General features: G+C 30.9%; 11 protein-coding genes, 1 long non-coding RNA gene and 1 pseudogene across 29 annotated transcripts; 4 read left to right on the top strand and 9 right to left on the bottom strand.

The window, feature by feature from the left end:
* Positions 1 to 9,915: 9,915 nt before the first annotated feature.
* On the bottom strand, positions 9,916 to 11,719 carry LOC114189969 (benzyl alcohol O-benzoyltransferase-like). The gene is made up of 2 exons (XM_028078700.1): positions 11,193 to 11,719; positions 9,916 to 10,982 (listed from the first exon to the last, which is right to left on the bottom strand). The coding sequence occupies exons 1-2, from the start codon at positions 11,661 to 11,663 to the stop codon at positions 10,086 to 10,088; spliced, it is 1,368 nt and encodes a 455-aa protein (XP_027934501.1). The 5' UTR covers positions 11,664 to 11,719; the 3' UTR covers positions 9,916 to 10,085.
* A 4,466-nt stretch (positions 11,720 to 16,185) lies between these two features.
* Positions 16,186 to 22,920, bottom strand: LOC114189768 (bifunctional L-3-cyanoalanine synthase/cysteine synthase D1-like). Of its 9 annotated transcripts, none has more exons than XR_003605731.1 (11): positions 22,551 to 22,908; positions 22,361 to 22,470; positions 22,218 to 22,275; positions 20,534 to 20,797; positions 20,285 to 20,422; positions 20,113 to 20,164; positions 18,790 to 18,869; positions 18,266 to 18,325; positions 18,038 to 18,118; positions 16,670 to 16,809; positions 16,186 to 16,415 (listed from the first exon to the last, which is right to left on the bottom strand). XR_003605731.1 is itself a non-coding variant. In XM_028078451.1 (11 exons), exons 2-11 carry the CDS (start codon positions 22,587 to 22,589, stop codon positions 16,326 to 16,328), a joined length of 864 nt encoding a protein of 287 aa, XP_027934252.1. In that variant the 5' UTR covers positions 22,590 to 22,609; positions 22,675 to 22,920; the 3' UTR covers positions 16,186 to 16,325. The 9 variants fall into 9 exon arrangements, 8 of the variants coding, with proteins under 8 accessions (XP_027934252.1, XP_027934250.1, XP_027934253.1 ...); XM_028078451.1 differs by lacking the exon at positions 16,670 to 16,809 and having other exon boundaries at positions 22,218 to 22,270; positions 22,464 to 22,470; positions 22,551 to 22,609; positions 22,675 to 22,920; XM_028078449.1 differs by lacking the exon at positions 16,670 to 16,809 and having other exon boundaries at positions 22,551 to 22,609; positions 22,675 to 22,920.
* Positions 22,921 to 26,213: 3,293 nt separating this feature from the next.
* LOC114192733 (cysteine synthase-like) lies at positions 26,214 to 30,439 on the bottom strand. Of its 2 annotated transcripts, none has more exons than XM_028082531.1 (11): positions 30,287 to 30,439; positions 29,985 to 30,042; positions 29,744 to 29,853; positions 29,586 to 29,643; positions 28,995 to 29,258; positions 28,774 to 28,911; positions 28,623 to 28,674; positions 27,660 to 27,739; positions 26,906 to 26,965; positions 26,669 to 26,749; positions 26,214 to 26,561 (listed from the first exon to the last, which is right to left on the bottom strand). In XM_028082531.1, exons 2-11 carry the CDS (start codon positions 30,021 to 30,023, stop codon positions 26,472 to 26,474), a joined length of 972 nt encoding a protein of 323 aa, XP_027938332.1. In that variant the 5' UTR covers positions 30,024 to 30,042; positions 30,287 to 30,439; the 3' UTR covers positions 26,214 to 26,471. The 2 variants fall into 2 exon arrangements, with proteins under 2 accessions (XP_027938332.1, XP_027938333.1); XM_028082532.1 differs by having other exon boundaries at positions 30,211 to 30,411.
* A 6,882-nt stretch (positions 30,440 to 37,321) lies between these two features.
* LOC114190881 (5'-3' exoribonuclease 4-like) lies at positions 37,322 to 57,584 on the top strand. 4 transcript variants are annotated; one of them, XM_028079949.1, is made up of 22 exons: positions 37,322 to 37,681; positions 37,898 to 38,000; positions 38,547 to 38,623; positions 38,713 to 38,904; positions 39,080 to 39,199; positions 39,293 to 39,355; positions 39,442 to 39,570; positions 39,662 to 39,826; positions 40,026 to 40,103; positions 47,744 to 47,830; positions 47,935 to 48,015; positions 48,263 to 48,358; positions 48,904 to 48,974; positions 53,645 to 53,773; positions 53,851 to 53,927; positions 54,017 to 54,057; positions 54,138 to 54,212; positions 54,500 to 54,651; positions 54,743 to 54,850; positions 54,934 to 55,009; positions 55,537 to 55,619; positions 56,627 to 57,584. In XM_028079949.1, exons 1-22 carry the CDS (start codon positions 37,475 to 37,477, stop codon positions 57,219 to 57,221), a joined length of 2,805 nt encoding a protein of 934 aa, XP_027935750.1. In that variant the 5' UTR covers positions 37,322 to 37,474; the 3' UTR covers positions 57,222 to 57,584. The 4 variants fall into 4 exon arrangements, with proteins under 4 accessions (XP_027935750.1, XP_027935751.1, XP_027935752.1 ...); XM_028079950.1 differs by having other exon boundaries at positions 54,746 to 54,850; XM_028079951.1 differs by lacking the exon at positions 54,743 to 54,850.
* Positions 44,879 to 46,949, bottom strand: LOC114190883. 2 transcript variants are annotated; one of them, XM_028079954.1, is made up of 2 exons: positions 45,786 to 46,949; positions 44,879 to 45,432 (listed from the first exon to the last, which is right to left on the bottom strand). In XM_028079954.1, exons 1-2 carry the CDS (start codon positions 46,786 to 46,788, stop codon positions 45,398 to 45,400), a joined length of 1,038 nt encoding a protein of 345 aa, XP_027935755.1. In that variant the 5' UTR covers positions 46,789 to 46,949; the 3' UTR covers positions 44,879 to 45,397. The 2 variants fall into 2 exon arrangements, with proteins under 2 accessions (XP_027935755.1, XP_027935754.1); XM_028079953.1 differs by having other exon boundaries at positions 45,762 to 46,949.
* Positions 57,585 to 59,454: 1,870 nt separating the features above from the next.
* LOC114192319 (probable transcription factor At3g04930) lies at positions 59,455 to 61,057 on the bottom strand. The gene has a single exon (XM_028082009.1). The coding sequence runs from the start codon at positions 60,885 to 60,887 to the stop codon at positions 59,742 to 59,744; it is 1,146 nt and encodes a 381-aa protein (XP_027937810.1). The 5' UTR covers positions 60,888 to 61,057; the 3' UTR covers positions 59,455 to 59,741.
* Positions 61,058 to 67,755: 6,698 nt separating this feature from the next.
* Positions 67,756 to 68,916, top strand: LOC114191345 (probable transcription factor At5g28040). Its single transcript, XM_028080515.1, has one exon. It carries the CDS (start codon positions 67,756 to 67,758, stop codon positions 68,914 to 68,916), a length of 1,161 nt encoding a protein of 386 aa, XP_027936316.1.
* Positions 68,917 to 69,238: 322 nt separating this feature from the next.
* LOC114192268 (guanosine deaminase-like) lies at positions 69,239 to 71,900 on the bottom strand. 2 transcript variants are annotated; one of them, XM_028081930.1, is made up of 5 exons: positions 71,683 to 71,900; positions 71,027 to 71,086; positions 70,753 to 70,943; positions 69,666 to 69,770; positions 69,239 to 69,568 (listed from the first exon to the last, which is right to left on the bottom strand). In XM_028081930.1, the coding sequence occupies exons 1-5, from the start codon at positions 71,720 to 71,722 to the stop codon at positions 69,380 to 69,382; spliced, it is 585 nt and encodes a 194-aa protein (XP_027937731.1). In that variant the 5' UTR covers positions 71,723 to 71,900; the 3' UTR covers positions 69,239 to 69,379. The 2 variants fall into 2 exon arrangements, with proteins under 2 accessions (XP_027937731.1, XP_027937730.1); XM_028081929.1 differs by having other exon boundaries at positions 71,027 to 71,129; positions 71,683 to 71,895.
* A 601-nt stretch (positions 71,901 to 72,501) lies between these two features.
* Positions 72,502 to 74,335, top strand: LOC114192623. The gene is made up of 2 exons (XR_003606123.1): positions 72,502 to 72,733; positions 74,067 to 74,335. It is a non-coding gene; the product is annotated as an uncharacterized LOC114192623 (long non-coding RNA).
* A 5,816-nt stretch (positions 74,336 to 80,151) lies between these two features.
* LOC114190614 (guanosine deaminase-like) lies at positions 80,152 to 82,025 on the bottom strand. 3 transcript variants are annotated; one of them, XM_028079568.1, is made up of 4 exons: positions 81,889 to 82,025; positions 80,940 to 81,124; positions 80,712 to 80,816; positions 80,152 to 80,632 (listed from the first exon to the last, which is right to left on the bottom strand). In XM_028079568.1, the coding sequence occupies exons 1-4, from the start codon at positions 81,917 to 81,919 to the stop codon at positions 80,444 to 80,446; spliced, it is 510 nt and encodes a 169-aa protein (XP_027935369.1). In that variant the 5' UTR covers positions 81,920 to 82,025; the 3' UTR covers positions 80,152 to 80,443. The 3 variants fall into 3 exon arrangements, with proteins under 3 accessions (XP_027935369.1, XP_027935370.1, XP_027935371.1); XM_028079569.1 differs by lacking the exon at positions 81,889 to 82,025 and adding an exon at positions 81,336 to 81,563; XM_028079570.1 differs by lacking the exon at positions 81,889 to 82,025 and adding an exon at positions 81,246 to 81,541.
* A 2,697-nt stretch (positions 82,026 to 84,722) lies between these two features.
* On the top strand, positions 84,723 to 85,820 carry LOC114191346 (annotated as a pseudogene).
* Positions 85,821 to 89,375: 3,555 nt separating this feature from the next.
* On the bottom strand, positions 89,376 to 91,266 carry LOC114190199 (40S ribosomal protein S24-1-like). Its single transcript, XM_028078994.1, has 5 exons — positions 91,056 to 91,266; positions 90,710 to 90,751; positions 90,418 to 90,588; positions 89,739 to 89,825; positions 89,376 to 89,653 (listed from the first exon to the last, which is right to left on the bottom strand). Exons 1-5 carry the CDS (start codon positions 91,125 to 91,127, stop codon positions 89,612 to 89,614), a joined length of 414 nt encoding a protein of 137 aa, XP_027934795.1. The 5' UTR covers positions 91,128 to 91,266; the 3' UTR covers positions 89,376 to 89,611.
* A 14,275-nt stretch (positions 91,267 to 105,541) lies between these two features.
* On the bottom strand, positions 105,542 to 109,292 carry LOC114192070 (serine/threonine-protein kinase WNK1-like). Of its 2 annotated transcripts, XM_028081642.1 has the most exons (8): positions 108,839 to 109,292; positions 108,724 to 108,761; positions 108,280 to 108,507; positions 107,921 to 108,141; positions 107,586 to 107,743; positions 107,073 to 107,502; positions 106,774 to 106,977; positions 106,079 to 106,670 (listed from the first exon to the last, which is right to left on the bottom strand). In XM_028081642.1, the coding sequence occupies exons 1-8, from the start codon at positions 108,911 to 108,913 to the stop codon at positions 106,585 to 106,587; spliced, it is 1,440 nt and encodes a 479-aa protein (XP_027937443.1). In that variant the 5' UTR covers positions 108,914 to 109,292; the 3' UTR covers positions 106,079 to 106,584. The 2 variants fall into 2 exon arrangements, with proteins under 2 accessions (XP_027937442.1, XP_027937443.1); XM_028081641.1 differs by having other exon boundaries at positions 105,542 to 106,977; positions 108,839 to 109,291.
* Positions 109,293 to 130,100: the final 20,808 nt, after the last annotated feature.

Below are 130,100 nucleotides of genomic sequence, written 5' to 3' on the forward strand. Positions count from 1 at the left end.
CTCAAAGTATCTTTTTCTATTTTAAACAATAATTTCATCTGTTAACTGTGAGGTGGTGATACATGGACACTGTTAACTTATATATAGCCTTGCAATGCTATATATACTCTTTTATTATATTTGTCATTGCCTATCGTTCTTTTTATTCTAGATGATAAATAATTTGAGGTGGTCCATGCATATTTTCTAAACGTGTTTTCTGTTGATAAAATGGCGCTAACCATGTTTTTTTCTTTTTAAAGAAAGTTTCAAATATGTCTTGAGCACTTCATTATTTGAGATCAACTTTGTTTTAGTTGTCACTATCGTTTTAGTTGAGCTAACCCTACTGTTTTTAGAATTCACTATCCTCCATAATCACACTCTTTTTGGCGTATAATTTTGACCTAGGTGTGCGTGGTGTAGAGTATATGGAAACAGAGGAACGAAACTATTTTCAAGAACAATAAATCTAATGTAAATAAGATTCGATGCTTATGTGATGGAGAGAACAAGGCTACATAGGAGTGTATGATTATAGGTGTAGCAAGGAGTATTCATAGTATGGGGGCAAGATGAACATGGTTAGAGGATAAAAGCAACCAAAGAGAGAAAATTCGCTATAGCAGGTTTTGATTCATTTGGAGTATAGATACTAATTAATAATGAGATTACAAAAATCAATTATTGATGCAGGACAACTAGGAATGCCTTTCTAGTTAACGATAAAAAACTATATATAGGGCATTTTTTGTGTTGTGGGGGTGTATTTTGTGTGCAGGTGTACAAAGTCACAGTCAACATTACTGGAAGGCTTGGGAAAAACCTATACAATATCAAAACTGCAAAAATGAAAGAAAGGAGGAAAGATGAGCGTTGAACAAAGCATCCCCTGGAAAGATGGATAAAAGAGACACAGTGATTTGCATCAGTGACACAATATTGCTAGTAATTTGAGCTAAAACAAGTAAATGTGTGTACAATCTTGTTCAAAGAGTGAAACTGAAAGAGAAAATTAAATGATATTCTGAATTGTTATTTTAGTTAAATTTGTGTTGGAGTAGGGACAATGATGTTGTAAATGACACTAGGAGGATATATGATCCTAACTGACTAACCCTATTATATATTTTATTAAAACATTTATTTTGATGATAAAAAAATATCTATTTCATATTCATTTTAAATACATCAATTTGATTTAATTTTCATATTCCAATTTAAATTTATATTATTTTCACATGGTTAATAAAATCATTTTTTTCTAAATTAAATTTATGTTTAGGTTTGAATTTTGTATAACATACGACCTGATCAAACTCAAAATAACATGAGCTTGAGCTTGATTCAATAAATCCAATCGAATATGTGCTATACTTGATTGAACTCATACTAATTTAAGTTTAGCTTAACCCAACTGACCAAAATTTGACTAGGTTCAATTATATCTAACATGAACTCAATTCGGCCTAATGTAAAATAATATAAACTCATTCAATCTCACATGGACTTGACTTAGTTCTAGGTTGGCTTGGGCTACACTCAATAAATTCAATCAAACTTGATCAAGAATCAACCTCTTTTGTCTTAAGTTTAACCTAACTCAATATATATAGACGCAACTCGATCTTGTACAAGCTAATCCTAGCCCGACCTAATTCTAACTTACTTGGACCCAACTTACATAATAACTTGAATGAATCCAACCTTACCTTTATTTTGAATTTTCAAAATATAAAAGATTATCCAATCCAAGTGTAATGAATTGGTTTATACTAAAACACCAAAGTATGGATTTATATCCGAGATAAATCTATTGAAATAGACTTAAACTAACTAATATAAATTTTAATTAAAATTCAAGTTTCTAATAAATTTGGTTGTTTTTAATTTATCTTTTGTTCTTTTTTTATGGAGTACTCAGTTTTTTATATTTGTCAATTGAATCATTGGGTTTAATTTTTCGTTAACCAATTGAAACAAATTTTATTTCACCTTATCATCAAGCTTAATTAATTCTCTCAATTTATTAACAAATGTGAGGTTTTAGATTAATATTAATATAAAACCACAAATGACTTTTTTTTGTTGAAAATATGTTAGATAATATGGAATGTTTGTCTTTACTTACGCTGATAATTAATGTAAAATGACAAATCTTTACTATCTAGCCTGTTTTTATAAAAGCAACAAAGTCAACTGTTATGTACTTGTCTTACACTAGCCACAAACACGGTAAAAAAACATTGTATAGCACAATATTATATATAGAGATGTCAAAATAGTTTGGAACTTGCCAGCTAATCCGGTCTATCACGGGTTTGGGTTGGATTGGGTTAAAATATTTTTACAAATTTCAATATGGGTTGATTTTTGACCTGATTGACCGGGTTGAACCCGTTGTGAGCTAGAGTGGCTTACCAACCCGCAAATAAAGGGTCACACAAATGTTTTTTTTTTTGTTAAGTTAAGTTTTGCGGTTGGGTAAAACTAGTTTTTTTAGCCAACACATAAATCATTTGTATTCTTGTGATTTTGGTTTGTATTTGAGTTGTATTAAAATTTATTTAGATTTTAGTTAGAATAATAATTTAGTTTTGACTTAAACAAAAATTGTATTTTTTTTTAATTAAGTGAGTCCGTGAACCAACATGTCTAACCCACCAATCCCTGGTGGACTAGATCAGATTCAAATTTTTTTGGTTCATTAATAAATGAGCTGGATTAAATTGGTTCACTAAATGATTAACTCTTAATAGATCCAATCGAATCATTCATTTTAACAGCTCTAATCATATATGCTTTAATTCATGTAAGTATAAAAAAAGAGACGATAACAATTTTGTAAATTAAGTATAAAAAAAAGAGATGATAACAATTTTGTAAACAAGACGATAACTTTCATAAGGGTTATATATAGAACTCTTAAAAGAAAAAATTTATTCTACGTCTATTATATTTTAAGCGGATATAAAAACATAAAGGGATGATAATTTTGTAATAATGGAGAAATTATTTTATCCCTAACAGATGTAGAAATGAATTGTTATCATTGAATCTTTTCCGCTTCTCACATTCTCAGAGCCATTTTCCCAGCACACAGGTCTTGTCCATGCTATCGTCGCTGTTGGTTCTCGTGACGGATTCCTTTCTTCTCTGGCGCTCTCGCACGCTGCTGTGGTGGTAGTCTTTTATTGCTAGCAAAAGTTTATCCCTCGCCTTCGATGACCAATGCTCGTCCCTCACCTTGAAACCTTCACTCTCTTAGTCTAGAAGAACACGTGCAGTCCGTGACTTATTATTAAATGTGTGTTGAATAGGGCTTGGGGTTTTATGGAGAAAAAAATTAGAAACTCTGTAAAAAGAGTAGCAGAAGAAAGACATGGTTCCAATGAAAGTTCAACCCATAGATTCCAAGAAGGTGAAGGACGCAGTGGTAGTTCGGAACAAGTCAGTGATGAAATCGTGGCTGAAATGGCTGTTCGTAGTTGATAGTTAGTTATCGAAGAACAACTCAGATGTAGCAACAGAATTTGAAACAACCTCGGTGTGCTGCTTGGCCAAAATGGTGCAGAATTTCATGGAGGAACAACCTCTGACACAGAGATGAGGTCCAACCTGCAACTACTTCAATGCAAATTGCTCACCGTCACTAGAACCATCCACCACTGACGCCGCTGAATCGCTCAAGGTGAATAATCAATTGTTTGCAGTTTGCTGTGACTTGTTCTTTGTTGTTTAATGGTTTTCAGATTATCTTTCTGTTTAATTTCCTTGTGTATAGGAGATTATAGATATTCTTTTCAAATGCGTGACAAAAAGATCTCGGGGGTTCTGTGAAGGAAAACCTGTTGTAGCATTTACCCTTTACAATTGTCTGCTACATTGGAAATCTTTTGAAGCAAAAAAAACAAGCATATTTGATCGTCTTATTCAGATTATTGGTTCTGAAATAGAGGTAACACCTACTCAAAGCGAATAATATTCAAAATACTCATATTGTGTAGTACTAAAAGTAATTTGATTCTTGTATCTCATTCCTAAAATCATCCAATTCTCATCATTTAAGGCTTCTTGTAATGGCATAGAGATTTTAAAATTGATTAGCACTAAGTGAAGTTGCTCAATAGTTATATAAGGCACATTATCCAAGAATTGAGCCAGAAAATGTGAAACTTCATACATTTAGCACATCAACTTTATTGAAAGAAGTCATGTGTAGTTTATTTCAATGTGGTCTCACATGATATTCAACTTAACAATTCTGCAGGATCCAGACAAAAAATGAAGAGAAATAAATAAAAAAATTATAAAAGGTTGTGAATAATGGGATTGATATAATAATTCAAAAAAATATTATAGATTAATTTAATTAAATAACAAATTATTATTTTATTATTGTTTAAAAATATAATTTATTTTTATTATTATTTTTTAATTGCATTATCATTACTATTTATTATTTATATTATTTTATTCTTAATGTTTAAAAGTATAAATAAATTATAACTTTTACGTATAACATATCACTTTATACGTTTCCTTGCAAGTCTCTTCATCTTTGAAGAAAAGTATGAGACAAAATATTTTTCGTTTTTCGTATTTAATTAATATTTTAATCATATTTTTTAAATTTTGCCTTCAAAGTTTTCGTCTTTGACAATTCGTGCTTGAATTCAAACACAACCTTGAAAAATAAATTTCTCTATTAATTTTAAATTTTAAAAATAATACTATAAGAATATGGATCAAATATATAAATAGTTTTCATTTATATAACACTAATTTTGATATATATATATATATATATATATATATATATATATATATATATATATATATATATTAATTAGTATAAACAAGAGTAATAGTTGTAACATCCCAATTTAATAAAATAATTTTAGTAAATAGAATGTTGCATGTTTATTGTATAAAAGAAAAGAGCACTAATAGAAAGTATATTAGAAAGAATATAAACACATATTAGATTAAACTAGAAATTTGCTCACAGGACAAGAAACTGATAAAATTAAGAAGAAAGGCTCAACAATGAACAATAAAGGATTCAAGAAGCCTAACTATGGAGCCGTCAAAATGGGTTATAACCCGCGAGCCAACCCGACTCATCACGGGTTCGGGTCGGGTTGGGTTGAAAAAAGTTACAAATTTCAGTACGGGTTAAAAATGAACCCAACCCATTAAGAACCCAATTCATTCGGGTTGAACCCGTGATGAGCCGGATTGGCTCACTAACCCGCCAATAAATTTTAAATATTTAATTAATTAATATATTATATACATATATATATATATATATGTATATATAATATACATATATATATATATATATATATATTGTAGATAGGGATAAAGAAGATGTTTCAAGAGATGAAAATGTTGTGGATTTATTCATTCAAGATTCTAATACTATAGTTTGATAAGTGACAATAATGATTTGATGTTAGATAGTAATTTATATTTTTGTGATTTTGGTTTGTATTTGGAGTTTAACATAATTTGGGATTTTATTTGGATTGTATTGAAGTTTATTTAGATTTTTAATCGGAATTATAATTTAGTTTTCTTGAGATTAAAGAAAAAAAATTGTGTGTTTTTTTTTAATTAAGTGAGCCAGTGAGCTAACCTGTTTAACCCACCAACCCGTGGTGGGTCAGGTCGGGTTCTAATTTTGTTGGCTCGCTAATAAGTGAGTCGGGTTGGGTTGACCCACTAAGTGGTCAACCCGTCGCGAGCCGAGCCGGGTTGGATCGGGTGACCCGTTTTGACAGCTCTACCTAACTACACCGCAACCTCCCCGCCAACATCATGACCAACAAGGGTCTCCACATCTGCTCACACAAAGGATTTGGTGATTATCGCAAAACGAAAACCAAACAGAAACACAGACACAAAGAGAAAGGGTAAGCTAATAAAAAAAAATTCACCATGTTATTAAGCAAGTAAATGTTAAATCAAGTCATAATCATATAAAGCACTAGGTACCCAATTCATGTGATAGCAAACAAATGCAAGACCTTCTGACTCAATTATCCAGATTATACTCTTGATATAAAATTCTAAAGGAAGTATACGCATGTGCTGGTTTCTAAACTCTACAGAGTCTACACACAAGGGTTTATCACCCAATCATACCCGAAGGTTAATTCCCTGATTGTCTAAGGCCATTATCCTGCCAAAGACTGGAACCTCCTGCCACTCTCACTACATAATCTCACTACATAAATCATTTTACTCTAAATGAGTGTGAACAATTATTAGAGTTCAGGATACCTTCCTTTATCTAGACATCTCCTATATCAAGGTATACACTAACAACACCATCACCAAGAATTTCCCATGAAACTCTTTGATGCACAACATTCCACATGCCATCTCAAGCATTATAATCTCATGTCAATGTCTAACCAACCCATTCGTATTTCATTTTATACCAAGCAAGTCAATATCACATGAAACATACACAATCACAATCACAGATTCATGCCTTTAAGAGTAATTGAATCAATCCACAAGTTAAAATAAGGAATTAAAATTTTGGAGTTGTTTTGGCTTAAGCTAGACTAATCTCACTTAAGCTAGAAATTCTCGCTTAAGCTAGACTGGTCTCGCTTAAGCTATAAATTCTCGCTTAAGCTAGACTGATCTCGCTTAAGCTAAATTGACAGATTTTCACTGATTTCAATATGCAAAAATCCAAAATCCCAAACAACAAAAACTAAATAAAACACAACCACATTGCATAGAACATTAACATCATACTTCATGCTTTAAAAAGGTAAACAAATCAATCATGGAAGCATACAAGCATTCAAACAACTATGTTGTCAATCTCGCTTAAGCTAAGGAGCTCTCGCTCAGGCGATAGGTGCCTCTCGCTCGAGCGAAAAGCTCACACTTAGGCGAGATTGAAATCAGAGGGCATTGTGAGGGTTCACGAGTTCTCGCTTAAGCGAGGCCTTCTCGCCTGAGCGAGATTACTCTCGCTCAAAACTGGAGTTCGTCGCTTGAGCGACAACTCGAGCAGAACCTAGGGTGAACTTCTTGCTAATTTCGCTTAGGCGAGGATTATTCACTTGGATGAAAACAACATAGCTCTTCACTGCTCACGCATGCAAATCAGAAGAATAGTATCAAACAACATTTCAACCATTTCTAACCACAACAACGAGCCCTCATAAACATTATTTAAAACTAGAAAAAGATGCAATAATCATAAAAAGCTTTAAACCCTAGCTTCTCTTATCTCGAAATTGAGAACTAACTCAAGAAACCCTACCTGGAGCAGATTTAAGAAGGTGGTGAAAGATGGTTTCTGCTAACTGGAAGGGGATTTTGCAACTGCCCTAACACAATTCCTACTTCAGCACTAAGAGGAAGAGTGAGAACTATTTTTAGTGAATGAGACAGAATGAGAAGCATGTGGGCAATTGAGGAATCCTGAAAAAACAAGATGGGTTGTCCTTGGACCTTTTATCAAAGTTGGTCCAACACTTTAACACAAAAAATGGGGTCTTACAATAGTTTGCTTTGATTAATTTTTCAACGTAATTATTTAAGTAAATTATTTTATACTTAAGCGTTTATACAATTCTATCATAGATAAACTATCCTGAACATTTCTAATAGAAAACATTGTCACCTAGAACATCGAAAATAGAATTTTAGTAATTTTAGTAAAAATATTGTTAGTAAAATTTAGTCAAATAAAGTGTTTTCGTAGTGTTCCGCTCAAGATTGGGGAAGTCTGTATTATTATCATCTAAATGAACATTCAAAGTCTGAAAGTTGTGAGAACTGTTGGAAAAATGTTAAACTAATTAGATAAAAAAAGGTTGTTAACAACTGAGAAAACTCAATCTTAACGGCTACTCGCCTATGGGTCAACCAGAGAATCCAAGGCTAATACTATAAAAACATTCACTTAAGGACAAATCAGCTTCTAGGGTTATTTTGTGAGAGTGATGGGATTAATTTGGTTGCTTTGAACGTAAAAGTTGTATTGTTTTTTTTAGAGATTTGAAAGTAAAAATGAATGGATTTAAGAATGAAATTTGTGAGTAAATTGATTGATATGATAGATAAAAAAAAATAAGTCTTAATAGATAATAATTAAAATTACTAAGTTGCTCTGATAAAAGTATTATGAAATTACTTTTGTGTGAGTGAATTATTATTTTTTACTTTTATTCAATAAAGTGAGAGGGAGATAATAATAATATCATGTGTGATCATCAAATTAAAATCTACCTCACTTTTTTCCATTTACCTATGCAGATTTGAGACACAATAGAAATAGCATGGACAAAAGATTTTCTAACAACCTGTTTTCATTCAAAGTAAGTCAAAGTTGAATTTCACAAGTACAAGTACAAACATAAGTAGTCTCTTCCCACGTGCACAGGATGTGTCGAGAATAATTACAACTAAATTTAAAAAAATAAAATACAATTGTAATTGATGAACATATTTATGTAGTCGATTATATTATCCAGAAATACTGAAACTCATTCTATAATCGATTACAATATTTCTGGACTAATCTTATAATTCATTTAGTAATCAATTACAATATACAAAATGTATCTCTCCTAAATAATTTTATCTGAAAACTTCTTTATGAGAAAACATCTCTCCCCAATACATTTTGTCTAAATTCGTAATTTTTAAAAGATTTGTCTAATCTCGTAATTATGAGAAGTGATTTGTCTATTACAGACAAAAAATCCTGCATGCACTACTATTCTTAAACAAACCATTTTTAGAAATTGGAATCGGTTCGGATCTCCAAGAGAACCGATTCTCATGGCCGATATTTTGGAATTGGTTCCAACAAATCTAGATTCGATTCTTTGTATCTCAAGAACTTATTGAATAGTTTTCAAACCAGAATCGATTCCCTAGTTGTTCAACGTGCGTTCTAATTCACCGTTCTCACAATTCTCAACCTCTATTCTCGCCATGATTATTGCAAAACTCAGTCCACATGATGTTTTTGCGATATTCCTTTTATAAAATAACATTATTCACCCCAAATATCATCACATGGAGCGGAATTAAATAAGTAACTTATCCCGCTAATATGCATTTTCCCTTCTGTCCAAATCCATTCAAACAAATCCCGCACTCGTTATTTTAAATTTTAAATTTTAAATGCACGTAACTGAAATCTCGAGTAAATATCTAATTATATCATTACAAATAAATGAATCTAAATAAATTAAGGTTAATCGGTCTCTTGACTCCAATATTTTTATAGTATTTTTGTATAGGATTTCTTACTGAAAATCTGAAAGATAAAATGAATAAAGACATGCATACACCAAAATACTACATTTCTAAAATTGGTTCTTGGTTAATTAATCTATATCCTAAAGCAGAAGAGATACAGATATTTAGATATTGATAGATATCAAAATTGATTTTGTTTTCAAACTTCGGTTTGACTACACGATGAAAAAGAATCCTGAAAGCAAATTTTATGACAGGTTGAAAATTTTACACTAAATAATTTTTCAACAAAATTGCTTTAAGAAAATGTTATAAATATAAATTATTTTATTTAAATTCGATCTCCTGAACATTTATCCCAGAGAATTTTCACCTGTCTATTTATACATAGATCAGATAAACGGGAAATAGTACTGTTTAGAATGAAAAAGAAAAAGAAAAAGGAAGCCAATTGAAATTGAAATATTTGGCTAAATATTTTGTTGTCATATATTAGAGACATTAAATAGTTACTGAGAAATTTACTAACTGTCTTTAATGAAATTTCTGGAACTATTAAACATGTTTCTTCATAAGTTTTAAATCAAAATAGCTAGAGATTAGGAAAATCAATGGCTAATAATAAAAAACAAAACAAAACAAAACACACATATTTAATAGAATTTAAAATTAATTACAACTTAAATGTAGATTTTTAATTAAAAGGTATTATTATATTTTAAAACACACACACAAATTTATTTCTTACAGTGATGACAACCCAAGCTTTTAAGTCCACAATTAACCTCTCACTTCTAATGACTTCATCTTAGGTAGATCATAAAACAATGAACAGTGACACCAAACCAAATGATCAACTAAATTGTTGTGTTGTTCTGAACCAAATTGTCATCCAACTCATTGGCAAAGATTTTCATAACTTGTGAAGGCAAGGAAACCAAAACCAGAATCCCTTCCTCTCCCTTCGCGTTCTGACTCGGAACATGAAAGTTCACTGCAGGAAACATCCCTGCACCAGCAACAGCCATTCCTCCATACAGCGCCTTCCCCCACCCAAAATCCAAATCTCTAAATCCAGCCTCCGTCGTATCCAAAACCAGACACGACCTCACGACAGTAAACAAAGGTCTTCCCGAACTCACCATCAGATCCGCCACAGAGTGAACATACTCCTCGCTCACCTCGCCCCTCGCCTTCTGTATCAGCCTCACCGCATACTCCAACGGCTCCGAGCAAAGCTCTCCGGCAGCGGCCACAGCTGCCGGAAACGCAAAGCAGCTACCGTAATAACCCGTCAGTAAGGACGACTTGAACTTGTCGCGCGCATCCACGATGCACATCATCCGAACGTCCTCATCAGGATTGATCTGAAGCGCTCTTGTACGGCAGCGCCAGACGTAAGACGTCAGCACCTCGAAGGTGGTGGTGTGCTGGTCGAGGTCATGGGGGAGGAGGGCGCGGATGGCGGCAGTTTCGGCCGGGCCGAAGAAGAATGACCGTTGCTCGAAGCTCTCTAGAACGGCGTCGTTGGAGTCTGTGAGTTGCTCGTACTCGCGATGGTTGAATGTGACACGTGGCGGATCCCTGGCACTGAGAAGGTCCCTGCGCCACACAGGTTTGAATGGAGGTTCTTGAAAGACTCCTCGAGCTATCCCTGCCATGGTAATTGTGAACTGAATCAGGCCAACTCCGTCGACTATGGCGTGGTTGAAACGGAGCGCCAAGATGAAACCACCGCACTTCAAACGCGTCACCTGTGTATCATTAAAAAAAAAAAAAAGAGACTGCTTTAAAAACATGCATGCAGTCATTTGTAATTAACTAAGCATGTCACGTTAAACTCTCTTTATATAATCCAACTTGTGATTTTGATCAATCATGCATATGATTAAGTTTGTTTACTAAACCCTGATAATGTTCTGTATAAAATTGAAAGCTTGGGTGAAGAATATGGTAGGTTGGACCTGTATAATAAAAAGGGGTGTATGAGTTACAGCTTCCGAACCGGGAGGTTGGTAAAGGAGTTGTTGGAAGCACGGGAAAGGGGGTTTAAGAGTGTGACCGAATTGGTGGAGTGTGACATCAGCGTCGGCCTCGATGAACATCACACCCTCCTCGTTGCAATCCACCACCAGGCTTCCGTCAGGACCGTCCTTAATCCTTCCAGCCAACGGGTAGTAGAAAACTAGGGTTTCGGCGAGAGCGTGTCTAATGGCTTCAACCGGATCCTTCCCTGCCATTGATGGGTCGTTTCTGTAGAACTGTATGATTGGAATTTGGGTTCGGAGGCCCGCTTGGGTGTCTATGTCTGATAGCAGTTTGGTTTCGCGGGGAGTGGGCTTGGCCGGAGCCACCAGCTCCGGTTCGCTCCTCCGCACGTGAAACACGAGAGGGGGCGAAGAGGATTCCTCCTCCAAGTCGTGAGAAAAAGCCATGGGTGGAGGAAGAGTGAGGTGTGAAGATTAAGGTGGAGACTAGACTAGAAAAAGTTGAGTATACTAAAGGAAAAGTTTGCATGGACCTGACAGGTTTATATAATGGAAAATGAATTTTGGAAAATTAAATTTTCACAATTTGTTTTTATAATTTTGGTAATATTTTTTATTTTAAACATTTAAAATTATTTAAACAATTTTATTTTAAATTATAAGAGAAAATTGTCGTTATTTAATTTTCAAATATATTTTTCTTGTATAATATTTCATTTAAGCTAAACAATAAGATTGTGTTTTTATGGATAGATGAATTTGGAGGAGAATGTGAAAGTAAATTTATGTGAATTTATGTTGATGGATATGTGTGTTTCTTTGTGTGGATTTAAAAGATAAATTGAGTAAATTTAAAAATAAATTTAATGAAACTGACTCAATAATTTGACTGATGTGATAAATAAAATAAAGAGTTATAATAGATAAAATTAAAAAATTATTAAAGCACCCTCAATATAAAAATATATTAAATAATTTTTAGATTATTTAAAAATATTACATTTTAAAAGTATTATTTAATAAACTTTAACAAAAAATACAAAAATAAATTATATTATATTATTATAATTAACTTTATAAAAATTATTACTATTTAAAATTATTAGTTAATAACTAATATTATTATTATATTTAGTTATTATATATTATTGTTAATTACTATATATTCTTTATTATTATTATATATATTATTATTTTTAATAATATTATACATATAAATATATTATTTCTTATTATTATTATTTTATTTATATATATAATAATAATAATAGTATATAATTATTAATAATATATATGTTAATTATAATTTGAGAAATAATATATTTTGTTATTATAAATATTTAAAATATTATGAAAAAAAAGTATTAGAGATGGCTAAAATTGTAAAATCATATGAAGAAAAAACGTTTTGATACTCTGTACAATCCTCTATTGATTATCAACTGGTACACAGTTGTCAACAGGTCATGTAGGTAGGGTTGCGAACAATAAATTCTTGACTGGAAAGAGATAAAGAAATGAACAGTAAAATAAAATAAAATAATTTGTTTAATTAAGATAAAAATTGAAGAGATTTTTTATTTAGTATTGTTTGCTTTGATTTTTTTTATTGATTATATATTTTATATTTATTATAAAAAATACAATAAATACATTAAGTGAAGAATGAGAGTTTAAATAAAAAATCAAAGCACACAATACTAATAAAAAATCAAAGCAAACAATACTAAATAATTTTATCTACTTTTTATTGGTTTCATGTCTAACTCAATAATTATTAATACTTACTATTTCTGGTTTTTCCCCTCTCCCATGTCATAGACATGAAAAACAAACAAAACAAAAATTAGGTTTTATCTATTCTTGAGTCAACTTTCTTCTCTCTCCAACGATTTGTTTTTAATGTTAACTGTTTGATAAAGTATATAGATAAAAATATATATTTGAAAATTATAAAAATATGATATGATAACTAAATAAAAGGACAAGCCAGGTTTTAAATTAATTTTCTCTCTTTTGTTGTGTTTGACTAAACTATAACAAATTCCTGTCCTTTTCTTTCCCTCTTTTTCTTTTTCTGTAAAATAAATATCAAATCTTTCTCTCTAGATATAGATGAGAAACTAATTTGATTTTATATAATTAAATCCTTTTCTCCCACCCCACGCGTGACACGTTTTCGATGAATAATAAATGTATACGTCATTCCTTACATAGTTGGTACAGACGTAATGGAAAATAATCGCTTATGGTTTGTCGGTAGAAAATTTTCCTTGTTCGTATGCCGCAAGTGAAATTTTCCTGCAAAAGTGAAAATATAAAATAAAAGAATATTGTTTTAATTTGGTCATTTCTGTTAATTTAAGGTTTAATTACGTCTATTTTCGTTATAAAATTTTAATTGGGTTGTCAACTTCAAAGTTATTTTAATTGGATCATATCTTTTAAAAATTTGTTTTAATTTGATCATTTCTGTTAAGGCATTTATTGACAGTGTTAAGTGTGTGTCACGTATCAGCTCGTGTTTTTTTTTTTTCTTTTAATTTCTTTTACTTTTTTTTTTTCTTGAAAAACAGTTGACACGTGTCAAATTAGGGTTTTGCCACGTGTCAGCTTATGATTCTTTAAATTTTTAGCTTTTAAAAAAAAATTACCACGTGTCAAAATATGATTCTGCTACGTGTCAATTATTTATGTGAGAAATCTCGATTTGGTCCCTGTATTTGTTTTCTTGTCTCAATCTAGTCATAATCTCTTTTTAAACTAAAGTAATTTCATTTCTTTCCAATTGAGACAACATTTAAATTTTATATCAATATTATAATGATACTTTTATTATAATAGATATTTTAAACCAAATTAATTGTATTTAAATTTAAATTTTGCATTAAACTTTATTTAAAAAAATTGTTTTAATAATTTCTAAACAACTTACAATTGAATTTAAAAAATATCTATTATAATAAAAATATCATCATAATATTGATATAAAAGTTAAATTTGGTCTCAATTTGAAAGGGATGAAATTACTTCAGTTTAAAAAGAGATTAGGACTAAATTGAGACAAAATATCAAATACAATAACCAAATCGAGATTTTTCACATAAATAATTGACACGTGACAAAATCATATTTTGACACGTGGCAGTTTTTTTTTTCTTTTAAATTTAAAAATTAAAAAAATTAAAAAAAAAATTAAGAAAATCACAAGCTGACATGTGGCAAAACCCTAATTTGACACATGTCAGATTTTTTTAAGAAAAAAGGTAAAAAAAAAATTTAAAAATTTAAAAAAATTTAAAAAATTTTTAAAAAAACTACGAGTTGACACGTGGCATAGAGTTAACGCCGTCAATGATGCCCTAACGGAAATGACCAAATTGGAACAAATTTTCAAAAAATATGACCCAATTGAGATAACTTTGAAGTTGAGGACCTAATTGAGATTTTGTAACGAAAACGGGAACCTTCCGTGTGATTAAACCTTAATTTAATATAATAAATTACGTTGTATTTTTTTATAGTTGATTTTTTCTTGTAAATGTTAGGTCTATGAAGAGGATTTTATGGGAAGAATAAATACCAACGAGACCTGAGTCCAACCACACAAGACATTGACATTATTTTCAAAATTTTAAGACAATACGTTTATGAGTTTTTATCCTTATATAATGTTCTACTTTTTCAATTTTAGTTAACGTGAGACTTTTTCATTTAAATTCCTAATGATAAAAGTTATCCACAATCAATAATTGGGGTTGATATAATTTTTTGTTTAAATGTTATTTTTTAATAAAAAAATGTAAATAATAATAATATTTAAATATTAAAAAATAAGATAAAACAATATTATTGTTTAGTTAAATTTTTTAAAATGGAGAGTTTAAATAAATCAATTAGTAAGAATAATTAATAAATTATAAATATGTGTGTTGATGATGACACACATTGCCAAAATTTAAGCGATGACCTAGTTTTTACAAAGGAGATAAATAATTGCCAAAATTGAATATTATAAAAATAATGTAAAGATAACTTATAATATTATTCAAACACATTGCAAAAAGATGGTTAGAAATGAATTTTAATTTGACTAAATCTTATAAAAATCAATTTGTAATATATATATATATATAAAGGTTAATTTTATTTTTAATTGATGATTACATCATATTTTCAAAAGTAAGAATATGATTAAGACAAAAATACTGAGAAACTAACTTGAGATTTTAACCTTAGTATTTCAAATAGTAATCTTGAATTAATTGTATTATATTTTTTTTCTTAAAAAATAGTTATTTACATTGGGTTAGAGGTAAGTTTTTGCTTTTAATATCAATAACAAACTAATCTTTTACAATTTTCTTGTTACAAGTATATATTTTTTTAATTTATTAAGATACGATAAAAATATAAATTTAGGAAAAAAATACTAACAAAATAAAGGGGGGAAATAAAACTAATAAATTTTGCAAAAGGTGATTTAGTTATAATTTTTATGATGTTTCAATGCATAGAAAGTGATTTATAAAAACAAAATTTATATAACAACGATGGTTTAAAAGGCTACTTTTAAATTGTTTAAATTTGAAGGATTAGTTAAGATAAAAATGAATTAAAGATTTTAATTGTAAAATAAGTGAAATTTTAAAGTCAACTAGAATAAGTTTATGGTGTTTCCTGGTAAACAAGTTAAAGCATATAAATCACCCACGAAAATAATCTATATCATTGGGACAACATTAAAAATTAATGTGTCCATTTAAATTTTAAAAGATTAGGTGCTCTTTACCCTTTCTATCATAAATATTTTCTTTTATACTATAAATATGATACTTCATTTTTTCAGAAAGAGCGTTTTTTATAAGATATCCCAACGCGTTCAACATTTGTTAATTTTCTATTCCTTTTAGATGGTTTGAAGTTAAACACATGGAGATTTCTAATCCTTCTGAATAAGGGATCATGGTTGGCTTCTCTTAAAAAATTCTTTTGCATTATTGAAGTCAAACAAGTGGTGGATCCTCATGAACAGAGGATCATTAGACAAAAAACAAAAATACTCTGATACCATAAAATTCAGAGAGCAGAATTACTTAGGAGATTATCTTAATGAAATGTCATTTGTTCAGCTTCATGCCTAATGGATTCGAACAATGGCGATGACAAATAACGCTCTCCATAACTGGGAAATACCACCTGCACAGCATCGCAGCAAATGTCAAATGACATGATTTATATAAAGTAAAAATCTCTTGTACCTCAAGGAAGAATAATCACAAATTCACACAATACCAAACATCCTTAGATTCTAGAAAAGTTGAATCAGCAAATAGAGGAAAAACCTAATAAGAGGGTCCTAAGTTTACCACGTGGGACGAGGAAGAATCAATGATCATGACACTTCCATTTGAAGAAAAAGTAAAGACTTTGGCAGCAAAGCAGGGGATTACCTTAATACACTAACCAGCTCAAGTCCTTACGGATGGAATTGGACCAATAAAGACCAATCGTTCTAAAGATGCAGCGGTTATCAAGAAGTTTTTTGGGCTACTCAGAGTCCATGAACACGGTTTCCTCGTTGGCTTGAATTCTGAATTTGATCAAGTTAGAATCCAAATCTTACAGAAACAAGAGCGAAAAAACTCCAACGAAGCAGTGGCTGTTGTACTAAGTGAAGAAAGTAGGAGTAAAATGTTAGATTTTCCAACACTCAAAAAACCTTAAAAATGGTCTTTGAACATAAGAAACTTGACTTTGGCCATAGTCATGAGATAGAAGACAAGAAGATTGACAAATGTGGACGAGAAGGATGATGGTCGATGTTGTACTTTTACCTACCACAATAACCCTTGCTATATTTGGAAGAAGTGGTACAGACTTTATCCAAAGCCTCCATGTTGAGATCAATAATGGGAACACAAAAGTGACCTATTTTTCAAAAACAGGTGAAGAAAACAAATCTGTCCTTCTCAACTAAGGAAGTAGATCAGTAGAAAAAAGATTCGAGTTTTCCTAAGTAAACTAGAGAAATCTACGGCATACTCAACTATGCTTTCATTTTCTTTTGGAATAAATGTATAACATGATTGGATATAGACTTTAGAGTTGCTGACAATATTATGACAACCTTAACTAAAGACTTCTCCGCCTATATCAATAAGAAAATTGACATTGCAGATGGAACTTTTATAACTGCAGCAGGTCAAAAAAGGATTCAGTTAATCCCATCAATAATCTTGAAAAAACATGTTTCGTGTTCCAAAATCATCCTCTAAAATCTTCATACAGAAACTTACTTAAGATTTGACATGTAATCTCGATTTTAACAACAATTGTTGTGTTTCCAGAGAGGGATTCGAGGAGGGCAATTGGACATGCTGGAAAATGCAACGACTTCCTTGCCTAGAAGATCTAAATCTGCCCAACGGGAGGAATCTTCCTCTAATGGCCAACACTACCCTAATTTATCATTATCGATTAGGACATTCTTTCTTCCGAGTTATAAAAAATATGCTTCTTATATATATCTCGTAAAAGTTTTCAATGTTAATGCAATGAATTATTCATGATTCATCCCTAATTATCAGAAGTGCAAATGTTCTTCAGAGTTGGTACATTCCCAATACCCTAAAAACCAAATTCTTTTACATACTTTTTTCTCAGGGTCAAGTGCCCTCTAACTCCGGTCACCTCTTTTCTATTCTGTTTCTTCACAGACATCTTTCATTACCGGTCTTTTTTTTGGGTAAAGTTTTAGAATATAATAATCTCATAATTCCTGTTAAATAAATCAAACTTGTCAAAGATAAGAAACTCACAACGATGAGTTTTCCGGCATTTTCAGGTCTCTTCCCCAATTTTATGGCAGCGGCTGCTGCGGCACCCGATGAAATTCCCATCTGCAAAAGAAGTAATAATATAATCAGCATGAGAACTAATAATTTGAATAATTGGAATTAGAGAAGTATAGAGTTCGCATTTTACACGAATATCCATATAGAAACTACTGTGAAATCAATAAGAGCCACAATTTATCATTGTCATACCAACAAACCTTCTTTTAAAGCAAGCAGCTTAGCAGTTTCTATTGCTTCTACACTTGATATCTGCAGTTTACAGACCTTGTTAGTCTTGACATAATGCGCTGTAATAGCAGCTAGCTAAGCAAAGATAATGGAACTTGCTTATACTATTGTATAACTGACACACATATATACTTGACACATAATGTAACTTGCTTATACTTGACACACATATATATATATACACTATTTTTTTTCTTCGCATGCATGATTATATATTCCCAGACACAAGAAACTATACTCTAAAAATAATACCAGCCATTTTATTACTGGAAATTTAAGTCAATTTAAAACCTAAAACAACAAAGTTTGAAATAGTTGAAAAAGGTATCCACACACCTACTTGGTAACTGAGATATACTTGAATAAAATCTAGATATTAAGATTACTTGAGAACATTTCTACAAAACAGAAAAACAAATAGAGGCTATACTTAGGCTAAGAGATAGACAGAGAGACTCAGGAAAATGAAGGGAGTTGTGATCTACCTGGATGACTTCATCTAGGAGATTAACATCCAGTACATTCGGAATGATACCATTACCAATCCCTTGGATTAGGTGATCACCTGAATGTGTACAAATTTATAGAAAAGTCAGTAAACGGTCTCATTGTATGATGTATGCATTCATCCGTTTATATAAATTCACCCGTTTGAGGTCTTGATAAAGCTTAAAGAACAAATTTTCAGAGTAGATGTATGCATCTGAATGAAAATGTTCACAATTCAACTAACAACAAACATTTAGCGTCTAATTTCTAATCCAATTACCTTAAGCTAAATATGGGTTCAACTCCTTCAGTGCACAAATACGGTGTGTTACGGTCCGTAAATTACCATACTACTTAAATATTTATGTATATAGTACAATAACACTGTTCGGAGCACATACAGAAAATTTTCTTCCTCCAGAATACCGAGTATCTGGCATAACAGAGAGAAGAGGAGTGGAGAGGATGTGTTTAAAATAAGATAAATTTTTGAGAATATAATTTAAACATTTTATAAGGATAAAAAATATTAAATATTCTTAAATTTTTGGGTGAATTGAATTTTTTAATTCACTTTAAGTCCAACATGCCTTTTGAGCTAGATGAAGTCAATCCAGTGAATTGACTTTCTTTTCTTTAAATAAATATAAATCTTATATTTATTATACCCCACAAAGACTTATAATGCTAGATTTATTGATGTTAGGAGACTAGCTTTTAGTTTTAATATTTTAGGAATGAATGTTATAATACAGGTTGAATTCGATGTGTTGTTAAACAAGTTGATTCATCTAAATGTGTAGATTGAGCGGTAAGACAAAATCTTTCAAATTGTAGTTGACTCATTAGATTGAAATTTTATTTTTCTATTTTTTAGTTCTAAAATAGAGGTATTGCAAAATTTATCATAAATATAGCCTTTAATTTTTTATATTTTTATTTATTTAGTGGGTTAACCCAATTCGTTTTCTTAACTTTTTTTTTATCAAATTTTGATGATTCAGCCTAATAAAGCCTAATTTCTAACTGGGTAGATTGCCAATTTATTCAACCCTATACAAACTTGCGTAAACTGGATGGAGTTGAATCAAATTTATCTTTTGCAACATAAATGTGTTTGATAGTACACATTGCTCTGATAGATTATTATAATTATATTTGAATGATCTACGTTGTTTTATAACCATCACTGAAAACAATGACTAAAACTATAACAAAATCCACATGTCTTTTAATTAAATGTCATACCTAGCTTTGTCTGTAGAATAAACACCCACTGAATGAAAAGGATGAGGGTATACGTATACTGGTAAAATTACCTGGCGATCCTCCACTAAGAACTGGACTTTCAAATGGTTCTACGCCGTACAACTGAGAGCAAAACCAAAACAGCAATGCAAACGTGAAGTTAGCACAGAAGCAAGATTTGATTCCTTAATACCTATTTTACTGAAATCATGGAGGGTAAGGTAAAATGGTAAGGAAATCCACCTTGACATTGGGGTTTCTCTCCTTGAGAAATCTGCCAGCGCCCGTTATTGTGCCCCCTGTTCCTACCCCTGCAACCAAAGCATCAACTTTCCCTCCGGAGTCTCTCCATATCTCAGGCCCAGTACTCTCATAATGAACCTATAATTCAGAAAATCACCTTGAATACACAAATCAAATAATAATAACAGCAGCAATACTAATAATAGGCTCAAATCAAATATGTGGATATGAATATGGAATAGATTGTACTTTTGGATTGGCAGGATTATCAATCTGGCGGAGCATGTAACTGCCGGGGGTGTTATTCACTATCTCCTCTGCCTTCCTAAGAACTTCATCGGTTCCTTTGGCAGGGTCTGTGAGATGCACCTCAGCTCCGAAGGCTAGAAGCACAATTTTTCTCTCCAGACTCACCGAAGCTGGCATTGCCACTATTACCTTGTAGCCCTTCAAAGTTGCTATGAATGCCATTCCAATGCCAGTGTTCCCACTCGTAGCCTCCACAAGAACACTCTTCATTTTCAACCATTGTAATATACAAAACAAAAAACAAAATCTCAGCAATAAAACATCAAAATAAGCACTTGTACAGCGTGTGATGGCATGGAATTTGAATTAGATTATTGCCCAAGTAAAGGCCATATCTAACCCTAGACCAGGCTCTCGCATCGCACCTCTCATTTTCTCTCCTTCACTGACTTTATATAGCACCTTATATCTATGGTTTTCAATTAATGATTAAATAATATAAAATTAATTTTTTATTCACAAAAATAAATTTATCTGTAATACAAAGATTGACGGCATTATAATAATATAGGACCATTTCGCTTTTTTGGATTCGTTTTTATTTTAGTTACAGTTAGTTCTAGTATCTTCTTAAAATATTTGTAATTTTTTGTTCTTAAAATTATTTTTTACTTCACAACTAATAAAAAATATTTTAACATTATGTTCTGAGTTTGAATCAGTCCAGAAAAAATAACTCTTATTTAACCATAAGTAATAAAACAACTGTAAATTATTCATATTGAAGAATTTAGAGTGTCATGCAAAACCAAAATCATATAAATGGTCATTTCTCTCTCTCTATATTGTATAACCAATTGTTTGAAGTAGTAAATGTGTTACAAACTTCTTATAAAAATAGTAAAATAAGAACATTTGTATTTAATTATTTACACATTGTTAAATATCATAATTTTATAATTTAACATAACTAAACATCTATAGCTTGATGCTACATTTTATCATTATAAACGCTAAAATATACCACTTCGTTAGAGTTTGGTAGGGTCAAGAATGCTATTAGATTTTATTGTGTCTCGACTTGATTCAGTTAAACTTTAGCACTACGAACAGAAAATTTAATTTGAAAAAAAGTTCATCAATTTGATATTGTTTCTTTTATCAATTTAACAAACATATAAAATAAAAAATAAATACTATTATACTTTGAATACTTATAATTGACTAAGTTGGTTTATTAGTTAACTCATAGTTTTGTAATTTTTAATATATTTTTACCTAAAGACAAAAAATGTTTCATGGAATATCCTGTCAAAACCACTTTGATTGGTTCTAAAAACTTCGTCTACGAAAGTTTCTTTTTATATTACAATAATATTTTTCTTAAACTAAATTTTAATATTTCTTTATCATTTGAGATGACATATTATAAATAATTTTAAAATATAGAAAAATAAAAAAATAGAAAAATGAAAAATTATTTAAAAGATAACATCAAATTATAAGAAAAAGTTAAAATTTAGATAATAAAAAATCATTTTCCAATTTTAAACGCCCACCACCAAGGAAAAAAAAATCTAGATAGGTTTGAAATGGAACCTCCCTGACAAGAATCAAAAGCATACTACTTGATTACTGCGAGATGAATTAAGAGTTGGTGTTGCAGTTTGTTTGATTCACTCACCTTTCCCGGGGTAATGAGACCTTTTTCCTCAGCATCTTTGATCATGCTAAATGCTGTCCTGAGTGCAATAAAAGAACATCATAATTAAAATTTCCGAAACTGAAGTTGCAACTGTAGTTTGTAGAACAGTGTCATGTTCATGCCTATCTTTGATACTGAAGCAGGGTTGCATGGATTCTAACTTAGCAGCAATGCGGGCCACACACCCCTCCACTATGTTATTCAGATAAACCATTGGGGTATTACCTATTAGCTGCACAACAAACATCGTAAATGTTAATTTTTTGATGATAATAAAAAAATCATACAAATCAAAGCGTGACAGTACAGTACTTCAGTAGCATCTTTCTTGATTGCGCACTGTGACTCCATGTTTGAAGGTCTGCTGCAAGCTGAAGCAGTCAAAGAGTTTAGTTAAGAGAAAAGATGAAAAGGCAAAGAGATATTTAAGTAGGACCTTATGATTGTTCACCAAAGGGGTATTGGAATATTGAATGAGAATGATTATAAAGAACCCTGTGAAAGCCTCTTCTCAGAGAACATTGCTTTGGTTTGGTATAATATAATGAGCCAATCATTGTCAAGAAAACAATAAAGAATTCATTGTTTGTGTACGTACAAAGCAACTACACAATGCAAGAAAATACAAAACCAATGATCCCTTTGGGGTTTGGGCAGAGTGGGACAAATTGTTCATCAATTATCTTGGTTTTATTGGACACTGGTTCTCATGGACATGGGTACATACGATTGTTGTTTCAGATAAGGATTATTTAAGTGGCTACAAAAAGTCCTCGAAAGAGTGGCATAGGACGTGCTTTGTAAAATGAGTTAAGTATGTTTTTAGTTCCTGAACTTTGATCCAAAATTGGAATTTGTTCTTGGTCGAAACTTTGATAAATTTTGATCCCTAAACTTAAAAAATGAATGAATATAGTCCTTTTAACCAATTTTGTTAATTTTTTTTAGGTTTCGAACGAATTTTCTCAGTAAATATTAAGGCGAGAATGTGTCAAACGGCGTAAACAACTTCAATATTAACATGAAACACATTCTACATGTCGACAAAAGTCAATGTAATTGGGTTAAAAGACCTATATTTATTCATTTTCAAAGTTTAGGAACCAAAATTTATTAAAAATTTCGACCAAGACGAATTCTAATTTTTGACTAAAGTTCAGAGACTAAAAACATATTATTGTAAAATTAATTTAGCATTCTTTGCTTTGGCCCCATACGGAATAATTCAATCTTGCGTCCTTAATCTGAACCTATTTAAAAGCGTCGTTGGCATAGACAACCCAATCAGAAATTCTGAAAACCAAGAAGTCCTGTTATTGAAGAAAAAGTTTTCTATTTAGCTGTTGCAGCAACAATTGAACAAGTTGGAGGAGATGACATCATAATGAATGAGGTGCATTTTATGTAACAAATATAGTGATACACATTAGTTGCTTTGCATCCAGCACTGTGATACCAAAAAGTAGTTTTTGTATTGTTCTTTGGGGTTTGGTAAAACAAATTTCATTGGCACAAGAAGAATCCAAAATTGCAAGCACAGGAGGAGCTGCTATGTAAAAGCCAAAATCACAACCACGTCAAAACAACGGTTCTTTGGGGAAACCAACACGACAACCACATCAAAACAACGGTTTTAATAAAGTATTTTTGTTGATATTTTTTTTTTCTGTGAAATTAATTAATTTATATAATTTTTAAACTATTTTTCTCCATCTTTCATATATTTTTTTATGTCATTAAGAAGCTATATATTTAGTTTTATTTATACATTTTTAATTTATATTTTCTGTATTTTTATCCCCTCTTTCTCTCATTCCTAGAAATACATCGATCATATTGTTATTTTTAAGTGTTCACATGCATCTTGGCTTTTGGATACCAAACAAATTATATAAGTGTAGGGTAGAACATTCATTTAAATAATTTTTAAGTCAGTGTAGGATCGATCCGTCAAAGAGATAAATGTTGTAATTAATGTGAGATAAAAGTTTCAATAACCATACTTTTAACTTTTATATATAATTTTTTTATGAACCTGTAATTAGAGTCGACCTAATCATGCTCCAACCACTCTTAATCCTGATTACGAACCTATTTATGTTAATGAGATGATTAACTAATTTATACAGAAATCGTTCGATTTATGATAACCAACCAACTCGATCACATAATTTATATAAAGGATATTGATGAATCCTTTGGATGATCCTTTTTTTTTAACGTAGTCTCAATGTATAACTGGTGAATCATTAGTGAATTGATTAGCCCATACACTAAATGTGTTTATTCTGTTATCAACTTGGTTATGCACCTAGAGGTAAATTTCACGTTTTTTGGACCTAAAATCATTGGTAATATACTCTCTCACACACACACTTATATAAAACTTTCTGTCAAAAGAAGTCATTAAAATACTCAAATCTATCTAAAATCACACTTAATTACCATTAACATTGAGTGATGCATATCCCAATAACGTCAAGGAAAAACAAGTGGACGAAAATAGTATTTGCATAATTCTTAAAAATATTAAAAGAAATATTATATTCATATATATATATATATATATATATATATATATATATATATGAATATATGAGAGTGAGTTTTTGACAAAAAAATAGTTAGCCAAAACTTCTTGTTTGAATTAGCCGACCAAAAGAGGCAGATTCTTTTAATAAATAAATTTGGGGACTCTCGGATGACATGTCCAATTCTGAATGGACACAGAAAAATTTAAAAACTGAAAGGGTCTTTTCTGTTTCCATTTAAATGTCTTTTTCTTTAACAAAAAAAGTAGAGGTCTATTTTTTAACAAGGTTTTTTTTTGGATATGAGAAAAAATATGGACACACGATTTTCTTTTTTAGTTTTTATTTTTTTAGAAAAATCATTTATGAAAAAAGAAAGCGTCTTTGCAAAAATTATATTTTTTATAAAAAATCATTGAAATTATATAAAATTGTTAAACAGGAGCTTTATCATAAAAGAACATGAGTAAAGCTATAAAACAAATTTAACTTTATAGTTTGTACACTTTACGTTGAGTAATTTTAATGGTGGTCCATTTGTTTAAAGTTTTTGAAGTATATTCAATAGTTTTTAAGCAAAATTCATTTTGCTCTATTTTATCATTTCATTTGTTTGATCGAACATGACTTGGGAAGGTATTAGTTTATAAGAGAAGTAAGGATATGAGTAACACCGATCTTTTTCTTCTAATGGATGAAAAAGAAGTTAGTTTGTGCAAAATATCCTGCAGCTTGATGTAACCTTTCTATGATCATATTCATAGGACATAAAATCAAGCTCAACTTGCATGTTGTGTGGTCAGCCATATGAAGAGCCAAGACTTTGTTTTGACTTTGACACAGATTGATGAACAAGGACAGTGTGCACTACAACCACTACTCTAACTTCCGTGTAATCAACTACTAACTATGACAGAATGAAAAGCAAGCACACTCTAGGTCTCCTTCTTGAGTCTTTAATTCCATCTTAATGATAATTACAACAACTTTCCTAGCTAAATATATAGATTCGGCTTTTCCTCATCAATTTTGTATTTGTGAGGGTTGGTTTGAAAACCGCATTTAGAGAGAAACACAGCTCCAACCATATAGCTTTTGCATTAACATGGAATGCTGACAGTTACAAACAAGCTTATGGTTTTTGTTACGGTACACACAACAATTTCACATTGTTAAGAGTTAACGTCAATATCAGTTTAAATACACTTTCTCCCAACTCTTAAAAATGTATTTTAAAGACAAAACCGTAATAAAACTCCCTATTTCAAATTAAACAATACCTCGTAATATTGTTAGACAATACCTCATAATATTGCTATTGTTTATGGTTTTCTACCTAAAGATCCAATTCAAAGAATTTGATTTTTGGTTTTAACTTACTTGGTCTTGCCTTTTAAAAGCATTTTGATTTGAGTAAATACCGATAGTATAATAGATTTTTACATTGTTAAACTTACTTTGATGTCTGATTGGTAGAGAGAACATAATTTTTTAAAACTGATGCATAAAAGCTAAACAGTGACTGTTTAATCGTAGATGGATGATCTCAAAACAACTTTTGAAACCTCATATAGTGTTGTTGGGTTTATTTTGATTCTGTTCTCAATCCCGGTGTTTATTCAACTTATTTTAGACCAACAACTGATAGTAGTCCTTGATAAACAAGTACTGGATGAGTACTAACTTCAGGTATTTATGCATCTTAGTCGTGTGTCATTTGTTCAGCTTCTTTCCTAATGGATTCAAACAGTGGTGAAGATAAGTAGCGTTCTCCAAAACTGGGGAAAATCACCTGCACAACAAAGATTCAGCATTGACATTAGCTAATAATCTGCCATTCAATGCATACATTACGCAATTTTTTGAAATTTATAAACTTATCAAAGATTACAAACTCACAACAATGAGCTTTCCTGCATTCTCTGGTCTCTTCCCCACCTTTATTGCAGCAGCTGCTGCAGCTCCAGATGAAATTCCCATCTGCAAAAGATTTGTTCATATAATCAACATGAAAAATAACAGTTTGCATATTTAGAATTACAAATGTACAAATGCACAGGTTCATATGTATCACGAAGAACCGTATGAATATTATAGTAAAGGCAATAGCTGAATCACAAATTATCGTTACCATACCAGCAAACCTTCTTTCACAGCAAGCAACTTGGCAGTTTCTATAGCTTCTTCACTCGAAATCTGCAGTTCATAAAACCTTGTTTAGAATCCGTTATAATATATATATATATATATATATATATATATATATATATATATATATATATATATATATATATATATATATATATATATATAATTTGCTCAAAATATTAGCATATTTCAAGAATAGGAAACCTAGCATTAATACGGCTCACTGTCATTGAAGATTGGTAGATCACAGATAATAGATAATGAATGTCAAGATGTGTTGCTTTATTAATTTATATGTCAGAAAAATGTTAAAAACACTATCTATAACAATTAAGAGCTGAATTTAGGCTGAGTAGGCTTGGAGAATTCATGACTCAATGTTAATTCGACAAGACACTATGTCTATTTTCTCGACTTAGGATGGTTCGTTGCTACTTTGGCTCAACGACTTTGTCCTGTTCAGTTATCATACAGAGAAACAAAATGATAAATTAAGATCTCCTATTTTTTTCCTTGTATATGTTTGCTTACTGTGTTTAATTAATTGATCTGAAAAATTGTAAGAATCTCCTTCAAACACGGATCAGAAATATATTTCTTAAGGAGACAACAACCTGCGTATTACTAAAAAGTTACAAGTCCTCCAAAAATTATTTGGGATATAACAACTGAACGATACATTATGAAATATTTGAAAAATACAACACTCACTACTAAACAATGTATTAGTGTTAAGAGCTACCTCAATAACTTCATCTAGGATATTAACGTCCAGAATGTTGGGAATGATGCCAGCACCAAGTCCTTGGATCAGGTGCTTACCTTTTACATGTGTGCAAATGATGATAAAAAAAAAAGGTCAGTAACCAGCAGCCTCTAGTAGTTTACCACAGGATTGCTCAAGATTAGAGAATAATTTTGTAAGAATTTATGCATGACATCTGAAGGAAAGAGACATTTGAACAAATAAAATAATTAGTACCTTGATTACAATTAAAGTTAAATGATGAATAGCAAAACTGAGTCCAGTTGACAGGTTAAAATATTCAATACCTCTTCTACTTGTCCTTCTTTAAAATGTCAGTGTCGTATGTAATAAAGATTACAAGTATCCAGAGAGAGTTTATGTGGGGTTGGAGGAATGAAAGAAGGAGAATAACCTGGGTCAATTGGGATAAAATATGTAAACCGAAGACCTCAGAGTCAAGGATATCAAATTGTTTAATGAAGCTCTGTTAACAAAGTGGAAATGGAGGATGGCAAGAGAGCAATGGATTTTGGAAGCAAGTATTGGAATCTAAATACAAGAACTGGAGAAGTCTTAAAAAGGAATGCAAAATGAGACACAAATCTAGGTGGTAGAGGAATTTAAAACAGATGTGTGGATCTACAAATCAGATGAGTTGGTTGATAAATACATGACATGGAAGATAGGATGTGGCCAGAATATGCAATTCTAAGCTAATAGGTGGAATGTGGAGGATGTAGAAAACAAAGAAATATATGGAAAAGGAGATCGTATATTATTGAGTGTGTATAAAATGTTACAAGAAATGTGGTATATATACATGGTCTATGCTAACAGAGGAGACATATGACGAAAAGTAGTACGGTTTGTCATTGGTTTATTCTTCAGTATAGCAGACTCACCAATGCTGTTTGGAATAGACAAATCAAATAAAGTGGTGAAAGGTGCTAAAATAACCTGGCTTTCCTCCATTCAAAACTGCACTCTCAGCTGGTTCCACACCATACAGCTGGGGGAAACGAAGAAGAAATTATGAAGTTAGCATAAGAAAACTTGTCTCATGATCACTGCCAGCATAGTATGCACGATAAAAAAATTATATATATACCTTGATGTCTGGGTTTTTCTCCTTGAGGAATTTTCCAGCACCTGTTATTGATCCTCCGGTTCCTATCCCTGCAACCAAAGCATCAATTTTCTCTCCTGAGTCTCTCCAGATCTCAGGGCCCGTTGTCTCATAATGAATCTACAATGATGGAAAATTAATCAGCTGCAGTTTTTCTTCATACAAGCACCAAACTAGAAATGTTCTGTGAATAATGAGAATACATTTGGGTTGGCAGGATTATCAAATTGGTTGAGAATATAACCATCAGCTGACTTGGCTAGTAGTTCTTCTCCTTTCTCAATAACCCCAGCAATTCCTTTGGCTGGGTCTGTAAGATATACCTCAGCTCCAAAGGCTCGCAGTATAATTCTTCTCTCAAGACTCACATAAGATGGCATAGCAACCTGAAGTTTATAGCCCCTCAATGCTGATATGAATGCCAATCCTATGCCAGTGTTACCACTTGTGTACTCTATCAGGACAGTCTTTTCAACCCCAAGTAAAAAATACTAAATTTAGTTAGTATTTTGAACAATACAGACAATATAACAAGTGTCTGATGTGTGGAAAGGGCCAATCTTGAGCATTATAAGCAATAATATTAGACAATCTCAATAAACCATGTTTTCTTATTATGATCTGGAAAACATTGCTGTCCAAAACTCAAAAAATATCATTACAGGCCAAAGTTGAAGGACATTTAGAACTTGTTTGATTCCCTTCTCATTCTTTTGGTTTTAAAAACTGTTTTCTAAAACATTTGCACACAACTCAGTAATCAATTATTTAAATGTAACTTTCACACAGCTAACCTTTCCAGGTGTGATAAGGCCCTTTTTCTCAGCATCCTCAATCATGCTCAATGCAATCCTGAGAGAGAGAAAAAGAAGATTATCATGAAAAACCTCATAAATCTTAAAACCTTACAGATCCAAATAGCTCTAGTTTGAGAAATCAAGGCATTGCATGCCTATCTTTGACACTACAACAGGCTTGCATGTACTCCAATTTAGCAGCAATGCGGGCTACACATCCTTCCACAATGTTGTTCAGATACACCATTGGGGTATTCCCTATCAACTGCACGGTAAAGAGAAAAACATTTCTTAATTTTTCAACAAAACGTAAAGGGAAAAGAAAATACCACAAACATGGTGGAACAGAATAAATAAGCTTTTTAAGGTAAAAGGAGAAAAGAGAAAGAGCTCTACTTCAGTGACATCCTTCTTAATCGCACACTTTGGCTCCATGCTATCAACTCAAGAACACCTGCAAGCAAAGGGTAAATAAATTACATACAGCAAATGAAAATATTTTAGCATATCTTATAATTAGTCTCCAACAACGACAAGCTCTGCCTAATGATTCCTTCAACAATGTATGAATACCCAATCAAAAATCTTTCATTTACAAAAACCACCAACTAAAGAAAAACACCTTAACAGTTGACCAATCCTTAGCACAAAATCAGAGCCAAAAACTCGCAGCACGAAAATATGGAGATTGAAATTACCAAGTAGGACTTCACTTTTATGCCTTCAGTGACAGCAAGCAAAAGCTTTGAATACAAAGGATGGCTCACTGTTTTTGCCTCAAAAAACGCAGAACTGAAATATCTTTGATTGGTGTAAACGTTGTTAAACAATTCATTATATTTTATTTTATTATATTAAGGGAATGTGATAATTTAAGTCTTTGGCGTCTTCTCGCTAACATCCAAAAGTTGCATCTTTATGCAGAAAAATAGACATTAGACATTACACATGGAGTTTCTTCCATGGATAGTTTTTACCTTGGACCAGCAAAGCTCATCGTACAATTTTTTTTGAATAATTTCAAAATTATCTGACGCATACATAGAATTTTTTTGTCTGTTTTTCTTTCCAGTTATCAAACCGGTTATAGTAATGAAACAAAAATGAATTTTAACTCTTTACTAAGAAGAATATTGATTGTTCCGAACACGTATCCATAATCTAAATACCATATATATATATATATATATATATATATATATATATATATATATATATATATATATATATATATATATATATATATAGTAAAATATTCAAAATAGTAATGAGCATCTTCGGAGCACCTATTCTACTCTAAATGTTATATTTTTGAAATATCTATTTCATGACGAAAATACTGTTTTTTTTAAAACGTCTCTTTCGTATTATATTTAAAATAAGTGTTAAATATTTTTTCCCTATAAAATAAAAATTTCTCTCTATCTCGATTTTTAATATATTTTAATTCTTAAACTAAAAATAATTGGTATAATCCATTAAATCTAAACACATTAAATTTTTTTACTTGTTAAATGATATTTTAGTTTAGCGTCTTAATAAAAAAAATATAATAATATATAAAACAAAATTATAAATAGGTACATAATAGTAATTACTTAAACATTTAGTATATGATTATTCTAAGCTCAAATAAAAAAAAGTTAATACTTATAAGAAAATTTAAACAATCTTAGTTTTATTTAATTTTATTATTTAAAAAAAATTTGAAAATCATTTATATATTGAATTTTATTATTCTACAAAATTAAGAACGTGAATTAAATTAACGAATACTAGCATTCTTAAACTTTATAAAATTGATATAAAATAAAAAATGAAAACTATTTTCTTGAAAAATATTTTTGTGCATAAATAACAATAATGTTCAAAATCATCATAAATTAAATGTTTAATTAATATAGTTAGGTGGTTGATTGTTAAATAGTGTTAATGGAAGGTGATCATATGTCACTCCAATAGAAAAGTTTAAGGTTTAATTATGGTCCCACTTTCAACTCACTTTCAACTCACTTTCAATGGGGTGTGTCAAATTGGTGTCCAAACTTTTGTAAAAAAATTTGCTGCCACATGTCAAGTCCTTAACGTGACATGTGGGACTGTCAATGCCACAAGACAATGGCCTTTGTCAATGTTACTGTCTCATTGTCTTAATTTCAATTTAGTCCTTATATATGTCTCTTTAATTCAATTTGGTCCATATTTATGTCTCTTTGATTCAATTTAATCCCTACTTATGTTCAAGATAGAACACTATTGTATCTCTCCAATTTTTGAGACCAAATTTATTATTTATAACTATATAAGAGGATTCTATCTTTTTGTGTCTACATTTTATAATTTCAATTTTACTATTTACAATATAACTATTTTTAAAATATTTATAAATTAACAGTTACTTTTACATATTTTCTATAAAATTGTCTATATTTTTTCTTCCTATTCATCAAGAGTTATTTTCTCATCTTTTCTCCATTCATTTCACTTTATTTTTAATAATTATAAATTTATTTTGTATATTAACTTAATAACATTACAAAATCATTACCTACTAATATAATATCATGCATATTTTAAAAACGCGTACACACATCATGCACGATAACATTTGTGTTTATGCTAATTTTTATAAATGTTATACTAATATTTTTTTATTAAAAATGATTTCTTAACATATTACATTATTGTATATTATTAACTCATTTTTACTAGTCATTGTTATTTTTTCAAAATAGAACAATATTGTCTCTCTCGAAATTGAGACCATAATTATTATTTATATAAATGTTATAGTGATATTCTTTATTAAAAGTGACTTTTTAATATCTTACATTATTGTATATTATTAACCTTATTTTGTTGATCATTTCTTATGGTATTGAATTTTAATATAAATATTAATACTTAATTTTGTAAAAATATTTATACTTAATTAGTTTTAATTTGATAAAAAAACATAGATTAAAAAAACATATTTCAATTATTAAAAAAAATGGAACAAAATTGAATCAGAGACATAAGTATGGACTAAATTGAATCAAAGAGACATAAGTATGGACTGAACATGTTTAGGTTAACAAATTTGAGTCTCTTTTTGTAGGATGACGTGTTACAATTGTACTTTAGTTATAATATTGGTTAAATTATTCTTGTAGTCCATGTATTTGTCAAGTAATGTGAGATTGGTCCTCTAAATTTTAGTTGTCTCAATTTGGTCCTTATTTTTGTAAAAATGATTCAATTTAGTCATTGCCGTTGATTTTAACATCGATGTTAAAATCAACGCCACATGTTAATTTTTGTTTTTTTTTGAATATTTTTAATTTTGTACACGTGTCACTTCACAGTTGTGTCACGTGTCAAAATGATTCAATTTGATTCTTATATTTGCTTTTAGTTTCAATTTAGTCCCATTTTTTGTAAAAATGAAGCAATATTTTCCCTCCTTATATTGACACTTAATTTATGATGATATTCTTACTAAAATAGACATTTTTATTAAATATTTGTAGAAATATTTTTAAATAAGTTTTTTTAGTTTTATTATTAAACAAAGTTAAACCCCAAACTTAATTTCAACAATTAACAATTTTGTCATCATATATAAAGGCATCAAGTGTATCATATTATACAAACTTAGTGAAGATTAAAAATCAAATAATTTGTCACACATAAGTTTAAGAACTATATTTCAAGTTCAAAACAAAACCAAAGTTTAATGTTTTGTATAAAATTTAAATTTAATTTAAAATATTTCTAGAAATATTTAATAAGCATGTTAATGTTAGTAAGAATATCAACATAAGATTTATAAGAAGGTAAATTGAGTGTCAATTCAAGGAGGGACAATATTGTTTCATTTTTACAAAAATTAGGACAAAATTGAAACTAAAACTAAATATAGGAACCAAATTAAATAATTTTGACACGTGGCACAACCGTAAAGTGACACGTGTAAAAAAAAAAATTCAAAAAAACAAAAAATTGACACGTGACATTGACTTTAATATCATCTGGTCAAACTAACAGTAAGGACTAAATTGAATCATTTTTAAGAAAATGAAGACCAAATTGAGACAGAAAAAAAAATTGAGAACCAAATTGACATTACTTGACAAATAGAAGGACCCAAAGAGTAATTTAACCTATAATCTTCTATTGTTTCTTGGCTTTGGTTAGTTAGACTAATTGAAATTATTTCGATAGAAAATTAATATCAATTAAAAAAAAATATTTTGCTCATTACAAATGCGAGCCAACCGCAGAGTGGTGGAAGATAAGTGTGACAAGGGGAGCCCCAACGATTTTTTTTGTATTTTATTTTTTATATATTTAAAAGAAATATTTATATATTATTACTTTATTTATATTAATTTAGTTTGAAAAAAAAAATTAAAATTTAAAAATCATGTTTTTCCCTCTCTATTATAATTTCTTATACTTCTTTATTTGGTTTCTCTCTTTCGTGCCTCCATCTCTTTTCTCTCATCTTATTTCCATCTTAATTTTCACCATCAATTCCTTATTATTTTAAAAATCAAATTGCACTACGGCAAAATTGAGGAGTTAAGGAACATTTTGGACCGAACAATTTATTCTTTTGAGTAAGTTCATTTTTTTACCTTTTTTTTCAAAGCAATATATTTTCCTCTTGTATGCAGCTTTTCACGCTTTAGTCATATCTATATATGTCAGAGATAATAAAATCATGCTCTAATTGTTGATCAAACTCTTCTTTGTGTAGATAGAGCTATTTTAGGCTTTGAAGTTGTGTAAGAGAAAAGCAAAATTAGGAATATACTCTAAGGTAAAAGAAGCTAATCATTTAGAAGTTATTAGTTTTCTTAAAATATTGAGTCTTGTTTTTAAGATTTAATTTGGAGTATTCATAATTTTATGTTTTTGTAAATAGGTGAGATGTGACAAATTTATATTAGAAAAAATATGGTAAAGAGTAAAAGAATTGATACTTTTTTCAAGAGGAAGGCTTGTGATCAGATGAAAAAGATGCATCTACGTCATCTAAAATTGTGAAACTTTATGAGAATCCAAAAATTGAAGAAAATTTAAAACAACTCTCTAAGGTTCTAAATTACATATAATGAATTTGAAAATATTTTAGAACGTGATTCGGGGAAGCGTATTCAAATTTGGAAATACCCCAAATCAAATTGATGAGGTACGAAGAACTTATCTAAAATGGGGTCTATATCAAATGCATTTAGAAAATTATTCGTTGTCTGGTAAAGATGATCATCCAAGAAGATTGCAGTATACATGGTTTAGTTTATTTCATTTCCCACGGAAACAATAACAAAATGTCAGGGAACACAAATCACATCTTACCCCAATCATTGACTTCTTGGACTGGTTTCTCCTTGGCTTGGATGTGTCTTCTCCTAATGTTGGCGGCCTTGACCCTTAAAGGGTTACCTACGGAAATGACTCCGACGATCAAGTCAACGAGGGCTCTCAAAAGTCAAATATCATATTAGTGAATTAATGAAAGCGTACCTCTTAATTGTTGAGGTCCACATGTATTTATAGAATCATTAATTATGTATGTCCTTTCTTATGGGTTGGGCCCCCCTTAGCTACGTTAGGCCAATATTCAGATTCTGGATGTGCTTGGGCCAAGCCCAAATCTCGTGCCTTTGTGGGAAGATATTAGGGGCCTCCTTGCAATTTCCTAAGTTTGGAGTTAGCGCCTCTTCGTTATGCATTATCCTTCATAGTATGTGACTTGAGCTAAGCCGTCATGTGTGTTATGTTGTTCGGTTAACTATCCGTCTATTGTTTTTATAATAGGACTATACGTAGGCAGTTTAGACTGGGTAGTTGTTTGGGTTTGTCTAGGTATAGTACAATTTCTTTCATGGCTAGAGTATTCACCATTAAAAGATGTTGCATATTGCTTACCGTGTTATCTTTTTAGTAAAAAACCAAGCGGACGATCTGGCTTAGATGTTTTCATTGTTACAGGTAATTGAGTTGGTTTTAATGGAAAGGGATATTGCAACTACCTTTAGTTTTGATTTAATTATTGAAGATTTTAAGTCATTGAAAGAACTACCTTCAAAGTTCTGATTTAATTATTGAAGATTTGAAGTCATTGAAAGAACGTAGAGGAACACTTTGACTAAAGGTAATTTTTTTTAATATATTATTGTTTATAATAAACTTTATGTTACTCTTTCATGTATATTATTGTCATATTATTTAGATTCTATTGTCATAAGTGCTTATTTTGAATAGAGAAAATGATGTAAAGAAATGATTTTTTTAATTAAAAATAATAATTTATATATAACAAATATAATTTGCCTCCCTAAAATTTTTGTTCAAGTTTCGCTACTACGTATACCTATTTTTGAACTGTGAGGCGTGCCAGCTCGATCCGCACTTTGCGGGCCAAAACGCGGGATGTGCCAAAGCGGGTCGGGTTGACTTGCTTTGCCATCTCTATTAGTGGTGAAGGGTCATGAAATGGAGGGTGTGACTAAATTGAATAAATTTAATTAAAATAGGGACTTATTTGAACAAAACACAACCAATCATGATGTGAATAATGCCACGTTATGTGAACGATGTCACTCTGTACACCCTGACATTATCAATTTTAGTGGTGTTAACAAAAAGGATGAGATTGAACATAATTTAGCAAATTAAAGACCAAATTAAATGAGCAAATCAAAGACCAAATTGAACGAGCATAAAAAGGGACCAAATTAAACAAATTAGACAAAAACAATGACCAAAATAATATTTGAACTTTTTTTTTTCTTTCGGATTTTGGTTTTCTGCACAAAAATCTTGGTAAAGAAATTAAAATGAGTCATTGGCATTGAAATAAGAAGCACGAGCAACTTTCGCATTAGAGTTCTTCACAACCCACTCAATTCCTCGATTTCATCTATCAAGAAGGTCCCCCAATACCAAAACACTCTAATCTGGCTGCACATAAAAATGATTAACTATGTTTTTTGTCCTCAATTTTAATTAAAATTTAGAATTAGTCCATCTTCAAAATTTTGGTCCAATTTAATCCTCCAACTTTATAAATATGTGAATTTAGCTCATTTAACCAAATTTTATTAAGTTTAATCTACGTTTCAAATGCGATTCATGATAACATTTGAGTTATTTATACCATTTGACATATTATTCGCTTCAATATTAACTAAGAAACATGTTTGAAACGTCAAATAAATTTAACAAATCTTAGTTAAAAGGATTAAAAATTCATACAATTTCTAAATATAAGAGAATAAATTGATCCAAAATTTCAAAAAGAGTCTAATTCTAATCTTCATTAAAAATGAAAAAGACAAAAAATATATTTAATTCACTCATGCTTAAACCATTTTTCTATATAAATTTACCTTCTTTTTGTTTCTCTAATTCTCCATCCGAACTTTTGAAGGATTTACTTTGATTTGATTGAATATACCATAAGCAATGGCTGAAATTTAAAAAAAAAAAATGTGATGTAAATGATACTATTTTTCTTTTACTTCGCATGTATATGTATTTTTGTCTGACAAATTTGTACGACCATGCTAACTATTTTGTTTTATGTGAATAGTCTAATAAGAAATTTAGTAAGAACTTAGTAGGAATTAAATTGAAATTAAAGAGCGGTGTAGGAGAGAATTAGATGAAAGATAATAATTGACTGCAATTTAAAAAACAAATAAAAATAAACTTCAATAATAAAGAGAATAGATTAAGAATAAAACATTTGAGCTCAGGTGGTTTGACTAACGAATCTTGATGTCTCTGATCGGATGAACAGTACAGCAGTGTGAACGACACAGATCCAAAATTTTCTTCTCTCTTTCCGTCGTTTGCGAACGAACCAACCCTCCTCAGCTGTTACTGTAACTATGGGAGTGCCAGCGTTTTACCGGTGGCTCGCCGACCGTTACCCGCTTTCCATCGCCGACGTAGTTGAGGATGAACCCGCCGTCGGCGACGATGGCGTTCCGTTGCCTATCGACGCGTCAAAACCAAACCCCAACGGAATAGAATTCGACAACTTGTACTTGGACATGAACGGCATTATCCACCCTTGTTTTCACCCCGATGGCAAGGTTAGTTCATAGAGTTTGTTATTTCCTCTTCCTTGCTCTGAGCCTGAGTGGAATATGAAGTTCCGAATTTCGGCTTAAACTTCACGTTTCAAGTTCTGGTGCTGATTTTCTGAATTCAATTCAATTAGCTGTTATATAGTGAAATAATGCCATGTTATGTTTCTGTTTGAGTTACTGAGTGGTTTTGCTGAACTTACATTAAATCTTGGAATGCAGCCGGCACCTGCTACCTATGATGATGTTTTTAAATCAGTATTTGAATACATTGACCATCTCTATTCGTTGGTTCGTCCAAGGAAGCTTCTCTACCTTGCAATTGGTATAAATATAATACACTTACGATGTTTTTTCTCATTTTCGTTGGTTGCCAATACCTTTGTTTTTCTGCAAGGATGTCTTATCCCTTCTGACTCACATAGTATTGCTCTGAGATGTGGTGCTCCTTTGACTTATTTTCACATTTTATCAATAAAGAAAACTAAATGTGATGTAATAATAGAAAGATTATCTATATCTATAGAACCAACAAAATTGAACGTCCTAATAAGCTATTCCCATTCTATGCTAGAATAGGATAATTTAACATAGGAAAAGGCTCCAGAGTTCGAGAATGTAACTAAGTGTGCAAGACGAAGGTCAAGACCTTTATTTACCTTAATGTAACCTACCTTAAAACTGACACTGGCAAATCAAAAGCTTACATTGGTGTATTCAATTTTCCTAAAGCTACAATCTTTCTGTGTGTCTGTAATTTTCAAACTGATAGTTCCTAGCTTCTGTTTTTTCTTTGATCCCACTTTCTCATTTCATTTGTTTCTTACCACTACAGCTTTTCCCTCTTCTTTCCTTACTTTGTAATTTGCAGATGGTGTTGCACCACGAGCCAAAATGAATCAGCAACGTTCTCGGCGTTTCCGAGCTGCTAAAGATGCAGCTGAGGCTGTAAGAATGTTAATATTGATCTTGAATGCAAGGGACTCCTACGCTTTTTGTGATGAAGTTTGAGTTATTGTGCTTATGTGACCTTATAGGAAGCTGAAGAGGAAAGGCTGAGGAAAGAATTTGAGGGTGAGGCAAACATTTTGTCTTCTAAAGACAAGCGTGAGACTTCAGACTCTAATGTCATTACCCCTGGAACTCAATTTATGGCAGCCTTGTCAGTGGCTCTCCAGTATTATATACAGACTAGGTTGAACCACAATCCTAGCTGGAGGAATACAAAGGTGCAATTGACGCCTTATCCAATTAATTCTTTATATCTCTTGATACCTTCAAGATGGATCATTCCTATCTGTGGAGTAATCCCGTATATTTTTTTCTTTACACATCTGGTTTTCAGGATACTTTGTCTCTATATATTTATTTATGGGGCTGCATTGGGTGATTAATTATTTGAAGGTTATATTGTCTGATTCAAACTCGCCTGGTGAAGGAGAACATAAAATAATGGAATACATCCGGTTACAACGCAACCTTCCTGGTTTCAATCCAGATACTCGACATTGTTTGTATGGATTGGTGAGTTTTTGTTCTGTTTCAAATTTTCATTTTATCTTCATTTGGTGTCTTTATCCTTTCCCTGATATTTGCATGATACAATCCTTAAACCAGGATGCTGATTTGATTATGCTCTCCTTAGCTACACACGAGGTTCACTTCTCAATATTGAGGGAGGTTAGTTTCTAATGTAACTTTTTATGATATTGTTAGCTCATTGATCTCTATGGATTGTCTCAAATGATTCCTTAATGCATGAACAGGTAGTTACTTTACCTGGTCAACAGGATAAGTGTTTTTTGTGTGGCCAAGTTGGCCATTTTGCAGCTGATTGTCAAGTTGAGGACTTTGATACTCCTGATGATAGCCCAATTCACAGGAAGAAATATCAGGTTTGAGAATTAAAGTCCAGCATATTGATCTGAATCTTTATATTTCTATGCTTTATGTTTTCAATTTTAAGTTAATTCGTATTATTTACAGTTTCTTAACATCTGGGTGCTTCGTGAATATTTGCAATTTGAATTGGAGATACCCAACCCTCCATTTGAGATTGACTTTGAACGAGTTGTGGACGATTTTGTATTTCTATGCTTCTTTGTTGGCAATGATTTCCTCCCACATATGCCAACATTAGAGATCAGGGAGGTAAGCATCCAAAATGTACCATGTTACACTGAGCTGTAGCTGGAAACGAAAAATATGGCATTGCCATCTACATCTTCTTACAACTATATTTGGGATACGTGGGTTCTAAACATGATTTGGTTATGACTTATGTTACTCTGAACACGTCTCTTTCTATTTATGAATGCTATTATCTTTGATAAACTTTCTCCTATTTCAGGGGGCTATAAATTTGTTGATGCATATATACAGAAAGGATTTTTCTGTCATAGGTGGTTATCTTACTGATGCAGGCGAGGTAAATTTATTTTCTCTATATTTGTAGTATGATACTCGGTTATAATTTATTCTTCAGTATGATATAGTCTTATCCAGCAATGTCTCTTCACTTCTGTTGCTTGTTTTGTGCTTTGGATATGTTAGAATTGTTTAACATGTTTGAATCGGTTGACTTGTTAGGATAGTTTAACTTATTTATGTAATACCTATCTCTCACCTAGGTGTAGTCTTTTCAGATCTTTTTTTTGTATCTCTAATGTAAGGACTCTTGTAAATACATGAATAAGCTAAGAGATGCATGAATCTCTTGAGCATTCTTTCTCATATTTTTCTTCTCAAGTTGGTATTAGAGCAGGTAAATTTTGCTCTATCTGTCATTGTCCAATGAGAATATTGCCACTTGCTGTTGTCAGCCGCTGATTGCTGTCTTTTTTTCTCTATCAAACACCTGGTCATGTTCGTGATAAAAAATCCACTGTTCACTGTCTTCTACTGTCCACCACTGTCTTCCCCTGTATGCCACCATTGACCATTTCCATTTTCTCTGGTGAGTATCAGATCTGGTTCCTTTCGTCTAGCGACATATAACCCAACCAGTAACCCGTAACAAAGGCTGGATTGTCTCCATGCGCCCCCACATACACCATCTTTGTGCACCCCATTATGCACGTGGAAGCCAAATGCTGCATGGCCTCCATAGGGTTTGTCGGCCTCCCTTGTCCATTTTTCAACCCTTGGTTCTTGCTTTCCATCACTGATTGTTTCAACCCATAGGTTGGAGCCTCTTGTCCCTCTTGAATTTCATTTTTTTACCTTCTTCAAAATTTCTTCAAGACCTTCCACCTCTTTTTCTGGGACTCTCACAATTTCTTTAGAGAAGCTTAATGGAGAAAATGATCTCTGTTATCAGAAATACCCAAAACTAAAATGTAGCAGCCAAGCACAAAATCCCACACAGTCTTGTTTGTCAACAACTTACATTTCTCAAACTGTGGAAAGTCAAAGTTCATGGAAACTTGATTCAAGAATGTCCACCTTCAGGGTGATCAAGAATGTCTTCTTTCATGGTAATCTGGAAGAGGAAAGCAACATGGAGCAACCTTCTAGCTTTGTTGCTCAGGAGGAGTGTGTGTTACATCATGAATACACCAACATCTCTATGATTTTAAACTATCTCTGTATGCTTGGTTTGACAGATCTCTTAGTCTTTTATTTTCATGTATCTCCGAAGATATGCATGTACTCATTTGTGTATTTTGATGACATAGTCATTAAACATAATGATGGCACTAAAATTTCTTAGCTAAAGAATCATTTATGCAATCACTTTCAGACAAAAGATATTGGACTTTTTAAATATTTTATGGGTATCGAAGTAGTTCAAGCAAAGGAAGTTATTGTCATTTCTCAAAGAAAATTTGCCTTAGATATCTAAAGGAAATAAGTGTGATTGATTTTAGAGCAGTGAACAGTTAGTTTTAGGGTTTACGGTTAAATAAAACATTGATGGCAGAACAAAGTGAGCCTTTTTAAAACTTAGAAAGATATGGAAGATTTTTTGGAAAACTTATTTATCTCACTAATGCTGGACCTAACTTGTTCTTTGCATTGGAGTGGTTAGTTAGTTTATGCGAGTTCTTTGTCTTAATCACTAAAATGTTATCATTCACATCCTTAGATGCTTCAAAAGGGATTTATCACATGTAACAGTGTATGAAGATAAGAAAATACTTAGATGTATTGGTATTGTGATGTTGTTTGGACATGATCTTTCTATAAACACATGTTTCATAATTGGATATTGTGTTTTCATTGGAGACAATATTATTTCTTGGAAAAGCAAGAAATAGAATGTGGTTATTCAACCTAGTGCCAAAATATAATCACTTATGAAATTGTGTGGATAAAATAATTCAAAGAGATTGAAATTTTTGTGAAATTCAAAAGATGAAAATGTATAGTGATAACTCTTGTAAACAGAAGGGAATAATTGTTTTATTCCTTATTGATGATTATTAGGTCAATTGACCTATTTAAACATATACATATGTAACAGACCATATACTTAGAAAGAATAAATCCCTATAACTACGGGATTTTATTCTTATTACAATCTTCCTAATATTAAAACAAAATCTCAACTAATTAAAACGCAATAAATAAAAAATTTACAATTAATGTAGGCTATCGTAACAGCTTGCTCTTGACACTCCCCCTCAAGCTGGTGAATAAATATTTTCCATTCCCAACTTGGATACAATATCTTCAAACGTAATATTGTGTAGACCTTTAGTAAGGATATCTGCAAGTTGATCTTGTGTAGATACAAAAGGAGTACAAATCAACCCACTTTCCAATTTTTCCTTAATAAAGTGCCTATCCACTTCAACATGTTTAGTCCTATCATGTTGTACTGGATTATGAGCTATACTAATCGCAGATTTATTGTCACAGTATAATTTCATAGGTTTCTCCCATCTTATCTTCAGATCATCTAGGATGATCTTTAGCCATAGAAGTTCACATATTCCTTGAGCCATGGCTCTAAATTCTGCTTCGGCACTTGATCTTGTCACGACATTTTGCTTCTTACTTCTCCAAGTCACCAAATTTCCACCAAGAAATGTGCAATATCCAGTGGTTGATCTCCGGTCCACAATTGACCCAGCATAGTCTGCATCAGTGTATGATTCAATACTTAGGCTTTGGTTTTTTCTGAACAAAATCCCTCTGCCTGGAGTGCCTTTTAGATACTGAATAATTCTGAATACAGCATGCAAATGTGCCTCTTTTGGTTGGTGCATAAATTGACTTACTAGGCTGACAGTAAAAGCAATGTCTGGCCTGGTATGGGATAAGTAGATGAGCCTACCTACAAGTCTTTGATACATTCCTTTATCCACAACCACATCCTCTTCCATACTTCCTAATTTCATATTCGGATCGATCGGAGTGTTTGCTGGTTTACACGCTGTTCTGCCGGTTTCCTTAAGCAAATCCGTAACATATTTTTGTTGAGAAATGAAGATTCCTTTCTTAGAGTAGGCTACTTCAATTCCCAAAAAATACTTGAGTTTTCCTAGTATCTTTATTTCAAATTCTGTTGCAAGACATTCACTCAACTTCTGCTGCTCTCTCTTGTCATCTCCGGTTACAATAATATCATCTACATAAACCAGCAAGATAGTTACTTCCCCTGAAACTGAGTGTTTGAAAAAAAGAGTATGGTCTCCCTGACTCTGTTTATAACCCAAACTTGTCATCACATTAGAAAATCTACCGAACCATGCTCTAGGAGATTGCTTTAATCCATATAAGGCCTTTTCTAGCTTGCATACAGTTCCTGAGACTGCCATTTCATCATAACCTGGGGGTAACTCCATATAAATTTCCTCTTCAAGATCTCCGTGTAGGAATGCATTCTTTACATCAAATTGTTGTAAGTCCCAACCATTATTCACTGCTAATGATAATATGACTCTGACCGTATTCATTTTTGCAACCGGAGCAAAAGTTTCCAAGTAATCCACTCCATACGTCTGTGTGAATCCTTTAGCCACTAACCTCGCCTTGTATCGTTCAACTGTTCCATCTGCTTTATACTTCACAGTAAATACCCATTTGCACCCTATTGCCTTTTTCCCTCTAGGTAAGATAACAAGCTTCCAGGTCTTATTTTTGTTCAGCGCTTCCATTTCAACATCCATGGCTTGTTTCCATTTTCTATTAGATAATGCTTCAGATACAAAAGATGGTGTGGATATGTTATTCAGATTTGTAAGGAAAGTTTTATGGGTAGGAGAGAACTGTGTGAAGGATAGAAAATTTGATAAAGGATAAACAGGTTTTTTAGTGCATGTTCTGGTTTCCTTTCTAAGAGCAATAGGTAGGTCAAGCTCATTGGGTAGGCTAAGGTTTTCTTGCTGTACTTTTGAGGTTTCCAAAATTCCAGCATCACATTCATTAAACAAATTTACAGGACTAGTAGATGTTACCTCATATAGTGGTACCGGATTGGATTCTTGAACATGACTAGAAGCTGGAATGGACCTCGTTTTTCTCCTTGAATACACCAAATTTTTCCCAATTTTTCTACCATTAGTAATCTCAGTTTCAGATTGGCTTTCAATTTGTTGAGGTTCAATCTCAGGTTGAGTTTTGGTGATAGTAGTTTCGGTCTCTGGTTGTATTTCAATTTCAGGTTGAGTTGGACTATTTTCAGGTCTGTCCATGTTCACCACACCAGGATTAATTTCAGGTCTTGAGAATATTAGAAGCTCATCTTCCCTTAATGGTTCATCTTCCTTTGTTATACTCTCCCCCTGAAGATGAGATTCCTTAAAATAACTTTTATGTTCATGAAAGGTAACATCTCTAGACACATAAAATTTTCTAGATATAGGGTGGTAACATCTATAACCCTTTTGTGTGTTTGAGTAACCTACAAAAACACACTTGACAGCTCTAGGATCAAGTTTTCCCCTTTCATTATTGTGAACATGGACAAAAGCTATACACCCAAATATTCTAGGTTGAAGTTTGTTTGAGGACTCTATGTGGGGATAGAATGAGGACAGGACCTGCATAGGACTTTGTAAATTTAGAAGTTTTGAGGGTAAATGATTGATTAGGTATGTGGCAGTGAGAATAGCTTCCCCCCAAAAATTTTTGGGGACATGATTTTGAAAAAGAAGGGCTCTGGTATGATTTAGAAGATGCCCATTTTTCCTCTCAGTCACCCCATTTTGTTGAGGTGTGTGAACGCACAAAGACTCATGAATAATACCTTCTTTTTGACAAAAAGAATTTAAAGTTATGTTAAAATAGTCCTTGGCGTTATCAGATCTGATTTTCTTAATGGTGACACCAAATTGAGTTTTGATCATTGAGACAAAATTTATACACATGGAACTGACTTCAGATTTGTGTTTTAATAAAAAAATCCAAGTAACTCTAGTACAATCATCAATAAAAGTTAAAAACCATTTAGCACCTGAAAAAGTTGGAATATTCGCAGGACCCCAGACATCAGTATGAACAAGAGAAAAAGGTTGATCACTCAATTTATTATTAATAGGAAAAGGGAGACGTCTATGTTTGGCTAACTCGCAAACTTCACAACACATACTCCCTATATCTATGTTTTTAAATAAAGAGGGAAAGATAGTTTTTACAATTTGAAATGAAGGATGCCCCATCCGACAATGGTGAAGATGAATTTTTTCTTTATCGGTCATGGCAGATTCTGTAACAAGAGAGTGACTTTTGGTAGACAAATTGGGATTTTCTATGTAATAGAGACCATTCCATTTTTTAGCACGTCCAATCGTCCTCCCCGAGTTCCTGTCCTGTAAAATACACATATTGCTGTCAAATATAGCAGTACAACAGAGATCCTTTGTAAGTTTTTGAATAGAAATGAGGTTAGTGGATAATTTAGGAACATGAAGGACATTTTTTAACATGAGGGATGGGTTTATGTGGATCTCTCCCTGTCCAGCTGCAGTTATAAGCGTTCCATCAGCTGTAGAAATTTTTTTATTGCTAGAACAAGGTGAGTAGGAGGAAAAATATATAGGTAGAGGTGTCATATGGTCTGTGGCTCCTGAATCTAATATCCACGAGTGTGAAAAGTTTGTATCTGAAACATTAAAGCCAAGAGAATATGGAATCTTACCAGAATGTATCAAGGTACACATACCTGTAGACTTGTCCATCTTACTTAGAAAGGATCTTACTCTTTCTATTTCTTCGTGATTCAGTTGCCCCATCTCTTCATTCTGTCCGATTACAGAATTTACTTGTCCTTGGCCTCCCCTCTTTTGGGTATGAAATCTTTGGCTGCCCCATTCTCGGTTTGGTGGTTTCCCATGTAGTTTCCAACACTTCTCCTTTGTGTGACGTGGTTTCTTGCAATAAGAACACCACACTTCTTCTTGTTTCTTTTCCCCTGCTGGAAAAATATTCTTCTTTTGGTTAACCACCATTGCCGCTCCATCTTCTACCTTCATTGCGGTACTCTCAGTAGTAGGAATTTCCAACATCAGATTTCTTCTACTTTCCTCACTTCGGATAATGGCTATGACTTCATTCAGACTTGGAACTCTTTCTTTGCCTAGAATTTGAATCCGAACCTGATCATATTCAGGATTTAGGCCCACCAGGAAATCATATACACGGTCTTGCTCAATATACTCATTGAGTAGAACTGAATCCTCTGAACACTTTGCTTTTATCACACGATAATGATCCAATTCCATCCACAAGGACTTGAGCTGATTAGCATATTCTGTGACAGATTTATTGCCTTGTTTAGCTCCCACAGTTTTTACCTTCACTTCATATATTTGGGCAGCATCCTTAGCCTTTGAGTAGGTTTGTTCGACTGCCTCCCAAATCTCTTTGGCTGAGTTTAGAAACATACACGTGTCACTAATCTCAGGTATCATAGAATTCCAAAGCCACGCCATAATCATTGAATCTTCTTCTTCCCATGATCTGAATCTGGTTTCTGTTTCACTAGGAGGATTTTCTGTAAGATGACTGCCCTTGCCTTTGCCTTTTAATATGGTTCGTGTAAGTTGGGACCACTTAAGATAGTTCTTTCCGTTGAATCTGTATGCAGAGTGAATATTCTGCAATTCTCCATTATTAGGGACGAATTTGTCACCTGAATCAGGGATAGAATTCACTGCCTCAGCCATAGCAGCAAGAATAAAGGAATGGGAAAAATAAAGTGCAGCAATGAAGGCTGCAGGAAGACAATCGCAGAGTGATGAAGACTGCTTGAAGATGCAGCAATGGGCTGCAGTAATAAATAAAAACAGCGTTGAAGGCTGCAGTGGGAAAAAAAAAGAAAAAACAGAGGCAGCGGTGAAACAGAATGGGTAAAGACTGCGCAGCAGTGACAACTGCGATTCACTGTTTTGGGATACGGTCAGAGACTCCTAGGATCAGGAGCTCTGATACCATCTTGTAAACAGAAGGGAATAATTGTTTTATTCCTTATTGATGATTATTAGGTCAATTGACCTATTTAAACATATACATATGTAACAGACCATATACTTAGAAAGAATAAATCCCTATAACTACGGGATTTTATTCTTATTACAATCTTCCTAATATTAAAACAAAATCTCAACTAATTAAAACGCAATAAATAAAAAATTTACAATTAATGTAGGCTATCGTAACAGCTTGCTCTTGACAATAACCAACAACTATCCACAGTGCTTCCAATCCTGAATTTCTTGAAGGAATCAAACACAAAAATTGATTGTTATTTCGTTTGAGAGAAGTTGTTGCTAAGGAAATTTGCACGGAATTTGTCAACTCTTGGGATCAACTCATGGATATTTTGACGAGTCCTTTAGAAGATCTTGTATGCTTAAAACTTAAGGTGATGTGTTAGAATAGTTTAACTTGTTTCAATAGGTTAACTTGCTACGATAGTTTAACATAATTTTTGTAATACCTTTCTGTCACCTTGGTGTAGTAGTCTTTTTAGTGTATCTCTTATATAAGTACTCTTAGCAATACATGAATGAACTAGTAGATGCATTAATCTCTTAAGCATTCTTTCTTATATTTTCATTTTCAGTTGGACATAACTCTTGAATTCTCAATCTACAATGTCAAATTTTTTATACCTCACAGGTTTTCTTAGATAGAGTGGAACGATTTATCCAGTTTATTGCTATTCATGAAGATCAAATCTTTCAGAAACGAGTTTACATTCAGCTGGTATTCTGCTTTTGAACGCATTTCATGAACTGATATTCCTCAGCTATATGTTCTTTTAATATGCTTTTATATCACTGCTTCCTGGCATGTGAATGTATTTACAGGCTGCAGAAAATAATGAAGAGATTAGAGCTAGGGCAAGAGGAGAAATGCCTCGAGAACCCCGAGCCTCGCTTGTGGATAAGGTTAAATATAAGGATATATCGCCAGATTATTTTCTTTATTTATGTTTTTATTTTGTACAGCATGTTTTGGAACACCACCGAAATTGCTTTTCAGGACTGCAAAAGTAATTCTACATGTGTTTCCAAACAAACACTAAGGGTAGCATGTCTGTGACAGGGAGGCTAGGCCAATGTTTGACCCATCAAATGCAATGAAAAATTTAAAAATGCTTATCAATTTCAAATTAAATGATTCTTATTTTTTCAGGTTAAATTAGGAGATCCTGGATACAAGGAAAGATATTATGCTGAAAAGTTTGGTGTATCAAATCTTGAGGAGATTGAGAAAATTAGGAAAGATACTGTAAGTTCTATGTCTGACAAAAGTCTAATCATGCAACATTTTTTGCAGTTCTTGGATATGCTTTTATATTCAAATCTAATGTCCACACACGTGATTTAATCTTTTAAATGCTGACAGTGCCATTTAAATGCATTCTGACTTAGAAAGGAAAACATACAAAGATATTTCTACCTTTTCTTTTTAATGATGTGGCTATACTTAGGGTCTTGATTCTTGAACTTTGTGGTAGTGTTCCCTTTACCTGTGTTCCAAAGGAGGAAAGGGAATCTGCTTATGCCCTCCAACTGCATGTTGTCTTCAAATGGGTTTAGATCTCTTGATACTGGCATAAATAAAACTCAATTTTGCATTGAAGAATAACTTCTTTGATAAATATTTTGGAAAATAGTGTTGGACTAGAAGTGGACACCATGTGCATTCTTAACAGGGATAGGTGATTTGTTGATTCTGAATATTTTGCTTTCTTGTCAATATTATACTTCTCATCCTCATTAATTTCTTATATTAGAACTGGAATTCAGCTCATTGTTTTATTTGTCTTTTAGGTCTTGAAATATGTGGAAGGCCTTTGTTGGATTTGTCAGTATTATTATCAGGGTGTCAGCTCATGGAAGTGGTTAGTGATTTTCTTTCTTTTTTATTGATTTATTAGGTTTTAAGTTATTTTTGTTTATCATTTTTGTCTGTGATTCACTCGACAAGTTGGTGTGTTTACATGCATGAAAGAGAGAAAAAAAAAATAGATGGAAGAGTTGTTAAAAACTGTGTGCATGGACTAAATAAGAGTATATTTTAGACAAATTGAGGACATGACAATAAATATATAAAATGATATTCCTATAAATCGCATTTTAATAAATGTAGTTCCAATTAGATGTTCCTGGAAAGATCCTGATTAAATAAGGAAACAAATTGAAATATAAAAACATTCGAAAGGACATCTTTAGATATTTGGGGAACTCATTAGAGGAATAGATGCAAAAATGTCATGGAGGATGGTACCGCTCTAATATTGCTTTCAATTAGTTTTGCCAAACATAGGCCATGTTGAAAGGGAAAAAACAGGTGAAAGGGATGTGATGAAAACTGTGTATGGACTACACAACAAAGTCATTTTATATAAACTGATGACAAAAATACATGAAGTGGTCTACAAATCATATAATAATAGATCTGATCCTAATATGGTATTCCTATAAGTGTAAAGATCTTAATTAAATAAAGGGTTAAATATGTTTTTATCCCTCAAGTTTAAGTGAATTTTGGAATTAGTCCCTCTTCGAAACTATATACCAATTTAGTCCTTCATCTTTAGAAATGCATGGATTTAGTCCTTCTTACCAAATTTTGTTAAGTTTATTTGACATTTTAAACGCATTTTATGATAAAATTTGAGTTAACATTGAAGCGAAAATGTGTCAAACAATATAAATAATTCAAATACTATCATGAAATGCGCTTGAAACGTCAGATAAACTCAACAAAATTTGGTTAAAAGGACTAAATTCATGCATTTTTAGAGATGAAGGACTAAATTGGTCGAAAGTTTTGAAGATGGACTAATTCCAAATTTTACTTAAACTTGAGGACCAACAACATATTTAACCCTTAAATAAATAATGAAATTTGGACACGGTGGAAAAGTGACATTTGTGTTAAAAATAGTTACAACGAAAGAAGTGACTAATTAGAGTTTCCTGTTTTTTTTTTTTTTTTTTTTGTTTTGGGGAACTCAGTAGCATAATAGTCGCAAAGCCAGTCATGGAGAATGGTACCACATGATATGGTTTTCAGTTGGTTTTTCCAGACACAGGCCATGTTGGAAGAGAGAAAACAGATGAAAGAGATGATGAAAACCGTATGTATGGACTACGCAACAAAGTCTTTTTATATAAACTGATGGCAATAAATACATGATATGATGTGTCTATAAATCATATTCCAATAGATCTGATACTAAGAAGTTATTCCTATAATTCTTAATATCGTAATTAAATAAGGAAACAAATAAAAATATAAAAGAATAAATCCTAAAGAGAGTATCAAAGATACTTTAAAATATTCCAAGATTATAATTTTAGATATTTCTTATATTTTTAACTAGGGATGACATGGGGCAGGATTCACTATTCCATCTCATCTCCAAAGGAAAAGTTAGTCCCCATCTTCGTACCCAATCCAAACAGGTATGAGACTTTTGTTTCATCTCTATCCCACCCGGGTAAAAGGTGTACACTCGTACCTGTAGTACATAACTATTTTCGTACTATTTAAATATCAATTAACTATTTTTTATAAAATTATAAAAAAGTTATTTAAATAAAATATAATATTATCAAATACTCAATATCAAAATGAGTATTTTCTTTCTTAAAATCAAACATTTAGAAAGAAATTATAATTTTACATATTTCAAATTATAATACCAAATATAATTTCATGAGACCAAAACATTTATTAACTTTACAAATTAATGAAACAAAATTGATAAAATTTAAAAATATTTTTAAAAGTTTACAAAAAGAAAAGAGATAATGAAATTTAAAATATTTTAAAATGTCTCTTTACTCTCATTCTTTAGATTCTAATGAAATCACTTTTTTTTATAATAATTAAAATAATAATAATTGAAATTTAGCATAGATCTTTCATCTTTTGAACTATGATATATTTTGAATGATGATAAATAATATCATATATATGTTATATTATATTATAGTAAATGAATTTTTTTACACAATTGTACTAATAGAATTACATTTATAATAGAAAAAAAAATAATTATATAAAAAACATCAAAATAGTATTTTATATGATAAAAATAAACAACAAATAAAAATACTAAAAAAAGTCAAATGTGTGTCTTAGACACAATTTGATAATTGAATGAAATCGTTCAAAGGAAAACAAATGTATAATTAAGGGTATGATAGGATGAAAGATATCTTAAAGATCTAAGAAAACTTTTCAAATATTAAACTAGTCAAATTGTTGAGAGATAATAAAAATTGTTTTAGCAAAACAGAAAGGATTCTTCAAATGAAACAAAAATTAAAAATAAGAGAATAAAAAAGATAAATATTTTATATTATCTAGTAAATGAAAGGTTTATGCTATTGAACACTTAAAATGAGAGTTAAACATTCTCATGTGCAAAAAATAAACAATAAAGAAAAATACTTAATTTGCATACATTGTTTGAACATAACTATACAAGGTTATGATAAGAGAGAAAGTATCTTGAAGATGTGAATTGATTTCATGGTAAGCCAAACAATTAAAAAAGTGAAAAAAAATGTAACTAAAAGAAAAAGAAAGGTTATAAAACTAAAGAATGAGAATAATATTATAATATATATATATATATATATATATTAAATTACCTAACAAACTATGAGTATTTTAGTAATTTAAACGGGATGAGTGCGGGTATGAATATTATGAAGGGTATGGGGACGAGACAAATATCTACATACTTATTCCCATTCTCATACCCAATTAAAAAATTGGATATTATCCATACCTAGTCAATGTTGGGATTTCGTTAAAGTGGGGACGAATTTACTTGTCATCCCTATTTCTAACAAATTAGTCACAACTAATAAGTTTTTTGGTGCAAAACGCCACTGTTGGTTTCTCAGAAAATCAAATGCGACTACTTGAACCTGTTGTAAAGCTAGAAAGCTTTTGTGCTAGAGGTTTTTTCATTATTGCTATTATTATTTTCTTAAAGAAATCCTAGGGTAATAAATGGGCTTCATGCAAGGGATCAATAGAAGGTGGACATGGACGAGTGTTGATAACAAAACAGTCATTGTTTTTGGTTTCCAACGAAACGAGCATATCATGTCGCCATTGCAGATAGTTGTTATCGGAAAGAAGAGGAGACACTAAGACAAACAGGATTTTCACCAGGATGAAGAAATAGGAGACGTGCGGGGTTTGTGAGATGATTAGAACATGGGTTAGGGTTCACAGGATTTGTGGGAGGACCAGATGATAATGTAGGATTTGTCATGGCAGGAAATCAACAAGAAAAGAGAAAATGCGGAAGACGATTTAAATCTAATACCATGTTAGTATGTATAAACCATGAGAGAAGGAAGCATGCATACAGAAACACATACTAATACGCATAAGAAGTGTTTGGTGAAAAACAACTTAAAGAGAGTTTGCCTCTTGATTTAGAAACTTATTTAATATATAGAGTACAATGTTCCATACAAGGAGAGCAGTAAAATATAATAAAACAGAATATTTGATAATAATAATAATAAGAAGAAAATCAAATATATGATATCTCTATCCATATAATTAAAAGCAGAAGATATATAATATCTTTATCAAAATATTATAAAAGAATGCTAAATAACGTATATTTACCTTTTTTCTTGATTGTATTGAATTAGTTGAGTGTAACTTGATGAAATGTAACCGTTCACACTCCTCATCTGTTCTTCTTTGAGCAAAATTCCTGGCTGCACATCTTTCCTTTTCCTTTTTGTGTTAACTTCGATGCTACAGTTCTCGAATTATGTTACATTTTTTATGTTGTTTGCTAGCAGGAACGTATCATTGTGATTTGAGGAACAACTTAGCACAATATAGATTGGATGACTTGATGAGGCTGGGTTAATAGATTGTCTTGAATTTCTAGAAGTTGATTAGATTTAAATATAATCGACAAAGTTTGAGAACTTAGGGGTTAGGGATTGGGAATCAATTTAAAAGTTAGGAACTGAAAACAAAACAAAGAAATCTAGATAAATGAAGGTGCCACTGAAAAGGTTTTATACGCCTAAGGATGAGCGTCACAAGAATTGGTAAATTGTTGATAAGATTGCAAGATGCAGGGAAGAACCCTAGCAGAGTATATACTAATTGGTTTGTTCAAATCATCCGCATCCATTTTCTGAATTGCAAAATGTTTTATTACAAATTTAGTATTAGAGTCTTGCCTCATTTTGTAAGTGAATAAAAGAAAAATAAAATCCCTATATCTCAAGTAAAGCTGATTTGGCTCCATGGTTAAGTGAGCACATTCTAAACTTGTGATTCTGGGTTCAAATCCAAAATGCAAGCAATATATTAATTTTATTTTAGCTCTCCAAGAATGGTATGCTTATAATCAACTTTGTCTCCTCAAAATGTTGGGCCTTGGTCTTGATCCTTCACATCATGGCCTTGGCTTTGATGTTAACACCAGAAGTCTTCCTTCATTTTGGTTGAATTATATCTTCATGACTATGTTCAATCTTCACACTGTTACTTTTATTATTTCTTCAGGTACTACCCATATCATTATGCACCCTTTGCTTCTGATTTTAAAGATCTAGCTGATCAGGAAATAACTTTCTTACCGGGAGAACCATTTAAACCATTTGATCAGCTCATGGGCACCCTACCTGCTTCAAGGTTTCTGCGTTCTCTCATGGTTAAACTAAATCCTTTCTATCATTCTTTTTGTCTCACCTATTTATTTTTTGTTGCAGTTCAAGTGCACTGCCTGAGAAATATAGAGATTTGATGACTGATCCTTCATCTCCTATTTTTCACTTTTACCCTGCTGGTGAGATAATCCTCTATTAATTGTTTATTTTTAAGTCTGTTAAATTTGACATTTCTTTTTCTGATATGACATGGATACCTATTTGGCAGATTTTGAGATTGATATGAATGGAAAACGATTTGCATGGCAGGTATTATAGCATGTTTCCAAATTAGGAATGCTTTAGAATGAAGTGGGAGTTTTTTAACTACTGCTGTGGGTGCTTTTCAGGGTGTTGCCAAGCTGCCATTTATTGATGAGAAGAAATTGCTTGCTGCCACAAGAAAGATTGAAGACACATTAACGGTTTGGAATTTTTAAGTGAATGTGTGTGGGGAAGGGGAGGAGATTGTTTGTATATTTATGATTATTGACTAAGAATACTTGTTTCATGAAAATTGTTGGTCGTTGAATTGCATGAAAGAGTGAACTGTAAAATTAAACCTTGATGTTCTTCTTCAATCCACTAGGAAATTTTATGTTTAAAATAAAATTAGAGTTGCATAAAATGCTTGTTCAGCATTCTCAACAGTAGAAAATGAAGCTTCTAATTATTGTGTCTTCAGTACTAATTTCAGTTTTCTTATATGCAGGAGGAAGAACAGTTTCGGAACAGTGTGATGCTTGATTTGCTATATGTCAATCGTGCACATGATTTGGCTTCACATATCTTATCTTATTACCATGTTTCTAGTCAATTAGCTCCGCACAAAAGATGTGTTAGGCCAATTGACACAAATGCTAGGTTAGTGAATCGGCTAGTGGTCATCACTCATCATTTTGAATTCTAATAGCTATTTAATTAGCTCATATATCTGTTTTGCTATCCTTGTTAGTAGTGGTGGGATGAATGGATATTTTTGGTTATGTGAAAGAAATGTTTTCAGCTCTGTTGTATCTTCTCCCATCAGAGGATTGCAAGATGTTGAATTTAACCAAGTCTTGTAAGTTTTGTCCTCTGTGACTACACCTATGGAGTAATTTAATCTTCTGTCGAGAACTCATGTTTAGTGTTTTTGTATTTCAGAAATATTACATTTCTTAACCCTCGTAAACACAATCATATCCCGAAACTTCCAGATGGTGTAGTAATACCCAACAAGGTTAGTGTTCTGACTGACTACTCTTAGCATCTGTCTTGAAAAGTTAATCAATTCGTCTGATGGATGGATGGAGCTACACAACTGTTGCTTATTTATATACTCATAGAACCACTTCTTATGTCAATACTATTAACTAGGTTTGGGGAGTTAGGTCAGACAGACTTGTCTATCTTTTGATCTTTATTATGTTTTTGTTCTTTTCAATTGATGGTGATGAATCTTTGAAGTAATAGTTGTAAATGTACTTGGGAAATATCGTCTTCATTTATCGTTTGCTTAAATTCATTTGGTGTGGTATCTAGGAATTTCCCTCAAGATTATCCAAGCGAATAGTCTCCACAATAGGGCTGTATACATATCTTACATAACGTGTTTACTGCATTTGATTAAGTAATAAAGCATTTTCATTCTCTAAATTCTGTCTACAAATTTTGTTCTATCTCTTCCGTTCTAAGTTCAATAATACCTGCTGTTTCCTTCTCGGTTCAATTATATAGATCTCACTTTCACGTTGTTTTTGTTTGCAGGTATTAAAAGCCACTGATATTAAACCTTTTCCTGTGCTGTGGCATGAGGACAATATTGGTCAGCGACTGCAAGCAAGAGAAAGGTGAGAATATGTTTCCATGAGGATGTCAGGTTTGGGCAATATATTTCATGTTCTCGCTGGCTGGGTAAACATACAATATTGCACCGTTGCCCAAACTAATGGTTGAGCTTAATATTCCAAAAGGTTATCAAATCTTGAATTCCAAACTAATTTTTGAATCATAAACTGAAGATCATATTGAACTGTAATTCAGAGATGATTAAAAATAGCTTGAAATGTTGATATTCAATAAAGGATGCAATAGTGCTGAATGTAATACTTTTAACCAAATAATTTACAAAACAAGTCAACCACAAGTCTAACAAAACAATTGAGTCTCACCATCAACCTGTGTAGAGGCCAATACATACAAACCAGTAATACATAATTCTTTGCATGTTTCTTCTAAATGATATTTCGTCCTAAGAGCAGCATCCCATAATGTGGTGCTGACATAGGATAAGAATTACATTTTATTTCTAATCTTTTGTTGCGAACAATAGATTGTGCTAAGACCTAAAGAAATACTCTTTTCTATGAAAAGCTACACATACTGATTGCATGAAGCTTATGCTTTAGCATAGTTACAACTGAGCCCTTATATAGCAAAATGGCGTTCGTGTAGAGTGAGTGAATACTCTATTTCTGAAAAATGTCACTGATAACCGAGCCCGCCAATAGAATAGCTATCAAATTGGGTGAATGTGTGATTGTGAAGTCTATATTTCATAAGGATGAAAACACAGCAATGGATAAATAGTGTGCATTCAATTGTGTTCCTCCATGTCTTTTTCATTTAACATTTAAGCTTACCCAAATTCTCAACTTTTACGAGAATCAATGAAAGATAAAGGAACAGAAGTTAACAAATCATTGAATCATAATGGTGATGTATAGAATTGCAACTCATTTTTTATATAGTTATATTTACAAAATTATTAGTATTTTCTTGATGCATGGAACCTGTCGTTTATTCTATTGGAGATACTTGATTTGCCTGACCATTCTGTATATGATGCATCCCACAGGCCACGAGTACCTGGAGCCATCGTTGGATATCAACTGGGAGAAGCAGCTCATCGACTTGTTAAGAACACCCTCAACATTAAATCAAATAACACCTCCCATGGATTGCTGGAGCAACCTCCACACCATCATAAAACGAACAGGCTTCGATCAGCTGGATATGGAAAATATCATGGTGAGAACGCAAATGGTTATAATGGACAATATAATCACCATGGCATGATGACTACACCAAAATATGGTGGACATAATAATGACAGACAGAATTTTAAGATACGCGATAGGTTACAGCGTGAAGAACAGTTCCACAATGTGAAAACTGAGTTTTCTGCTCTATCAATGGAGGAAAGAGAGAGACCTAGGTCATTAAGGTTTCCAAGCTCCAGACCAATAGCCAATTTACAACCCCGGTTTGTGCAGAACACGGATCCTTCAATACCACCTACAAAATGGATGACTAAACCACAACCTACGAATAGCATGCCTACTAGGAATCAAGAAGCTGCGTTGGGGCCAACAACTTATGATAAGCAGACCAAGAAGGTTTACCAAGTTAGAATACGTCAGCTAGATACACCAGAATCTGCGAAGCAATAGTGGTTGTTGTGGAACTGATTGTTAAACACAATTTGCGCCTAGGAATCAGCACTGAGTGTTGCTTTGTTCCATAGTGTGGAACAATGTTATTGTTCTGTATGTATAATCATGTATCATGTAGAGCTTACTAGCTTTACATAATTAGCCTGTATGTACATACATACCTGATGTGAATAGAATTTGATTTGTTTAATAGGAAATTCAGGATATTTATCTGGGATTGTCATGCCCAGCAGCATCTGTATGTTGTATGAGATATAGAAACTGTTACATGTACCAAACAGTAGTGACCTTCTGTCAATTCTGGTCGGCTTTATTTGATAAATGTCCCAGAGACTCAAAGAAGGGTGCTCTTATCTCTTACTCATATTTTTCACTGACCTAAAAGAGTATGCTAACAGCTAACATGTTCTGTATGTAACCATTTACTCTTCTTTTACTTTTGGTGCATAATAAATACAATCATTTAAATTCTAATATTCAGCAACGGTGATGTTCCTGGTTTGGTGACTATGTTTTATTATGTCAATGTGTCGGGGGTTCACCATTATAGTCACTCTTCATTTATATTTTGGGCCACATTATGATCTTAGCTTTTTAATTTCTATTAATTCGATATTGTTTATGATTAACAAAAGTTGTAAAGATGATATCACATGATTAAGTCTATATTTTAATTCCTAAAACAATAATTATTTATTTAATAATATATATCACAAAAGTTAACTTAGAAGTAAAAAGTAAATAGATCCTTGAATTCGAGTCTTAAGTGTATAATTGTGTTAGGTATATGTAGTCTCTAAAAGGCATATTTTACCAAAAGCATCTAGTATAAAAAATGAATTAATGAAGTTTTAGTTAACAATGAGATTAAGGTGAATAGATCCATAAGTTGGAGTCGTGGTATATAATTGTGTTAAATATTTGTAGCTTCTAAGATGTGTATTTTCTTATAAAAAAATCCAGTTTAAAAACCAAACTACGGTTTAGTTAAAGATTATATTTGGCTGATTTCAAGTTTCAAGCAACTCTAGTAGTTATGTAAACATCTGATCAGTCCGAGTGCATTCCACCACAATCTTCAAAATGAGTACATGTTACAAAAATGTAAATTATAATAGTTAATTGAATGTGAATAACACATATATAATAAACCACAATATGGTCTTCCAAAATTCTCATTTTCCAAGTAGTCTTTAAATGAAACTATACAACTAATCTTTCAAATATTGAATGTCTGTCAAGGTTCATATATTTTACTTAATGTTTAAGGAGAAATTTAAAAAGATATTCAATTTTTTAAGGATTATTTAACAAGTTTTTTAATACTTAAGGGATTATTCCTAAATAAGATAACAACACTTCAAGAACTAAATTAATGGTTCTCATTCTCTCTCTCTCTCACACAGACGCACAGGACACAGTTCACACTAGTCACTAAATTGGGTGATAGATGGATAATGTAATTTATTCCGAAATTGTCCTGAACTTTCTGAAAGTATGAAGTTCATTGTTCAAGCTCATCATTTCAAGATTCTTTTTTATGAACAGCAGTTTCTTACTGTCTCTTTTTTTCAACACTTCAAGTGTATTGAATCTGCATTATATTTTATATTTTTATATATTGTTTGTTTCCCTGACATTCTTTTTGCCATGTGGTCGTCAATTTGGTACTGAAATTATTATATTTAGGAAATTCGAATTTGAAAGTTGAACTATTAAGAAGGCACGGGCTCAGAAATGAAGAGAGATATCCGATAATTGAATTAATCTCACTATATAATGTCTTTCGACCCACAAGCCTCTTTCCTTGAACCAGAGAATCCAAATAACGGAAAGGAAGAAATGTAGAGCACACACTTCAACAGTTCACCTTTCCCAGAATCAAATAGTAATTAACTAACTAGGAACTGACAACAGAAATTGCTCTTCGTTGCAATCTCAAATTTTCGACTTTCAGTACTTCCAGTATGTAGAGCAAAATACACAAATGATCACTCTGATATGATACCAAGAGAAAGATAAGGTTCTCGAATAAGATGATCACGTGGAAATTGATCCTTTCTAACTTTTTTAAACTGGCCCTTCTATTGTTTGTATATTTAATAATTTGAACATATTAAAAATATAAAATCAATGCAATTGGACCCTCAGTTTTTATACCTGAAAAGGATATGTGCCCAAATATGCCAGAGCTCAGAAATCACAAAACCTCACGAGACACTTCATGCAATTAACAGAAATAGTGAATCTTTTGCATATACTTCACAGCACATCAAAGTACAAGGAAGCTAGTGTTGCGCCAATTCCCTTACTCTATCTGTACATGTAAATTATTAATAAGCGTAGAAGAAGATTTTACAGAAGACAAGAAAAACAAGAACACTTTATTAAACAACTGGTGCCTGCAATAACAAAAATCTAAACTACTAAAAAAGAAAAAAAATAAATTACTAGGTGTGTAAACTACCCTAAAAAGGATTGGTGGATAAACACGTAAAAGCTTTGATTTATTTTGAGTCATCCTCCACCGGCTGATCGTAACTCCTCGAGAGCAACCTTGATCTCATTCTGCACCAATTCCAAACGCTTAGAATACACTTCCAGCTCCAAAATCTGTTGCCTCCTCCACTTCTCATCCGTCACCATTTCCCCAATGCCCAAATTCAATGAACTCAACGCCATTGGCATTTGCAAGGGATTCAAAGGAAACCCTCCTCCAACTCCAAAACCTCTTCCCCCAAAACCAAAACCACTTCCCAATCCCATGCCACCATTCACCAACTCCTTCAACACCGGCGACACGCAACTCCTCACCGTCTCTTCAATCAAGCCCTGTAAGCTATGCTTGTGGTTATAATTTTCATTATCTTTGTTGCTATTATTGTTACTATTGCCAATACCATTAGTATCCTTGTTCAACGCTGAACCGTCGTGGAACTCACGCTTCTCCGATCGAGGCCGCGACCGCTTCCGCGAGAGCGACGTCTTCGCCGAATGGCCGAAATTAGGGTTGGGATTGGGATTAGGGTTAGGGTTGATTTCGTCGTCGTCTTCGACGGGACCGGTGATTGGAGCGGCGTTGCTCCAGATCCTCCGCGAGATTTCGAAGGTGGCCCTGTCGTGAGGGCTCTTGAAGGAGAATTCCTTGCCATCGTTGATTTTGGTGATGACGTTGCGGTACTTCTTCTTCAGCCTTCGGAGCTTCTCGACGAGCTGGTTCTTGTTGAAACCGAGTTGAAGCTTCGACTTGATCTGGTCGTAGAACAAGGCGGTGTCGTTGTGGTGAGAGGATCCTCGCTGCGCCGTGTAGTCAAGAAACCCCTGCAAGAGCCCAATTTCGTCCTCGTCCGTCCACAGACGCTGGAACAATCGCCGCGAATCGTCCAGCGCCTTTTTCTCCTCGACTTGCTCCGTGCGCGGCCTCTTCGGCGAGGAATCGGCGACAACGATAGCAGTTGACGCGGTGCCGAGTGTTTGGGAGACGGCGGAACCGGGGGCAGCCAGGGTTATGGCTGCGAGGACGGAGTGAGAGGGTTCGGTTTCTTCATCGTCTAAAACGTCGTCGTCTTCGTCCTCCTCCTCTTCGTCCTCTTGTGTTTCGTCGTCGTCATCGAGATCTTCTTCAGGGAAAACGGCGTCGTTTAGATCGGATGCCATGGGCATTGGAGTTGAATTGGTTAGGCGAAGGGCGTAGTGGGTGCTTTCTTTCTTGCTTGTTTTCACGGGATTTGGTTGTTTTGTTTCGAAGGTGTCACTGTTTTTTCACTCACTCCTTGCCAATAAGAATTAGAATGAGAATCTGGGAGCTGGTTTATTAGGTACTGGACCAACCAACTTGCCCCACTTCATTTTCTTTATTGCTTAATTTAATACTATTTTTTTCTCAACTTTCTTTTTATCCCATTCCTCACTCAAATTTTCATTTCATATTTAACATACATGCATATGAATTTTACAAGCTTAAATATATTTTTACTTCTTATATTTATATATTTTAATTCACTTCTAAATTTAAAATATTTTAATTCTTAAATTTAAAAAATAAATAAATATTTTCATTTTAATTCATTTAATTGTGTTGAATGATTTTGATGTATCAAACATATTTTAGCATGATTTCGAATTATTTAGAACGTTTTGATATTTAGGTTCAATTATCAGTAAAATATTTGTTTAACAAATTTATAAAAGTTATTAGATTAAAAAAATATATTCATATACCACATGCATCACATCTTGGACAAAATCTAATTTCATTTTTACTTGAGGACTAACACTAACAGAATTGGACCAAAATTTTAGAGGATCAAGTTATATTTTTTTATATATAAATTATTCTTTTTACATAAAAAGAAATATTTTCTAAAATTATTTTCTCTATTCAAAATAATCTTATATGATAAAAAAAATATAATAATATATATGAAGTGTAACATAAAGTTTATTAAGCAGAAGTTAAATTTAGTCATATTGTTTCTCAATCTTCTTTCAATGACTTAAAATCTTGAATAATTCAATAAGAACATTATAACTAAAGTTTGTTGCAATATAGATTATCATAATGCTTGTTATAAAAACTTTTAAAACCTATAAAGAAACACTCAAAAAAGTTAAAATATGTTGATGACAATCAACTCAATTACATGTAACAATGAAAATATTTGAGCCAGGTCATCTACCCATATTTACTAGACAACAGATAATATTCTAGATACATTTTATATGGACCCCATTTTATATAAGTCATTCGTATCTCATCAATTTGATTTGGTGGGTATTACAAAATTTGAAGACGTTTCTCCGGATCACGTTCTAAAGCATTTTCAAATTCATTATATATAACCTTAGGAATTTTAGAGAGTTGTTTTTCATTTTCTTCAACTTCTGGATTATCGTGAAGTTTCTCCAGTTTAGATAATATAGATGCATTTATTTCATCTTCATGACAAGCATTCCTCTTGAAAAAAGAATCAATTCTTCTATTCTTTATCATAATTTTTTGAATATAAATTTGTCATCTCTCACCTATTTAGGGAAATATAAAATTATGAATACCGCAAATTAAATATCAAAACCAAAAGTCAATATTTTAAGAAAAATGATTAGTTTCCCTTATCTTAAAGTATATTCCTAATATTGTTCTTCCCTTATACAACTTCAAAAGCTAAAATAGCTCTATCTACACAAAGAGAGTTTGATTAACAATTAGAGCATGATCATAAAGATATGTCCAGAGCGTACATACAAGAAGAAAATATATTGTTTCAAAATAAAAAAGGTAAAAAATGAATTTACTCAAAAAAAAGACTTGTTCGGTCCAAAATTCCTTAACTCTTCAATTTTGCTGTGATGCCGTTTGATTTTGGAAATGATAAGAGATTGATGGTAAAAATTGGAATGAAAAGAAAAATAGAGAAAAAAGAAGTAGATAGAGATACCAAAAAGAAAGAAATCAAATAAAAAAGCAAAATAAATGACTAACATAAAGAAAAAACGTGATTTTTAAATTTAAATAAAACTTTTTAAAACTAAATTATATAAATAATATAATAATATATAAATATTATATATATATATATATATATATATATATATAATATCGGAGAATTGCATCTTTCCGTTACACTTAAATTCCCGCCTAGAACTAAAAATATATTTAACTCAACCAAACAATTCAAATAATTTTTATATTGTTATGATATTTTTGAGATAGCAAGTATTAACATTTCATCATTAATGCGATATGTATGTTATGAAATTATTGTTCATTATATAAGTTAGTATCTTTTTATATTTGTTATTTTAATGATTAAATGGTGATTTTTTTACGATAAAAAACATTTATTATTTGATTTTAATCTTCTAAATATTTCTATTATGGTTATTCTTGTAAATTTTCCTTGAAGTTTTGTTCTCTCGCTGCTTAAAAATAAAGTTTCGTGTTTCTAACTTACTATATTGCATATCTCAATACTTGTTAGAGGTAATATTATATATATATATATATATATATATATATATATATATATATATATATATATATATATATATATATATATATATATATATATATATATATATATATATGGGATGCATTATTTTTATAATATAAATCTTTTTTAAAATAATTTGATTGAATGATGGCCAATAAAATATAGAATAAAATTTTTAAAGGAACATAGATATAATAGTTTATGATTGATAGTGGGAATAAAGGAATTTGTAGTTTATTAAAATGGTGTACTTTTATTGCAAATTAAAATAATCAATTTATAGGGTGAGATTTCAGTCCTCTTGATTCTCATAATTAGATATTCTCAAGGTTAATGTTCTTCTCAGTTTTGCATTTCGTGTGCTATCATCATAGTTAGCAAAGAAATTTACCTTTTGAATATTTTGAACTTAAAATATCCTTTTTATTTTATTTTCTCTTTGTATTATTTAATTTCTTTTCCTTACTATATACTTCTTTTATTTTAGAATATTTCATCCATATATGGAACTTTAATTTATTATAAAAAAGTATTTAATTATTATAGAAAAATAAGTATCCTAAAATTTTAAAATAGTAGTTTAGTTGTGAATTTGGGTTATAGAATAAATGGTTCCTTGGAGTTTGATGGGTATTTATTCCACAGAAGCTATAGAAGATAAAAGGTAGGAATTCCATGATTTTGAAATGGTTGAGTGTGTATCTCTATCTAAATCCAGCTGGCGTGGGGATGAACGTTGAAACTTCAAACTCCTGCTTTTAGATTTGTTCCCTTCCCAAGCCATTCACATGTTCCGTTCACGTAATCAACTACCAAATACCCCCTACCTCTCTTTCTTGGCAAAATCACAAAAATGGTACCATTATTTTTTTAAATTATCAAAATGATGTAAGTTTTAAAAAAATTATAAAAATGGCAAGTCTTTCTAGTTTACTATGATTTTAATGTGAAAGAAATCGTACTTTGATATGGTTTTTGACAAATTCAAGTGAAGTCGTATCAGTTTAATACGACCTAAGTACAATATAAATTTTATTTTTAATTTTAATTGAAAATGTGTTATTTTGATACCACTAATTTAGTAAATCAAAATTATATCGAGCTAGAATGATTTTCTCATAATAAAATTGTACCAAATTGATATGACATGGTTATTTTTGTAGTTTCTTTAAACTTGCATTATTTTCTTTTAATTAAAATCATATTCTTAAATGTGGTACGTGGGATCAAAGGAAAATAATCCAAACTTTGTCAAATACATAAAAATGTATCTAATTTAATATATAAATATGGTACTTATATTTATCAAAATTTATTACCTTCTTAAAATTATTTATTTTGTATAAAATTATATATAAAATCAAGCATGATAATAAATAAATAATATATATATATATATATATATATATATATATATATATATATATATATATATATATAACGTAATGTTTATTTTATCCGTAACACATATTGAGATTATAAATTGAATTAATATAAAAAAAATGGCTAAATATCAGATGTTTCTCAAGGTTGACTATGATTGTTCTTGTCAAGAGAGAAAAATCCCGATAAGCTAAAACAGAAAAAAGTGTATATCACTTGTGTTACTGTTCAAAGCTTTCTTTATGTTCATTGTCTTCCAACTCCTTCAATTTCTTGCCATTTGAAACCTCTCTTTAACTTGACACCTTGTCTTCAATGTACTCATTCATTTCATCATTCTTCACGTGTCCTGAAAGGTTACTCAATTATTAACATTAAAAATCTATGCTCTACTAAGTCGGAATATTAAACTTAACAATCCAAACAGCATTATACAAATCCAATCGATATTAGACCTAATACCATAATAATTGAATAATAAAAGTGTAAATGAATATTAAGTTTACATATTTTACATAATAATCGAAAAATATTAAGTTTACTAACATAATGTAAATGAATCTGCGTCAATTAGATTTGATTGATTGAATGACACTGACGGTGTACAAGCATCAAATTCTAATCCTAATAGTAAAAGCTATTTTATTATTCGAAAATTTCTATTGTTGCTTATCAGAGTCATATTCGAAAAATTGAAGCAAAATTAAAATTCATTCTTCTCTCAAACTTTTAATATATTTTGATTTTCTTACTTTAATATGAAAAAATATAATCTTTACGATTCAACTAATTTATATTTTTATTAATGTGTCAATTCAAATGTCAATGTATAACGTTCTCTAATACAGTCACAAAAATTAACGTCATTGATCATGATCCATGAATCAATCCTAGCTCATCCCTCAATAAACTCTTTTAAGGGGCCTCAATTGAAGGGTCATAAAAAAGTTTAAGTCTTCAAAGTCCATTCTTAAGTGGGTTAGAGTTAGAGCTAAGATGAGTTTAGTTTCTTTATAAGACTTTAACTAGCTCTTAAAGACAATACTTTTAACTTGAGTCATATATCGAGTCGGGTCATCTTGGGTCGGCCTAGGCCAAATGTTGAGACAAATTGTTTTAGACAGAAATTTGAGAAAGGCTAACTCAGACCAAAGGTTGAGATGGGCTAACTCGGGTCAAAGGTTAAGATGGGCCCAAAACTAGATAGACCAGACCTAGCCAAAGGTCGAGAAAGGTCGACTTGGGCCGAAGAACAGGACAGGCTGGCCAAGCCTAAAGGTTGAGAGTGGACGACCTAGGTAGATGGTTGAGACAGGCTAGCCCGGGCCGAATATCAAAACGAATCGAAGGATGAGACCAGGTCAAAGATCAAGATGTGTCAGCTTAGGCCAAAGGTCGAGATAAGCAGTCTTGGGCTGAAGGTCAAGATAACCTCAGTCGAATTTCGTTTGAGTTGATCCTGGCTAAAATTTAGGCAACTCTGCTCTGACCGAAATCCAGGTGACTCCGTCCCGACATAATTTCGGTTGATTTCGCCTCGACTGAAATTTTAACTCAATCAAATCCAACCAAATTTCGGTCGAGTCAGTCTCGATCAAATTTTGGCCAAGTTAAACCCAACTGAATTTCGGTCGAGTCAGTCCTGGTTGAAAATTTACCCAATCAGTCGAGTCGTCCGCAATCGAAATTTGGCCAAATTTTGCTCAGTGGGTCTCAGCCAAAATTTGACCAAATTCAGATGAGTCGGCCTCGATCGAAATTCAATCTAGTTGACCCCAACCCGAATTCGATGCCATAATTAGCTAAAGGTCGGAATAGGTGGGTCTAGATCGAAGGTCGAGATGGTTGGCCAGGTCGAATGTCAAGACTAGATGGCTTGACTTAGGTCGAAGGTCGACTCAGACCAACCCAAGCTGAAGTTCGAAATGGGACTGCCTATACTAAAGGTCAAGATGGGCTGACCGGGTTGTAGATTGACCCTAATCGGTTCAGTTGAAGGTCAAAACAAGTCTATTGAGACCAAAGCTTGAGACTAACTAGTTTAAAGAGAAGGTGTAATAAAATATATTAAAAAGATTAATATTTTTTTCATGTTTAAAAAGAAATTCAATGTGTTTGCCTTGACTTACAAGACTTTTGTGAATATTTTGGTCTTATAAGCTTTTTTAATGGAAAACATTTTGACTCTATGAATTTTTTTTACTCCAACCCATGTTAATCAAGACCACGAGACCAAATTTTATGAATGAGCCAAGACAACTCTAAAAGCATGTCTCTTCATAGTTAATCTCCCATGTTAAATATGTGCCAAACCTTTTTCATTTCTCACCATATATTACAGGAAATGTGGGAAAACATAATCATAACTTGTCCTAAAAGTAGTTTCCTTCGCTACTGGTCATTGTCTTTGGAAAAAGCTCTAACGGATTTTCATTTTTGTAGTATCTTTATATTTGTTCTTTAACCACTTGGACGTTAAAATCACTCGGTGGTCACCACCACCACCATTACACGCATATTTTATAACATATAACAAATTTGTAAACTACATTTTACAATTCTATTTGTTTCCGGTATTTCTTCCATTAATCAACTATATATATTATTAATCACGTGATTTTTCAACAGTATTCTTATCACGCATTTTATTGGGCAAGGATAAGCATGCATCCCATTTTAGGGTTATGTAGGTAGAAAAACAGAAGATCAGTGGTGTAATTCAAAAAGACATCAAATATGATAATTGACGTAACCGAAAAGGAAAAGAAAAATGAGGAGAATGAAAGAGCAAGTCGATGCATATTTACAGTTATCCCTGTTTATTATATGTTTTTGTAAAAATATGCAGAAATTCTAAAAGAAAGTAATTCAAGTAATTCAAGTAAGTTTATAGAAATAACATAAGTTTTATTTTAGGTAAATTGATTGGTTCAGTTAACAACCTTTAAAAAGGAAGCGTGGCAAACTCATAATGTGTTTTTTCAGCTGAATTCGGATTATGCGTATGAGAATATACAGGAAGATATTTCTCCTCTTATTAGAGTGGATGTTATAGGCATTCATTCTATTGATAGTAAATCCACATATGCCATGAACGAACCAACGGCTACATTGATACTCTAATATGCGGAAAAAGGAAGTGTGGTGTCTCAAAAATGCTTTCCCCGTTGGTTTCTTGGTTCTTGTCTCCTTCTTCCTCCTCGTCCGAAGAAGAAGAAGAAAACCTTGACATTAACACTCATAATAATCACACTAAGAATCAAAACCAACAAAACTTCAATACACAAGATGATGATAATGACCAATATCTTAGCTCATGCGATGTGGATGACACCATTCCCGTTGCTCTCGCCGTTCCCAGTGCCAGCCCTGCCGTGACGGTGGCCTTTCCGGCCGACGATGAAAGAAGCACGGTTCCCGGCACCACCGCCACTGCCACCACATTTGTAACACGCTCAAAAGGGCAGTGCTCCAACAAGTATTCGGGCATGGTGAGACAGTATCAGAGGCTGTGGACGAAACAGGACGAGAAGGAACTGCTAAAGGGATACCTTGATTACATTAAGCAGCATGGGAGGACAACCACCACCCTCCAAAACGACGTAGCCTCGTTGTATGATCACGTGAGGCCAAAACTGAACGTCGATTTCAACAGGAATCAGCTTGTTGAGAAGCTGCGTAGACTAAAGAGGAAGCACAAATTGGCTTTGAACAAGGAGGTTCCCTTTAGGAACCTCCAGGAACAGGCCATTTTCGAAATTTCAAACAAGATTTGGGGCAATGACACTGATATCCTATTAGACCAAGAGTCTTTGGATGGTGATGCGTCAGGACGCACTCCTGAAAGTCGTTACCTTGGTGGCAACGTTAAGGTGAAGATTGATCAACTTGACAACTTTGATGAAATAGACGAGAGAGTGCCAAAGCGGTTAAGGCTAGATGATGCAGAAGATGTGAACAGAACAAATGAACATAACAATGGTGGTAGCAGCCTACAGGGCTTCATTGAGGAGACCATGAGGTCCTGTTTCTCTCCATTGCTGAAGGAAATGTTGGAGGAAGTAAACCAAGAGCCACCTCCTGGGTCGGTGCCAATTCCATTGCCGCTATATCCTGAGGAAGTGGATCATGAGCAATGGAGAAAACGAGGGATTTTGGAGCTGGAGGTGTATTCGAAGAGGTTGGAGTTGTTGCAGGATCAGATCAAGGCTAGATTGGAGGAAATGCGATCTAGACAGGAGGTGTATGATAAAACTTCTCCAGAATGTGCAGAAACAGCTTGTGCTTTATCCAACACCAACAACTTCAACGAATAGTAATATCTCTATCAATTCTGTAATGTCTGTGGTAAACAAGAAATTTAATTATATGTATCTGTGGAATATATAGATGACAAGCTTAGATTCTTGTGCATGATAGGTTGTCATCATTTGTATATTCAGTACATTAATTTATAAGCCCAATCGCCTCGTCATCTGTTTTGAACAACCTTTACCTCCTCCTACGCAAGTCTCCAATAATTAAACATGTCATTCATGAAGTTAACATATCTATAATCATTTGCAGCGCCTTAAGAAAACAGATCATTCATAAATTTAACATATAAATGGCCATCTGCAATGCCTTAAGCAAACAGAATGAATGAACTAATGAATGCCTTCATAAAGTTACGTAAACTTTGTATTTCTTGAATTTATGAATGTAGTTATAGTAAGAAATTGAATTTTTTCCTGAACAATTGTATCTTGTGTTCACTTTTAATTAGAAAACTAAACCAAATCAGTACAGAGTAAACTTCTCTTTTGTCTTCTCAAATACTTGTTCTGCAATAACAGCACCGCTACCATCTGCTTTTTTTATCTCTAACTGGGCCTTCTGATAAAAACCCGTGCCCCTCAGTGCATCGGCAATGAAATCATCAAATCCAATTGCTATTGCAGCTTCTGCTTTAGCTCCGTAAACCAATCTCTGTTCGATGCCAACAGAATGAACAATTGCATCATTTTAATAAAAAACTACTGAAACATGTGGTGAGAGGAAAATATGAATGATGTAGTTGGCTCACCTTTATTCTTGAAAGATGAATAGCACCAAAGCACATTGGACAGGGCTCACAAGAAGCATAGATTTCACAGTCAGCAAGTTCAATTTGATTCAGCTTTTGACAAGCCTACAGATGATAGCCAGTTATACAACACGAGGTCCTAAATGATGTATATTAAGAAAATAAGTAGACAAGTGATATGGAGTTTGTTTGGAAGAAACTGCTTCATGAACACTTTGGGGAGAGAAAAATAAGACGAAAAAAATGGAATTAATTGACCACAAGCTAAAATTAACTTAAGTATAAGTTAAAAAACAGATTTTGGAGAAGCTAACAGAAAATAACTTAAAAATTAGTTCATGCATAAACTATTTTTCACTAAGGGAGAAGTTGATATCATTTTCTTTCACATTTTTCTCTCTCCTAAGTGTTCACAAAAAATATGTTTCCATAAAGACCCTTGTTCAAGAAGTTAAAAGTGGTACGGGATATAAAATAATCAAATCCCTTACATACATAATAGACTACTATATATATATAGATATATACACACACACATACACACACTGTGATGAAGGGAGTCAAGTGACCTGCTTTTAAAGTTACAGCAAACAATGTAAACTCTCAGCAACTTCAACTCACAACTTCAAGGTATCAAAAGGTGTTTTCAAAACGTTTGAGATCCAAGTATGTCAGAGACAGCTAGAGCAAATAATAGATTATTGCAATATAACATTAAAGAATGCTCAAACTACAAGTTATTTGTTTTGATACTTCAATTGGGAAAGAAAAGAAAAACACTTATAACTTTATCTTGTTTAATACGCCAGGTTATACACATCCAGTAACATGATGCCTGTTTAAACAATTTTTTGCCACACTTCATGAACGTAGGAATGGACAAGGAAAGAACTCAATCTGACTAATAACTTCAGGAATAGTACAATCAACTCCTCACTTAATCAAGTCCCATATTGGAAGCCAAATGGTAGAATATAATATCAAGGTTGCAATTCCCTGATGTTTGTTTCATCCACCACTCTTGATTCATGCTATAAACCTCAGATTTCAAAAATGAAGAAAATTCTAAATGAAAAGAATAAGAAACCTCTCTTATAGCAGTAACCTCAGCATGGGCAGTTGGATCAGTGTTTCTTAAAACCATGTTATGACAGCTTACAACTATTTCATCATTCCGAACAACAACAGCACCAAAAGGGCCTCCATCGCCACATTCAACTCCCTTATATGCTTCTTCAACTGCCTTTGTTAGGAATTTGTGGTCTCTATCCTGTACAGCTGGTATACCAAGAGAATATAATGTTCGGAAAAAAAAAAGAGCAGAAAGGAGCTAGGGAGTAGCAACAGAAATAGTTTCATACCTTCTTGATGACCAGGAAATGCAGAAGCAACAGAAATAGTTTCATCTTTGACTTCCAACACTATATATAAAAAAGCCAGTATCAAACAGTCAGATCCTTCCATCTATAGAAGCAAAACCAACAAAGAGCGTTATTATACTAAAATCTCTAATGTTCAATAAGAAAAATGGACTTTAGAACGGACAGGTACTGAAGAAAAAGGCGAGTAAGAAAACTGATTTGGAAAACAAAATACTCATTTGTTTATATATTATTAAAGCACACATACAAGTGAGAAGCCCGTGACTCCTCCTGAGTAGCTAAATCTAAGTATACTTCAAAAATCACAACTTAACAAGACTTGGGGTCAATTTTCTTAAGAATATTTCAGCTTATGCATACACCCCACCTCTTGTATTAACTGAATTGAACACGTTTGAAATTTGGATTAGAAAAATTGGATTGTGTTTTGCCTTTGAAATTGGTTAAGTCCTGTTCCTGGCTCTTAGATTACAGAAAGCAGCTTCCTTGACTAATGTTTTGACTAATGTAAACACTTAATCTGGTTTTATGTTATCCCCAATGAAAGGAGGATCTGTTGGGTCTATCTTTAATTACTAAGCATGATAAGGGAAACAGTGGAAGAAGCAAAAGGCTATAATCATGAAGAATCTTACCATTGGCAGTGGCATTAGCAGCAGAAGTAGTGTCGTCCATGATGGTAAAGGGATCTGAGGAAGAGAAGAAGAAAAGGAGGGAATATAGAAATAGGAAGAGAAGGGAAGACACGGAGAAAGGAAAGGACTAAAATGTTAGTTTTATCATCCCATCTAGTTTTGGAGTCACCCACCAAAAGCCTTACACGCAATCTAAATTTGCTTCACTGGATGGATCCATTGCTTAACTCCAACACCGTTTTTCACCTCTTTCCTACTTTTTTTTTTTTTTTCATTTGCTTTCATAGAAATTTAGTTTTTCTTACTATTTTCCATTTTTTGTTTTTATTTTCTTACAATTATTTTCTTTATATTACAAAACGATCAATTTGTTTTCTATTTATTACGGTTTTACATAATTATGCAGGAAACCGACAAAATAAATGAAAGAAGTTAGTTTTAGATGTTATAATACAAATATTTAGAAATAGGAAAGAAATTAAAAAAAATGATATATTTGTAATTAAAATTTAAAATAAAAAATGACACTGGAAATGAAAAACATAATGAATATACTGGCTGATAATATATATATATATATATATATATATATATATATATATATATATATATATATATATATATATATATAACAATGGTAATAAAATTTTATATTATTGGTAAACCAGCAAAGCGGGAGAAAAAGCTAATTTGTTGGATGAGCTCAATCTCGTTGATGGGAAGAGATTTGGTGGAAAGAAAGAACTTTTTACAATATTATCTCTCCATTGAACCTGTTCTGTTTTTGTGGATAATGAGTAAAAGCAAGAGATAAAATGGAATCGATCCATACATTTCAGAAAATAATGAATTGGTTTCATGCTAAAATGTAAAGTAAAACGTTTGGATCTACCTTTACTAGAGGACCCATAGTCGGTGCCTTTGTCCTCAGAAACTTCCGGTTGCCCATTCATATTTTATTCCACCCCACTCCAAAGGCAGTTCACTTACCCTCTCTTTTTTCTCCAAAAGAGAGTTTCTCCTCCGAACCTACTAGGCACTCTTCGTCCAAGTAAGTTTAGCTCAAGCTTTCATATTATTCTCCTTTTCCAGTTCAGATGCTTTAGGTTATGTCATGAGGGCTCATTGGGATCTCACTTTCTGTCTGTGTTTACATTTCAGCTCCTTAAGTTGTTATAGGTCCTGGTCAGGTTCTTTAAGTCAGATTTCAATTTAAAGATAAGGGAAGCTAGGGTTTAAAGATTCTTATAAATATTGCATGTTTTAAGTTCTGTTTCATGGTTGAGATGCATGTTTGATGTTTGTGTGGGTATGAAAATAAACTGAATGTTGCTTGGTATTGTTTGAATCTGGCTTGCATGCGTGAACAGTGGTGAAACTTGATATTCTCGCCCAAGCAAGCAAGTCTCGCCTAAGCGAGAGTGACAGAAACTCACTTCTTGTTTCTGCTCGAGTTGTCGCTTAGGCGGTGAGCTTCCGTTGAGTGACAAGTAATCTCGCTCAGGCGAGAAGGTCTCGCTTAAGCGAGAATTCGTAAAAACCTGTCGTGCTCACTATTCGAGCTCTCGCTCAAGCTAGCATGCCTAGCTTAAGCGAGATCACTCTGTCGCTTGAGCGAGGACTCCTAGCTTGAGCGAAATTGGTGCATGGACGTGCTTTAATGTTGTTTTTTTCTCTGAATTGGGTGATGTCTCCATGATTAATTCGTTTATTTTTTCTATAGTATGAAGTATGTATGTTTTATGCAATGTGATAATACTGTTATATGTTGTGTTTGGCATGAAATGAAACATGAATTGGCTGGTTGGTTGTTCATTGGCATGAGAATATAATGCTTGAGATAACATGTGGTTGTGGTATGAACTAGACGTAATTCCATGAGTTTCTCGACGAGACTTCATGCTGGTTTTGTAGTGTATATATAATTAGATAAGGATTCAAGCAAGGTTGCATCCTGAAACTCTAAAGAATCAGTCAGTCTCACATAGAGCAAACTGATTCAAGTAGCAAGAGTAGTAGGAGGTCCTAGTCTTTAGCAGGATAATGGCTCTAGATGATCATGGGCTAACCTTGCGCGTGGTAGGGTGAAACTCATTGGCAATGACTCTGCAGAGCAGTAGAGGTCATCACAAATGCCAACATTTAGTGAATCTGATCTTTTTATATTTATGCAGATAATTGAGTCAGAGGTCTTGCATGGTTGCCATTACATGCACCGTATGTATGCTTACTAAATGATTTGTTTATAATCTGCTTAAGAAATGACCTACTCAATTGTATGATAAAAATATCTTTTTATTTCTAACTTACCCTTTCTCTCTGTGTTATGTTTTTCATATAACTTTTCCTTTTTGCAATGATCACCAATTTTTTAGTGTGAGCAGATGTGGAAACTCCTAGGGGTCACCATGCAGATGAGGATGTTGCTGTGTAGTCTAGCCCTTGTGTTGGATTTTGGCTCACTATTGAGCCCCTTTTGAAGAACAATGTTATCTTGTAATTTCTTACTATGTGAGCAAACTCCTAGATTTAAATTATTCTGTTTAAATTATGTTCATGGCATCGTGTTGTGTCTTTGAAATTTTTTTCCCCTTTCCGTATATTTGGGATAACTATCATAACTGTAATGACCAACCATTTATACTTTATGTCTCGTGCTTTGTAGTATTATAATTATGCGATGCTTTATTTATTATAAATTTATCTATAAAATGAGATGTCACAATAATAATAATAATAATAATTAAAATATATTAATTTTAACTATAAGGGCAAAATTATGATCTTACATTTTAATTTATTAAAACTTTATTTTCTATCTATCCCATCATTCAGATCACTCATAAATTTTTACAAACTTTATCTCTAAATTTACTCAATTTCCCTCTCAAATCTCTAAAAAAAATAACACACACCTCACCCTGTGATTCACTTAAATTTATGATTTCATTCTCCCTCATATTAATCTCCGCATAGTGTTGCAAATGTAGTGAATTTGCTTTTTGTATTCACTTACAATTATTTGAGCAGATCGAGGAAAAAAGATCCGCAGGATGATATGAATTTGCAACTCACACCGAAGAGGAGATTTGAAGGTGAAAGTTGTATATTTATTATATTGTCCCTGCTGCAACATTATTTTCATGTGCAGATGGTTGAGGTTCTATGTGAAGACAAAATAATAATAATTATAATAAAAATAATATTAATAATTAATAACAATAATTAATAATAATAATAGATAATATTAATAATAATAATTAATAATAATAATAATTAACATTACTATTATTGTTAATAAAAATAATATTTAATATTCTTTTTTACACCAAATACATTGTATTATTTTTTTACTTTAACTATATTCTTTTTTTCAAAACTATTATGAACATGTTTAAAAATTAATTTTAACAAATCCAAAAATTATTATATATTAGTTTTAAAATAAAAAATTAATTTTAACCATTGTAATATAGTTATATTTTTTCCAACATAAAAAAAAATATTAGTAGCTAATGAAAGAAGTGCTAACTAATTAATTACATTAATGAGAATGTTAAATGAAAATTACATACTAGAAAATAACTCTGAAATAATTAAAGGATTTTCATTTGATGATAAATATATGATTCTCCGATCTTTAAAAATTACTATTATTAATTTTTTTACAAACTAATAAATAACAATTATTATTAATTTTTATAAAATTATTGGATAACAACTTTTTTTAAAAGAATAATTTTAACTCAATAAATTATTTTATATTATTTTTAACAAGAGAAATTTGATAATTTTTATTTATTATCTATTATTTATTTATTTATTTATCACATCGGTTCAATCATTGTAAGCTTTTCTTTCAAATTCATTTAATTTTATCTTTAAACCTCTTTAAAAAAATATAAAAATTTTACTTTTAAATCTACTTAAATTCATCTGCTAATTATTTTTCTCAACTTCATTCTCACAAAAGACCACACCATTTAACATTGATTAAATATCCTTCTTTACTTTATGGATGCATGTCAGGATTAAAAAAATTTGAACTTCCAAATATTTGTAAATAAAATTTGTCATGAATACTAAATAAATATTCTAGTAATGATGCACTAATATTAAATTACTTGCATATTGATGGTACGAATGTCAAAGTATCTCAGGAGCATATATTCATTACTCACTAACAATTCTTAGGGACTTTTAGTTGGGTATTTATTAATTTAAATAATCAAAATAAAATTATTATTGAAAGAGATATTAAGAATCGCTTAAAATTTGACTTTGATATTTATATTTTTTTTTATCTAAATCTACAAAATTGAAGTTATTTTATAACAGATTGATTTTTAAAATTTATATTTCAACATAAATCATTTAAATTTATCTTTTAAAAAGACCAAATTTATTTATATTGATACTTTATTGAGTTATTTATTTTGAATTATACTTCAAAATTATTTTTTATTTAAATTTATATTTTTAAAATTTCTATTTAAATATATTTGTTTAAAACATTAAGAAATAAAATATAAATATATGTGGATAGTATTTTTTGACATATACACAACAAGTAACATGACAAGTAATGGAACAACGTTTTTTTAATAGAATGGATAACGAATCAACAATATACATACTTGACTTCGTTATCATCCTTAGATCCACACTCATTATAATCCTTATATTCACACCCATTATCATTGATTTCTTTTTTTTTTTATGAAAACCGGTGTAATTTTATATGAAAAATTACGTAAATGGGTAGGTTTGAAAAAAATTACAAACTTTTAGTAACTCGTGTTCAAAGAGGACGACTAACACAAAGAAGTCGTGCTCCATGATAACAGTTTCACTGATTGAACTAAAGTCATCAAAAGAGAAGAGGACTTCTTACTTTTTTAAAACAAAAATTGGAAGTTGTGTTGAATGATTACGACTTTAATTTTTTTTTTTCCAAAAGTAGTAAATTTTGGGTTTATATAATTTAAACTGAATGTATAGATTATTAACATATTTTTTAAATGAAGGATAAAATAATTGAGTATATGTACGAATTCTTATGACACTTTCTGCGATGAAGGAAATGTAAAAACGTAACAAGGTGTATGCTCCACAACACAAGATAAATATATGTGCACTCCTACCTATCTTTAAATAACTTCTTAGATACGATTTGGCATTATTGAAGGATGAATAGTATAAGCAATAGTTAGTGGAAGAGGAAGAATCAAATCATTTAATATCAACATTGTCAATGCTGTCCTCTTCAACATCTGTGCGGAAGAAACAAATGCATTCACATAATGTATTGTGATCTCACAAAAGAAAAATTATTTGAATGTTTTCTTTTTATCTATAGAAGATAAATATATATATATATATATATATATATATATATATATAAGTAACAATATAATCTAAATAAAGGTATGTAATTAATTATGCACACTATAATTACAGAATATTTAATAACTTAATTATATACATTTGATTAATTTAATTACAGGATATTAATTACTAATTAATTTAATTTTAAAAGAATAATTTTGATTATATCACACCCTGCATTTTAAGTGGTTTACAGGTACGTAGACTGGTCCGAAACATGAGGTAAGCCTTTAATGAAGATGTCAACGGCCTGATTGTGGAAGGGACATAAAAAACTCGGTCTTATTATCTTTTCTCGACCAAAGTGAATATACATCTTATCATATTTTGCACGCCAGTGCTGCATAGGATTAATGGAGTGTTTCTTTGAGACGATGATATTGTTTATGTGTATCGGTGAAGACAGATTCTTGACATTTTGTTCTTTTCAGAGTATATGTATTGATTTGCGGGTATGGATTTGTAAGAAAAAGCGTTTATTCCATCCATTTAAAAGGAAGCTGATTTAAGTGTATTATGGATAACATTACGAGATTAACTCTTGGTGGTCTTATTTTATCGTAAGAACATAAGTGGTGTGTGTGTCTTGAAGCACCGTGTGGTGGTGTTCTGTAATTGCATTTTGCACGAGTGAATGCACTGGTGTTGGTGTGTGGTGTGGGTTTGTGAGTGCAGGAAGACACAGGGATGTGGTGGGGAAGGAAGATGGTATATGTGTTGGAGGAAGATGGTGGTGGAGGAAGACTGATTGAAGGGGGTGTGCACCGGTTATATAACTGATGCGGTGCAGTGTGTGTGGCACCGGTTACGTAATTACCGGTTATGTAACCGGTGCCTGTGCAAAATGAAGAGTGACACCTGTGTGTTTTGATTTTTTTTTTAACTGTGTTTGTGTTTTTAATTCGTATTAATTATTTTTGTAACATAAAATTACAAAATCATTCTCTTGTCCATCAAGAGTATTTTGGTAACTTTCTAATTCTATTTATTTTTACAATTTATTTTATTTATTACATCAATCAAATCTCTCACTCACTCTTATAAAACTTATCTCCAAATCCACTCATTTTACCCTCTAAATCCACTAAAAATCACACACAAATTCATTCACTTAAATCCACACAAATACATTTTGACATTCTTCCCAAAATCTATACCTCCAAAGGATGTGTTCGTTGGGGTATAGATTTGGGGGAGAATGTTAAAATAGATAGGGTTAGAAAGTTATCAAAATATTCTTGATGAAAAAAAGAGAATGATTTTGTAATTTAATGTTACAAAAATAAGTACAAATAATTAATATGAATTAAAAAAATATTAAAATTATATGAAATTTTAAAATAAAAAAATTTAAATTTTTATGAATGTAAAAAATTTATACAATTAAATCAAAAAAAAAGTTATACAATTAAATTTTAAACAAAGTTATACAAAAAAAGTTAAGAAAAAAAAAACAACACACGTAACCAGTGTCATTTTCTTATTTGTACAAGTAACTACTATCACACATACACAATGCACCGCACTGATTATGTAACCGGTGCGCATCCTTCCATGAGCCCACCTCCACCACCATGTTCCTCCACCACACCCCACCACGACCACCTTCCTCCCCCACCACCCACCACAACATCATTTCTCTACACTACTCATAAGCCCACACTACACATTGGTGCATTCATTTCACACACACCCCACATTTGTTTCTTTTATTACAGTGAAGTAACACCACCACTCATCTTTGAACAAATTAAACAACACGATAAGTAAAACAACTCACATAATTTCGTAATGTTATACAAAATATATCCAAATCACCTTAATTTTAGGCGGATGAACTAAACTCTCCATCCCACAAATTCGCGTTCATATTTCATACTATATCGCTGTAAAAGAACACGGTCAAAGCATGAATTTCGTGCTCACAAATGGACTTAAAGAGAGCAATCGCATACATTGCGTAAGGGACATAAACAGTTATTGTTTTCTTACAACTACCGCTCATTTTAATGCATGGAGCTATTGTCCAAAGGATGTAACCTTCAACATGCATCTGGGGTGGTGTTGAACAGCGCTGTGGGGAATAGCGTGTGTGCAGCGTCCTAAGCCCGTGACTTGATCCAGAGCACCATGCACACTCTGTTAAAAGGTACACAAGTGCAACCCTCACATTTCGTTTTCTACATACACATATTAATATTAATTACTTATCTTAACTATTGTTATTATGTTTATAAATAGTTATATTAATTGTTGTTATTAATTTTATAAATATTTATATGGCATATTGTTATTATTTTTATGAATAGTTTATATTAATTATTGTTATTATATTTTAAATAGTTATATTAACTATTGTTATTATGTTTATAAATATTTATACCAATTATTGTTATTAATTTTATAAATAGTTATATTTATTATTGTTACTAATTTCATAAATAGTTATATTAATTATTGTTAATATTTTTTAAATAGTTATTATATTAATTATTGTTATTACTTTTAGAAATTATTATATTACCTGATATAATTACTGATTGCATTTATTATTACGCCACTTGCATATACTGTTGGGTTGATTAAAGAAGATCATAGATATCTTATTCAATTTTGATTAAGATGATAAATAAATTTACTCATGCGTATATTGTCTGAACTCATTCATGTTCTGACAAAAAAGTCTTGTATTAATTAAATATGAGTATGAGAAATATTCGACTTCTTAAATTGATTATGGATATGTGAATGAGATGAGAATATACATATTTGAAATGTAACTTATTATCATTTGTGTAATTTTATCACTATAATTTTATAAATAAATTTTATTTATTATAATATAATAATTTAATGTAATTGGCATGATTTTTTTATCATCATCTAATATATATTAAAGTTTAAAGGATGAAAGATGTATATTAAAATTTTATTATTATTAGATTAAGTTTTTCTCTTTCTTACACTTGTTTGAATGCTTTTCTTTGTGGACTATTGGCATGACTTGTAGAAACCAAATGACTATTACAAGTTTTCTTGAACTTTAGCTCACCCTTGTAATTTTAACATGAAAATATTTTATTACAGGAAAATGTACTTCATTGATAATAAGGGAGAATACAAAAGTCTTACGAGCAAGTCCAAATAAAGGGGCAACAAATAGAAAAGTGGGAGCAACAATCAACAAATAGAGCGGTCCATCATTGGACCCACATACAAACTATAATATATTTAAGAAAATGTTTTTTTAACAATTTGACAATTTTTTTTTATGATCAGTGATTTTCTATTTTTTTATTTTTTTATTTTTTTATATTTTAAAATCACTTAAAATATATTGAACAACCGTAACATGATGAGATGAATAAGCAAGTCAAGGCAGAACAAACTTGTCTTTGGTATTCTCAAATACTTGTTCTGCAATTACAGCAATACTACCTTGAGCCTTTTTGATCTCCAAGTTGACCTTCTCATAAAAGTTATCGTCCATCAGTGCATCAGCAATGTTACTTTCAAGTCCAACAGCCACAGCAGCTTCTGCACTTGCTCCATAAACCACTTTCTGTACCACAGCAGAATGAGTATTATCACCAATTTCATATACAAACAATTGGAGAGGGGAAAATATGAGTAGTGTGCACCTTGATTTTGGAAAAAAGAATTGCACCAAAGCACATTGGACAAGGCTCACAAGAAGCATAGATTTCACACTCAGAAAGTTCAACTTGATTCAGCTTTCGACAAGCCTACACATCATGATATCATAATATCCAAAATGGGTTAATTGATTATACATATTCAAGATGCATAATGATGCCCTTTTAGCAATGAAATTCAAGACAGAAAAGAAAACAAATTGTTAACTAAACCTGTCTTATAGCAGTAATCTCAGCATGGGCACTGGGATCAGTGTTTCTCACAACCATGTTATGACAGCTCGCAACTATTTCATCATTTCGAACAATAACTGCGCCGTATGGGTAACCGTCGCCACTTTCAACCCCTTTGTATGCTTCTTCAACTGCTAATGTGAGGAACATGTTTTCTCTATCCTCTGCAGCAACATATGTTACAAGAGAATACAAATTCCAATTTCATAATCAAGTGTTATAAAAACACATCATGGGACAAATTTAATGCATAACATAATCAGAGCAAGATATGTTTAACATTACCTTATTGAACACACTAGCATTAACTGAAGAGGGACAAAATTGCAGAAGGAAAACAGAAGTACAAGAATTTATAATTATGAATGATTTTACCATTAGAAGCAGTAGCAACATCCTCCATCTTGGTATTAGGGTTAGATGAAAAAGATGACAAGGGAAATTCAGAGCGATCGTGAAAAGCACATAGAAGAAGAGAAGCGCAGTGAAACTAGACCAAGATTTTCCCTTGGAAATGCAGGTTATCAATGACTTGTTTCTGTTATTCTTATGTATCTATGGTCTACTTACCTGACAACTTAAAATATTTAGAATTGGTGCATTTTAATATTTGAAGCGTGTAAAACTTATTTAGTTGTTATTTAAATATTTATTCTGAGTTTTTTATTCCTAAAACAACGTATGTTTGTTTTTAAGGACAACACGAGTATTCTATTTATATTCTTTGTTAATCTTTATTGTACAAATCATATCTACAAAAGTATAAGTTTAAAAGTAACTTTTATTTTAGATAAATATTTTGTAGTGTTTGACACGCTATAATTTATGTTAAATTATATAACTTAATATTAATTACATAATTGAACACACTTAACATTAACGGAAGAGAGACAAAAGTACAAGAAGTTATGATTATGAATGATTTTACCATTAGAAGCTGTAGCAACATCCTTCCTCATGGTATTAGGATCCGATGAAAAAGATGTCAAGAATAATTGAGAGTGATCGTAAAAAGCACTTAAAAAAAGAGAAGCGCAGAGAAACTAGACCTAGATTTTCTCTTGGAAATGTAGAGCTTGTGTTCACAGTTCTTATATATATATATATATATATATATATATATATATATATATATATATATATATATATATATATATATACTACTTCAGTAAATTGCTTTCTTAAAAAATATAACTCTTTTAATTTTAAATAATCATTATTATCTTAATTTTTCTGGTCTTAAGCATACTACAGAGTGTGATAAAAGAAAAGTAGCAGAGTAAAGTTAAAAGTGTGATAAATTCTGAAAATAATAAAAAGGTTTTTGTAACAAATGGTGCATTTAAATATTTGAAGCGTGTAAAGCAAATATAATATTTTAATCGCGTGTGTGCAAATAAGGGAGTGTATGTGACCTCGCTTGACATAAATAAGCAGGAAGGAATAGGAGGGAATAGTGTTCTTTCTTTGTCCCTCCATTTAAATTAAATGAAACGTATGTTAATTTAACAAAAAGAATTAATTTCTTTATAATATTATTGATCTGGGTCCATTTTTTTAAATTACGGATGTGAGTTCAGTAGTTAATATTATCGGAGACTTAACAAAATTCGTATATTTCGAGAGATAAAAAATTAAATTAATTTAAAATTTTGAAATAAACTAATTTTAGAATTTATCGAAAAATAAAGAACAAAAATATATTTAATTTTGTATTAAATTACCAAAATATATTGATGGTACGGACATGAAGTATGTGACGAGCATATATTCATTATTACTCACTACTTTTTGTTGGATATTTATTAATTCACTCAATCAAAATAAAACTATTATTTAAAGAGATATTAAAAATTTCTTAAAATTTGACTTTGATATTTATAATTTTTTATCATGAAATTAAAGTTATTTTATAAAAGTAATTTTTTAAAATTTTATATTTTAACATAACTCATTTAAATGTTTCTTTTGTAAAAAACAACTTTATTTAAATTAATATTTTATTGATTAATTTAATTTGAGTTATATTTCATTTTTTTATTTAAATTTATATTTTAAAAATTTGTATTTAAATTTTTTATTTAAAATATTAAGAAATTAAATATAAATATACATGAATAGTACTTTTTGACAAATAAGTAAGTAAGAGAACAACTTTTGTTTGAATAGAACAAATAACTAATCATCCTCAGATTCACATTCAGTATAATCTCAATATTCACACCCATCAACATAGCGTTTTTATTTTTTTATTTATGAAAATGGTGTAGTCTCAAATGAAAATTAAGTAGATGGACAGATTTGGGTTTTTATTTTTTTCATTTATGAAAATAGTGTAGTTTCAAATGAAAATTAAGTAAATGGCCAGATTTGAAAAAAAAAATACACGCTTGAATTCGTGTTCTGAGATGACGACTTTACATAGGAGAAATTGTGTCCTGTGATAAGGGTTTCACTGAACTAAAGTCGTAAAAAGAGAAGACGACTTCCTATATTTAAAAAATTGGAATAAGTTTTTCACGACTTTATATCGTGCTGTAATGACTTCTGTTAATGTCTTTCAAAGAAGTTGTTAGCATGGAAGACGAATTCTAACACTTTTATGATGAAGAAAATATGCAAAACTTAACAAGATGCATGTTCCACAAAACAAGACAAATATATTGATGTGCATTCCTACCTAGCTATGAATAGCTTGTTCTTAGAGACGATTTCACATTATTGAAGGATGAATAGTATATGCAATAGTAAGTGGAAAAGGAAGGATCAAATCATATAATATCAACATTAATTGTCCTCTTCTCACAGTTGTGCGGAAGAAGCAAATGCATTCACCTAATGTATGGAGCCACTGTCCAAAGGAATCTGGCAAAGTGTGAATATAAAGGACAAAACCTTCAACATGCATCTGGCGTGGTGGTGAACAGCGTGGTGGGGAATAGCGTGTGTGCAGCGTCCGAAGCCCGTGACTTCTTGATTCCCAGCACCATGCACACTCTCTTAAAGGTACACAACTGCAACCCTCATTTGGAGGCTTCTTTGTATTTTGGGTCCCTTTTCATTCGAAGTTGTAAAAAAGGTTCCTGAATTTTTTTTTTACGAAACTGGGTTAAGTCGTTAGGACGGAGGACGACATTGAAGGTGAGGTCGTCCTCCATCATGCCAGTTTCATTTTTTTTTTAAAAAAAACAAAGTCGTCAGGCAAGAGGTTGGTTTCTTGGTTATGCGTGATGAAGTCGTCTTTGCAAATGACGACTTCATTTTAAGTTTCTTTTTTTTGAACAATAAATGATAATAAATTGAAATAAAAAAAATAAACATTAATATATTTTAAAATTTATTAAAAAATAAAATACAATAATTTAGTTACTAGAAAATAATAACAGTTATCTATGTCCTCTAATTCCACATGTTGGTCTTCTTCTGGGTCTGTTGGGTTGTCTTGCTGGTTTGTTGTTGTTGTGGTTTGTCGTCATCATCATCATCTTCATCTTGATGACTTTGGACATTTTGCGGATGGTGAATCGTTATTTGCGGTGATTGGGAAGACATTCGTTATCAAGAGTCCACAGTGTCATATATCAAGCAATACCATATCGACAATGGTTATAGATTTGTGGTTGTAGAGAGCAAATCTGGAAAATTTATATGTTGATGTGTCGACTACATTAAAGGCTACCCGTGGCGTTTACAGGTTGCTTATAGCAGAGTTTGAATTGGGAAATTAGAAAGATTGATAGATCACACACGTGTTTGTCAACCATGCAACCTGCAGATCATGTCAATCTTGATTCCAACCAAATTGGTTCTATTGTGATAAACTCTGTAAAGGAAAATCCTTCCATACCTATCAAAAGTTTGGTAGCTGAAATTAAAAATCGTTTCGTATATTCAGTTTCATATGAAAAAGCTTGGAATGGTAAGCAAAAAGCGCTTGCTAAGGAGTTTGGAGATTGGGAAGAGTCTTACAATGAACTTCCCAGGTGGTATCAATTTGTACAAGAAAGCAATCATGGCATAATAATTCAATGCACTGGACCTCCTGTACTTGTAAGTGGCTAACCTGACCCTTCTTGCTATATTATGGAACGCGTATTTTGGTCTTTTGGACCATGCATCCAAGGTTTTAATTATTGCAAGCCAATTGTCCAAGTAGATGGCACATTTCTCACAGGAAGATATCAAGGGGCATTGCTAACAACACTAGCTCAAGATGGGTCGCGTAATATATTTCCTTTGACTTTCGCAATAGTGGAAGGAGAAACAAAGGAGGCCTTAATATGGTTTTTTCAACTCTTAAGGGAGCACGTTACACCACAATCAAACATCTGCTTGATAACAAACAGAGGGAAAGGCATATTGGCAGCCCTACAATCTGAAGAAGTACAATGGGAAGCAGATGGATTGCAATCAGTATACTGCATATGTCATATTGCTTCAAATTTCAACAAAAAATTCAAAAATCATGAATTGAAAAATCGGTTAAAGAATATGGGTAATAAAATTTTTCTTTCATTCACCATATTAAATAATTAAACTAACTAATATAATTGTATTTTTACAGCTTACGAGGTGAAACAACCCATATTGGATGCTAAATTGACGACTTTGAGATCACATTCACCAGAAGTGGCATCTTGGATCGATAGGATACCACTACAAAAATGGACTCAGGCCTACTATGGGGGTAGTAGATTTGGACACATGACAACAAACCTGGCAAAATGTATGAATTCTGTTTTAAAAAGAGCTCGTTCATTACCAATTTGTGCTCTAATTAAGGCAACATTTGAAAGGATCGCTACATGGTTTGTTGAGAGAGGGGTTAAGGCAGACTCCATGTTACGAGCAGGTCACTAATATCCCGAGGAAATTAATGCTATTATTAGAAAAAATCAACAACAGGCGGGAATGTGTCAAGTGCGTCGATACTCAAGAGAAAATAATGAATTTCAAGTTCAAGAGATGTTTTCTCCACATGATCACAGCCTACCAATGTCTTTTACAGTTAAATTAAATGATTGGTGATGTAATTGTGGTCATTTTTAAGCTCTTCAACTGTCTTGTCATCATGTAATAGATGTTTGCTCTTTCTCGCATATAGATTTAACCTCATACATCCATCCAGTTTATAGTCTCTATAATATCAACAAAGCATATGAAATACAGTTTCATCCGGTTAGGAATAAAGAATATTGGTCCATATACACTGGACCAAATTTCATTCTAGACCCAAACATGTAGGGTAAGGGGAAGACCACCAACTAATAGAATCCATAATGAGATGGATGAACTAAATCCAAACAGACGAAGCAAATGTTCATATTGTAGAAATGAAGGACATCATAGGGACAACTGTCCCTATCCTCAGTCATTTATTGCTTTATCTAATTTTCTAGTTCATTTTTATTATGTCATTTTTATTATGTTATTTTTATTATGTCATTTTTATTATGTATTTTTAGGCTGCGAATTTTATTATGTTATTTCTATTATGTAATGTATTTTTTAAAATTAATTTATTGTACCAATAAAAAAATTAATTCCCAACAAATTAAATAAAATAACTACTCTTAACAACATTCTGTAAAAAAAAAATCAAATCTAAAAGGTTAAAAAAAATTGAAAACTGAAAATTTTTAAAAGATAAAATAAAACTGCAATGATAAAAAAAACAAAAATCGGCCTCCTGCCTGACGATTTCAGGACCATATTTGCAGAAATCGGTCTCCTACCTTAAAAAAAAAAAAAGGAAACCGGCTTTTGGGAGGACAACTTCATCTTTAATGTCGTCCTCCCCCTAACAACATGACCCAGCTTTACAAAAAAATAAAATTCAACCGATCCATATTTACAAATTGTTGGTCAAAATACCCAGAAATACAAAATAGCCTCATTTGGATCTCTACATACACATATTAATATTAATTACTTATTGTTCTTATGTTAATAAATACTTATATTAATTGTTGTTATTAATTTTCAGAAATAGTTATATGACACATTGTTATTATTTTTATAAATAGTTATATTGTTCTTATGTTTATAAAAAGTTATATTAACTATTGTTATTGGGTATAATTATTCGCAACGTACACAGTTTCGTTCCAATGTGTCTAAATGGTATCCGCTTTTAACTTTGCATCTATTGAGTACCCAAATTAGTTAATTTGCATCAATGTGGTCCATCCCGTTAAATTTTCAGAAACGCCGTTAACAGAACAGTGATTTGGCATTGTTGAACGGATACGTGTCAATGAGAATAATTGTACAGTGGCAATGGATGGGTAATGTGTCATGCCCTATTTCAATTGATTTTCCCCACTGAAAAAACCCTAATGTCCCATTCCCATGTTCATCTTCTTCTTAATTGTTCGATTGGTGCAGTGACCGTGAAGGTTATTTGCTGCAGTGGTCAAACCCTAAACCCCATCATTCCAAAAACAATTAATTCAATGAAAGACAAATTAAAATGGTTTGTGCACCTAGAATCCGAAATAGTTGCCACTTTGATGTCAATTACAACTTCAATTTCCTCCACAACGCTCGAAATCGCCAATTTGAATTGAACCCTAACTTCGCGACAACGCTTCTCACTCGAACACCAACTTCTAATTCGTTCCCAAATCCTCTCCTTTTAATTTTCAATTTCATTTTTTGAAACATTGTTCCACATCACACACCACTCTCGTGCCACTTAATTTTTTTTTTCCCACTTAAGTAGTCAACATGGTCAGACGTAAGTCATTTAGCGGAGTTAACTAAAAGGGATCAAATTGATGCAAATTAACTAATTTTAGTACTAAATAGATGTAAAGTTAAAAGCGAGTACCATTTAGACACATTGGAACGAAACTGGGTACCAACTAATTATACCTTGTTATTATGTTTATAAACAGTTATATTAATTATTGTTATTTATTTTATAAATAGTTATATTAATTATAGTTGATATTTTTTTAAATAGTTGTATTAATTATTGTTATTATTTTTTGAAATTATCATATTACCTATTGTTGTAATTATTGATTGTATTACTATTACGCCACTTACTATTGCATATATGATATTTTCTTGATTAAAGAAGAAGATGAGCATCTTAAAAACTGTTAAATACTTAATAAAGAATGTTTAGATTCAAGAGTTGAATTAAAAACTTAAAAAAAATTAGTTGTTGAATTAAAAACTTAAAAAAATTAGTTGTTGAAACTATGTAATTTGCATGTTGAAATTAACATGATTATCGGTAATTGCAGAGAAAATTTTCAAGAACGTTGTCGGAAATAATCGATTATTGTTTACAATAATCTATTATTAACTTCGTAATTATAGAAGTTAACTTCTACGTAATGTGTTAATTTTAAAAAGAGAAATCCACATTATATTAAGATAAATATCTATGATCAAGATACAAAGTTAGAACATTAATGCTAAAATTTCTTGATCCAATTTTCAACTCTAGCATGGAAAAAAATGACAAAGAAAGTGTACTTTTTAATAACTTTTATAATAACTTACACTTAAAAATAATAATTTTATACTAATTTAATCATTTTACAATTTCAATTATTAAAACATTTTTTATCAACCACATCAATTTAAATTAAATTATTTACAAATTTTCTTCTCATTTTCTCTTCATCTTTTCCTTAACGAAAAAAAACCTCACTTTCACCTAATTTTTTCACTCCTTTCCACTCCCAAATTCATCCCCTAATCCAAAGACAACAAATGCTCTAATCCAAAGACAACCTAAATTCTCGTTATAACAAGGATTGTAAGTACAAGAACATGCATCGTAGTATTAACGTGTTTTAAAGTATCATATCCATCGCTTTATCAAGACATATTTGGAGATCAAGCAAAATATATATTAAGTTCATAATATACATTTACCTCAATAACAATGAACAAACTAAATTCTTCATTTTCTATTACAATTCACCAAGCCAGATCACTTATTCAAGCTACATAAACCAAAATTCGAGAAAGAAATAGCTCAAATGATTTGGATTATCCGCTTTCACTCATTTATTGTAGTGGGTTTTATTAAATGGCCTAAGATTAACTTGGTACATAACGCTGAATCAAAAACTTAATTTGTTTAGGGTTTGGTAGAAAGGCTGAAACCAAAAAAAATTATCACAATCACAGCACGAGAATTGTTACAAAATGAATCCGTAGTCATATTTAAGCCAGACGTCGACCATACTAATAACCAGAACATCTCACCAAATATATAATATCTAAAGAACATGTTGATATTGCGAATGCATAAAAGATCTTCAATAGTACAACATAGTTACTCTCCAGAACCAGTTCAATTTCAAATATTTATGTACGTTGACAACTATCAGTCATACTAAGTATTGATTTCATTGAGGCATTTAAAATCCTTTTGTAACAATTCCCAAATCAACCAACATGGAATTCATAATCACAAAACTAAATATTTGATAATAATGTGTTCCACTGAATTCTCAAAATTGATCATGCAAGTACTTGATCTCAAGTTGTAACTGAACATCAATTAATGTAGGATCAACAATTACAGAAAAATATCTCATTCTAGGAAACTACTAGAAAATAAAATAAGCAGTAGAAAATATCAAAAGCAATGAAACCTTAAAATCACAAGAGTGTTTGAAAACTCATTTCTTTTTTCCAGCCTTGGCAGCATCGGAGGCCTTCGTCTGCAGAAAAGACATAAGTTATTGTTTTGTAAAGCAAAAATGATAAAACAGATAAACAGTAGTCAACAACACACAATTGTATTACCTTCTTTACACCACGAATCTTCTTAGCTCTATTCTTTCTCTCCTTCATCTGCTTCCTTGATTTCTCCACCTTGGTATCAAGTCCATTCTGCAAAAGAGGAGATTTTAGATTTTGATCAAACAAAAAGAACCCGACATAAAATACAGAACAAAAGCAAAATAAAGAACAAGAGCATTAGTCAAAAAATACAAACCACGACGATAAAAGTATACGAGCAGTACATTTTGCAAATTCAGAACAGAAAAAACGCCCGCAGTTTGAACTATATATATATATATATATATATATATATATATATATACACATATATATAAAAAAAAAAAAAAACTATTAACACCCATAATAAAATCTGACCAAACCACAAAATCATATCAGTTTACATCCGTCTCACCCAACTAAAGAGTATTTTGTTATTTCTTCAGGACTAACCTTTTTTTCAAATCATATTCCCTAAAATCCTTCAACAATACATTTGGTCACCAGCTATTACAAGTTTAAACTGACTCTCAGTCCCACCGTCCCCCAAACAAAAAATGAAACCACTCATAAGGAAAGATAAAACAGAAGCAGTGATAATGGAAATGGGTAGATACATAATTTATAAAAAGATGAACTAACAAAATAACATTTTCCCAAAGCAAAAAATTACAACAAAGGCAGAATGGTCCAGTTAACTGACCCTGATAAGCCTGTACTTAGGCTCATACTTCTTCGCATTATCAACTGAATCATAGATCAAACCAAATCCAGTGGACTTGCCACCACCAAAATTAGTTCGGAACTTGAAGACAAATACAGTGTTGGGGTCCTTCACATCATACATTCTTGCCAATTTCTCCTTCAACTCAGCCTTTACGCCAAACACAACACATTAAACAAAGTAAAACGCAAGTCAGCACAAATTTAAACAAAAAGTTAAAAAATGCAAAATCTATCTACTTATGGATAAAGAAGCATGTTAAAAGCAATACCTTGGAAACATTGGCCCTCCCTGGGTGAAGGACATCAACAACCTGAATCACATAACAAAAAGCATCACCTTTTTAAAACCGTAGGATTCTAAGCCTGCTATTAGGGATCACGATGTTCAACGTATCATAGAAGATTTCACATTGGCACAACTCATCTACCTATTTGATTAAATTCAATTTATATTATTCTGATGAAATTCTACTGAAAATTCTACCTATTTCAAATATTCTATTTCAAATATTCTGATGCAACCTAATGGGGTCATCACTGAAAACATTGTTTTCAGAATGTATATTGGTTAGAGAAAAATGTAAAATTGAACTGAAAAAAAATTAAAAAACTTACGAATTGCTTTCTGGAGAGAAGCCTGTTTGTCATGAATTTTCTGGTTCGGATGGTCACTGCCTTGTCCGCCATTTTTGTTTAGCGCCGGCTATATTGGAGCAAGGAGCAAGTGATATTGTCAGCTCGACGACACCGCTATGGAGGGGAAGGAGCTTACAATTTAACCCTACCCTCTTTAAAAACCCTAGTTCAGTTATCCTTTTCCTTTGGGCTGGCCCAATTTGAACCCTTCTTTTCACACCTTTAATTTTGGGTCCACGAAGTTTGTGCAAAATTCTGAATATCTTCTCGGGCCCATAAATATAAAATATTTAGCCCCTGAACTTCATTTTTTTTTTCCTGCAAATAAAGATGGTAAATTTTAGTTTTATCTCTACAGAATCAAATTTCAAAAAATACTATTGATTTTTAATTTTAATGTAATTGATAATTAAAGCTTACTGTTTCTATAAATGAATACTTATAATATTGTACTATGTTGAACTTCTCAATTTTTTATAAATAGTATTTTCTAAGAGATTCGAATTAGATTATTTTTACATTAAATTTTAATAATTTATGCATTTTAATTATTTTTATTAAAAATATATTTCATAAAAAATAATAGGTTTTAATGATTAATTAGAATAAAATTTAGGTTTCTTTTCGAAAACATAACATTTTAGGATCAGTTAGAAAATAAAATTCAACGTATTGAGCTAACATAATAACTAAGATAAAAAAAAAATGGGATGTTTATTTTAAAAATATAAAGTTTAGGAGGTTTTTATTTATTTATTTTTTCTCAGAAAGCTATAACAAATATTTTTAGTACAAAATGAAAATGAGTGATATACTATTTTATTTATTCAAAATTATAGTAATAGTAGTAGAATTTTGAGGAAAATAGATGTAGAGATGTTGAGAACAAAATACTCATTTTTCTGTTAAAAACGAGTCCGCCAAAGTCCGTTAGAAAGAAAGAAACAAATATAAATTATTTATAAAATTAATTTAAATCCAAAAAACAACATGAATTTGTTATACATATGACATCAATTTGCCTATTAAAAAAAAACATTACCCAACCTCTTCTAAAGTGTTTATGCAGGTCACATAAACTTAAATAGCTAACTTAGGAAATACAACAGTTTTTTTGCCTTCTCTAAAAAGGAAAGAAAAGGAACATTTTATACTATAACTTAAATAATAAACTAAACACTTCTAAAAACATAATAAAATTTAAACAATGCTAAAAGGAAAATATAATTACCGATGAGTCTCCAAACAATGATATTAAGTTTTTTCTTGGTCCCAACTATTTTCCAACTTTCTTTGAGATGCAACTCCGGTAACATTTCTCATAATTCGCGTTCAAAGAGTAAGAAAACATGCAGGGCAATAAAAAAAATAGAAAAATATGGTTTAACAAAGATTTTTTTTGTAAATTTTGACAAACTATTTATTTAAATAAAAAAATAGTACTTTATTATTTCATTTTAATTTTATTTATAGAAAGTTTGTCAATTTTATTTTATTTTTTAAATTGTCAAAAAAAAATTCCAAAAAAGGATTGCAGCTAACAAAAAAAATTGCAGCTTGCACTTTGTTTATTTGTCAGAAGTATCTCATGCATCTTTCATAATATTATGTATATGTAATATGTAACCACAACACAAGTTCAAGATACTAAATAAAGGAAACACTAACAATTCAAATTTTAAATGTGTACGCAAAAAGTCAAACATGGTTTACTATGTTAAAAGCAACTTATAGATGAAGTAAAAATCATACCTTTTGACCACTATCAAAAAATCAATAACTTATCTAGCCCTAATTTTTTAATTCCTGAAACCCTATCTTGATTTTGCATGTAGATCCATGTTTTCACAACCATTTCTCAATGGTTCTTTTTAGTATGAAATCCCATAAGACACGACAGATGGAACTTTGGTTTGTGAAAGAAGAAAAATGACTTTGTTGCTTGGGTTTGGAAGACATTCATTGATATAAGAGAAATTAATTAGGGTTTAGGTTTGACACATTAAAATGGGAAGATGCATGAAGTTTGGACACTGTTTTTGTATCTTTATTAGTTACCTTATTATTATCTTATTTTCTATCCCTTTACTTTGTCTATCACAGTAGAATTAATATATTTATTATCTTATTTTCTATCCCTTTACTTTGTCTATCACAGTAGAATTAAATATATTTTTGGTACCTCAATTTCAATAAAAATTTGAATTAGTGTTTTTTTGAAATTTTGATCTAATTTAATCTTCAAACTTTAAATTGTATGAATTTAGTTTTTTAACCAAATTTAAATTCTGTTAAGTTTATTTAATGTTTCAAGTGCGTTTCATGATAATTTATTACCTAACATTGAAACAAAAATGTGTCAAATAGTGTAAACAATTCAAATCCTATCATACAATATATTTAAAACATTAAATAAATCTAACAAAATTTGGTTGAAATGACTAAATTTACGCAGTTCTAAATTTGGAAAACTAAATTAGGCCAAAATTTTAAAAAGGGACTAATTTCAATTTTCGCTAAAAATTAAGGGACAAAAACATATTTAACGCATCTTATTATTACCTTATAACTTAGCATTTCTTATTTCAATTGGTGCTTTTATTCATCACCCAAAGTTTTATTAGGTCACTTTTAATGCTTCTAAAGTGTGGTCCCTAATCTTAATATGACAAAAATATTGTTAACTGCTTGCAATTACTCTATGATTTTGAATCACATGTTTTCTCGCAATGAAGTTATAATGGATTTGTGGTGAAATCTCAACACTATTCTATTTCCTTTTTACCAACAAAGGAAAAAACTTAAATTTTACTCTATTTCCTTTGTTGTGTAAGAGACGCTATGAGACTATGAGTTGCATGTTCTTGTTTATTTTATAATTGTCTCACGTTGTTTAAGAGTCAAAATTGATGAGAGTTTAGATATTTCTTCTTACTTTTATCTTGTGAATGTTTTTTAAGAACAAAATTGTGATGCAACGAATGTGATTGACTTTATAATGATATTACTTGACAGACTTAACATCTAAATAATGCATAATTCTAAAAGATACATGAATAATTAAAATAGTTGTAAAATTACTATATTTAACTTAAAATACACCTTAAATGATGCGAGTCTTCTTACCATAACTTGTTTATCTTACCATAACTTGTATATGAAACTTGAATATTTGTGTTAAATGAGAAATTTTGCAAACTTTATTTTTGTAAAAGTTATAAAAGAGAATTTATATTATTGTTGTAAAAGTTACTTGAGAACTGTATTTTGTAAAAGTTATGCCAGAGAATTTTGAAAATAATTTTATCCTTATAAAATCGTATAAGAGAGTTTGTAAATGTATATTTGTAAAAATTGAATGAATTATTGTGCAATTTATCTTTATAAAAAATTGTACAATTTTATTTTGACAAAAATACATAATATATGCTTAACGGTTTTCTCCTAGTAAAAATTACATAATAAAATATATTTTATTGAGTGATTATTTATATAGATATATTATCGAATGATACTATACTAAACTCAATTATTTTTTATCGACAATAAAAAAATCAATAAAATATAAGATATATATATATATATATATATATATATATATATATATATATATATATATATATATATATATATATACTTGCACCTTATATTTACAAAAAACATGAGTGTAAATTTAATCGTATTTTCTTAATTTAATTAGAAGATGTTATTTTGTATGGCGTGACTTCCAGATCGTGCTATCACATCATGGCTATCTTCATCCATTCAAATGTTATTGAAAATTTTGTACAATATTGTTTTATGAATTAAAAAGAGCTATCAACTACGCATGCGTTAAATAATTTCTTTGATTTTCATCTTTGGAGTTTTGAAAATGTAAAAGGTATAATTGCTGTATAACTAACACATATTAATGGTTTTCCCCACCCAAATGTTAGGTTTAACTTTAATGTCAAGTTAATAGCATTTGAAAATCAGCATGCGAATAAAATATAGTTTTGTTATTTTTTACAAACGTATAAGAAATAGAAGAATCAATTCTCGTAAAGCTAACTAAGTTGATTAACCAAGATATAGCCTTGTACATGTAGTTTTTTTATAAAATTGTTCTAACACATGTTCATCTTTTAAAATTTGAACTCATTATTTTTAGTTTTATTCTAAAATGAAAAAAAAAATCTAAATATATTAGTTTTGTCTTGTTATCATTCTAAATTATGAAATCATTAATCTTAGTAAATGACATCTATACTTCTATGTTATTAATAAAGGGAATTATACTTTTTAATAACATTTTAAAAAAATCATATAAAAAACGATTTTCCAATTTTATCTTTTGAATAATTATTTTTTTAATTCAAATAATTATTCATAATAAGAAAAGCATTTACACAATAAAAATTTATGAAAATTATTTATAAGCTATAAAGTAATTTTTATAAATTAAAAATTACACAATATTTTTCATTTCAATAATTAAAATATTTATAACTTAATAAATTTTTTACTGCATAAAAAAGAAAAAAAGTAGACATACATGCTTCCAGTAGTCCATTTTAAAATAATTAAGATAAAGATTAAAAATTTGTTTTAGAAACATATAAACAATATACTACAACACTACTAGATACGATGAAAACAATTATTTAACTTTTATTCATCACATCACATCAATTAACAACTTCCTTGTAACAAAAATAAAAACATTTTCATTTTGTAAAGATTAAAAAATATTTAAATCTTAAAATATAAGTATTAATTTCTGATAATCATAAACATGATTATTGAGTTGACTTATTATATTTTTTAATAAGAAAATCATAAATATAAACAAAAGTAGGAGTAAGAGAGATTAGATGAATGAATCTCAACACTAAATTCATATACAACTAAAACTAATTATATATATATATATATATATATATTTGAATATTTGTCTGATATTATCTCTTTTACATTAATGGTGACTATACCATATTATTTTGACAAGGACATTCCAATTAAGGTTGTAAAAATCAAATATAATTAATATAGACTAAGACATAAAACAAATAGATTAGTTGAATCCTAAACAAATTAAATAAAGTAATCATCTACTTGATTCATACTCAACAAGATAAAAACACATAAACCTAATATAAATGATATTGTTGGGGATATAATTAAGTTACTTATTACAATATTTATTATCATTTCATGCACATTTAAAATGTCTTTTGGGGCACACTCCTTAATTTGAACCATATTTGAATCTCAACACATCTTAAATTATAGGCCAAAGAGTGAAGAGAAGAATTTCTTGTAGAGTTTTTACAATGTGATTTTTGTTTTACAAAAACAATATAAAATATATAGATTGTTGCTTTTCCTCTGGTAAAAACGTACATCAGAGATTATTGCGAAGTTTAGTGATACAGCAATGTTATTAAAGAATAGTAAAGAATGTGTTTGAAAATTGTAGTCTAAAATTGATAATAAAAATGAAAATGGATCCGTTCTTGAACGTTCTTGTTGGGTGAATGTTAGGTGTCCAAACCAAGAGATGGTGAAAACCTAAATTTTACGTGGAAGAGATTTGTTGGACTGTCGTTTTGGGTAATTAATGAAAGGAAAAAGAAGGTGCAGTGAAAGAAAAGATGGAAGAGAAGTAGCAGAGGGGGTTCCACCAAATTATAGGTTTTGAAACATGAAATCTTTTATCATATCGAAGGCTTTGTCCAGTGCAGCTTCCACATTATTATTATTATTATTTGAGTAATTGAGTGGCATATGAACAAACACGATATGCAGATTCTTCTTGTGTAAAAGATGAGACAGTGTGACACCGATAGCAACCGATTGAAATTAAGTTTGTTGGATGTATCTTTTTCCTTCTTTACATGTGTGTCTGTCCAGTGCAACCTAGTTGGATAACTTGTTAAGACAGAGTAGTCCAGGATCAAGACGTTACTAAAAATTACCATATAAGGAATGCATCACAAACAAATACATGCAAATGCATAGAGATAACATTTTATATTGTAAAAGTTACCGATCAATATGTGTCATTTAGATTTCGGACTTAGAGGATGACTTAATGATACATATGAAGTAAATGTGTTTTTAGTTTATGGCAATGTATTATATTTAGTTTTATTAAACAAATATTTTTGACACAATCACTTCTATTATGTATATATATATATATATATATATATATATATATATATATATATATATATATATATATATATATATATATATACTACTGTTATATATATAATCAACTATCTTTTGAATCAAAATAATATTTATATTCATTTTTAAATAATTGTTAATTTAAAAATATTTTTTTAAAATAAAAATAATTATCTTATTTTTTAAAATAAATATTTATTTATTTTTTTAAACTAAATTAATATTATACCATAAAAGAAATTAAATTGTGTAAAGAGAGGCCTTTTTGTCGCGCTTTAAAATCTTGTGATAAAAGTATTTAAAAAAATGAATATTACAATTGATCATTAAAATTGAAAGACTAAACTTATTTTTTTTCAATTAATAGAGAATATGTAAAGAGTAGGAAATTAATAGAGTAGTGATTTTGTTTTAAAACGGCGGCTGTTAGATTAATTTATTTTTAAAACGTTATGGAGTCGACAAGGATAACGATAGATCACATTAATTTATTTTTAAAACGTTATGGAGTCGACAAGGATAACGATAGATCATGGTGTAACCCTAGCCGAGATGCGGCGACAAATGCAGGAAGAAATGCAACGACAATGGGAAGAAATAAGGCGTAAAGGCAGAGAACTAAAGAATTAGGAGACAGACAGAACGCACGACGAGGAGGAGAGAGGCGCCTTTTAAGGACAAAACCGTGACGGAGCTAAAATGTCCCAAAGCGGACAATACTTCGGGAACGTGGTGGTTGTTCCTAACGATGGTTGCCGGACGAACTTGGGTTGGAATCAGAACATTGGCACCCACCGTGGGGACCGACAACTCCCCTTCAACTTCTCTTGCCCTTGACTTGGGGTTGTGCCGGTACACCTAATAAGTCTCACATCGCTTAGAAGTCGAGGTCAAGCGAAGTTTAAATACTCATACCTCCTTCCACCCTCCGAGGTGTCTTCTAAGGACAAAACCGCAACGGAACTAAAATGCTTCAAAGCTATGCGGTGGTTGTTCCTAACTATGGCTGTCGGACAAACTTGGATTGGAATCGGAACAATTTATAAATAGAATTTCTATTAATTCATTCAACTTGGACCTTTTCAAAAATTATCATTCCTTTAAAACTCTTTTCTAAAAATTCTTTTATATTTTTAGATCTTTGAACTCATTTTTATCTGTTTGAATTTATTAATATAATATTTAAATAATGTATTATGTTAAACTAAAATTGTTTAATTTTGAACATTTTGAAAACTAACTGTTTTATTAAAAACACCAAAAGATAAATTTTTATCGTTCATTTAAATAATGGATTAATGCAAAAAACATGCGACTCTCATATTAAAAAAATAATAGAATTATATATATAATTTTATAGAAATAGTATTTAAAAAATTATGTAATTGTTATTCGTTAAAAAAATAAGTCACTAGGCTATTTTGAAATTAAAGTAAAGTATTCAATTTATTATTTTATTAAATAAATAAATGTATTATTTATTATTTATTCTAATTATAATAGAAATTACAAAATGATATACAACCTCATAAAACATTAGACCGAAATTCGAAAGAGTTTTAAAAATGTGTAAAATATGAAACTACACACAATAGAATAAGATATCATTAAAAAATCTTTGAAAAAAAGTACTAAAATTAACAGTATTTTGAAAACTATAAGAAACTGCATCTTTTTGAAATAAAAATTTGAGTTACAACATTATTATGAAATAAAATTTAAATAATTTCAAGTAAAAAATTGATTTGAATTTTAAAGTGCAACAACTTGCAATTTTTTCGGTAACCGCCTTCAACTTTGTGGCTATCCATCTTACAATAGTTACTTCGAAGTAACGTTTTAAGGTTAAAATAATTTTTATTCTAATTTTCGTAGTATAAATGATCGGTAATTTTATTTTTGTGTTTAAATAGATCTTCATTTTTATTAATTTTGTTTAATTTGTTATTTTTTTATAATATCATTTAAATCATTAATCGTTAATATATCATGTGTCGTTCCATTTTTTGTTTTTTATTTTCTTTAGATGTGCACGTGTCAATTCAGTAATGTGTGTGTTTGAGTCGATCTTTTATATTTAACTTGGTCCTTATATTTGTTATTTTTGTTCAATTTAATTCTAATTTTATTTAAAATTGATCAATTTTATCCCTCTCGGAGATGAAATCAAATCTAATTTTTGTGTAAAAGTTATAATAATGTGAATTTTAATATATTATATAAAAATATTTAATAAAAAATGTGAATTTTAATATAAAAATTAAATTTTATTTCAATTTGAAAAGGAACAAAATTGATTCATGTTGACAAAATTTGAGACTAAATTGAACAAAAATAATAAATATAGGAACCAAATTAAATATAATACATCGACTCTGAAACGTGGCACGCAGCTAAATTGATACGTGGACATTTAAGAAAAAAAAACAAGGCTTAAATACCTTTTTGGTCCTCATTTTCATAGTGTTTATTGTGGATGGTCCTCATTTTGACAGAATGTTTAAAATGGTCATCATTTCTACCGAATGTTTAAAATGGTCCTCATTTTCGCAATTCGTGTTTTATTTGGTCATTTTCTGTAACGCCGTTTAAATCATTAACGAAACATTGTACAAGTGGCACAGTTTGTATTAGGATGTGTTACGTGTACTGTAAATATGACTAATTAACGTTAATTTTTCAATTTAGGGAAAATTTTGCAATTAGAGAAATTTCTTCATCTTCATCTTTCTTGAGCTCTTATTTGCAGAGGAAACAACTACAAACGTCTTAGTTATTTTTTAGAATTTCTGATGTAGAATTCATTATTGATATACTGCATTTTGACTTTCCTTAAACTTCGTTCAATTTCACTTTTGCACAAACATTGATGTAGTGCATTTTGATGAGGATGAATTAATGTTATGAATTTAACTTCTTCCAGACTTAGATCAATTTAATTTTTCCCAAGCTTAGATCAATATCACTTACTTCAATGCTCAGATTAAGATGTCATTTTGAACATGTTGGGACTAATATCAACATAATCAAACTAATTCATTTCTTCATTTAACAATAGTACAAAACAGATTGGACTTTAAAAAATTACACACAATAACAGTACGAATAATACAATAACAACACAAGTGAACCCTATTACTAATTACATCATCTTCTCAACAACCTTCAATGACTTCTCCAAATCATTAATCTGTCTCAGTTGTGTCATGATGATGACATCCTTTTCATCAACACCACCATTTGAAAAAGTTGCAGCCCACATTATTGGAACCACCACTCTGTTATAATAAACCAAAAATTAAAACCAATTTATTATTAACACAAAAATAAAAACAGATTGTACCCAAAATTTTCTACCAATATTCTTTGGAGTTCTTGTCATTCTCAAAGCTGTCATCTCTCCGCAGTTACAAATCGAGGTTAATCCATTTCTCGTTGAACCACCAACAGTTCACGAAGTGATACAACACAGTTGCCTCCAACGATTACAACCATAGATAAAGGAAGAAGATTAGGACCGTAACATACCTATATAATGGGATTGCAGGAAGAAGAAGATTGCAGCAACACCAATTGGGAATGGAGGAACAAGATTGTCAAAACTCACCAACTGTCCAAACATTCATTACCAAACCCCTAGCTCACTTATTTATCCCCAAATATCTAATTATCACACATGTACAGTACATGTAACACATCCTAATACAAATCGTGTCACCTATACAATGCTCCGTTAATGATTTAAACGACGTTACAGAAAAGGACCAAATAAAATACGAATTGAGAAAATGAGGACCATTTTAAACATTCGGTAAAAATGAGGACCATTTTAAATATTCTGTCAAAATGAGGATCATCCGCAACAAATACTACAAAAATGAGGACCAAAAAAGTATTTAGACCAAAAAGTATTTAAGCCAAAAAACAAACTACGAAATGATACATGATAGTCACGGTTCATTACTATTAATGATTTAAACGATGTTAATAAAAAAAACAAATTGAACCAAATTGACAAAAATTAAGATCATTTTGACCACGAAAATAAAATTATGACTAATTTCACAAAATTTGATGAAAATTTAGATAAAAATATTTTAACCAAGGTTTAACAAGTTATTCATGTTTTTTAACCCGTGATGCATGCGGTTTCAAGTTTTCAATTTTCACCCTCTCTTTTAATTAATTGAATGTCGCATAGTAATTTTTATTTCTGGAATTGAAGTTTGGTAGAAACATTGTGTTATTCTGTGGGTTTTAGAATTTTGAATATTTATTTCTTCGTTGGGTTAGTGTTTGGTGCATCAATCAATCAGAAGGGAGTGTGACATTGAGTGTATTATACCAATATACTTATTCAGAATATTGCATTTAGACATAATGGGGCGTGCATTTCAGGGTCATCTAACGTGAAGATGAATTATTTTCAAATTACATTTGTAGTTTTAACTTTTTGTCACTTTATATCTACGGAAGTTCTCATATTTTTTACTTACGTGAACAATGAAATTTTAAAAAGAAAGAAAGTACAGAAAAAAAAAAAAAATATATATATATATATATATATATATATATATATATATATATATATATATATATATATATATATAACAAAAAAGAACAAATGTAATGGAAAACTAAGTACTATAAGTGAGAGTTGAAACCGAAAAATAAGATAAAGAAATAGAAGCCAGCCAGCTTTTTTATATATATAAATAAAAAAATTGAGTAAAATTGAAACTGGGACAGTTTTATAGAAAGCAATGAATATTGCCCTTAAATAAAACGTTTACAATTATATTATTATGATATAGGGAAGGGATATGTGCACAGAAGTATATCCAGATTTTCTGGTGAATTTTTTTTATTGTTCACGAATATTTAATGAGTTTTTATTACTTTTAGAGAAATTTCTTTGAAATGAACCGAGGGTGGGTAACTGATATTGAAATTGTCAAAGATTTTGTTATATACATTATATATATATATATATATATATATTAAAAAAATAAAATATATTTATTTATGTAAGTAAAAATGTCAATTAATTTATTATTTTCTAAATTTATAATTTTTTGTGAGATATTTAATTTTGAAAATAAATCAAATTCATTAATATTTAATAAATAATGAGGTTTTAAAGATTTGTCCAGGTTTAAACATTTTTCTTTCAAAAGCATTTTTAACACTAAATAAAAAACCAAAAATATCTTCACATATTTTAAATTATTCAAATGAAGTGTGATAATTGTTTTATCTACAATATACGAAAAAGTAATCAATTATAAATATTTTTTAGAAGATTTTACAATTTCATTCTCCACATTTTCTTCAAATTGTTTTGTTTTATGTTTAATACATTTTTAAATTCATTTTCTATGTAGTTTTCAAAAACTGAAAGAAGACCTTTTAATTGTTCAATAGCTTCTAATTTTAATACAAAAAAAAAAACAACATCAACACAAATAAAAAGAAAAAACACACTAACCAGAAATGAGTATGAAATAATTGGTACATACGGATAATATAGATTCAAGGAATGTAATATGTCAAAACCTAAAAAAAAAAACTCTTTAGAAAAAAGGATAAGGAGAAACAAGAGAAGTTAATATAGAAAGATAGAAGAAGAAAATAGAATCATGTTCTTAATAAGAAAATAATGATAATTAATCATTATTTTACTCGCAAATAAAATTACAATTTATTAGAAAAATATTTTAACTCATTAATTATTATTTTTAATACAAATAAAAATTATGAGACACTAATATTAATGTAATTAAATTTTATTCTCAAAACACAAACTTGTATTTTAAGTTACTCTTATAATCACATGTAAAATGTAAAATGTAAAGATTCAAGAGGAACATTTGTGAAGAAGATAGATGTAAAGTTTACTTGAAGTTAAAGAATAAAGCTTAATTTATATGAAAAGAAGTCTTTTGAAAATTTATAAATATGCTTAAATCAAATTTTTTTCTTTCTTCTATAAATTTCATCTTTTTAAACTACATACTCTCTTTACATTCCTTTTATGTTTTGGTATTGATTGTTTATTATTTTTACTATTTAATTACAACTTGGAGGATATAATATAAAATACATAAGGGTAAACTATACTTTGATCCTTAAACTATAACGCATTTTTTGTTTTCTTCCTTCTATTTCAAATTTTAATCATGTTAGGTTCCTATATTTAAAAATGACTTATGCAGTTTTTCTCGTCCAACAAAGTTTACTATCTTTTTTATTTAACAAAAGAGAAATCATGTTGCATACAATATATAAGTTTTTCTCTTGTCAACATCTTAAAAAGTCAACATGATTCATTGTTTGTCATGCCAAAAAACAATTAAGACAATTGACTAGGAGGATTGCATTTATGTTTCTAGAAACCTAACAAGATCAAAATTTGAAATAGGAAAAAAAACTATAACTTAGATATATATGTATTAGTTCAAAAGCTCACATCGATCATTTTAACGTATTTTACCTCTAACAGGATAGAATGTTTGGAGTGTTGCACATCATTTATCCTCTTCCACAAGCCACCGATATATGTTACTCTTCAATTATTCTACATACGTAAGTTAGGTTATAAACTTGTGTCAATTACTTTCCACCAATTGTGCTTCATAATTTTAGACTTTCTTTTTTCTTTGTGATATTTTCTTGGGTGTGTATAACTTTTGTATTCAAATTCTCATATCCCTTTATTCGTGTTTATCACGTAGATAAACACAAATAATTACGTAAAAAATATATAATTTTTAATGCAAGAGTCTCAATATGAGTCACGTTAAATTTTTATCAAATGTTTTTTTCTTTTCATTAATTTATCTGAATTAGTGTAATATTATGTTAAATAACTCTAGAAATGTACATGTGCAATTTTTTCAAGTTCCGCTCAATAGATTTAGCTCTTTATTGAAAGCATTAGTTAGAATGCATCAGACATATCAAACCGAATACAATTGTTGAAAAAGTGAAAAACAAAAACACCCTTAAAATTGAAAGTCTTTTATTTAAAAATAATTTCAAGAAGAACAGAAACTTAACATTAGTAAGTACTATTTCAGAAGGAAATTAAATATTATGCAGAGACAAGTGTAGAAGTTCTTATATGATTAATACACTTTTAAGTTAATTACTGTATAACATAACAAAATTACTATTTATGACCAATTCTGATTGAATAAAAAAATTTATACGCAATAGTTTTAAGTATAACACTTTTAGTTGATTAATAGGTATAAAATTTATAAGTTAATCTGTCTATGTTCAGAAACGGCAAAAGTGTAGTGACATTTTTGTTATCAAAATAAAATATGTATCTGTTTAACATAGTTTTTTTTTTTTTGTACATATATAGTAATGAAGACAATTTTATCAATGATTTGTACTAACATTAATGAGACTATTTGTAAGTTTTTATTTATTTTTGTTTATTTATTGAATCCAATACAGATAAGATCTCTGAACTTATCACTTTATATTATTCACCTCAATTTCTTCCTAACAAGTTACCTTTCTCATACAATTAACACCTTCGTTTGGTTGGGTTTATGTAGATATCAGATTAATAAATTGAGTATACGACTTTTCATGATGAAGAAAATTCCAAAAAATTGCAAAATTTCCACAAAGAAGTCAACTGGAATGAAGTCACGAGGTGGATTGATGAGACTATCCTGAGTGAGTAGGTATATTAATAATATTAGTGAGCAAATGTTTATCTTACTTAGCAAAAACATGGAATTTGATTCTTGTGGTGGGCCTTCTTCCTCTTATTCTTGTTATCTTATTCTATCCAATTAATTGATTACTTTTAGAAAACAACCTCATCATCTATGATTGAGTAAAAAGTAAAGGGCCTCACTGAGGCACAGCAAAAGGTTCAGAAACTGTCATGCCAAATAATTTATGGTCTAAAACAAATCATAATTGATTCTTTTCAGCTCCATCCATCCCTTGTCAACTCAATTATCATCCTCATGCATATAAATATACTTAACTCAGTTTCTTCTCATTACCACTAACTTTTGTAACACCATTCATCATAATGATGTAACCTATTTAGTTGCTTTGTCCATTAATAGCTGAGTTGGAAGAGTTTTAGGGCATTTCAATGTTGACTATGCTCTTTGGTGTAATCTCTTAGAGCCGTGCCAAATGGATGAATATCCCACACGCTTTGTTTGGGTCCCGCTAACGCATGGTTTAAGTGTAAATTTGACCTAGCTGTTACACTCAATTATTGCATATCTATTCAGGAAAGGGAAAAAAAATAAAGCAAACAGGTAAAAGGTCTATCAATACTTATTTCATTACCTGGGAGATACAATAAACTTGGACAGATTTACAGACTCTACAGTTTTCATATTTTACATGCCTCAAATATCAAATTCAGGATCACTAACATTTGTAACCAAAATCTGATTTTTTTTTTCCTAGATAAATAAACACTCGAGTGTATGTTGATGCCTTTTGTGGGGGTGGGAAAAGGATTTTAGCTAGTAGTTACTGATTTCCATGTTGATAAATTCAGATTCCTATGAAAAAGGTGGGAAGGGGAACGATGTAGAAATAGGATAGCCTCTATATGGGGGGATTTATATTATATATAATCTACAAAAGAATCCATTGAGTACCTCACAAAATTATATATCAACAGCATCAACTGGTAGAGAAACTGTCCTGTGCAGAGAGTGTGGAAGCAACGAGCCACTGTAAAAACTCTTTGCAGTAACCATACCTTTGCCAGGGGATTCTGTCGCCTCACAATTTTGGGCCCTTTGGGTGTCCGAATTGGGGCTGCTTTCATGGACATGAGGGTGGTTACTGGAACCACAATGCCACTTATTAGTAAGAGGATTCATCTGAGTCCCATTGTTGCCTTCTTTTAATGATGTTTCTGTCAGAGAAGGTGACAAGAAGCCATTTTCTGTTTTCTGCTCTTTGTTAGTACTGTGTGAAGATTGCTCAAACTGTTTGTCCTTATGATCCCTTAATTCCATTTGGTACTTGGCTCTTAGCCATCTGAGTTCCTTTTGGATCTCTTTCTCGTAGTCTTCTCCTAGATCACCATATGCAGATTGGATAGTAGAGAAGTCATGACTTCCAGATAAATTTCTTAGAGAATTTGCAGCATTGAATGAAACCTTGTTTTCCCAAACATCATGTTCTTTATCTTTAGCTGGAAGTGGTTTATCTAATTGCTCGCATTGTTCATCAGAATGGCTTTGATCAGACTCTACTGGACTCAGTTCACGACTTTCGTGCTGATTCCATAACTCCTGATACTGCAAGCTGTCTAACTGGCTTGATATGTTCAGATCCCCTCTACCATGGTTGTCATACTCTTCAGATTGGAAGGTAATCTCCTCAAACCGCCCATGCATTGAAGCACATCCATGCCTACAACACCCAAGTTGCAGGTTCTTGTCACCTGGATTGTGTGAGAGAAAATCCAGAAAAGAACCGCTAGAAGTATGATTAGACACACAGTTGTGACAAAAACCTTGATTTGCAAAACGGGGAGTTTCGTCAATTCCTGGTCCTGGTCTCCATTCAGGTACCAAGGAAGCAATTTCCCCATCAATCATATCAGCTATTCTGGTAACATCCTGGTCCGTAATGTCGAGCTCTGCAACCATTTCAGTTGCCACACTTATTGCTGTGTCCGTCTCTATGTCAAAAGGGAAATAAATATTCCGGATGCGACCTGCGACAATCAAATCATACTATCAGGTTTAAATTCCATGGTGAAATATTCAAATCACATTGTTTTATAAGACACAGGAAAAAGGGCTAGCCAACCTTCTTTATCAGCAATTCTTAGTCTCAAAAAGATGCCACCATCATCTTTCCTCTTGCCCTTGATGCTTATGTCAACATCTTCAGAGGGTTCATCATCATGGTACTCAAAAAGTTCAATTCCACTTGGTTCAATCTCTGCCGGATGAGGACACCAGTCTCCTTCATACCCGAAGCCGTTTGAGTATTCAGTACTGAAGTTACTGTAGCTTCGATGAAGATCAAAGAATGGTTGTCTGATGAGAGAACCAAATTCATCCAATTCTGCATTTTCTACAGCTCTCATATCATATTCATAATCATCAATTCGAAGAAATGGATCATCTAGAAGCTCCCTTGCAGAAAGCCTAAGAGACACTGTGGCCAAGCATTTTTCAACAAATTGTCGCACCTCCGGATCCTTCACTCTATATAAAGCATCTGGCTTTTTCCCCTGGACGTAGAAAATGCCAATGAAATTTCACCACCAATGAAAATCCCCTTATGGAAAAGACATAAGAAAGGGAACAAACTTACAGAAACAACTTTCTTATATATTTGAGCCGGATGAGTACATTCACTATAAGGATATTCGAACGTGACCATCTCTAGTATGCACATCCCAAAGGAATAGATGTCAACTAGCTCATTATATGCCTCTTCATATACTTCAGGGGCCATGAACTCGGGCGTCCCTGTGAAAACAGAAGAGACACAGATAAAGCCCCAACTAGAATCACTGATCCTTGTTATTACCAAATCATTTCCAAAAGACATAAACTAAGGTGAACAAATTGTCATAGGATTTTGAGCTGGCCTCAGCTTTTCTTGACAACTACCTACACGATATTGCTGAAATTAAACAAACATACCTACACAATGAGCTGCATGAGATTTCCGGAGAATTGCTGCCAAACCAAGATCCCCAATTTTCACTTCCCCTTGGTTTCCATTGACAAAAATGTTATCACATTTTAGATCTCTATGGATCACAGGCGGATCGTGACTATGAAGATAGAGAAGTCCACTCAAGATCTGTCTACACCAATGCTTCACTGCTCTGATGTTAACTCTCTTGTGCTTTAGCCTATACCTGTTTCACAATTAAAACAAGCGAAAGTAAGAAAGAAGAAGAAACGACCCCACTGTACAAGATCTAGAATGCACGGAGATGAATGATGAACAGGAATAATGCAGTTGCCGAGATAGTAGTGGCAACTAAGGAACTTACTGTCTGAGTGTACCGGAGGTGAACATTTCAGTCACGAAGTTGATATTCCTATTCGCAGTATCAACCCAAGAAGTGTAGAATTTCATAATGTTCCTGTGCTTCAATGTTTTGAGGAGGTGAATTTCACAATAAAGCCTCTCAAGATCTTCAGGACTTTGCAGAAAATCATACAGCTTGACCTGGTTCCAAGCAACTTCAATCCCTTGATACTCATCAAATGCCCTATATCTGCATCAATTAAGAAGCAAAACCACAGACAAAGAAAAAGTAGATTTATCAGATGCCCTTCTCCACAAACTCAACGAAAAGCATAAAGAAGTTCAGTTTCTAAGGAAACCAGAACTAGGCCAGAAATACAATAAACTTGAAGTGAAAATAAAAAATAAAAAATCCATCTTTGAGAAAAATGATGGTAAATGAAATAGGATGAGCTTGTAAACATACACTGTCTTTGAAGCTCCTTTTCCGAGGATTTCATTGTACTGCAATAAACAGGGAAAATCATCATGAAAGTGAGGCATAGGAGGAAGAGGAGAAAATGGGGAGAAAGAGAGTATACTCTGCCATATCTGCCAGTTGGATCAACTTCAACAAACTCAGAGTCATCTGGTTCAAGGTGTGTGACCCCATTCATCGTCTGAATTTGCTGCACTGGATGCCTCTTTTGCTATGCTATGATTAGATTTCTCTCCTATGTTCTTCCTCTTTTGTTATGACACGAACACAACCCAAAAGGGAGGAAGAGGGAGGAATAATATTTTTTTTTAAATAATAGTTTTTCCGCAACCTTTCGAGGAGATTTTTTTAAGAAAAAAAACCCATGAAATAATTCACGAGAAAGAGAATAAAAACAGGGGGCAGAGGGAGAGAGAGAAAGTTAACCAGAAAGAGAAGGGAAAACTGTATGTGTGCCACAAATTCTGAGGGGAATGGGAAACAATACAAAGAAAGAGAGTCACCCAATCCATGAGGGAACGTGACAAATAGACAAAGGAGAGAGACGTGCACAGTCATCACCTGTGTTTTTAATCTTAACCATAATCCTCTATTTTTTAAACATTTGAATTATAATAACTATGAGTTTGACCAATTGAATCTATCGATCCATATTAGCTTTACTGGTTCAATCTCTCATTTTATTCTTAAAAAACAACATTAATTAATCATGGCAACACGACAAACCCAGCACGGACAGAGCTGGCCTGTAAAGTAAAAACGTTAAGTGAAAAACAACGCCGCGCTCCGTACCACCTACCAGACTCATGCCCAAAACGCAACTGCCACAAAAAATATTAATTACTCACTTTTTTTTTTTCTTTATGCTAAAAATATTGAAGCGCCAACGTTTGCTTTGTTGCCCGTGTAGCTGAAACTTTTAGAACTTACGTTACAAAAGCATGACTCACTCTGCTCTGTGAAAAACAAAATATAATTAATTACTTTTTTTTGTGGTTTTAATATTTAATTTGATATTATTATTATTAGTAAAAAGTTGAACTGAATCTTTCAATTTCTAAAAACAAAGCCTAGGGGACCTGGGATACTAAAAGAGCAAGCATTCACATTTATGACATAAAGGACTAGAAATTTTGCCTCCATGCAAGTTCCCTAGAACAACGGTGACGGTTATAAGATTGTAAGAAATGCATTTATCCATTTTTGGTAAAAACACCTCCACTTGGTTTGTCAGTTTGTCACAAGACATGTATATTCTTCTATTTGAAATAAACAAGATTGTGCGAGCCTTCCATAGCCACTATAAAATATACACACAGAGGATCCCACTACTTTTCATCCATTATCTAGTCACATGCTCCTAAAGAAAATTTCTGGTAGAAAACCCAGGTTTTTCCAGATTGAACTCATTCTAGGATAGTCACGAAGACAGTGAATAATATCTTCAGTATTAGTACTGCATCTCTTACATGTTAGGATTGGAATGAGTCTATACGATGAAGAACTGCATATGTGTCGGGAGTGCATCTTACCCATAAACTAAATAAAAGATTTGATTTTTCCTGAGTCTTTGATTGTCCATGTCCAGCTCCAAGGAACCTTCGTATCAACTAGATGCTGCTCTAGACTCCACCATTGAATTTCTGAATGAGTGAGTAAATACCATCTATAGTTTTTTTTGTTAGATAAGAAAAATTTATAATATATAAATTAATACAAATCTGATTTTTTATAAGATTGAAATTATATTTTTTTTACAATAATATTAAAACTATTTAAATGTATCTGGCTAAACTATAAATATGATTCCTTGTCCATAAATTTGAGTATACACCTTCAGTAATCTTTCTATTTCTTTATTTTTTTCTTGAATATCTCACTCATATATCATTTGTTCTTTGATAAAAGCTTGTTAGAATTATCTGAGAAAACTTTACAACTCTAATCTATCATAACCACAAATAGAGTAAGTTCTTTTTCTTCCTTATTTTTGATAATTCAAATTGGGTTTTCCATTTTTTGTGCTTGGGTGGGTTGCATGTGGACCAATCCTATTCATATGCCCCTCTCATGAGGATGAGTTCAATCACATTCTCATCTGGATAAGTGTTGGGGAGTTTAAGAACACCATTTGATACGAGGGAAGTTAATTTTAGCTATCTCGTTATTTGATTTTCTAATTGATGGTTGTATGTGTTGGATTGTGATTGTATGACAAATTTTAGGAATGATTTGAAGCTGTTAGCAAATCAAATGCATAATTTATGTGAATTTTTTTAAAAGTTAGGATTTTATGCCATTTTCTTAGTTGAATTTGAATATGGAACGGTGAAATTACTTATGGAATGAATGGTTTCAATTATTTATTTAAATTTAGAGTGTTTGTGACTTGGTGGAAGGTTGAATTTGGTTTTGGTGTGCTTGGCACCAGCTGATTTGCAGGATTTTGTTTGTCTATGTTATGCAGATTCCCTAGGAGATTACCTAATTATGCAGGCATGATTAGAAGTTGTTAGATGCGAAATGAGATGTTTGAATTTAAATACAAGATTTTATGTGAATTTTAGAAAAGTTAGGGTTTTATGTCATTGCGTTGGTTGAATTTGAATATGAAACTCTGAAATTACTAGTGTGTACTAGAACGGATGGTTTCAATTGTGAATTTAGAGTGTTTGTGACTTAAAAGCTTGTATTTGGTTTTAGTGTGCTTAACATTAGTTGAATTGCAGAATTTGTTGTCTGTGTTATGCAGACTCCTTGGGCGAAACTTATTTTATATAAGGTGACAGCCAAAAAGAGATTTGACAAAAAATTAGTAAAAATCTGTTTGTTAGGTCTGTTCGGTGGTCGAACACTCTCGCTGAGCAAATGTCAAACTGATTTATGGCCGTGAGTATAAAATTTTAAAAAATATATTATTTATGATATGTTTTCTTATCTACTTAATATTTTTCACCTATTTTTTTTTTTCATACTTACAACTTTATTTAAGATATTCATATACTTAGACAATTCTCATTAATTATATATATATATATATATATATATATATATATTTGATTTTTTATGATTTCAATAAAAATAAATTGTAAAAAACAAAGCATTACTGATTAACGTCATCTCTACAATGTCACACCTCCATCAGACATAAAAAAACTTGATTGTATCGGTGAAACCTCATCACTAATGTTTAAGTTCTACACATGCTATAATTATCTTATTAACCAAAGACTATTAACATGTGCACAATTAGTTTTTTATATAATAAGATTTATATTGAGAAGATAATAATTAAAAAAAAAAAGAGTGTGATGATATTTTTATAAATAAGTAGAACTTATTTTCATTGATCCTACAATATATTTTAATCTAAAAGTTAAAATCATGGTTGTTTGTTAGAATCTCATTCATACTATAATTTATTAATGTTTTCATTGGATTTGTTTTTGTGTACTTTTTTTTTTCACACGTTCTCTTACGCACTATAAAATTAACTCTTTTCATTTGTAGGTGTTTATTTTGTATTTAGTATTTATAATTTGCTGTTGTTGTTTTCGTTTTATTTGTTTTACTGATATATTAAGTATAAAATGTGTATGAATGTACGTCTATCTTAATAAAAAAATTTAATTGTAAAAAAATTTGAAAAAAGTTATAACTAACATTACCAGCTTTAATAAAAATTATACGTAATGAGGGACAATCATTAGTTATAATACATTATCATTTATATATTCAAATTATATATTTTTTATATTTAAATAAATCTCATTCTTGTCTGATATCAATAATATCTGTTTTTATATATAAAAATTCTCTCCTAACTTTTAATGCAACAAGTTTTTTTTTTTTTATGGAAGATAAACATATAATTTCAGGATAAATCTTGTATTATAATACTCTCCTTAGTGATTAGGAATGTTTGGATGAAGTCTTTTATACATACTTTTAGGAATAGAAAATAAAAATGTTATAAATTAAGTTATTTTGTACATATGATTTTGTATTAATGTGTATATTATCTTTTAAAAGTAAATATTATAAATTAAGTTATTTTGTACATATGATTTTGTATTAATTTGTATATTATCTTTTAAAAGTAAATATGCAGTTGGAATTTGAATATTTTATATATTTATAAATTATATTTATTCTATGGAGATGCAAATTCACTCACATTCATATCCTGAATTTTATGAAAATTAATTTTTTCTGGTGTCAACGGAAGGAAGATGCAAAGATAAGAACATATCTAATGCTGTGACAACATCTCTTCTGATTCTTTTCACCAATTATTCGTCATAGGTCACAATCATGGGCACACAGACCAAAGTCAATTCACAGGATCGAGAAGGTTTAATTTTCAGCATTTTCATCATTCAATACTTTTGCTTTCACCGATAAAATTGTATTATAACTAGTCATTCATAAGAAAATAGTTTGGAGATGAAGACTACTACGTAGTGATAAAAAATAGATATGATCAATTTTATACTTGCTTTAGACACACAGTATATAATCTTGGAATTTTCATAACCTTATTATGGAAAATGGCTTATGATTCAGATTGTGGGGCATGCAATATTTAACACAACAACTCTTTCATAACTCAATACATCCAAACTTATAAAAAAATTCTCCATTAATATTTCGTTACCTAACTCAGACTTTCTAATATAATTAACATGTTAATTCAAATAATCAACAAATTTGTAATACATTAAAAGATAATTTTAATATGTCATTTCACTAGTTCAGAATCGCTAGTTCAGAATCGCGTTTTTAACTCGTTTTATAGGCTTTGATTATTGCGGAACTGAAACCTATAAGAATACGGTGATATTTTTGAATTTTTTTGCTTCGTGTCCCTATCCAACCAAAGCCTATAAGAGCTTTTATGTTTCGATTATCATTCAACTGAGGCCTATAACTCGTCAGTGTTCCCCAAAAATTCAAAATTGTCACTGACAATAGAGACTTTGGTCTCAGGTGGAATAGAATCGTGAGACCTATATAACTTTATATGTCTCGATTATTTTTAGACTTTATTTAAAAGAATGAAATTTGAACATAAAAATTGAAATTTATTAACCCTCTGTATTTTTATTTATCTTACTTTTTCAACTATGTCAATGTATTTTTTATTTGTCTTCATTACTTATAAACCAACCTGGCTCGCTCAACCTAGTTAATTAAAGTTATTAGTGAATTATGTTCGATTGAATCCATATCTAAATTTACAATTTTTGAATGTACTCCTATTCAAATTCATAATAAATCGAATCAACCCACTTATTTTAATTTTACTCTAACAATTCTATTCATTGTATTAATTTTTTTTCTCAATAAAAATAAAGCACTCATATTATCTAAAAAACATTCGCTTTGGGTTTATTTCTTCTTTAAAGTTTATATATATATTGTTGGGTATTGGGCTCCCTTCCTATGTGGAGAAAAGGCCCAAAATTTGAGAAGCTCATGTCTCACTTAACCTAGTGGAGAGGAGGCTATAAAAAAGAGAGAGGCAGAACAATAGAGTTAGAATACACTGAAAGCCCTAACACATAGAGGGAGAGGTAGAGGGAAAATTCTGTTCACGTTTTTCATAGAGCTGTCGCAGTAAATTCGGCGCTGCAGATTCGTTCACCGTTGGATCGGACTGAAATTTTTACAGCAGGTTCGGAACTCATTGCTCTTCATTCTGACCGGTCGGATCTTTGATACGAGGTCTGAGTTGGGAGATATTAATTTCGCACTGCAGCAGTGATTTGTAGAGGTTTTCCCCTCTTGTTCTTCTCTATTTGAAAGCTTTGTTGTTTTGTTATTTGGTTGAGTGTTGGCACTAATTTGTGCTATTGATTGAGACTCTTTTGTACTCTTGTTGATCATAGTGAAGCTATTTCTTTGGTCTGGACGACTCGTGGTTTTTACCCTTGATTTAAGGGGTTTTCCACGTTAAAAATCTTGGTGCCTTTATTTGTGCTTTTGGTGATTTATTATTGCTGCCCTTTGATTATTGCTCCTCATAGATTCTTGCAAGTTAGGGGAAATTATATCCGCTGCATTCTCTGGTATATTGTTTGTTGTTGTTTTCCCCATCAGAGTGGCATCAGAGCTCTTGGTTGGGCTATATTTACTTGCTTGAATGATGGAGGCAAATGCAAAGATGGTTGCTTTGAATGGTACAAATTATCATTTGTGGAAGGGCAAGATGAAAGATTTATTATTTGTCAAGAAATTGCATCTTCCGGTCTTTGCTACACAGAAGCCAGATTCTATGTCTAAAGAAGAATGGGACTTTGAGCACCAACAGGTATGTGGTTTTATTCGGCAATATGTTGAAGATAATGTTTATAATCATATTGCTAATGAGACACATGCCAGAGCTTTGTGGGAGAAGATTGAGTCTTTGTATGCTTCTAAGTCGGGCAATAATAAATTGTATTTGTTAAATTGCTTGATGAATTTGAGGTACAGAGAGAATTCTTCTATTTCTGATCACTTAAATGAGTTTCAAGGGCTCCTAGATCAATTGTCAGGAATGGGCATAAAGTTTGATGACGAAGTTATGGGATTATGGTTGCTTAATACTCTACCAGAGTCTTGGGAGGTATTTCGGATTTCAATTACAAACTCTGCCTCGAATGGTGTTGTTTCTTTTCAGATGGCAAAGAGCGGTGCTCTTAATGAAGAGATGAGAAGGAAGGCACATGGTTCTTCATCTCAGTCTGAGATGCTTGTTACAGAAGCTAGGGGGAGAAGTCAGAAAAAGGAACATAAAGGTGGTAGAGAGAAGAGTAGGAGCAAGTCCAAGTCAAGATACAAGAATTTAAAGTGCCATTTTTGTCATAAAACTGGGCACATTCAGAAATACTGTTTTAAGTGGAAAAAGGAGAACAAAGACAAGAAGGGCACACAGAGAGAGAATGATCATGATGATGATGATCGTGTCACTACTGCTACAGATGGTGATCTTGTTCTTCTTCGTGACTTTGAGTCCGTTAATCTTGTATCTGATGAGAGCATGTGGATTATTGATAGTGGTGCTACACTGCATGTTACACCTAGGAAGGAGTTCTTCACATCTTACACTTATGGTGATTTTGGAGTGTTGAAGATGGGTAATGATGGTGAGTCTAAAGTGATTGGTGTTGGTGATGTTTGCCTGCAAACCAACATGGGAGTGCAGTTGTTGCTTAAAGGAGTCAAACATGCTCCGGATGTCCGTTTTAATTTAATCTCTGTGCAGTTGCTTGATGATTGTGGTTATGACAATCACTTTGGTTCTAGTAAATGGAAGCTCACTAAAGGTAACTTGGTTATGGCTAGAGGGGAGAAACAATCTAAATTGTACTGGACTAAAGCTTTGGTTGCTAAAGACAGTGTGAATGCTATGTATATGGAGGCATCTTTGTGGCACCGGAGGCTTGGTCATATAAGTGAGAAAGGGCTTAACTGCTTAGCTAAAAAGGATGTGCTTATGGGATTGAGAAATGCAGAATTGAAGAAATGTTCTCATTGCATGGCTGGTAAACAAACCAGAGTATCTTTTAAGAAGCATCCACCCTCAAGGAAGTCAGAATTGCTTGAATTGGTGCATTCTGATGTTTGTGGCCCATTAAAGGTAAAGTCATTTAGTGGTGCACTTTACTTTGTTACTTTTATTGATGATTGTTCCAGGAAGCTATGGGTCTATGCTCTTCAGCGGAAAGGTCAAGTACTTGAAAAATTCAAGGAATTTCATGCTATGGTTGAGAGGCAATCAGGCAAGAAGCTGAAATGCATCCGTAGTGATAATGGTGGTGAGTACCGTGGACCTTTTGATGTTTATTGCAGGCAGCATGGTATTAGACACGAGAAGACTCCTCCTAAAACTCCTCAGTTGAATGGTCTAGCGGAGAGGATGAACAGGACCTTGGTTGAAAGGGTTACATGTATGCTTTCGGAAGCAAAGTTGCCTAAGCACTTTTGGGGAGAGGCATTGCATGCAACTGTGCATGTTATTAATCTCAGTCCTGCAGTTGCTTTGAATACTGAGGTGCCAGACAAAATTTGGTTTGGTAAAAATGTTAGCTATGATCATTTGCGTGTCTTTGGTTGCAGGGCATTTGTTCATGTTCCTAAGGATGAAAGATCCAAGTTAGATAAAAAGACAAGGCAATGTATCTTTATTGGTTATGGTGAGGATGAATTTGGCTACAGGTTTTATGATCCTGTTGAGAAGAAGCTTGTTAGAAGCCGTGATGTACAATTCATGGAAGACCAGACCATTGAAGACATTGATAAGGTGGAGAAGACCACACCCGAGAAAGATAGTAATCTCACTGATGGTAATCCGATGAGGTTGCCCGCTCACAATTTGGAGAATGTTGAAACGGAAGCTCAAGACAATGAGCAACATGGTGATGTTGATGATCAACAGGTTGGAAGTGGAGTAGAGGTTCCAATTGATGATGCTCAAGAGGAACATGATGATGATGATCTTGGTGATATATCTTAATCACCTCAAGTCCAACTCAGGAGGTCTAATAGACAGAAACAACCTTCTACAAGGTATTCTTGTGATGAGTACATAACCTTGACTGATGGTGGAGAACCTGAGTGTTTTGAAGAGACAAAGTTCATTGCTATTACTGAAGCATGCAAGGAGTTGTTATGGTTGAAGAAATTCTTGCAGGAGCTTGGTTTTAGGCAAGATAACTATTCATTGTTCGTTAATAGCCAAAGTGCTATCCATCTTGGTAAGAATCCAACTTTTCATTCTAGATCCAAACATATTGATGTGAGGTATCATTGGATACGTGATGCTTTGGATGCTAAGTTGTTGGAGTTGAAAAAGGTTCATACAGATGATAATGGTGCTGATATGATGACTAAAGCATTGCCAAGAGGAAAGTTTGAAGTTTGTTGTGAGATCGCCGGTTTGGCGGTTATCTCCACATAGTTGTGAGGGGGAGATTTGTTGGGTATTGGGCTCCCTTCCTATGTGGAGAAAAGGCCCAAAATTTGAGAAGCCCATGTCTCACTTAACCTAGTGGAGAGGAGGCTATAAAAAAGAGAGAGGCAGAACAATAGAGTTAGAATACACTGAAAGCCCTAACACATAGAGGGAGAGGTAGAGGGAAAATTTTGTTCACGTTTTTCATAGAGCTGTCGCAGTAAATTCGGCGCTGCAGATTCGTTCACCGTTGGATCGGACTGAAATTTTTACAGCAGGTTCGGAACTCATTGCTCTTCATTCTGACCGGTCGGATCTTTGATACGAGGTCTGAGTTGGGAGATATTAATTTCGCACTGCAGCAGTGATTTGTAGAGGTTTTCCCCTCTTGTTCTTCTCTATTTGAAAGCTTTGTTGTTTTGTTATTTGGTTGAGTGTTGGCACTAATTTGTGCTATTGATTGAGACTCTTTTGTACTCTTGTTGATCATAGTGAAGCTATTTCTTTGGTCTGGACGACTCGTGGTTTTTACCCTTGATTTAAGGGGTTTTCCACGTTAAAAATCTTGGTGCCTTTATTTGTGCTTTTGGTGATTTATTATTGCTGCCCTTTGATTATTGCTCCTCATAGATTCTTGCAAGTTAGGGGAAATTATATCCGCTGCATTCTTTGGTATATTGTTTGTTGTTGTTTTCCCCATCAGAGAGATTGTTAGGAATACAAGTGTGAGTCTAAGTCCCACATTGACCAGAAATGAGAAAGTAGAGCACTATATAAGAATAAAGACCCATAAACCCATTGCCTTAAGGTTTTGGGTTGAGAGTGGTGTCAGTGTCTTATGTGGTTAGGCTCAGATCTCATTGGTGTTGTTCTCCCTAGTGAAACCCCCTCTGTAAAACCTGACATATATATATATATATATATATATATATATATATATATATATATATTTGTAAAAGATAAAAATGAAGCAAATTATTATTGTTATTTCGGTGAGTATGTGGGTGTAATATGTATATATATCGAATGCATTTATTTTTCGTAAAAGCAATTTTTAAGTTACTTTAAAGAGTTCAATAGTTATAGACGGTTAGTATGAAATTTGTTTATGCTGTGAGCTTAAAAATCACCATTGAGATGTTTCTAGAAATAGTTAGTGTAAAAATATATAAATTTATCATACAAGGCTGTTATTAAAGTTAAATAATTTTCTTTATGTATTTTTGCATTAAAAAGTAAGATCCATTAAAGAAACACGGAATAAATAGTATGTGATTTTGTGAAAACTAAAGTCGTAATTTTTGAAAGTAATGATAGAGAGAGAAAAGAAAAAGTTGGATGGAAATAATAAATTAATATTTAGAATATTCAAAATAATAGTAGGAATGATCTGAAGTGCGAGATGAAGACGTGTGGTGTATGGAGGTTAGGGTGCAGTTATTGTAAACAGCAGCACATGCAGAGGTTAGTGGGATCCTATGCACCTCTTCACCCAATGTTTTACATTCATACTAATTTAATTAAACACTCAAATATCTTTTATCCTTTCTTTATTTGCCAGAGGATTTTGGGGCTTCATTGGTGGAGGAGAGGATCTCAATAACTCACCCCAAATAACTGTCTTTTGATTACTATATGATGTAAAGAAATTTCTTCTAATTATAAGTAAATTTGTACTCAAAGGATTTCTCATTTGATATTTCTTTTTTCTAAAAAATTATTACTTGTGATACTTAGATACACAAATACTTCAAATACCATGGTGTGAGACCATGTTATTGTCGTAAAATTATAAACAAAGATTAAAAATAAGATGAATAAATTATAGGTAAAAATGTTGGGTCATTTGATAAATGATCATTAGAGTTCTTCTTAAGAAAATTCAAGTCGGAGTCTAAATATCATATTGAGTTAAAATGAGAAAGTTGAACATATAAAAAAATGAAGTTCAAGGTGGTGTCAATCTTTTATATTTGTATTAAACTTATGCTTAATTGGTATTATATTTTCTTGACATGATTTATCTCAAAATTAAAGCTAAAACATTTTAAGTTTAACTAAAATTAAAGTTAGAAATTTATATCATGTATGTAAAGACTTGTGAATTCATCACTATTATAAAATTTATATCCACTTTTAGTGATATATGTGTAGTGATCAATTTTTTAATTAAAAATCAATTTAAAAATTATTTTTTATAGGTAAAATCTTAGTAGCTCACCAATTTATATACTAATTCATGATAAAAATTATTTTAGTTACTAATTTGAAAATTAACTATAACTTTTTTTTTTATTATAAATTATTTTAGTTATTAATAATTTTTAGTTTATAAATTAATATTGATTAATTATTTTTAATCATTATAATTAGTTATGATTTTTATTGTAGTGATACAATGAATCGACTTATGTAAGAAAATTAACAATATTGTATGAATTATGTTAATCATAACAAAATTGTTGTTAAGAGTAAATGACTATATTTTTGTACACATTATATGTCTATTGTCAATGAAATAAATATATTATCAAATTAAAATATTTATTTATTTGATAATTAATATAATAATTACATATTTTTTGTAATGCAAAAATATTTCATTAATTTTTTTTTTAAAATGAATAGAAAATGAAACCTATAAGAGAACAAATTTATTCTAAAATTCTTAGTTTAGATTTTTTTTTTTCAATTTTCTTTTTAAACGAGTTTTTGTCCGATAAAACTGAGATTTTGTAAAGCAGGAGAAAAATATATTAAATTAAATGGATAAAAATTTGGTTTGGAAAATATATTGGACCATCTAGTATTTTAAGTTCCTTTTCTTCGTGATTGGATTGATATACAAATGCTCTTTTTTTTTTAAGGTTGTTATTATAGGAACTTAATAGAATTGAATAATTAGTCAGAGAAACTTTCAAACATCGAATATAAACACATACTAATCAAGGTGAGGGAATTTAGTAATACATTTATATAATTTATTGGTTGTGGAAAGTGTTGGAAGACATGGTAGTAAATAATAATTTTAATCAGTAAGATGATACTTATTTTGGTTTAGATGTGTCAGTTTGATATTCATTTTTAAAAACGTGTTAATTGCGTCCAAACTTTTGAAAAAAATGTATCAATTAGGTCATTTAAAAAAAATAACAAAATTAACTATGTGCCAAGTGTACATATGTGTTTTTATTTATTTATATTATATTATATATATATATATATATATATATATATATATATATATATATATAAATTCTTGGAATAGTTTTTTAAAAGTTGTTGGGTTATTTTCTACAAGAGATAGTTACTCAAGGTTGACTATAACACTCAAACAACAATGTAATCACTAGAGTGCGAAAAATCATAAAGGGTATTGTTCGAATTGTATTTTGTATAAACAGGACAATATTCTTAAATGACATGATTAATACCTTCTTTATGTAAATGTTGTCACTCAAATGAGGGATATTCGCTTAAATAATGATATTAACAATATTTTTGTACAAAAAGCATGATTAAAAGTATATGATTAATGTTGAAATACATGACATGATGTGTGCCTCGTATATGTCCTCTTTGTCTAGCCTTTTGTAAGTCACTTATATACATGTATATGCATTATATAAGGTTTGACCTTGGATGCATGGTTTAGATGATCCTTAAGGTTGTTGGAAAGATACTTGGATAATGTCTCACATAATAATGATACATATAAAAACTTGTTAATAGAGATATGTTGACTTTACTTTTTGTTTTGTCATTATAAAAGACCTTAGATGATTGAAAGTTAAATGAGGTTTCAATTTGACTCAATAACAAATGTACATTCGACTTAAAAAATGTTTCATGTAAAGATGATATTAGTCATAAAAATGATAATAGGATAAGACACTTAGAGGCAATGTCTATCCCTTCTTTGTTTTGCTTAATAAGATTTGTCTCATCACCCATCTCGCTTCTCATAGGATGTTTGTTGAAGAATATTTGGAGATTCATTTTACACACGAGAGTGGATATTGATACTTATAGATATTTTTTAATTTTTAATTTTTAATAATATAATTTAAATATAATTATTTAAATATAAACTTGAATAAAATATTCATTTTAAAAAATAATTCAAATAACATTGTACAATAACATATTAATGCAAATAAGTTTGGTAGAAAAAAATAAAATTATATATAATGCACCAAAAGCATAAGCTTTAAATTAATATTTTTAAAAACAAATTAAATTTTGTAAGTCTAAATAAAAAAATACTAAAATATAAAATAATATTGTAAATAATTTTTTCAATAATTAATATTTCTCTTCAAAAATAAATATACCAAACACTTTATTTCTATAAAAATATTTAAATAAAATTCATTAACCATAATTAACAGACAATTAATATCCAGGAGTTAAATACCCATAATTATCAACGAATAATTAATATATATATATATATATATATATATATATATATATATATATATATATATATATAAATCAAAGTATTTAAATGTCAATTTCTTGTAGAATTTGTTTAATATCATTTAAAATCTTTCAAAAGACTAGTATTTATTAGCATTCAAGTGTGCATATAGAAAAATAAAAGTGCATATTTTCGTTATCAAGAATAAATCAACTCACACCTCTCTTGCTATAACTCGCTTGGGCCTTCTTCCCAACTTGTACACTTGTACTTCCAATTTTATTAACCAAACTTTTCAATTTTCTTGAACAAACTATTCACAATGAGAAATTTTGACGAAAGATGACAAATGTTCCTATAATTATAACAATTAATAACATATATTTTTTATACATTTTATCATAATTTCATTCTTTATATTTGCTAATGATTTTTTATAATAGCTATATGATTTTTTCTATTGTATTCATTATTTTGTATTATTATAAAAAATGTGGCCATATACGTTCTCGCGTCAGTATTTCCACCGTTTTATTAAAACGTAGATATAATAATAGAAAAAAAAATTAAATATAAAAAATAATATTAGAGAATAATGTACATTAAAATTTGATTAGAAATTATTACCACTTTTAGAGATTGTATTTATTTATCATATTATAATATTTTTAATTATATTATTTAGTTATTAGTTAATTATTGCAAACTATATTATTATTATTATTTACATTCCATTTTTAAGGTTATGTTTAACTGTGTTATTGAGTTAAGTTTAGTCATATTATTTGTAATTACTAGTTTATTTTTATATTAATCATGATTATCATATTATAACGTTTTTTTTTTACAATTATATTTTTCTTATATTCTATTGTTTCGTTGTAAAAATAGATCTTTTAACAGTGATCTCATTCTTTGAGTAAATGGAGTATAAATAATTTTAGTTGATAAAATAATAAAGTATAAATATAATAAAATATTCATAAGTGTTATACATGTATAGTAATTATTTTTTCCACCAATAACGAGATTTTCTACTTCATTATCTGTAAAATGAATTGCTTATTTTAGAGAAGTAAAACCGTCCCAGAATCAAAGTACAAAATATTATAAAATAACGACATATAACTAAACAGTACATGATAAAAACGCATTACAAATTTGAAATGTAAATATACAACATTGATGAAATTTTATATGTTTTATAACTTTGGACCAATTAATTAAGTCAGGACCATAGATGTTCCCAACCCAAGTTTCATTTTCATAATGATTTAATTTAAAATTTATTTAATCTTTTCTTAAAATATATAAAAATATGGGTATCAATTAATTGCATCGCTGTTGCGACTCAATTTGAAATCTGACCTTAGACACATTAAATAATATTAATAAGTTATTTTTTTTTTATAATTTACAAATAAAAGAATGTCTAAGATTGGTTTGATTTGTGGAGAAACTTTGAAATAAACATAGGTTGAGAAATTCATAGATAGAAAAAAAAAAACTAGAAAAATGCACAATATTTATTTTTGCACACCTTGTGCCCATAAAGTCTCTGTATTATGAATATATTTTTCTGACAAATAAATTATAAAAATGGCATATTTGTTCTTAAATTTCTGTCCACGAAAAAAAATTAAAAAGAAAAGAAAAGAAAAGTAAAGGGCGGCAAAAGATGTTTGGTGAAGTTGTGTTTTGAAATGTGATGAAAAGTGATGGATGGAACACCATACAAACATTATCCAAACAAACCCATCTTATTAATGTTGAGTAACGATCAACTGAAGGAGAGTAGAACAAATTAAACAGAATAGCAGAGGCCACACAATGCGACATGAAGACCCAACGTAGAACAATACAACAATGACGCAGGCTTGCATAATGAACCTGCAATCGCTTTGATATACAGTTTCTTTTCATTTTCATCTTGTTCCAATCATGGTGCTGCGTGTGTCCATGCCTCGTGGACCAAGACTGTGTGAAAATGAAAAATACTGAGTTTAAACATATGAAATCAGACTAAAGAAATTTCTGTCTCTTAAACATCATTTTTCTATCGATTACAAATAAGATGATATTTTGACCACTAAATTTTGACAACTTTATCTTACAATTTCGGATGTCATCTTTTAAGTGGTTTTAGAACACAGAGAAATGAGTAAATGAAAAAATGTATAACCACTTAAGAGATATCACTTTATGTTATAAGAGAAAGTTATCAAAATTTAATCGTCAAAAACTCATTTTTCTATAAATAGAGTGCATATCTTATAAGTATATTTTATGAAGTTTGAGATAGATTTAAAATCTATTTTTTAAACTGTGTCATTGTTATATAAAATTTTTCAAATCTCACTTTATAAATTATAGAATTAAATTAAACTTTAGGATCTAGATGCAAAATTGAAAGATACATTTTAGGATATATCGTTGGATCCAAGTGTGAGTCTAAAATCTTATATTAAATAAAAATGAGAAAGTTGATCATATAAGGATTAAAACCCATAAATTCATTGTCTTAAGATTTTGGGTTAAGAGTGATGTTAATCTTTTATGTATGAGTTGAACTCATATCTTATTGATATTATTGTATCTTTTCAATAATTCTTGAAAGATCCAACACTAATATCAGTTAGTTCATATAATGACCAACTTAGATGAGACCGTATCAAAAATACTTTTGACATTAAATATAAATAGAGAGATATCAAAATCATATTTTAAGTTAAAAGTTGTGTAAATATCTTAGTTAAACTCATATTACATTATATTTTTCCGGTGATCTTATCTCAAAACACAAAACACGCAACATATATGTTTAGCATTTGTCACTTTGACATGTGCCGCACATTGGTTCATACAGAATCTAGCACCGTGACCTCTCTGACACATTGATTTGCCAAAAGATATATAAATTTTAGTATTACAAGTGGTTAAAACTTCTTGGATAGTTAAATGTAGACGTAGAAGGCTAAGTTTTGTTGAATTCAATCCAATTGGTTATGGTTGATTTTGTGTTTTGGAACTTCACCCACTGTTTTTGGGTTCTGATTTTGAAGTTCTAGAGTTGCAGCAGTGGCATCATTTTTTGTCTGTCTTTTAATAATCTCCACGGTCTGTTCCTGCTAACAGATAAATACGAAGTTCATGTTGATGACCAGAAAAAATGATGAAAATTAAAGTTGGGGAAACATGCGCACATGAGATGCTTTACAAGTCAGCGAATGCGTCCCAGTGCCTAGTAGAGAGATTAGTATCACCAAAAGTTTAGATTACCATACACACACTCACGTCCAACTCACTCATTATAATTTTATTTATTTCTCTTTAATTATATCACTTCTCTTTTTGCTGTTTTTATTCATTATTTAAAATAAAAAGCAAGCACAAGTAACAATTCCGAAATCCTAAAACGTGCACCTGAACCCATGTCTGCATTCATTATTTGTCCTGTTGTGTACGTGATATACGTACGTTTAGTTTTCTCTAATCCAAAAAGAAAAAAAGTGGCTCTTTTTAGTTTTGATGAAGATGTACTTAACCGTGGCATTAATTGTGTCCCAATAGAGCTTGGGTTGGCAACAACTAGTGGCCAACAATGACACTTATTATGTTAACTCACCCAGCTAAGGTTGTCTTTAATATCATGGAACATAAACACGTAAGACTTTCCATGAAGTTTTGTTCAGAAAGCATTGTTCGGCCTGGTGGCACCCTAGCTGCATTATAGTTATTGTTATAATTCGTTGTCTTATTTATTGCAAATCGATAAGGATGAATGAGAGTTTCTTTTTTAAATTGGTTGTATTTTTCTTTCCATGGAGTGGCTTATAATTAGTTGATGCAGAAAGCTTCTTTCTGAATTTTCCAAGGAAAAACATTTCTAATCAGGATTAGGGAGAGTGCATATTGTGACTAAAATGTAACCTACTTACGTTGGTTGGTATAATGCACTACTTGTTAATATTCCTTTGATTTTAGTTATTCCGTGCACGAAAAACACATATCTTTTAAATTATAATGCTTTTTTTTAATGGTTTCTTATTTCTCACGCACTAAACATACTTAGAAAGACTAACACGTGATCAACATTATTTAAAAACACTCAAAAAGACCAATGAATAAGACCTTTCTTAAAAATAAGATTGACCGAAAATCAATAAATGGTGATAATAGTTTGATTTAAATCATCTTTTAATTTTTTTTATTACATATCTTTAGACAAGGATTTCAGAACAACCTAGCTATTCTTTTAGATTAAACTGACTTTGTTCTTAAACTTAGCAGAGTATGTAGCAGTTGATTTTTTTTTTTTTTTGTTATATTTAACAGAGGAAATAAGAATAAACCTATTCTTAAATTTAAACAAATCAAATTATTATTGATTTTAGAGGCAAACTCATTTAAAATATGTAAAAAAATCTAAAAGATGAGAAGAGAATATAGTGGAATGGAAGGAGAATCAAATAAAATAGAGAGAAGGCCAAACAATGCATCTAGTGGTGTTGGTGGTGTCGATCTCAAAAGATTCTCCCCAAACATATTGTATAGTTAAAGAATAATAGTAATCAAGGTTCAAAATTATAAAGTTGAAAAAACTTGGTAAATTTGTTCATGAAACATCTTATAAACGTGAAACGAATTAAAAGGGAGAATAATTTTTAGACTAACCATAAGGGAAAAAAAAGTCCAATAATGAGACTGAAACAATATTACTTACAGCATGAGGAACTTTTAACCCCACGTACATCTCATGGGTAATGACATTTTATTCTAAATAGGTTGAATTTAAAGTTAAAGGTGTGAATTAATTAATTTGCATACTTCATATAACTTTTTTAAACATTAGTATGACCTTTCAAAAAGTGCATGTCTATCTTATTCAAAAAATAAAATAATGGTATTTTGACACCCTTTAACAACCATTTGATAAATTATGTAGGAGTAAAATGATAAAAAAAAAGGGTTAAACATGTTTTTGGTCCCTCAAGTTCCAGTTAAATTTATAATTGGTTCCTCTTTGAAACTTTTGACCAATTTAGTCTTTCTTCTTTAGAAATGTATGGATTTAGTCCTTTTAACAAAGATCTTGGTAAGTTTCTTTAACGTTTCAAGGACATTTCATGATAGTATTTGAATTGTGTACATAGTTTGACCCATTTTCACTTAAATATTAACTCAAATATTATTATAAAACGCGTTTAAAACTTCAAATAAACTTAACAAAATTTGATTAAAAGGACTAAATCAACGCATTTCTAAAGATGAAGGACTAAATTGGTAAAAAGTTTCGATGAAAGACTAATTCCAAATTTCACTGAAACTTGAGGGACCAAAAACATATTTAACCCAAAAAAAAGTTAAACTTTTGTATTTTAAAGAAAAAAGAGGAAGTAAAAAAATACGAAGTAATGATAGTGTTAAATGGGAATAAAAAAAAATGAAAATACTATTTTAATTTAAAGAATATATATGTGCGTGTGTAGGATTCACACCTTTTCTAGTAAGATTTATTGTACACAATACGCGTTTTATTTTTCTTGAATTTGAAAGATACAGCATATTGCATGCCTTTTCAATGTAACTTAATTTAAAAATGAATGTTCCATTTCCAGATACTAAGAAATGGAACCCAAACGTTCACACTTGGATGAGCATCTGATACTTGGTAATATCCTTGTTCATTTTGTCCCTTTGCTTAAACAAATAGTACTATAAATGCATGTATGGGACTTTTGTTATGTCGTTTTTGGTCAACATGTAGTTTTTTTTTTTCATCATTGCCTATTGCATTGCTTACTGTACCTCCAAATTACTAACTGCATCCTCACAATACTAGGAAAATACTTAAATATTATTCACCTTTGCACTAGACCACACCACCACTACCATAGTTTCCGCCACCACCACCTCGTATCGTTATTGCAAAGAAAGAATAAGAGAGAGAAAACGCTGCATAGGAAGATGAAGAGAAAAAATACAGAAAAAAAAAAACTTATTTCGAAAAGTTTTTTTGGAGCATTTTCATATGTTTTGGAAAACTTTTCCTAAAATAAATTTCATATTTGAGTATTTTGGAAAATTAATTTCGGAAGATGTTTCATAAATTTTAGAAAGTTTTTGTTCGAAAATTTTATTTCGGAAAATTTATTGCGCAACACATTTTATACAGTCCGAAAATTTTCTTCTATAAATTATGTTCTAGAAATTTTGTTCAGGGAATATTGTTTCAGAAATCCTGAAAAGTTTGTTCCCGAAAACTTTCTAAATATCTAAACCAAAAGTCACTTTTCCGGAGGGTAAATTGGTCATTTCAATAGTTTGAGCGAGCGTGGGAAGAAATTGGAGGGGTGCAGGAAGTACAAGTCTCATCAATTAAGATTTGGGCCTCAAGACTCAGTTAGATACCGATCAGTTTGGGTCCCTAAATAGTATACATCTTCTTTAAGAAGGGCTTCAAAATATTGGAAAAGTTTAAACTATTAATTGATTAAATTTTTGGATTATATAATCTAAAAAATTAACCAATATTACACAATTTAGAATTAAAAAAATACTTCTGAAGATTTAATTTGAGAATATATTTTAAATAATATAATTTAAAATATTTTTTGATATGAAAATTAATTATATGCTTTTAGATTATAAAATTCAAAATATTATGTAATGTAGTTTTAGATTATGTAATATAAATAATATTATACATTATAAAATTAAAAATATATTTGTTAATTTTGGACCACTTAATCTAAACCTGAAATGTGTTTTCAGATTATTTGACTCAAAATATTTTCAGTTCATGAATAATTTTAGATTTTTACAATAAAGATATAAGAAGAAATTATGTAGGAAGTGATTCAGTGAAGGAGCCCTTCAAAGAATAAGAAAACTCCTCTCTCAGTAGTTTTGATGCCTTCTAATATAATACTACTCATAACATTTAATTAACATTAAATAAATGGCAATAAAAGTAACCATATATTATGTGATAACACAAATAAACTAGTAAGACACTTTCTGAAAAAAAAACTATAAATTATGAAATAACAAGTCGAGAGTTAAGAGTAGGGGTGGCAATGTGGGCCGGTCCGGCTCGTTTAGGTCCGGCCCGTATAAGACCCGCACAACGCGGGCTGGCCCACTCTGCACAACGCGGGCTGGCCCGCTCCGCACACTTTATGTGGATTGAAAACACTGACCCGCCCCGTATACTCCTTGGTCCGCGGGCCCGCGGGTTGGCCCGTTTTTTTTTTAAATTTTGATGATAAAACTTTCAATGTTTAAAAATTGAGAAACTTTAAGAAATTCACAAAATTAAGTAAAGATTTTGGAGAATTATATGATAAATTAATAATTCAACATTTTCATCATATTCATACTATGACATATACACATTGTATTCTTTAAATTTTAGCATATTAAAAATTACATAATATTTGTCTTTTTCACTTATACAAGAATTTGAAACATTAATGGAAGAGTTCATAAAAGAAGTAATTAATATACACAAGTGCAAGTTTTTTTTTTTAATTTATGCGGGCTTGTGGGCCGGGCCGCGCGACCTGCGGGCCTATGTGGGCCGGACCTATGCGGGCCTGCAGGCTCACTACCCTGGCCCGACCCGCATTTTTTCTGCGGATCTGCCGGTCGGCCTGACGGGTCACCCCTAGTTGCCACCCCTAGTTGCCACCCAGTATGAGATCATGTTTGCAATTCCATTTGCTTAATCAAATGCAAATAGTAAAAAAACAGATTATAAAAGATTTAATGACATTAAAGAAGAGTAAAAGACTTTGATTTTTATCCGCAATAAAAAAACATATTAACTAATAGAACATTTGGGGTGTTTCAACCCATATATCTTTAAAAATGTCAAACACAACTAAAGTTGTTTCAAAATGTGAGAGACTAAAATAGAGCAAATGTTAGTTGGAGGATAAAAAACAAAATCACTCGATACTTAAGAGACGAAAAATATAATTAACCATATTTTTAAAATAA

This window comes from Vigna unguiculata, chromosome 7 (genome assembly GCF_004118075.2).
Source record: "Vigna unguiculata cultivar IT97K-499-35 chromosome 7, ASM411807v1, whole genome shotgun sequence".
Lineage (NCBI taxonomy): Eukaryota > Viridiplantae > Streptophyta > Magnoliopsida > Fabales > Fabaceae > Vigna > Vigna unguiculata.

Excerpts from the sequence above, each read along its gene's own strand:
- LOC114189969 (XM_028078700.1), bottom strand. The coding sequence starts at position 11,663 with ATGGCTTTTTCTCACGACTTGGAGGAGGAATCCTCTTCGCCCCCTCTC. Across the intron at positions 10,983-11,192 it reads CACCCCTTTTTATTATACAG|GTGACGCGTTTGAAGTGCGG; the intron begins GTCCAACCTACC and ends AATGATACACAG.
- LOC114189768 (XM_028078449.1), bottom strand. The coding sequence starts at position 22,589 with ATGGAGTCACAGTGCGCAATCAAGAAAGATGCTACTGAA. Across the intron at positions 22,276-22,360 it reads TGCTTCAGTATCAAAGATAG|GACAGCATTTAGCATGATCA; the intron begins GCATGAACATGA and ends TATTGCACTCAG. Across the intron at positions 18,119-18,265 it reads CTTTAAAAGAAGGTTTGTTG|ATGGGAATTTCATCGGGTGC; the intron begins GTATGACAATGA and ends CTTCTTTTGCAG.
- LOC114192733 (XM_028082531.1), bottom strand. The coding sequence starts at position 30,023 with ATGGAGCCAAAGTGTGCGATTAAGAAGGATGTCACTGAA. Across the intron at positions 27,740-28,622 it reads TTTGAATGGAGGAAAGCCAG|GTAAGCACCTGATCCAAGGA; the intron begins GTTATTTTAGCA and ends CACATGTAAAAG. Across the intron at positions 26,750-26,905 it reads CTGTGAAAGAAGGTTTGCTG|ATGGGAATTTCATCTGGAGC; the intron begins GTATGGTAACGA and ends AATCTTTTGCAG.
- LOC114190881 (XM_028079949.1), top strand. The coding sequence starts at position 37,475 with ATGGGAGTGCCAGCGTTTTACCGGTGGCTCGCCGACCGTTACCCGCTT. Across the intron at positions 38,001-38,546 it reads GCTTCTCTACCTTGCAATTG|ATGGTGTTGCACCACGAGCC; the intron begins GTATAAATATAA and ends TGTAATTTGCAG. Across the intron at positions 39,356-39,441 it reads ACTTCTCAATATTGAGGGAG|GTAGTTACTTTACCTGGTCA; the intron begins GTTAGTTTCTAA and ends ATGCATGAACAG.
- LOC114190883 (XM_028079953.1), bottom strand. The coding sequence starts at position 46,788 with ATGGCTGAGGCAGTGAATTCTATCCCTGATTCAGGTGACAAATTCGTC. Across the intron at positions 45,433-45,761 it reads GTGTACCTTGATACATTCTG|GACAGGAACTCGGGGAGGAC; the intron begins GTAAGATTCCAT and ends TGTATTTTACAG.
- LOC114192319 (XM_028082009.1), bottom strand. The coding sequence starts at position 60,887 with ATGCCCATGGCATCCGATCTAAACGACGCCGTTTTCCCTGAAGAAGAT.
- LOC114191345 (XM_028080515.1), top strand. The coding sequence starts at position 67,756 with ATGCTTTCCCCGTTGGTTTCTTGGTTCTTGTCTCCTTCTTCCTCCTCG.
- LOC114192268 (XM_028081929.1), bottom strand. Across the intron at positions 69,771-70,752 it reads AGGTTACTGCTATAAGAGAG|GCTTGTCAAAAGCTGAATCA; the intron begins GTTTCTTATTCT and ends TATCATCTGTAG. Across the intron at positions 69,569-69,665 it reads TTCATCTTTCAAGAATAAAG|AGATTGGTTTACGGAGCTAA; the intron begins GTGAGCCAACTA and ends GGCATCGAACAG.
- LOC114190614 (XM_028079568.1), bottom strand. The coding sequence starts at position 81,919 with ATGAGGAAGGATGTTGCTACAGCTTCTAATG. Across the intron at positions 81,125-81,888 it reads TGTTGCTACAGCTTCTAATG|AGGATAGAGAAAACATGTTC; the intron begins GTAAAATCATTC and ends ATGTTGCTGCAG. Across the intron at positions 80,633-80,711 it reads TTCTTTTTTCCAAAATCAAG|AAAGTGGTTTATGGAGCAAG; the intron begins GTGCACACTACT and ends GCTGTGGTACAG.
- LOC114190199 (XM_028078994.1), bottom strand. The coding sequence starts at position 91,127 with ATGGCGGACAAGGCAGTGACCATCCGAACCAGAAAATTCATGACAAAC. Across the intron at positions 90,752-91,055 it reads TTCTCTCCAGAAAGCAATTC|GTTGTTGATGTCCTTCACCC; the intron begins GTAAGTTTTTTA and ends TATGTGATTCAG. Across the intron at positions 90,589-90,709 it reads GGAGGGCCAATGTTTCCAAG|GCTGAGTTGAAGGAGAAATT; the intron begins GTATTGCTTTTA and ends TTTGGCGTAAAG.
- LOC114192070 (XM_028081641.1), bottom strand. The coding sequence starts at position 108,913 with ATGAATGGGGTCACACACCTTGAACCAGATGACTCTGAGTTTGTTGAA. Across the intron at positions 108,142-108,279 it reads ACCTCCGGTACACTCAGACA|GTATAGGCTAAAGCACAAGA; the intron begins GTAAGTTCCTTA and ends ATTGTGAAACAG. Across the intron at positions 106,978-107,072 it reads AAGAATTGCTGATAAAGAAG|GTCGCATCCGGAATATTTAT; the intron begins GTTGGCTAGCCC and ends TGATTGTCGCAG.